We start from the raw sequence: 144,179 nt of genomic DNA on the forward strand, positions 1-144,179 counted from the left end.
ACACTGAAGACTGAGAAAAAACCTGAAGACTCTTTTCGTCCTTTGGAGCGCGGGCTGCCCAAGGCCATCCCGAGCCTTTCCAGGCCATCAGAAACAGCCGAGACGGGACAGAGAGCATTTGAAGTTCTGGACCCTGTGGAGATCACTGATGGATTCAGAGCCAATCATGCCAAGGGCTTGCAGCTTTCTAGGAAAAAGAGAACATATTCTGTATGGTGAGGAAAAGCAAACATGCAAGAGCACTTTCTTGATAGGCCTTTGGTGTCAAATCTACAAGCTGGGTGTAGTAACATGGCAGATGTTGGCAAAGTCTGTCTGATTAAAATTCCTGTAATTTTTTCACCTACCTTAAACTATCTCTGTGTCTGTGAAGAATAAGTAGCAAGAATCCTTTGTGATGTGATAGCATTCTTATTATTTTCCTTTGTTGCAGATCTGCTTTACAGAGGAGCAAATGAATTAGCTTAATCATGAATTAACTACATTTCGAATAGCACCATGTGGCTGTCAGTGCTGCAACTTTCTTCTTCCTGCAGTATGAAAATTGCATGCATCACTGGAGACAAATCCCTCCAAATGCAGTTTCTGTTGCTATTTCTAAAATACCAAAAGGAAATCTGGACATCGTGTGATCCATGAGAGATGACCTGGCCTGACCAGATAGTAATCTCAAATGAGTTCAAGCACTCCTCTAAATCAGTTCTGAATGCAGCCTAAAGTGTACCCAGCACTTTATATTTCCCAGCATACTATAATGGAGATGACGCATGCTTTAAAGTGTTGGATTGATGCAGATTTGCCAAGAGGGCAATGGTGCACAAATAGAGCTGTGTTTAACTGAAGGGACATGTGCTCCCCATACGGATGTGGTCATGGTTGCTTAGGCTCTGAACGAGTTCATATTGCACTTCTCCAGAAGAGAACATGTGCTAACTATTTCTTTGGGCTAATTTTTTCATGCTACAAATAGTAGTTGTCATCATCTCACCCAACACAGAGGTTTCAAGACACAAGCTGTCAGAACATTCTGGAATGGTTTGTGTCTGTGAAAGATGACTGCCAGGAAGTACCTGCCTATCCTACGTTGGGTGAGCAAACCCTTAATATCATCTCTGTGCTCCTCGGTGACTGCCTCAAGTGGTTTGTTCTCAGTACATTGCCTGTTGAACTCCTTTGAAGTTACCTAACTCCCTTAGTGCTGCAGGGGACCCAAAAACTCAGCTCTTACTTTGTGGTAACCAGCTAGGGCTATAATAGCTTCATGAGTATTCTCCATACATGTTAAAGTGTTTTGGGTTTTTTGTTTTTTTTTTGAAAGCAAATAAAGTTACTCAGCTTGGGTCCAAAAATGAATAGTTTGTTTTTTGAAGGGGTCTTTTTAGCTTAACCTAAAAATACTTAATTTATTAAGAACATGCTTGTACAGCCACCCCAGGCACCAAGACAGTAATTTTGCTTTTAATTTTGTCATATAAGTGGCTGAAAAGCGCAGGATAACCCCCAGGCCATGTTCTCTTCGTGAAGGGGTTCCTCTTGCTGTAGCACCTCACGGTGGTATTGCTTCCAGCTCACACATTTCAAGTGGGAGAGTTCTCACTTCCAAACTCTCTTGCTCTGTGAACCGCACAAATGATCACAAACAACCTGAAATCTTTCTGTCTAGAGTTTCAGGCCACTTTTCACTATAGGCCATTGCTCAGACAATTCCAAGTGGAAAGGTGCATAAGAAGAGCTTTGACAAGGGAAGTTACATGATCTCGAACTTGTGATGCTGCTCTTTCTTCTCCTCTCCCCTTGACAGCCATGCATACACACAGTTAAAGAAATACACCCACCTATTTATCTCCCTTTTGTGGTAATTACCTAGGTTGTGGCCAAACTGCAGTGCTTGTGCAGAGACATACAAGCTCCATGGGCTTGTGTGGTTCTGTGCAGGCTCCTCAGCTGAGGCTTGGACCTGGGCCTGCCAGGAACAAGGCTGGAGCTGTGCTGAGGCAGCTTAGGAGATCTTATCCCAGAGCTGACTGTATATTCTGGTAACATGGGCTGCAGAATCAGGCTGTGCCTGGGCTAGGAGGCTTGCCAGACACCATGTGTATTGGAGAACACTGTAGATAAACCCAGGAGGACCTACTGGGAATTTGGGAGCCATGGTAAAAAGTAATCTCACTGTTAGAGTATCATAAAAAACCTATTACAATGAACAGCAGAGAATGGACTTTGCTCCCACTCATCTCTTTGCACTCATCTGCCCAATGAGTATTTTAGCTGCTTGTCATCTTATCCTTCCACTTATCAGTCTTTATAGTGCCAGCTGCAGACATGTCGCAAACAAGTGGCAATCAAAATCTTTCAATCATGTACCAAACCTTCAAGTGTTACCTAAGCTGCAAAATCTGGAGGGAAAGAAACCTCAGATTTACAAATAACTTCACATACTTCATACAGTTTTGTGCTATTTTTTATGCTTAGAACTACTGAGACAGTTTCTGTGGGCAAAAACCCCACACCTGATTGGGCAAGTAAAGTCATTGTAAATAAGGTCACAATACTAATTTTCCCAAAAATCCTCTTATTTGGTGAATGAGGTGGCTGTGTGGGATCTGCTTGAAAGAGTCCAAAAGGATAAGGCTTTGGAGGGATCCAAGAAAGCTGATTGATATTCAAGCTTCACTTCCTCCAAGGTCAACAGGGGTCCATTTAAGGAGCAGAAAGTCAGGCAAAAATGCCAGGAGACCTGCATGGATGAACAAGGAGCTTCTGGCAAGATTAAACCACAAAAATGAAGTATATAGAAGGTGAAAGCAGGGACAGGAGACCTGTGAAGCAGGAACAGGAGACCTTGTCCAAGCAGGCAAGACACAGGAAAGCCAAAGACCAACCAGAATTAAATCTGGTGAGGGGTATTAAAGGCAACAAGAAGGCTTTCTGTAATTAAATCAGTCACAAAAGGAGGACTAGGGAAAATGTGAGCCTGTTGCTGCTGAAGGTGGCATGGGCCTGGTGACACAGGATACAGAAAAGGCTGAGATACTGAATGCCTTCTTCACCTCAGTCTCTACTAGAAAAACCTACCTTCAGCAATCCAAGGACGTGGAGACAGAGGGAGAGTTTGACACAAGGAACACGTAAGTGAGGTGGAAGAGGATCAGGTTACAGAATACTTAAACAAAATGGACACGGACCCCAGTGGGATGCACCCAAAAATGCTGAGAGAGCTGGCTCATGTCATTGCATTTTAATTATCTTTGGATCATCACAATGACTTGGACAGGTGCATAAAAACTGGGGGAAAGCAAGTGTCCCTCCTATCTTCCAAAATGACCGGAAGGAGTTCTCAAGGAACTGTGTGTTTTAAGGACAAGCTACTGATCACTCTCCTCCAGTCTGTGACAGCCTCAGCCCTCTAACCTAGAAACAGCACAGTGGTGCTCTGCTGCTGGGTTGCAAGATTCATTACATTACTTGGAGCAGCAGCTCTTTGCTTCCTTCAGAACCCATCCAGACTTCATTTTGCCCAGACCCTTTTTTATCTTTGTACTTTGCTGCTGAAAATAAGCTGCAGCTGAGTAATTAGGAAGACCTCTGAATGCTAGTTTGAGTGCCAGCCTTCAAGTATCTGCTGGACAAGGCTTGGCTATCTGCTGGTTGACATGGAGCCTTAGTGCAGCCTTAGAAAGTTCAGGTTCGTGTTTATTTGTTTGTTTTTACAGGCTCCCATAATTTTCCAGAAAAATAAAGGAAAGAATAAAACCAGTGACTTTTAGGATAATCTGACTTTTGTAGCTCAGCCAACCCCTTAAGAGAATTTTGTGGCATAAAGGAAAACCAGAATGCTGGCCTTAGAGTTTTGTCCTTGCCAAATTTCAAGGATTAACTACATAAATGTGGAGCATTTTTGTGGTTTTTGAAATAGGTGACACAAATAATTTGCATAATAGAAATACTTCATCAGCCCAAATTAGAGATTGCAACCAGATCTTATTTTTTATTTCATCTTGTGGCAAACTGAAATCCTGAATAATAATGATCCTCGTTATTATTATCTTACATTATCCTAATAATCCTTAATTACATTAACTGATAATGGGATTTACATGCCATTTCGGTCACATCTGTAAATACGCAGATCTTGACTACTTTGGTCAATAAGCTCTTTAGCAGGAGCTGTTTCAGAAGAATCTGTTTTAGCTCTAATTTGCTTTCTAGCACTACGACACACACAGGATCCCTGTTTTCTGCCTGAACTGACAGTTCTCTGTTCTTGCCTATCAGTCCTTCCACAAAGGCTGCACAGAAATTCCAGTCGTGTGAGTTATATGAAAGGTCAATCTCATTTATGTAATAGCCAACTGAGAAGAAGTAGTGCAGAAGTGTCTTGCCAGCTACAGTGCAAGGAAGATCATGCCACTGTAGTTTTGGGCTTTTGAAACACATCTGTCAGACACATTTTCTATGAAGCAATGTCAAGACACTCTTTAGCTCCAATGCTTTGTAGTTAAACATAATGCTGTGCTCCATGAACACAGGATCAACTGGGAGTCTTTCAGTGAATGTGTACCCAATTAAAAGTAAATTGTCATTCCCACTTCACAGGGACTAATTCTACTTTAAACACCAGGTGTCACTGCAGTATACTCTTGACTCCACACCAAGCTCCCATCAGGTTAAAGCTTTACTTTTCAAGTGATGTCAAAGCTTATGGAGAACAAAGATGCTGGTACTTTCTGTTCCCAAGTGTCTCCACACAGCTATACGAGTAGCCAGAATCTGGGAAAATTGTTCAATATTTCAACCAGCCACATTTATAGTTCTATGTGGTTGGCCTGAAACATGAAGCTAACCATAGTAATAGAGCAATTTTATGGCTGATAGCAACTGTTCAGAATGAAGAATAAAAAAAAATATGTGAAACCGTTCTCTTGATAATAATGCTGCATGCACTTTTTTTTTCCCTGAAGAACAGCCCATATTGGATAATATCCAACAGTTACTTAATACAAAATTTGTATCAAATTGCATAATTTGCAGCTTCTTAGCCAATGAACAAATGATCAGGAAAAAACAATTTTCTTTTACGCTTATCAGATCCTGAATGATTTTGCACATGAAATATTCCTTATTTTCACAAATTCTCTATTTGACCTATAACCTTGTATCTTTTGACTGTTAAAATATACTCACCCAGATTAAACATTAAAAAGCCATCACTTTGACAACGAGCAGATACTTGTCTAATTTCTTCAGTCTCCTAGCTTGGTGTAACTAATCCTTGTCTGCACTGTGAATTTTCCAGGAACCTGTTCATCAGTAACTATTTAGTATTAAGTGGGCGAAGCTTTTACTATCTGTAATTAAAGATAATGAGGAGGAAGGTGCAAGTCATGGAGAGTGTAAGCCCCAAAAGTCTAGGTAAAACCTAAAATTAGCCTCATGCTCTAGTGTACAAAGGGATCTTGTTCCAGTGACTTGCTTAAAAATGGCATTTGTGTTAGACTTACAAGCAGAATCTGTGTTACATATTCAGCAGTGGTCCTAAGTCACCTGCCTCTGAAATGCTTCAGGATGCTCTTAAAAGTATTTCTACACAAATGAGTCTTTTTTTCTGACAGAGCAGTGCAGCAAATGGATGGGGAACATTACCTAGAGAGCATCTATTACAAAGGAAAAGGAATCAAATGCCATGGCAATTTCAGAGGATAATCCATGGGGCTGGTAATTGCAGCTTTAAAAATGCTGAAAGCTGTACAACTTCGAAAGGCTCAAACCCAATATTCTCACCTGCATTAGAGAGCATAGTGCAAATATTCATGGCACTGCTTTAGTCAGAGACAACTTCAAGTTGGTACTGTTGTGTGCATGCTTGAATCTTGACAGGACTGTGGCTTTGGGAGGAGTAAGGTGCTATATATCACAAAGAAGTCTTAGTAGTTCTTGTCAGATAATGAAATCGGCACAAAATTCCTAGAACAAACGGAATTCTATAAAATAATGCAGATTTTAAGACCTGCAGAATGAAGTGACTGCAAGGACTGAATAATATATTTGTTAATAAAACAACTAAAAGAAGCACAGCTGAAAACCAACCAACCAACCAACCAACCAACCAACCAACCAACCAACCAACCAACCAACCACTAAAACAAAGGACAAAGCTTATTTATTGTGATTTATTCTGTCTGGCTATTGAATTTATATATAGATTTTAATCCAACGAATTTTGCCAGGATTTTTGAATTAAATTAATTTCATTGCAATGTAACATGTTTCCCACTTGACATAATTTACATGGATTTCCAATAAATTTGAGTTATTTGCAAATATAATAACCAGAGAAAATGGCAGAGCCTCTTTAAAATGCTTTCAGAGAATACAGTACAGAATCATATGATTTTTCTTCTGCATATAAACAAGTAAATATTAGGATGCTACTGTACATAAATAAAACCTGCATTTTTTATTATTGGCCTATGTTCTTGCTTTTAGATAACTGCTTCATATGTTCATGTAGCATTTTCCCCCAGAAATATTTACATAAAACTTTCTACATTTACAGTAAATAACCATAATTGCCTACTGTGCTTTCAGCAGCCAAAAGCTGAATTGGCTATAGAAATATCTGATGAAGATTCTTGGAACAAAGGTATAACTAAGTGACATCAACTTGTGTATGCTATCACAAAATATTGAGAGGAATTTAATGGCATTTGTTAATTTACAAAATGCAATTTAGTGTTGGATCTGAACTGCTCTAGCAGTAGAATAAGCCCTGCAATTACAGTTAAACTACAATTTATGGAACATACATTCTGCAAAACTACAGTATTTCAGTGTTTGCAGTGATGTTGATTAAAAAATTCTGATTTCAAACAGGTAGCAAGCCAAATAACTCTTCATGTAGCAAACAAGCCTTAGCTAATGCCATCTCAGAAGTCTGCATGCACTGACTCCATGCATTGTGTACATGGCACAGTCATTGAATCACTGAGCTGCTCTCTGTGCCCACAGAGCTGAACTTTGCAGGATATTCACCTATATCCACTCTAAGATAGCCAGGACAGTCCTAAGCCTGTCTTTGCACAAGCTCATGGTGTTCTGAGGGTGTTTTGCTGTTCTGTGTCAGTGATCAGAGACTCAAATAGTTGTCCAGAAAACACTTTTTGTTGCTAGAACACCATGTAAAAGAACTTTGCTTGGAGATATTCCAGTAACACGTATTTTTTCCATTATAAAACAATGGATAAAATAAACAAGTGTCTGTATTTACAAATTCTCGTTCACTATGTTCTTAGTATGCAGTGTTCCATATATAAAGCAATTTTATGCTGAAGGTCATATAGCACCCAATTTTAAGTGACTCTTACTGAGGCACAATTTTAATAACTAGCTATTAGACATAATTATCCCTATAACTGACTATTTTTTGTTGTTTTTATGGAAGTCATATCAATTCACTAATATAAAAAAAATACATTTCACTGACAATACAAACAAAAGTACCTATCACTAAACCAAACTTCTAAACTCTTAGGGCCCAATCCTGCAGCCTTGGCTCATGCAAAGAATTCTATTTAAATAAAGTAATCCAGTTAAGAGTTGGGTTTTCTGTTCATTTGGGTTTTGTTTTTTGCTGAAAACCCCATATGATGCAAGTCCAGACCTTACACATGGTGCTTACTTTAGTGCACTTACATTTGTCCATATTGAGTTTCTAACAGAACAAAAACATGTATTTAGAATTTATTAATTTCCATTCTGTTAATATGGAGGCTTGATAAAAGATAATCCAGTTGCATCATGGTTGGGTGGTAATGACTTGATCCTGCCTCTCTCTGTATAGGGAATACTGAGAAGAATAAACATTGTTATCTGTCTCTTGTGAGAATCTCAGCAACTCCTCCCTTCATTGTAACCTTTTCTACCTTAAAAATCTTTCAAATCAGCTTGTCTGTGGGATGGGGGAAGTGCAAATGAAACTTAGCTATTGTTACTTTACCTTTCTTCCTAGCTGCTGCTGTGGGCTGTACCTGTCTTACCCTGACAGTGAATGCTCTTTTGTGGTTCTGAAGGTGGGCTCTTAGCACACTTTCATCTAGAAAGACTGGTCAGACTGAGGAGAAGGAGCTCACATCCCCTTCCCTGAGTTAAAGGGGTTGGGACTGTGAAGCAAAGGGCCATTCCTAAGTAGTCATGCCACAGAGATGAGGTGAGATGAGATGAGATGAGATGAGATGAGATGAGATGAGATGAGATGAGATGAGATGAGATGAGATGAGATGAGATGAGATGAGATGAGATGAACCCTGCTGGAAATCACGAAGTTGGTACATACATGCAGAAACTTAGAAACTCAGGAGCCAGCACAGTGGCTCATTTCAAAGCTCTGTCTGCTGGCAGGATGTTCTGTGGAGACTGGTTATGTGACCTTTCTCAGTCTCAGATACAGAGAGCAAATTCCAGTATCCTCAGACATGTGAGAACGCAGGTTCTTGTGCTCTTAGATGTCTCTTTAATAATGCACTTAAAACATTGTGACAATTCACATCTTATACGTGTCTTTGACTGTCATGTGAGTGCTTGCAAGCTACAGAATTTCTTGCCTGGAAAGAAAGTGAAGACCTCCACAGATGCCTCCAGACAGGATGAGATTACCTCAAAACATCAGACTGAAGTCCAGGTTTCTGAATCTCACAGGCACATTGGAAAGGTCCCATTCAGGAGTGTTAATGTGATGCAGTTTCTGTGCCCTCTGTACAACTGTCATCTTTCACTAAGGACAAAAGAGATACTCAGGTGGTGACAGCTGAACATAGTGGGGAAGAGCACTTCCACAAATGTGAGGGTAGTCCAAATACCACCTATGCTGAAAGTTAAAATGTGAGTTAAAACTGTTCTCTTTTTAGACATTAGGAATTGAAAACACCAGAACTGTCCCCTTTTTTAAATAAAGTAATAAGAGTTGTAATGTTTAAGCCCCCCTCCTCAATATAGCAGGATTAAAAGGACAAGAGTTGGTGATATTGTCTTGTAGCGAACAGGAGGCATTCTGAAATCTCAAATGAAGCATTCTGAAGTCAAATTACTTACATACCTTATAAATAATCTAAGCCAATTGTTGCATTATCATAAACTATAGGAAATAACATACCTGCTTTCTAAGCAAAAGAAAAAAAATTGTATTTTCTGTACAAACACATGCTAGTTTTGCAGAGACAAAACCCTTGTCAGGCTGTGCTATTATTACAATAAATGAACACCACAAATGAAAGCCAATATTTAGGAATGTGTATAGCAAGAGAGCACCACATACAGTAGTCAAGTGCAATAATAGTGAGCATCTTTACCTTTACAGAAACATCCATATTTTTAGGCACTTTGCTATCATATTTGTAGTGACTGCCCTTCTGGCCAGTTTAAAACTGAAGGTCTCCAGAAACAAAATTTCACAGCTTGTGCAAACAGAACTGTAAGATTTGTATTTCCTATAGACTGGGCACAGACCAGTGGGTTCGTAATGTAAAGATAATCTGTGCATTTCTATGGAAATTGGGGTGCCAGAGCTAAAATATATCTACATTGTGTAGACACTCTTGCTGACCTTTGGATTATATGTAAATTAAGTTTTATCAATTAATCAATGGGAACCTTGTATTACAAATAAGTTGTCATTTTTCTGCTGTTCAGGAGAAAAGAACAGTGCCTACTGTATGTGAAATCCTAATGCACTCCTGGAAAATCACCACATAGGCAATTAATTTGTTTAATAAGTTTTGTAAGCCTGGGATATTTTATGCTGACCAGCCAAGGGGGTTGTCTCTCCTTGAAGAAAGGGAACCCTATATTTTTAGTTCTGTGATGTTTGCAGCATTTATCTTTAACATAATCCTGAACACATGTTGCTTGCCAGCAGCAAGGGATATATGTTATATACATATTTTCTTTTCTAAGGCTGGAGGCTGAGATCTGCTCTGGCCGTGACTTCAGCCACCACCCTCCCAGAAGAGATGCTACAAATCAAATTCAGCACCAGGACATGAAATTGTATTAACAGTAATTATGTTCCCTGCTCCCAGGAAGAGACCTGCCCTTGAAAGTCTTCAGCACGCCACCAAAGGAGCATCTGTCAGGCTAAGCATCTTTCTGCATTCATTCTTCTGTTTTGCAGCAGACTACCACACCAAATTACTTGTGAGAGATGTAAAAGCCTTATTCAGGCATACTTCAACCTCAAAAAATAAAACTCATCTGAAATAACTGGTTATTTGCCTAAGAGCAAGAGCCTCTCACTGGAGTGTGGTCCAAATTAAAATGTTTGATACAGAAACAGATTTCTTACAGTCACGTGGCAAACAAATGTATATGCACAAGAGGAGACAGAAATAAAGTCCTTGAGCTGGGGTATGATGTTTCCAGTCCCACAGTGCACAGATGAGAGTCCTGTCTCTGGCTGCTCCAAGCCAAGTCCCCTGGCCTGAATGGCTGCTTTTAGACACCCCTGTCCCAGCCTGGGCAGGGCTGCCACACGGGCTGACTCCACCCCGGCTGCAGTGAGAGGAGCAAGAGACAGGGCAGCACTGCCAGCTTTTGTAGTCAAGAGTAGCACAGTTAACAAGAAGATCTGGAAAGCAGACAATACCAGAGAGAGCACTCTGTGTCACAGCTTTACACATGCAAACCATTTATCCAGCATCTTATAGAAGCACCATTGAGAGGTTGAACTGAGAGCACCGCGTACACAGGATTGTGTTCAAACCAGAGGGCAGGAGCTGTTCAGGGAGCCATGGAGAAGCATGCAGCCCCTCGGGATGGATTCCTTGAAGGCACGATGGATGAGGGCTTGGAGAAAAGGCAGCTGGTCATCAGCCAGCTGAAACTATGGGGATGAGCCAGCTCTGGGTTACTCATGAATATGAATCCCCACACCTACTCATCCCTCACCCCATGGATCCTGCTACATGTAAGCAAGCCTGCAATTTATATGAATAGAAAGACTGAAGCAACAAATTGTTCACAGTTGACATGAACACCACTTCCCTGAATGCTCACTATTGTAAAAGCTAGGTTCTTCAAAAGAAGACTGATAATTCTTATTGCAAAGCTTGGTCATCAGAGCTACATTACTGGGCTTTTTTTTTAGTGGATGTGTGTAAGTGACTATTGCTATTGTAGGGCTAACTGAGGTCTAGTTAACTGAGTTAACATTAACTGTGTCTCTATAAAGATGTTTCCAAGTTGGGACAAGTAAACATTGGGGTTGTCCCTTTATACTTTTGAGTTAAACACATACAGTATGGAAAAGAGTATGGAATTACTAGCTACTTTGTAGAAAAGGCACTATTACTGATCTAACTGTGGTAATTAGGTACATGCCCACGCTACACGTATCTGCAAAGAATTTATCTCTCTCTGTGACTGAGAAAGTTATTCTACACTCATGGTAGAACAGGATGACTGGTTTACATATTGGATTAGCACTGATTAGGTATGTGGTAAGAACAACTTTCATGGAAGACACAGATTTGTGGAAGAGATGTCTGAACTGCATTTCCTGTTTTCTACCAGTTCCCAGAGAGAAATCAAACAGACCTTTTCACTAGTGCAGTTATATACACATTACAGCTTCTGTTGGCCTTACTGTGGCAATTTGCTGTGAGATCTTATTGTACAGTTGTGCCAAAAAAAGGAAGCAAAGAAATAGACTGTGAATCTTCCCAGAAAACATCACCAGGTAACAAACACTTCATTTTGGATGTTGAAATTTTATTTAGGTATATGATGAAAGAATTAAAAAGAGCAGGAAAGAGACAAGTAGAAGAAACTCCCTTTTCTTTACAGTCAGATGAATCTCTTTGGGGATTACTACTGGAAAAATCTTTCTGTCAAATATATTAATGAAAAGGAAGCATTGACAGCAGCCATAAAGGAACAGGTATTACTTCTGGGAAGAGAGAACTAAACCAGAACATTGATTCATTGTCAACAAATGTAAATACTCACTTACCAACCTTCATCTGAATTCTAAAACATTTTCATTTAGCATTAAACTACATAATGGTGATTGCAGGGCAGTTATGGACTCCCCCATACATCCTTGTTCAGGAGGGTAATTATTTTTTGCAGCTTTTAAGTCTAGTGTGTGTGGGTCTCAAGGCTGAGGGCAGGTACACGTGCCAAAAGCAGCAATCCAAAATGTGAATTGCTTCTCCATGAGACTGGGGTCTGATGAACCATTAAAAGGTTGTGACCAGTCTGAAAGTAATTGAAAGAGGAAGGAATGTGCCACTGCCACAGCACTGCAGACATGGTACCAGCTCCCAGTGCAAGGCTGTAGGAGACAGGTTAAAAACAGAAACCAAAGAAAGACGAGAGGGGGAGGAAAATTTTTCTTTCACTGTGTAAAAGGGAAGCCTAGGGGGTCTCAGGAGCAGTTGTCAGAACAGAGGAAAGAAAGGACAGAAGGACTCGTGTCCCTTCCTGCAAAGCAACATATCTGATCTGGCTGTGAAAGACAACAGAATGACTGGACAGTCCTCCACCACCTTTTGACCCGCTGGTCTCAATGGGGGTATTTCTAGAGTGATGTTTGCTTTTCTTCTTTTGCACCTTAAAATTTTACAATCAATAATTCAGCGCTATTCTTTGCTATCAACTGACATTATCTCAAGATATCATTGAATTGGTCTTGAAATTGAATCTAGTGAACCTGGCAAACCTCACGTTCCTACTGTTTCTCCAAAGCACTCATCCATGTAGAAGGATAACTACACCTTGAGATGCATTTGGGAATATCAGGAGTTGAGTTCTAAACTGCAGGAGTCAGACTGAGGACTACATATATAAACTGGTACCCCTGAGCAAGGAACAGACAGCAAACACATAGTTAAAGACTAAAGAAATTCTTCAGACTTAGCATGACAAATATTTTGAAAAATGGTGCATCTTATCTTTGGCCTTAAACAGTGTGAAGTAGAAGGAGAGAACATTCAAAGGTGAACTTCATGAATTCACATTCAAGGAAACAGCAACAAAAACTTTTATAAAGGGAAAACCTCCAGAAAGCAGAACCACAGTCATCCTTAAAAAGCACTGAAGTGGAAGCAAAGGGTTTGCTGCAGCTGTCAAAACATGGCAGCATGGTCAAGAACAGGATGGATGTGGAGTGGTCTGAACTGCTTCTCCTTCAAGGAAGAGTCATAGATCAGAGTGTGCTGCACTGTCACACAAGGTCAGGATCCACAAAGTTTGAACCACCCCGTGGGCAGAGGCTGACTGCACAACTGCACTGCTCCTCAGAGCAAACTTGCAGGCAAAGCCTGTAAATCAGCACACTTCTTTCAGTTATGAAGCTCTTTCTAATAAATGTGTGTAACCAGATCTATGCTTGCTCTTTATAGTACCAAGTCATGTTGAGAACTGACCAAGGATCCGAGAAGGGTTCAACCTTCAAAACCCAGTACCAATTGAGCTGAAAGTAAACCTGTTTTGTTTACTACAGAATAAGCCAACCTCAGTTTATGTACTGTTTATTTTGAATTAAAAATAAACTGCTCTTCAAGCACATGCCAGATATTACGTATGTGAATATTGCCAGCTTGGACTATAACTTATACTTGTGTCCAAATTACAAGTGTATGCTTATATACATGGGAATATGTGCACATGCATGTCACACAAGGCTAGTTCTTTACCCTTGGACTATTCTTGTACCATTGTACTATTTATTGTATTATTCTTGAAGAAAAAAGGTACCAATCCAGTACCTGCTTATTTCATCCAAGCACTGTACTTCATTTTTCACAGCAACAGAATAATTCAGCATTTTTGAAAAGCCAGTGAGTTTCAAACTGTTTTTTAGAGGCCCAAGTAGGTCTTGGTTGCCCTCCTGCTCCTTTTAGCAGAAGAACAAGGAGGACCAGTGGCTATGCCTGACTAAATCCCACTGTCTCTTTTGTCTCTTTTTTGCCCTTTGGCAGTGTTCTTTTACATAGACTCCATAATTTTAGCTTAAAAACAGCAAGGCATGTTCCATTTCCCTGCTCAAGGAGACAGAAAAAGTCAACAAAACAACCCCAAAGCAATTTTCATTTATCTACTTTTGAAATACTAAAAAAAAAAACCAACCAAAAATCAAGCCCAAATAAAGAATGGGATTTCTCCTGTTACAAATCCTAGTAAGTTAATCTATAAAAACTTTGAAGATGAAAAATATGTTGTAAAAAAAATGTGTTACCCACTGAACACAGTACAGAATTTTTCCTATATAAGAAACTAGACAAACATTAAAATAGTTAAGTCTTTAAAAAGGGCAAAATTCTGCAAAAAAATTCCTCAACACTACTAAGGTTAGACACATTATGCCAATGCATTCAATTGCACAATTTTTGCAACATGACAATGGTCTGGGGTGTGTGTGTACATCTTTATGTCCATTTGAGGGAAACAGTGCAAGAATGCTAAGGGTGACCGCTGCCATTTTAAAGGGATATTTCACAAATAATCAATCAAAACCCCTACAAATACCAGTACACATCTCAAATACTGAAAATCACATTCTACAGCCCTTGACATAAAAAAAAAAAAAAAAAAAAAGAAAAAAGAAAAAGCCAGCAGAATTAATTCAAGTACATTTGGAGTCAGTCCTTTGTGAACTACTGTTGTTTGCACTTTAGTTGCAGTGAAGGTGGCCAGAGCTCCCCAAAAGACACAGAAGTGAGTGAATCTTCACAGAAGTGAGTGAATCTTCCCCAGCCCCGCAGAGTAAGTCTGAGTTGAGGTACAATTATCCGTGGTTTGCTCAACATTGCAGATGCCAAAACTTGAATGAAAAATTATGCTTGAAAAACACTTTGAAGAATATTACATAAAATAATCTCTTAAAATGAGAAGCTAGTTTTGTGTAAAGGTAGTCTTTTTGGTATGTAATCCTATCAGGACAACAAGCATGGCACTCCTTCCCAAATTACGTTTGCCTTGGAGCTAATAGCAATAAAGAAACCTTTACATTTTCCTGGTCATCTTTCTGACCTGATGTACCCTTTCCCATGAGCCTTGATCCACCACCCAGAAAAACCAGCAGGTATCACACCCTGGCTGAAACGTACATTGCTTCTTCAGAACTTGTGTTCCACAGGAAAAGCACTTCCCTCTCCATGTTTCATTGTCCTTTGAAAATAACAGCGTGGAAATCTGCTGCAGGAGTGGTTAAAGTCTGGTGAATTCCCTGTGGTGCTGCAAGTCCCCTATGCTCTCGTAATCGCTCTCTCCTGAAAGAGCAGTGTGGTTTGTGTTGGGCACCACCAAGGTCCTGTCCTCCTCCTGGCTCACTGCCTGGATAGCTTCATAGTCCGGCTCCAGCTCCCCGTTTGCTCTGTCCGCTGGCTGAGGCACAGTGGTGGAATTGAGGGCGTTTTCAAAGTCCTTCACACTCGCATAGAGGCCACTGCAAACGGACGGGGACCTCTGAGATGCAATTTCTTGAATGCAGGTGTAAGGAGAATCCAGTGCCTTGATGGCCTGTCCCGGCTTACTCACCGATGAGTACATGGCTGAGATCTAGGAAAAGGAGACACCTGCTGAGTATGGAGCATGGCACAGAGCTTGTGCACCAGTCTGTACCCTTGCACTACAAGGATGTTGGTTTTTAAGAAAAGACAGGATCTTCTGATACAAAGATATCCATTCTAAAAGGATATGACTTTTTCCTTGGGAAAAAAACCCCAACTATTTCTTACAAATCCTTCCTTTTCTGGCATGCATTTACAGATCAGTTTTCTTTAAAAAAAAAGACTGCTTTATAAAATAAGTTCATAAATGCAAAACTTCCTTGAATATAAAACCCTGGTGAGAAAATTAGAACTGGGCAAAAGGGAAAGGCTTTGTAAGAGGAGCTCTTGCAAGTTTTATTATGGTCCTGGAGTCAATTTAGACTCAACAGGGAGAGAGGCATCAAAGGGAGGATCAGATTGAACTGCTGTAATGAAGGATGCTGTCTGATCCTTAGGGCTTTAAAAATTATTACTGTTACTATTTTTAATGGTAGTGGCTACTTTTCTGCTTTTAGAGACACTGCCATAGAAGAAGAGTTAATTAATAATTAATAGTTAATTGTTTTTGTAGGCAGGACTAAATAGGCACCAACACATGTGAAGACAACATTAAAAATCTGGAGATAAATTACTCAGACCAGATAATAGCAAGTAGTGCCAACACTGATATGCAAGGCCTGCTCTGTTGACTACACTTTGCCTACAAAGAAGAGCTGCTTCTCAGGCATTGAGCATGTGAACTTTAGACTGGAGACTGAATCCTCTCAGCTGTAAACAGCAGAAAGGGAGCCAGCATTTCATTCCTAACTAAAAGTTTCCTCTGGTGAGGTGGTACACTTCAACAAGTGCATCAAAGTGGCCCTTCATGAAAAGGTGAGGAGAAGCCCACATCCACACATGTCCCTCTGCTCAGGGATTACCTGGGCTGTTGCCAAGCACAGGAATCAGTCTTAATTCCCTCTCCCAGGATAAATGGATCCTAGCCCATGCACAAAACAGATGGCAGAAATTCCCTGCACAGCTTCTCTGGTACCCAATATCACAATGCAACATAGCTCTTCCATTACATTTGAAGTCTTTCCCAAGCATGCAAAGCCATTCTGCGTTTGCATCAATCCAGTTAAAAGAGTAGATTAGCATAAAAATGTCCATTACCAACAGGCAACACAGACTGAAGCAGACAAACCAGACCACTTCTGATAATTCTGGGATTTTGTGTGTGTGTGTGTGTGTGTGTGTGTTTGTGTGGGGCTGGGTTTGGCTGGTTGATTGGTTGGTTGGGGTTTTTTTGGTTTTGGTTTGCTTTGGGGCTTTTGGGGCTGGTTGGTATTTGTTTGTTTTAGAGGGAATCATCTTGAAGATGGCAATACTTTTTACTGATTTCAGCTAACAAAAAATGGCTTTTCTGCTCATCTGTACTTCAACTCTTCTCAGTATCAGATTACATTAACCCACTTCCAGGTCAGATTATTCATTAATGGCTGGGAATGCTTCTCCCAGCAGAAGGCATTGGCTTACCTAGCTCATTGCCAAGTTTGTGTTTAGTTTTATGCCCAGAAAACATATTTATAAATGGCATGGGTGTACTGGAGATGATCACAAGCAGCCTTATTTATGTTTAACTTTTCTCTTTGTTTAACTCTCCTCCATTTATCTGCCCAACAGACAGTTGGCCATAAAGAACAGTTTATGTTCCAGTGCTTTTATTGTGCTTCAGCTTACTTCTCAGAGCCCCAAACACTTTGCATGGGGAAGCTGGAGCATATGTTTCAAAAGGCTGCTGGCTATTCTTCTTGAGAAGGTTTTGTCATCCAAATCAAGAAATTACCCTAACAATCAACTAACTGTGGCCTCCTATTGTTTTCTGACACCATTTTTAACCTATGGGCCTGATACAGCCATATGTTAGAATACCTCTGATTTTAGGAATGGTTCTCTGTGCAGAGAACCTTGGGCTTTCATTTTCCTTTCACACAAGTTTCACCTTTCTTGGATTCTGCTTAATCAACCAGAGCTTATGCTAATTTGTGCCTAAAAATTGGTCTCTAGTTAGTTACTGAATTTCATGCAAGAAACCTACCTCATCTTCTGTTAGAGATGGATCTTCCTCTCGAGACTTGTAAGACACTGAACTAAGCCTCTGTAAAAAAGGAAGAAAGAAAGAAAATAAAAGGCTCATTACCCATCAGCAGTGTGAAATCTATAATAAAACCCTCCCATTTTAATCAATACATTATATTTTATGGTCATTTGCTCTCAAGTTCCATTATACATAGCTAATACCCCCACTATTCAGAGTACTTCTCTGGAGATTACAGCCCTGAGGTTGGTAAAGCTTTTTTAATGTATCTGCTGTTATCCTGACCTGAAAAGGGTAAAAATAATGCAATGGTTAAAAAGCCACTGCACCACTGTATCCTTGCCTTTACACCTCTTATGAAGTATCTACAGAGGCTTCTGAACAATTAGAAGTCAGCTGTTGTGATACACCAGTTGCCCTTTCACAGGATTTTCAGATACACTTTTAGATGACAGAAGAACAATACTCAGCTGACACCTTCTGGAGGATTGTTACCCTTCATTCTGTACATCCTGGTCGTGCCGCATGGGAGAGCTGTGTCCTTCACCCCTGGAATGCAGTTCCTGTGCAGAGATGCTCAGCAGCCCAGCCTCACAACCACTCAGACCTGCTGCAGCCCACCCTGAGCTGGAGCCAGGTCACACAGCAGAGTCACTGAAGGATGGACGGCTTGGTTTGCTATCAAGTCTAATTTCAAGCATCTAAAGTGTTCTGTGTAGAACAGGTCATGAAACATCAGGGGAAAAGCATTTTGCTCTTATGAAAATCATCTTCAGACTTTTACAGCCCTGCTGCTGTACATGGATGGCTCCTCCCTGGGCCAAGGCGGCTCTGCCAGAGTCCTGCTCCACAGTGATTCAGAGGGAGCCTTCCAGCACTGTAAAAAGCTGTATTCTGGACTTTCACACAACTTCTCCAACTAAAATACTTCATACCACCTTCAGTGCAAGCCAACACGGAGGACTAGAGCTATTTCCAGCACAGTTAATAAAATACTACTTCCAGGCACACAACTTGTTTTCTTTTTTTTTTTTTTTTTTTTTTTTTTTTTTTTTTTTTTTTTTTTTTTTTTTTTTTTTTTTTTTTTTTTCTCAGAGGCTCATTGTGATAGATTCTTTCCTCCTTCCATTTTCTTGTTGTTTTTACTTCTGGTAAATACCAAACTTCAGATTCCTGGGCACTTCTGACAGACCCTGGCCCAAAGCACACTGAAGTTCTGCCTGCTGCACCCGAAGAGCTTCCCTCACACTGACAAGCTTCCCTCACTTCTTTCTCACTGACTGGAGAACAGTGCTCTTAAACCTGTGGTTTGTTTACTCTTAAAAAAACCAACCAACCGAAAAAAAAACAAAAGAACAAAAGAAAAAGGAAAAGTTCAAATATATTTTGGCCTTGTATTAAATCTGCTTCACTACAGCAACTTAGTTTAGTCTTTCCTATCTGCATCTATTTCTGCTGGGGAGTAAGTTGCTAATTTCATCCTCACACATTAGAACAAGTATGTGCTCATAAAATTCTTCAGTGATTTTTCTGTCATCAGTGTGTCTATAAGCACCAGGTGTCAGGACCCCTTCTACACTTTCCCACTCAGGTACTGACAAATACCCCAGGGTGTTTGCCATCCTGTGCTGTTCCCCCGATACAGCATTCTTTCTTCTAAATGTGAAGCTTGTGACACATCTGTTTTGGAGGATATTGTTATCTTGGAAACTTAAATCCCACTTGCCCCTAAACATTTTGTACCTAGCAACATTTTAAACTATGCTGAAACCTCAACAGTAGCAACACGTGTCCTTCTTTGCTTTCCACTTTCCTTTTGTTCCTCGACAGCACTTGATATTTTGCTGTTTGGCTCAGCTGCTGCTCCTGACTTGGGCACAAGAACAAGGACATTCTCCTCTGATGCATTTGTAAGAGATGCTTTGCTCATCCTCAGGCTGTGCAAGGCTGAAATGACATGGCAGCAGCCAGATGGACACACAGATAGCACTTCTACCCAGAGTGCTCACTCTGGAAAGACCTGGGCGAAAAAGGAGATTCATACTTCTTTTTTAAATAAAAGAAAGAACTAAAGAAATCTATTCTGCTTTTTTCAGTTTTATTAGAAGAATGATGTTCAAGGTTTTGCAGGTGACAGAGGCCTGTAAGAGGCCTTGTGCTGTTAAAGGTGCCTTTCTTCCCTAGTCTTTCCAAAGGATTTGGCTGGGTCACAGCCAAAAACCTGTTCAGGTAAATTTTCATCTGTTATTGCACACCTGGCTCTTACAAGGATGCCTGGTAGTTTTCATGCTGTTATATGCAGGAATGGTCTCTGGCTTGGTCTACCTAGTACTCTCCCAGACTGAAGTGCTTCAGGGACTGGCATGGGCTGGGGATCACCCTGGCTGCCCTCTTTTAGACAGTGAGACAGCTTGGACACAGTCTGTCCTCTCAGCTGGCAGGTACAAGCCTTGGTTACACAGGAGCCTCCCTGCCTGTCCCTTCTGTGTGCCCTCATCGTAGTGAGGGAGACTTGCAGGACATACACACAACATCTGTCTTCATCAGGGCCAGGGCAGAAGGCTGAAGAGTTTGGGATACAGATGTCATGCTAAACAAAGCAGCTGAGTAGACTCACAGAAAGGAAGCAAAACCAGAAACACCTATGGGGTCTAGCTAAAAGAGTTATCAGTGTAACATACATTTCCATGAACATCTTGGTTCTGGTCGCCACATCACAAAACCAGGCATTGCTCTGCTTTGCTTGAAGCAGCAAAATACAGGGAGAAGCTATCATCATCACAACAGAAAAACAATCCCCCAGCCCCCTCCCCACACAATGCCAACAATAATGACATTTATATATTCCATCAATTACCATCTCCAGCTCTGCTGCAGCTGTAGCTCTCAAGGACAGGACAGGCACACCCGATGCATAATGCATGTACCCAGCAGCGTGCACAGCCATGATCTGATGCTGCCCAAGATTGAACTCAGGGTGCCTTCAGCTCTGAATAAATTTTAATTAGACAAACACCTTTTTTTCTGGCACTTAGGGGACTGCATGTGTCATCTCTTGATTAATCCTTCAAAACCTGAACCATTTTAATCAATTCCCACTCCTGGCAGTTACTGACACTGCATACACGGTGTGCTGGGGAGCTACAGAGCAGCAAAGGCTTTTCCTTTGTATTGGTGCCTGGGAAGTACAATTGCTTTCTGCTAGTCTTTTCACACCTGGTAGGAAAAATATCACTTTTACATAAGCTGTTTATCTAAAAGTTTAATTAGAAATTACTTATGGCTGGAATGTGAGAGGGGGGAATATTTCTGGATTATTGTTGATAGTCACATCTTAATTTTTTGCTTAATGAGCTCATTATTGTAAAAATGTGCACTGGAGAGTCTAGCTAAACAATTTTTATACTGCAAGTCTTCAGTTTATTCATTTAGACTATATTGTGCTTTACAAGTTACATGGTTAGTTATTTATTTTACAAGATACTCTTCTGCCTTCTTCCTGGATTACTGAAATTCTTCAAAGAAGAGAACAAACAAAACCAAGTAACAATACCTCAGCTCTGCTGTGATTTTTCACTTAAATGTTTACATTAAAAAGTCACATTGCATCTTAAGAATTTTTTGGAAATTTTCATCAATACCTACCTAATATTATTTGATGACTCAGACACCAAAAATCTCCTAAACCTTTCATTCACAATTAATAAGAAGATATTGAAACAAGCTCAAAAATGCAAACTCAACAGTTTATGAAAAGTCTGCTATGATCTGAAAGCATCCTTAAAATAACTTCCTGTAAAAATCTACAAATGGGAAAAGAAACCATTGAAAATGTCATAATTCTATATTTCAAGGAATTCACCACCACTCGTTCCTAGGGAGGAAGCATAAGCTGCTGAGAAAACTTCACTTTTGGCTGTGATTTCAGCACTTAGAAATTCCTTACACTCTGTTTATACATGACATGCAGGATTTGACAAATATAAAAGTGTAGAGCTGCAGTCTCTCTCTCTTTCTATCCCTCTCTCCTACAGCCAAAGACAAAGTCAGTGCCTAACACTTGCACAGCTAAGTCAAGGTGGCCCAAAGAAAGAGGCACATCTAAAGTAAGGACATCCCCCAAGGATGCCCCCCTCTCCTTTTTGTAAGTTGCAGTTTCATGAGAACAAAAAAGAACAATATATAGATGGTGACAGAGATACTGGATGTCCTTTGTAATAGCTTCCACAAGTATAATACCATCAAACAAAGAAGCAGAAGCCTCCTATGCAATTCCTGGATAATATTTGGGAAAAGCCTTTTGTACTGCATAGCTGCAACAATCAAAAATACAGGCAGCAATAGAATGAGCATATACCTCTAAAGCAAGGATTCTACTATGCATTATCATATTTCCATTTACAGTCTTGCTTCATCTTGAGTGGGGTTTCTTTCTTGTTATTTTTTATTACTGAAAAATAAAATCCTCTCCCACCCATATTTCCCAATCATTATTTGGCTGTTTGATGAGGACAAATATTTGCAGCATTTACCTTTTCTGGTTTACTCGCTCCTTCTGTCACTTCTTCTTCCACTTCTTTTTCTTGCACATTTTCATTTTCATCAAGAAGTTTCATGGGTACTGGAGGGGGAAGCTCATCCTCTACATCTGGAATGTTGTCAAGAGGACTTTCTGAATTTGCACTTTGGCGACTCTTCTTATTTCGGTCAACAGATGCATATTCTGCTGACTCAATTCTGCACTCAGGAATCTGATTCTGACCTTCAGAAACTGTCAGTGAAGCCTTTGATTTGCTGCTAGAGTTCCCTTCCATGCTGACTACTGCTCCAACATCTTTAATTTCCTTCACAGTTTCATACAAGCAGTCTTCAACTATGTTCTCCTGAGAGGAGCTGTCCTTCAAGACTTCATAAGGCCCTTCCATTCCAAGACCTTGATCATTTTCTGCATTTCTAGATGAGATTATAGTTTCCATGGGGTTGTTAGGGGGAATACTGGGTAGCTCCCGGCTCTGGTGACATTTTATAGACTTTCCAAGACTATCCTGTTGATCTAGTAGATCAGATGTCTGTACTTCTTCATAAGGCTGGATACAGGCAGCTGTACTGTCCTCAGAAAGAACTAAAGAAAATTACAGAGAAGTATTACAAACAAAGGCATAACTAAAAGGTGTGATTTGGTACTCTCTACATCACTTTGGTTTTGTGACATGCTGGAAAGGATAAATGATGCTAATGCCTGGAAATGCCTAGTGATTAGCATGCTTTTTGCTTATCAAAAGGTTTCAGTTAGAGACATTTCTGCACTCTACTGGTAAAATATCTTTCTCACAACATCTAAAATAGTCTGTACGCCCCCAAGTCACATTATATGGCAACAGCATTCACTGTCAGAACAGGGGGTGGGACATTCGGCTGCCTTGTACTCAGTTTCACTGAATGATTACAGAGTGCTCAGTAGTCTCAGATGGGAAACAGGTGGGAGGCCTCAAACCAAGTGCCTTAAAAAAATCCTCGTCAGATTTTCCTCTTTGCATTTCCCCACTCTTTGGAATCAAAAGGAAAGCGTTCCTTCTTCCTCTCCACCATCCTTCAGCTTGTTTAACAAGCTGGCCCAGTTCTGGTTGGAGCTGCACTTTGCTCAGCCCTCCCTGCAGGCTCCAGCAGGAGCTCCCCACCGAGGGCTGAGCCATCCTTCTTAGTCTCGCAGCACATAATGCTGCTTGACAACCTACTAACGAGCTGGCCATATGCACAAGAGACAAGACTAGACTTCAGGAGGTAGTGTCAGGCAGAACATGTTGTTTCAGGTCCCAGAAGTGGGCCACATGTCATTGTCACTAGAGGAATTAGGGACTGAAATGTATGGGGCTTCTCATCTTACAGCACACATGTGACATCTGTGTGCATTCACGGGCATATACAAGCATGTTTCAAGCACGGCAGGTAACTTTACCTCACACTATTTCTGTAAAAAATCACTTCTGAACAGCTTTACTTTTCCTAGTACAGTTCCTAAGGCACTATCTCTACAAAAACAACCCATTCTTCTGTGTCCTTCAGTGTGTTTGACATGGTGACAGAAGCGTTGCCAAAGCAATCGATGCCCTTGATTTGGTGGTTGCCATGGACATTGCTTCCTCTTGTGTTCAGGGCATGCAGACACAGTCAGCACCTGCAGGGAGCCATACCCTGACTGCAAAACTCAGGACAGAACTGGAGGTGTGAGATGATAATCACTGTCTGAATGGGAGGTAGGAGTTTTGCCTTTCTGCTCCTTGATTCCAGGGATTTCTATGCTGTGCTGAGCACCCTTACAGAACCCAGAAACCACACACTCCATACAGGCTGGAGGGGATAATCAAAAGCAACAAAAGCTTAGGTTTCTGTATTTTTGTGGTTATGGGTGGTAGCACAGAAAGGGTTGGTGTAGCTGAAGGGTTGGCATAGATAAGACAATGCTGGCAGGTTGGGTAAAGGAAAAAAACATAGCATTTGATGGTTCCTCTTCCATAGCCCTGCCTCTGCTCAAAAAGCTAGCAGAAACAATATTAAAAAGAAGTATTAACAAAAAGTGCATAAATTATAAGTAAGAAATTAAAGCTCAGGGGTTCCTGTTATTCAGAAGGGCTGTTATGCAGAGTGTAAGCTGAGTATAGTATCAGACAGTCTGTCTGAAAACTGTCTGCTGGTTGACAGCACACCTTTTAGCAGCAGCTCTGACAGCTGCACACGTGGTGACTCATGGCAGAGAGAAATACTTCCATTCTGCAGGGCTTTGCTCTGCACATCAAGTCCTCAGGGAACCACACACCTACATACACAAGCCAATGGATGGGAACAGCAATTAGCTGCAAAAACAAAGTTTAAAAATTACTTTGGATGCTTGTCTCTAAGGGGTGAAGTCTGGATAGCTTAGCCTCTGGTTGCAGGAGATGAGGAGAGAGCTGTAAGTTGGAGTGCAGCCGCTGGTGTTGGTGTTAGTGTGAAGACAACAGTTGGCTCCCAGTGGCTCTGAGCTGAGAGTGAGTTTATTTTTAGGTGCAGCTGAGTAAAATATTTTTCCAGTGATACTTCAGGGTGAATAATTTTGAGTGTTCAGCAAAGCAAAGACTAAGGAAAAAAAAGGAAGCCTATTTATGTTGCCTGTTTTCTGAAATATAAAAATATAAGTAACAGCACAGCACAGGACTGTGATCCAAAGCTGTAATCCCTGGAGGAGGACTTGAAATATGTCCCTAAGTTCCTGGAGCACTTTTGAACCTCTAAGGTGCAGCTTCATCTTCTGGTTTTATCCCAGTTCCACAGCTTACCAAGGTTAGGGAAGGTCCCATTCTCTGCCTGGTGACCTGGTCAATCTGCAGGTATGGCTTGGTGACACACACCTGGTGGCCCAGGAGAGGACCTCAGCAGCTCCCAGTGCTGGCTGGCGTGGAGGGCTGGGAGCAGCAGCGTGGGGCTGTGCCAGAGCACGCCCAGGAGTGTGCGGATGCCGTGGGACACAGAGAGAGAAACAGCAAGCGTTTCTCACAGCGGCTTGTGAGAATTTTCAGGGAGTTGTAAGAATGTAATAACTTGTTAGTATAAACAATCTGCAGGTGGTGTTTTGCTACTTTGTCTTTCTGTTCTTCTCAAAGATGGTGTATGAGAAAGGTGTTTTTGTTAACTAGCCAATCAAACAGAATGTATAATTTATTACCATTTTATTATAGGTTTTTATCATTTTATTATCGTTTTATTATCACTCTATATTATTATAGTTTATTATCACTCTATATTATTATCGTTTGTTATCACTCTATAAAAACCACGTGGTTCTTTAGAATAAAGCCTTCTTTGCTCTTTCTGCAATACTGCCTCTCACCTGTTCCTGTGTCGTTCTCAACACGAGAGTAACAGGAGTGGAGATGCAGCCTAAACCTCCCAAATCTCCATGAGACGATCACCTCCACTGACCTCCCAGCAAGGCAAACAACTCCATGGCATTTTTTAACTAGGCTGTAAGTTGTGTGTGATCTGGTGTCAGACCTGCAGAGGTGTGCAGAGTACTCTGACAAATGGCTTGCCTGTGTGCTTGGCAAGCTGCTGGCTGGCAAGCTGAAACCCAAGGGATCAGCAGCTGAGGAGGGAGCTGTGAGCAGCGCTGGCTCATCGCACCCGCAGCGGCTGCCCGGACTCACCCTCTCCGTTGCTCAGGGCTCCGTTCTGCTCGCTGTTTGGGGGAGGCTCCGTTACAGAACTGGTGATGGAATGGCTGAACACCTCCTTCTCGGAAGGCTGCAACACAGAGCAGGGACTGCTGGATCACAATCAACGCTCACGTGAACACACACACAACAAATTGCATTCCCATCTCTGGGGCTCTGACCCACAGGTATTACTGGCAGGAGAAGCAAACCATGCCAGCTAGATTCAAAGATTCAAGTGACTGTGTTTGCAGATGTTAAATAGAAATAAATGCCAAGATGTCCAGAGTGATGTCCTTCTGAAGCTTTACGGTACTAGACATTGCTATGGCTTTAACCCTTGAGAAGACAGCAGCTGACAAAGGGTACACTGTACACTGCCTTGGGCTGCAGATGGAGTGAAGGGAAGGCTGGAGTACAGTGGTGGCAGAAAGGGCACTGAGAAAATGCAGATTATCAGGATCTACACAAGTTTTCCTCCGCTTCCCATTCTGCAACTTTTAAAGTTTCCCATGCTGAACCATCTTGAAATTCCTGAGCTATTTTCTAATCTGTTGTATTTTGCAAGGAGTTTGGTACAAACCAACCACAAGACAGACAAAAGCTGCCAGAAATAAATACTTACCACATTCATCAGATTTTCATGATCTCCATTCTGATTTTTGGCCTTCTTTTCCCTTAATGAAAAAGACACATGAATTTTTACTACAAATTATGCTAATATACAAATACCAATCATTCATAGACCTTACTCTCCTGCAGGGAACAGAACTATGATTCACAACAATATTGAACATGGAATAACTGAAAATTATTACAGCAATTGGTATGACCTCTGTGTAAAAACACCACTGAGGCAGAATGGTGACAGACATAACTGAAGAGGTACAACAAACACACAAAACCTTCTTCTCACTCAATGTGAGATCACCGTGAGAAGTGACTGATGGTTATTACAATGCAATAAAATAATTATGCAGAGACAGGACATGGGGGAATGGCTTCAAAGTGAAAGGGAGTAGGTTTAGATTAAATATTAGGAAAACATTCTTTACTGTGAGGGTAGTGAGGCACTGGAACAAATTGCTCCAATAAGTAAGTACTGGTGGATGGCCCATCCCTGCCAGTGCTCAAGGCCAGGCTGGATGGGGCTCTGAGCAATCTGGTCTAATGAAACATGTCCCTGCCTATGACAGGGAACTAGATGATTTCTAAAGTCCCTTCCAACCCAGGCCATTCTATGATTCTATGATAATAAAAATATTATTCTTTAATCATATCTGAAATTCTCAGATATACATTCTGGTTACAGACTACTTAGGAAGTCCCTTAAACTGTGTCAGAAAAAAGTGTGTATCCTATGAGGAATTGGAAAAGGCCAAAAAAATCCAGATAACTAAAAATGCCAGTCAAATTGATAATAAGCATAAGCAGTTCAAAAAGGTGTACAAATTTCACAGCAGCAGGGGCCTACATTTTTAAAGGAATCCTGCTTCCCTGGGTCCTTCAAAGGAGTCTAAGTATGGATCACATTTCCATTTTTACCATTTGGGAAATATAGCTCTTATTCAGAAATACTGCAATAAAGTATGAGCTTAAAATAATGTTAGTGCTTCCCCTAGATGAAAAGTCAAATAAAAATTGAGAAAATATTGACAAGATGAAACTTTTGCTTCTTCTAAAGTCTGCCGTGAACTGTACTTCCACATTAGCAACTTTTAAAATTCTGCCTAATTGGGAAATACCAAAACAGCAAGTGAGCGTGCACCAATTCAGAACAGAGAAAGTTAAAAGCTGAATTTCCTCTCTGGAAAATTTTCTGACTCTGATATTTTAGAAAGAACAAACTTTATTCAGTTTTCTATGTCCTCATCCATTTTTCAAGAGGAAGCCAGGAAGAAATTCTGCACAACTGCATTTATGCATAAACAACCTGCCCTACAGAATGACTTGAAACAACAGATATTATGTCCAAACTAGCAACACAAGAATTTATTAAAAAACACCACCAGAATATTTCAGGCAATGTATCTCTGTAACTGCAAAGATCACTCAGTGGTTTGACCCATCTTTCTAGAAAAGGTTCTAGGATTGGCATGTTACAAAACAAAACACAGAATTATAGAATCATTTGGGTTGGAAAAGGCCTTAAAGATGATACACAGTACCTAAATGCAATGTCTGTGGGCTGAAGAGTATTTAAAATAGGGTTCCTACTTTTAAATAATTAAAAAAAAATTCTACTATTTTTTACACAGATATCACAGGAAACTGTGACAATAAGAAGATACTGAAGTGTCAACTCACAGTTTACAAAAGTGTTTCTCCTGAATCACATGAAATTACATGTTCTAACTTAGGCTTTTTAGGGTTTCAACCAACTCTGGGACCTGGTTTTGCCCACAACTGTTTTTTGCATGGTGGGCATTAGATAAATCCTGCTGAAAAACAAAGCCTTCCACTGTAGACACATCTCGTGCCAATACAGTGCATTTTACGGCTGCACAATTTCCTCAATGTTCTCAAAGCTGAAGGGGTGAAAGCACATGCTCCTTACAAGCACATGCACCCAAACTGCAGATTTTGCTGCTGTGCTGGATTTTTCTCCCATAGACTTGGCTGGTTCAGCTGTGCTTACAAAACAGAGCAGTATGGACCAAGCAGTGCCCCTCCTGACAGTGAGGGGTCAGCCTGCTCGGCCTGTGGAGGGCACCATGGGCAGAGTGCAGGCTGCCCCCTCCCTGTGCGGCCTGCAGGGCTCAGAGCGCGCGTCATGAAGGAGCCTTGAAAGATGCATAAACAAAGCCAGTTACAGTGCCTGTATTGGTGAAACTGAATCCTCTTATGGAGAAGAAAATAAGGATAGGGCATAAGGCATTGATTAGTACCACTGTTTTTGCATGAAAGTCAGGATCAATACTATATTCCCAATACTTCAGGAATGGCCACAGCAAAGCTGAAGTACATAATCACTTCCCTTTCCTTTTTACCTAGACTTTTTTTTGGTCCTGTTTAGCCCACCTAATGTTCTCAGTTTCAGCTTAAGGGTGTGATTTGCTAACACTCAGTGTCTACCTGTGCTTCAGGCTTCTGCTTAGGAGAAACCACCAAATAAACACAATTGTGTACTTCATTCACAGCAAAAAAAAAAATAAAAAAAATTAGATTTTAGAATGAATAGAACTGTTCAAACAGAAGTTTGCTCTGAAAACTGTACCTTTCTTTTTTAATTTCTGTACCTCAGTCCTCAGCGTTTCCTGCTAACTATTTATACGTAAGCCATGTCCAAAGTGAACCATTAAGCCCTGGAGCCTTACCCATTGCAGCTGGAGCAAAGGAAGATGAGGAAGGTGAGGAACAAGAGTGTTGTCATGGCTGCCAAACTTCCCCACAGGATTACGTGGATCTGTCCAGTGCCTAAAAAAACACCCTCCAGCCCCATGGTACTAGCAGGAGCTGGTATCACTTGGGGTTGAAGAAGTTACTCCTTGAAGAAGACTGACATCTGTGCTGCATGCACCTTCTGTTTCTGCAGAAGGAAAGAAAAACACCATCAGAGGTTAAGAGAAGTTTTGAAGATAATGAATCTGACAGCTGCAAGTCTGGCAGGAGAGCTTTTCAAATCCAGATCTTATGAAAAGCAGTTTCAAGTACAAGCCAGCCAGCCAAAGAGATTTTCTGCTACATTTCTGACAGTAACATAGAACAGATCTGTCAAATATTAACACAAGCTGTTACCTATCTACAATCTCAATATGAATAAAGGTAGTACAGCATCTCTGTACTTGTATCTTCAGGAAAAGACATAAATCTGCTTTGAGGGCCAGAGTAATCTATTTTGTGGTTATATTTGCAAATTTTATTGAAAAATGAGCTTTTGAAACCAGCTACAACTTCTGCAAAGATAACAAGCCAAAAGAGCTGCAGCAAACATTCACCTCCTCCTCTCTCAGTCTCTCCTGCCTGCCTGTGATTGGAGGCTTAAAGTGCAGTGACAAATAAACTAGGTAAGCCTTTGAAAGGAATACCACAAACACCACAGCAGGTAAGATCCTGTCTTATTTCTGTGTGACATGCTTATTTTCTTAATAGTGTGTCTGGAGAGTAACAATACTGAGCTTTCTTTTTTAGCTTCCCCATACACGAGTGTGAGAAAACAACAGAGCAAAGTAAACAGGGTCTTTTTTAAGAACTTGAATAAACACAACTTTTGCTACAGCACAGCAGTCCATGGGGAAGACTGCTGGGTAAATCCTATTTGTGACATACAAGTTTTGGTATACAATACATTCTAAAATTCTGTACATACATTTAGTGCAATATACTGTTTACATGGCAAAATTAAAAATAAGTTATTAATTCTTCACTGCTGAAGGTAACAATTCCTCCATAATTTGGGAACAGGTTATGCAAAGCCTATTTACAGGCTTTCAGCATGACTTGATTGATAAAAACTGAAATAGAATACAATGGCTAAAAAATGAGCAGATATATTTTGGGAATGAAAAAGTAGCACAAATATAAGGTTGACAATTTGTAAAGCCACTAATGACTTACTTTAACGCATACATTTTCACAGAATTTCTTTTTTGGTATAGGAAATTTGTATGTAGATATGTTTATTTCTTTGCAGCAGAAGCATCCTTTGTAAAAACAAATTCAACTAGGCGCTAATATCATACTTGTATACAAAAACATATCACCGTTTTGTTATTAAAATCTTACACGAAAAGAAGATTTATCTCCAGAAAAAGCCACTCACATCAAAGTAAATCTGGTGAATCAGAGAAGACAGTAGCTACACATAACAACTAAGTTAGGTGATTGGGTAGCTTGGGTAGCTCTTACAAGTAACATTTCTGTTCCTGCATAAAATGAACTCATTCATTTCAACCATGCAGGATCAGACTTCTGAACACCTTCCAACAAGAACCTTACTAATTTATCCACAGTGGAAAAGGGTTTTTAAAAAAAAAAAAATTCCCTTTAGGTAATAATGGCATTGGATGTTAATTGATATGGGAAGAAATAAACAAAAGATGGGAAAAATTGCTGATCCTGAAAAGACCAATTTCAAGGTGTAGTTAAATATTTTCGGTTTGGGCAAGAAAGAAGAAAGCCAGACATTGTGTAACTTCTCCAAACCCCTAAATGCACAGGAAGAACAGGTGCCACACACCTTGGCAAAGCACAAACATCTCACTGGTAGTCTTGGGCACTGACAGCCAAGAGCCACCGCTCCTCAGCGATGACCACTGCCAAGCAATGTGCCTCTCTGCTTTTCTGGGCAGAGCCTGGAAAATCAAACATTTAAAAGCAGTGGCAGATCACTCTAAAAGTTGTGTATACAGCAGATGACACAGCTCTGCCTCATCCCTATTTTAAAGCCCAGGTTGGGTTATTTCATCTGTGAGTCACAGTCACTGGCTGTGAAATGGAGAGACCTTAAGGGGAACTGAATCAGGTTTAGTCAGGAGAAAACTTGGTGTAATGCCCACAAATACCTCTGTGATGTCATGCAAGGGCACTGTGCATTGGAACGGATTCCTGCAAAGGTGATGGACTGTCCTCATCCAGAAAACATTACCAAGCACACTGTGCTGGCTGCCTTAACTAGCTCCAAACCCTTGTTAAGATGGTTGAATAGAAAGTACTTCCCTTCTAAACTTTTCTTTTTTGTGAATTTTCAAAGACATTTTCTGCCCTGCTAAAACTTAGAAAAAATCCATAAAAAAATCTTTTCGTTTCTTTCGTCCAATCCTTTTGCCTTCAAAACCCCCTAATTTTCTTTTTTCCTTGGAAAAAAAAAAAGATTAAATGAAAATGTAATGTAAAGACAAAGGAAACTGAGCAAAATAAGTTTTCAGCACTTTTGTTATCTTTTTTCCTTAGTTTTCCCAAGAAAATAAAAAGGAAGGAAGGAAGGAAGGAAGGAAGGAAGGAAGGAAGGAAGGAAGGAAGGAAGGAAGGAAGGAAGGAAGGAAGGAAGGAAGGAAGGAAGGAAGGAAGGAAGGAAGGAAGGAAGGAAGGAAGGAAGGAAGGAAGGAAGGAAGGAAGGAAGGAAGGAAGGAAGGAAGGAAGGAAGGAAGGAAGGAAGGAAGGAAGGAAGGAAGGAAGGAAGGAAGGAAGTGTCGGAAGGAAGGAAGTGTCGGAAGGAAGTGTCGGAAGGAAGTGTCGGAAGGAAGTGTCGGAAGGAAGTGTCGGAAGGAAGGAAGGAAGGAAGGAAGGAAGGAAGGAAGGAAGGAAGGAAGGAAGGAAGGAAGGAAGGAAGGAAGGAAGGAAGGAAGGAAGGAAGGAAGGAGGGAAGGAGGGAAGGAGGGAAGGAGGGAAGGAGGGAAGGAGGGAAGGAGGGAAGGAGGGAAGGAAGGAAGGAAGGAAGGAAGGAAGGAAGGAAGGAAGGAAGGAAGGAAGGAAGGAAGGAAGGAAGGAAGGAAGGAAGGAAGGAAGGAAGGAAGGAAGGAAGGAAGGAAGTGTCGGAAGGAAGTGTCGGAAGGAAGGAAGTGTCGGAAGGAAGGAAGTGTCGGAAGGAAGGAAGGAAGGAAGTGTCGGAAGGAAGTGTCGGAAGGAAGGAAGTGTCGGAAGGAAGTGTCGGAAGGAAGTGTCGGAAGGAAGTGTCGGAAGGAAGGAAGGAAGGAAGGAAGGAAGGAAGGAAGGAAGGAAGGAAGGAAGGAGGGAAGGAGGGAAGGAGGGAAGGAGGGAAGGAGGGAAGGAGGGAAGGAGGGAAGGAGGGAAGGAAGGAAGGAAGGAAGGAAGGAAGGAAGGAAGGAAGGAAGGAAGGAAGGAAGGAAGGAAGGAAGGAAGGAAGGAAGGAAGGAAGGAAGGAAGGAAGGAAGGAAGGAAGGAAGGAAGGAAGGAAGGAAGGAAGGAAGGAAGGAAATAGGAATTTAAAGTACTTTTCTTAAAACAGAAGCACATTTTTATTTTCTTTTAGAGCAGACACAGACCTGTCTTGAAAGATACTTAAATTATTTCTACTACTAAGTTCATAATTTTGTATCTACTCTGAAGAAGGATACTATACTCTCAAAAGACTAAGTCATGTAACTTAAACTAATACTGTAAGGAAAGTGGGTTTTTAAAATTCTAAATATATATTCTTAAGTTTCCAGGACTTTAAATAAAGATAACATTTAAGGTAAGGAAAGCTCAGGCTACATGGGGAGCAGCCCCATGGAAAAGCTCTGTCTTTGAAGGCTTCAGTACAGAGTTAGAAGGGCTGGTCTGAGCCAGAGCAGATGGAGCTCAGACTGAACTTCAAAAGGAGTGAGATCAGAAAGAGTCAGTCAAGGAAGACCTCTCTGAGTGATGTCAGGAGTGAAGCACAAGACATGAGGCATCCCACCAGGCAGAAGTCAAAGCAGCAAAGGGAATGACCAAGGCCAGAAGATGTAGTTAATTTACAGGAAAGCAGCATGAAATGCCTTGACTGTATGCTGAGAGAAAGAGGTCAGAACAGGACGGAAAAGCACAGTGGCACTTGAACCAGGGGAGGTGACTGCTGCAGACACCTGTGCAGCAGAACAGAGAAATAACAGGAACAGACTGATGGCAGGTGAAGCCCTGAATGAAGGAAGCTGAGCAGGCAAAATGTGACAAGTGATTCCTCTCAGCTCCTTGAACAGCAGGAGTTTAGCATAAGTTCTAAAGGGCCTAGAATCTGCTCAGCACACATGACAACCAGAAGCAAATACAATTATAACATAAAAACATCTCAGCCTGCCAGTACCTAAAGGGGACTCAGAAGAAAACTACTGAGGGACTTTTTTTAAAGGGTATGTAGTGATGGAACAAGGCGGAGTGAATTTAAACTGAGAGTGGGTTTAGACTAGATCTCAAAGGAAATTTTTTTACAGCAAGGGTGGTGAGGCATTGGAACAGGTTGCCCAGAGAAGCTGAGGATGCCCCATCCCTGGAAGTGTTAAACACCAGCTTGGATGGAGCTCTGAGCAGCTGTGTCTAGTGAAAAGAGTCCCTGCCCTGGCAGGTGAGTTGGAACTGGATGACCTTTAATGTCCCTTCCAACCCAGGCCATTCTATGATTCTGTGGTTCTAGATTCACCCTCTGTGAACCCTTACCATGCAGTGACATCAGAGAGCTTGCTCTTTCTGTTCAATGCCTCCCAAAAAATGAGGCTGAAATAATATTCACCCAGGCTGGGGAATATTCCAGGAGAGCTTCTGGAATGCTTGAAGCTGGACCAGCACCCATCAGCTGCCCCAACCAGCCCTGGACAGAAACCTGGCAAAGACAGACGGAAAACACAACTGCCTGAACTCCCTCTGCTTCCACTATGTGAATGCCTGGACACGAAAACATCAATGCCTTGGATTTAGGAGATGTTCCTGAGGCTAGCTTTAAAGAGAAACTTATTTCAAATCATAATGATGGAACAACAAGCAGCTAATTTTTAAGAGCTTTCTGACAGCTGAAAGGATTAACTCCTGCTCTTACAATGGAAAGTGATATTGTGCTGCCCTCTGGTGAATCTCTCTGTTCGGGGTCTGGGATTTGTGGCTCCTATGAGGTGCTTCAGAGCTCGGTGCAAACTCTTGAGTTCAGTGGGGCCCTTCATCTGTCAGGCTCAAAATAGTCCTGCATCCACCCCTGGAAGTCTGTCAAATAGTTCAACCTTGCAGACAGACACTGCTGAGACAGAACAGTGGTCAATGGAACTGTTTGGGGTTTTTAAAATGATTTTCTGGTGTGACAACCATTTAAAGATAAAGATTTCTTCCACTGTACCCTTTCCACAGAACTCTGCACACAAGTTGTTGGGGATGCTGAACTCTTAAAGAGAATAACAGAGAAAGGCCTGGAACATGAGGGTAAGAAACCTGGTTATTTCATCTATGGCAAAATCTAAACAATAGTCTGCATCCACATGTCAAAGTCACTACCAGTTCAGAAAACTAATCTTTACACTATATAAAATTTAGATAAAATTTCTTCTGCTTGTGGGAACTTCTTGCTTTTTAGACATCAATATTTGCCATTATTGAAATCCCTATGATAGATGATGCCTGTAGCCATTCCTCAAAATTGCACTTAAATGCCCAATTATATTTGCGGTTTCAAAATGACAGATATTTTGTTGCATAACCCACGCTTTTATGGTGAATAATGTGTTATTTTTGCTTGCGGCTGTTGCAGGCATAAAGTAGAGCTGATGCAGTTCAGGATGAAGTGATGATGAGGAGAATGCAATTTTGGTTCCAAAAGACCTGTATCTGGAGTGAAGCAGATAGGCCGCAACTCTGGGAAGCACATGAAGCATAAATTTTAACTGGTGGGGAAGCTGCTGCAAAAGTCTGGGGTGAGACCCAAACACCTTTGAAGATGTTCCTTCAAAGACAGGTGCATCCAAAAGACCCAGTGCACTTCAGGTCCAGGGTCTGGCCAGGATTTTCTGAGCAAAGTCCTGCCTGAGCTGATGGTGGCACATGCAAAGGATGTGCTTGTGACAGGCAGATGCCATGCTTTGGTGTCCCAGCAGGAGATGGCAGCGTGTCCCTCTCCCTTGGCTTCTGGGTTTAGAGCAGCTTCATTCACCGCCTGCTGCAAAGAACACTCAGCCCATGCCTTCCAAAGGGAAAAGAGTGGGAAATGTCAACAGCTTCACCTCTCTGGGTTTCTTAATGAATTATAGATGGAGCACAGGCAAGAGACTGAATTGTTCTGACAAGTGAGTGACTTAGAATGCGAGAAGGCAAACGCGAGAGGACGGGAGGGATTCACGGAGGCTGCGGGACTGGGGCTGCCAGGCTCAGCGAACGGGGGCACTGCCCAGGTGCCTCATGTGCTCATCCCCAAGCTCTTTTAGGGACTCCCTTGGGAACTGCTCAGGCTCCTACTGCTCTCTTTGCCCTGCCACCCCTCTGGCTCCCAGGGCTCTCAGTTATCCACTGCTAAACTGCAAAACAGATCAGGGCGATGAGACGGTTTGGAAGATCCCCTCCACCCCACAGCAGGCCTGGCAAGGAGCAGGGAGAGTGGGAAAGAAGGTTGGAATTTTTATATGAGATTTTTATTACTCTGGTAGCAATCCCCCAGAGAGCTGTATTAAACCAGAAAATGGGGAAGTACAAGATGTGTGGACCCACAAACTGAGACGGGAGTTGGGAAGTATGAAGCAATGTCTTGTCGACATCCAGCTGCAAATGCTGTCATTCAACCACAAAACCAGAAACCTGGGCTGCAACAAACAGGCAACAGCAGAAATTTTCCTGCACATGTGACTAACACCTCTCAGTGTAAGAGCCTTTCATCTTCTGTTCCTCCAAATCCTGAAAATACACTTTCTCTATGAAGATAGCATCCTGCAGGAGACCAGAGGATTTAGCTTACTCCCACTATAGAAAATTCTCTCTGCAACTTCTGACCCAGCTCAGGCACCAGCAGGCAGAGTATGTCTCCAAGGGCCCAAAGACAGAGCACTTCCCTTGTATGTGACACCCTCAAGGCCACCTTAAAGAAAAAACCTGAAGGCAGGCAATCCCCAACTCCTGTACCCAGAGCAGCTCATACCAAACTACACAGCTCATTTGGAGAACGGGGAGGACGTGGAAATGCACTTTGCTCAATCCATAACCATTTCCATGTCAGGACTGTTCTCTGCATGCAAATACGATGGTGCTGGCAGGAAATGCCATTTGTGCTCCTGAAATAGCCCTTAAGTGTAGCACTGTGCTGACCTGTGTTAAAATGAAATCAAAGCACCCTTCCTTCTCCTAAACAACCTTCCTTTAAACCTCCTGATTTTAAGTTGAATGTCTTTTCTGACCTTTTCCTATGTGGCCTAACCAGGCTTTAAGTGCAGAGTAGCTGGAGGCAGCTCCTGAGTGTCTCCTTTCTGTGACTTGCCACAGTTGGTGGATTCCTGACAGCATAACCCAATGAGACATTACACACATGCTTAATGACATCATCAGGGCTGCATTTCTTCTTGTGTGGGCAAAATACCTGGGTCAAACTCTTCATAGGTATCTCCCTACTGCAAGTCCTGCTTTGGAGCCTGTCTGCAGAAGCTGGTGGGAGTTGTGCTTTAATGAACATTAAGGTTGGGTCCATTGCAGTAAATGAAGCATGTTGGAGATAACTGTCTTGTACAGCCCAAGCCCACAATCTCATACTCTCTTATTCTCCACAGAATGGGGATTGTATCATCTTCCAGGAGTGGTCCCTGACCAGAGCTAACTCCTCAGTTATGCATGGGATTGGCTTTGGGAAAGAGCCTTTTTACTGCAGCCAAAATTATGCTTCAGGCTGTTCTAACTTGGTAAACCCACATCTTCTGTGTTTCATGCTGGGCATCTGATAACAGGGGGTCCTTTGGACCTTAATCCCCCTGTACTAGAGATCCTTCTCTTCTCTCAGTACTTCTCCACACAGGACATGCCCAGCTCTCTATCCACTCCAGCTCCTCTGCCTCTCTCAGTTCCCAGTCCTGTTTGCTGCCTCAGGCAACCACCTCTGCTACAGGTGACAAAGACTAATTAAGATATCAAAATAGGAATAAGTGTGCATGACAGCCTAATAAAATAAATACAAAGATATCAAAATTTTATCAAAAAGAGACATTTAGATAATTTTCAGGCATTGCCACATTAAAATAGATGATACTGTGGAACAGCCTAAATACACAAATGTGTTCCTTGCTTTACATTGGTATTAAGTGAATAAGAGCAATTGCAATTAAATGCTTCTGGAGACAGTAGCTGACAGGACTGCTGTTTGGACTGAGGTGCTGCCTGGCAGAATGTCTCCTAGCACCCCAGTGTTACTGGAGTCAAGATAGTGAAGTTTCTTCACAGGCACTTTAAAAACATTGTAAAACATATTTATAATTGGTCAAATTGCTGTTTCTGCATCTGCAATGGCTTCTTTTGGCTTCTAGTGTTCTAAATGTAGATCCAGTACTGAGCTACACAAACCTTAAGACTAAGATCCCCTTCCTCATGCAGTACCTAGTGCATGTTGCTTTTAGGGTTCCTATGCACTAAATCAGGACAAATACTTTCCTACAACAGGTTAAAGCTCTTCTGGTGGTGCAGCTGTGTTTTGAGCTGCTTGGCTTGGCAGCACCCATTTATGAGAACACTTCAAGACAGACACATCTTATTCCAAGCTGTGAAGACCAGATGTGCACATAATTAAGGCCTGGTCCTGAAAGCCTGATGCTGGAAGGAATTACTGACATGGACTGAGCTGCTCTTGCAGGCTGTCAGATGAGCCTTGCAGAGACTGTGCATGCCATAAGCCTTCAAAACAGTTCATGATTCTGCTTTGCAAGGCAGCAGAATAATGAGGTTCTGATGTAATGTACCTGTACCTACCTCTTCAGAAATCATGGCTGGTTTATCAAAGGATGTGTGTGCTCTATAATGCAAAACCAGATCTAAGACAGAACAGAACAGTCCCAAACCACTGGTCGCTTTTAACCCCTTCTAAGCCTTAACATCTTCTAGAGGGAAACCACATCTCCCTGTACCCATCTATCTGTGGCACTGCAGAAAAATTAAAAAGCCTCTTGCAGGAGTAAAGGCTGATCTATGCCACAATCTGCATTCATACTCCAAGCAACTCATTCATGCCTTGTCAGACCACGTCACCTCAAGGTTAACGTATTCAAACTTGACCTGACTTCTCCTGCCACTCTCTCCTTTCTATTCCTACCACAATTCTAGTAAGTGCACACAAGCCTGCAGTGCAGGCAGCCTCTCCTCAGAAAGAAAGAAATTTGGGAAAGTGGAAAGAGTCAGGAAAGTTGTATGAACAATTAAGTGTGTGAATTCAAGGGCTCACTTCAAGACAGTGGAATAGTTTTCCTAAAATGATGGAGGATTTCAGAAAATAAGAGATGTCACTATCAAGGTTTCATAGCAGGCTGTAAAACTAAATTTTCAAAGGAAGGTGAGCATAATTGCACGTGAATGTGATTATGTCCCTGTGAAACACAGTCTGCATCCTGGGGTTAATATACATGCATAATTATGCACCTAACCTGTCACAGAGCTATCACATTTATTTCCCACATTCACAAGGTTTTTCTGTGTATAAGCCATACATAGAAATCTCTGCCAAATGCAGCTTCCATTATAAATCAGGCCCTGAGCAAAGAGGTTTGTAACAAACGTTAAAGCTCACAAATTTATTCCACAGTGGCTAATAAGGCTCCCCCCATTCCACTACCAGCAGTACAAACCTCCCCCAGCACAAACAGGGAGAAGGGGAGTGCTGAGGCCACAGCTCTCAAATGCAGAGCACTGGCTGAGCTTGGCCAGCTGCTGAGGAAGAAACCCATAATGAAGCCTCTGTGAAACAGCTCCTAGGAACAGCAGCACATATTTTCCCCAGGCTTTAGCAGCCAAATAATGACTGTCTCAAATGTGACAGCAGAAAAGCTTTATCTGCTGAGTGACCATGCCAAAGATTACAGCTTAATTGTAGCATTATTGTGCTCTTTCCCACACCCCCACAATATCCCATATTGCTTTCTGGCTGCAGTGAGGCAATTAGACCACGATTACTGCATACTTTAGAGCATATAGAAATGAAAGCTGTCTTTGTGTTTTCCAGCTCTGACACAACTACTCCTGATAGCTTTGCTTTTCCTGGAACTAGATGCTCTTTCATATTAAAAAAGGCCTGTTTATAATTTCGCTTTGTTTGTGTAATTCTACCATGCCAAGTCCCCTTTCAGTTTTTGCAGTGCAACCACATTTCAAGCAACCCTTTTGCCATCTCAGGTAATAATAATGGAAACTGAGAAATTCCCCCTAGCTTGGGAAGTAGGCACACACAGAGTTTGCCTCAGTCATCTGACCTAAAAGACCTCTAAAATCCATGGCAATTGTACTTGTTCTCAAACTGCTGTTTGAATCAGGCCCATGAAACAATACAACAAGTAGATGGTACTTTTCCAGATGCTACTTCCAGTTTCCAAAGGACCCCAACTGTATAAATTGCAAAATATGCAGCAGCAAAACACAATGCTTTGATTGTTCCCAATGAAATATTGCTCTTTTTCTTCCCCCACCATCCCCCCCAAAAAAAAAGAAAAAAAAAAGACTCCTACTTAGAATGAGATTCCACTTATTTACATTTCTAAAACCAGTCTTTGGTTTACTCAGATGCTATCTACAGAGTCCCACCTGTGAGATCTCACCCCTGTTCCCATCACAGGGGAAGACTAAACGACTTCTACTAATACCAAACTTTCAGATTGCTCAAATTGTATATAGTGAGAATAACTCTACCTAAAATGAGAAATTTAAAAAAATGTATCCAACAGTCAGGACGTTACAGCCTTTTAAAGTGCCTTGAGTGAGATGCACCTCCAAAATGAAGCACATGAAGATCATCCCAATTTTTTAAAAATTTAATCCAAATAATTTTAAATGCAAACATCCCAGATTACTAAGTGCCAATGCTATCATAAAATCTGTGGATATAAATGTCTGGAAGACAGGAGTGTTCCAGGGAAGCTAAGTGATGGTCCTTGGAGGTAGAATACAAATTAAATCAGAAGGGCCTGTTGTATTTATGATTAAGTAATCTTGAAACAAAAGGAATTAGTGAGAATTGAGCTTTGTGATATCCCACAACAAGAGAGGCAGCTGTGATTGAACTTGGTGACAAATCTATTTGAAGAAAACAGAGTTCACCTTACAATAACAGGTGTAGGGTTATTTCAAGCCCAAATTTCATTTCACTTTAATTGATTCAATAAAATAATTTTAAACTTTTTAGCATTTGTATCTCATTAGGAATGTCAGCTTTTCTTAAGCATTTGGTGCATACATGCAGAGCCTTCGTCACTGCTGGAGATGGTCCCTGTCTTAAAGAGTTTACTTTTTGTCAAGATAAAACCAAGACAGCACATGAGAGAATCCCTGTCTCAATAACTTCATTTTCATGAAAAAATGTCCAAGACAAAGAAGGATTTGGTGGGTTTTGAAGCGTTCTTGCAACTTATCCAGATACCTGGTGTCCCCACTCAGTGCCGCCTCTCCGTGACCTTTGTTTTCTCTGAGTTGGAAATACAGCTGTGTGTTCCCTGAGGGAAGGTGCCACCTTAATTCAATCTTGTAAAAATCATCTAAGATGGCTGCCTCCATGCTCTGCATGATCAGTAACGACTCACTTCTTCCTGTGGAGAGAGGGGTACCTTCAAAGTGAGCTGTGAAGGTCATTCCTCATCTCTGACAGACCACTGACCTTTCAGAGACCTAGAATTAGGAGAGGAGATATCTATAAATCATGGACAAAACCAGGGGACGTTAATGTGTGCTGACCCACTGGGAAGGGCCTCAGATGCACTCCTCTGAGCTGGCCTCCTTGGCTGACCCATCACACCAGACAATGCGGATAACTAAACCTCTGGGCAGCAGGAGCAGCCCTGACAGACCACACCTTTTCACAGCCCCACTCTGTGGCACAATTTCATTGCAATTTCTCCCTGAGACCAGCATAATGACATTGTTCTGCCCTTTCAATTGGAAGCAGAGCTGGGGTAAATGAAATCATCACTTGCTTTTGACAGTCCAGAATATCCTGTGGATTCAACAGCGTCCTGCTTGGCACCTGCAGCAGCATGGAGCAGGAAGGCAAAATCCTGTCCTGCCCCCCACACCAACGTTGTGACACATAGTGCATTTCATCCACCTTCTCTCCTGCTCTGGAGAGTGAAATATAAAACCTTGGGCTTGACCCCAACACACCTAGGCAGCAGAAACTAATCATGAGTCCTGCAGGAGTGATCTACGAGCTGGGTACCACCCCCCTCAACACAGCCAAACCCCTTACTGCTTCATCCTGACACACAGAGCAAATGCAATTATGAGATCTAATCAACTGCAACTAATGTAATTCTCAAAGTCTTCACAGCTAACGAAAACCAGGTCTTCCCCTTCTTGATTTAATTGAGATGTTTGGTTGTTCACACACCGTGGAAAAGAAACCCTCCATAAAGCTTTGTATGAATACTGTATTTGCATATCCAGCCTGTCACAGTATTGGGCTCTTTTTCCTGGCTGTTGGATATTACATGGTAGGAACCTGTCTGTGAAGGGAAGTGGACTTCAGAAAATAAATACTTTCTCACGTTGTTTCAAGGGAAATCTCCAGTCTGAATGTCATCTACTAACTACCCCTTTGTAGCCTGAATTTGGCTTAAAAAAGCATTTCCTTAACATGAATAAATCATGATCCCTAGTAAAAATACCCTCCTCCTGCATTAAAGCAAGAATCAGAAGACAGAATTTGGCCTGTAGCTTGTAAACTCAAATTTGTTGAATAACAAATGACTAAAGAAAATCCCTTTCCCCCCCTTTCTCCAGCGTGTTCTTCTTGTTGTCTGTTGGCATTGGGTTTTTCTGCAGTTTAAGCATCACTATTGCTTCGAGACTTCCCCTGCCTCTGTGCTTTCTTGTGTCATCATCAGCATTACTGTCACAGGAGGCCCTACAAGATGGGCAGCACTGCAGAGAGAAGGATAAATACATCAAGCCTCCTGCAAAAAGTTTTGCTGCTACCTTGAGTTATGAGCTGCCAAAGCACGATGACAGAGAAGCATGGTAGGTGGCAGGTAGGCAGGATAAGCAGAGTGTTGCATCACTTCACGCAATCAATAACCAGCTGGGCTTTGCTTCTCCCAGGTTTCTCTGCTGTGCTGACCCAAATCATTACTTTTCCCCCACAGAATGTAGTCCTGTTAAGGTTTTGAAAGAGAAGACTGAGATTTGATGAAAGCCTGTCAGGATCCAGGATAACTGCTCTCCAGAGACAGGAGAGACAGTCAAGACAGACCAGGTAAGAACAGTCTTTCCCCAGTGATGTATGTTATCTTTCACCAGATAACAAGCTCAAAACCTTTGTAGGACTGATCACATAAGCAGGTGTCATTCCCCCAGCAGCTGAGGAGTCTCCAGCTGTGTGGGTGTGACCACAGCAGGGACAGCAGGCCTGGGCCCACAAAAGCAGCTCCTGCCTCTGCTCCTGCATGGCCAGGAAGCCTCCACCTCTGTTATCCTGCCTCCTCTTGGCACCTTCACCCACCCTCTGCAGCCCACCAAACCTTGTTCCTCCTTCCACAGCTGCCCCCTCCTCCTTTCCAAAGGCCACACAGTGCTGCCACAGTGCCACAGCTCCATGAGCTCGGTGCTTCTAGCAGAGAGCACGGCCACCCTGACTATTCACTGAGTGTTTCCCACCCTGGGCAGCCTTTTTGGTTTATCACTCCTCCTTTGGATTATTTTTCTGTAATAACGTGCCCATCAAACACCCACACAAACGCTTTTAAAAAGACTTAAAAAAACTACCAACACTCATAACAACATGTATTGATTACTTTGGTTATGGCCTATTGGTATCAGGATGCCCAAGTGGTGAAGAAAGCACATGTCAGAAACACAAAGAGCAGATGCTGAGAAAGCATTCTCTGAGAGAGAGAATGGAATGATAGGAGTTAGGCAGTAGAAGAGCTCACCTAAAATATGCTAAATGGCCTTAAGAACTATACCAGACACAAACATACACAATAATGAGTAGTCAGCTGAAGAACATATACAGCTACAATACACCACATCCCACCCAGGAATTTCAACAACTACTTATTTTTTACAATTTATCATTACACCACTGTTATAACACCCTGTTCAGGTTCCTGAACCAAGGAATCTGGATTTCATCTGCTTTATTCTTTGAGAAATGTGCCATGCTCAGGCCTCTTGTAATACATCCTGAACATGGTTCATTTGAAAGGATAACCTAATGCTATATGGTGAAAAAAGCTTTTTCATCCCTTTTCATCACTTTGGGACATAGTTTTATTGCAAAGCAATCCAATTCTGCAGAAGGAAACAGTTTTCAAAGAAACCACTTGTAAGTCAAGAGAGTGACCATTAGTTATTGAAAGCTGAAACATTTACAGGTTGATTTGATGGCCGTGACAGTAAATGAATTTTTCCTTTTGTTGAAAATTTTTCTTTACTGCAATGAACACCTGGCTAACTGCCTGATGAACAAAGGTCATCTAGCTCTGCATTTACTTTGATTCAATACCAAATTTATGTGCTACTTTCAGAAAAAACAACCATGCCATCCTTTTAGAGAGTCCTTTTTGAATTTTCAACTGACTTGAAATGTATGATTGCAGACATTAGTTTGGGGCAGCTGCTAAACTACATGCTTTGCTATGTATTTCCATGAGTTATTCAACCAACAGAAGAATTGCAAGACTTAGTTCATCTGGAAGAAAGCAAAAACAACAGACTCATCACGCTACCCCAGTTTCACAAGTATAAAAATAGCAGAAGGTGCTAACAGATATTATGTGGGTAAGAATGAGAACTAGATTGGTGTTGGAGAATTTATTCTTAGAAAATCCCTCCTTTTGGAATTGTTACAGGCATGCACTGACCCAAATAGATCATGGCTCCTATCATTCCCTAGTGCATGTGAACAGATAAAATGCTGACATGCACCAAAAAGGTTTGGGGCAAAAAAAAGCAAGCACAATCTGCACGGAAACTGCCAAAAAAAGCAAAAGCACAGCAGCTGGTACACAACTGCTAATAGGCACAGACAGCACTGCTGACAAACGCAGGTGAAGCGAAGGAAAGGAAAAGGCAAAATGATGTTGGGAAATGATGGCAGCCCGAAGAGATGGAGAAAACAAGCCAGTCACCACAGGGTACCCACTGATGTCTCAGAAGGACAGGCATTTCAGCCATTTCAGGATGCACAATTTATTCCACTGGGCTGGGGCTGCCCAGTGATCAAGACTCAGGGCCACTGACATCCCTCTGGTGCAGCTTTCTGACTTGGCTGGGTTGCCCAGTGGCTGTTTTGTGGCTATGCTGATAAGGCAGGACAACTGGGAGACCACAGATCAAACCCACGGTGCTGAGTTACAGAGCACAGCACAGCAATCACACGTGCAGAACTACAGTTTTCTCTCCTTCCTTCCTCAGCCCTTCCATAGTTTTTTTGTTTTGTCCCAGCCAAGTCCCAGGCAGCTCTGCAGGCTCAGGGAGGTGTCACACTTGTGACATGATGTGTGGCAGTCAGCCACCCATCGTGAGGTGTGTGAGGTGCCCAAGTGTGTCTGTGTGTGAGTGACGTGTCTGAGCCTCCCGGGCTTCCAGGGGTACCAGGCAATGGAGCCTCACAAAAGATGCAGGATGCAGCCCAGGGGGTCATTTAGTTGCCTAAACACTGGCAGCTAGAACTGCCTGAGCTGCCTAAAGGCATCCAGGATGTCTGGATGTTCATGCAGATGTGTCCACAGAGATGAACTGATGCCTCAGGTTTTAGCTTTTATATTTTTCAGATTCTGCACTGCTTTAGTGTGTAGTTCTGAGCTTCATATTAGGGATAGTAAGCTCTCTTCACAGAGTAGGTAGACAAAACAATTCTGTCTCTAGCAGGGGACCAAGGACAAATGATCCAAGTTTCAGGCCCAGGAGCATAAACAATTTCTTTTTCTGAAGACAGAAAAACAAGAAGGATGAGACTTCATAAGCTAAAGCTATAACTGGACAATTAACTCCAATATGCAAATGGACAACTTATGAGACCCTGTGACCAGCTGTCCATTTTGTGACCATTTTGGGTTCATCTTGGGTGTAGCCCTGGCTGGGTTCTTGTACTGCCCAAAGCATGTCCATTGAGGTCTTTTAGTAAATACCTACTTTAACTCTGTCTAGTTAAAGTCTCTGTTCTAGGTCAGCCTCCACAAGGCATGAGAACAACTTGATGCATGAGCTGCAGGATATGTGTGTCCTTCTGGAGCGGCAGATGGAGGCCAAAGGGCACAGTTTATGGCACTTCAAACTCCATTCACTGCCCTCTCTTTAGGCAGATGAAATCTGCACCTGGATGAGGTCAGCAGACATGGCACAGGGCCAATTCTCACACTTCTCAAACAGCTATTAAGAAACAATGAAAAATGTACCAGGGCACCTCAAATGGCACCAGCTGCTTCTGCATGAGCAGCTGAAGGGGCCTGAAGGTGCCCTGCAGATACTTGCCTAAATTTAGGAATTTTCAGTTGCACTGAATCTCACACCGGCAATGGTATGCTTTACTACTGCACAGGCACAAACATCTTCCTCTAACGTACTTTCCTATACAAAGCTGAATGCTCTCAGCACTTAAATCCTTCTCCAAAAGCCATAAAGATTTATTCAGGGATGAAACATTTTAGTCTAATATCAGAAAAACACTTTTCTCCAAGTGAAACAATGCCAGAGCATCACACTCCTTCCAGCCAGCAGGACACAAAATTAATGTCCAGACTTTCAGAAATGTTCACTATCACAGACCCTGTAATGTTTAATTATCTGATGGTGCTTAGGACTTTGGGTAGAAAAGAAAAGAAGCAAATAAAGCAACACAAATCCAGTCATCATATGAATATTTAAGACCCCTCTGCTGGAGCATCAATGTGTGGGCTCATATCAACACTGTGTTTAATGTCCCTATGCAGCTACTGAACACATGTATAAGCATAAAATTAGCAAACAACTATCAAAAGACCTCTATTCAGGCAAAAAAAAAAAAGTTCTTTTCCCTTTATGAACACTTTTAAACAAAGTGTTCTTTTTTGTGTAATTTTTCTCCATTAAAATTTTATGTTACTGCAAAGAGATAGAAGGCAAGGAACTTCTGGCCCAATTTTGTTCCCAATTGCTCTTGTATAGTAACTGGAGGCAAAATTTTGTTCTCTCTGTAGAATTAAGTACAACTGTCGATTTCCTTTTATTTAATGCAACATTAACATACAGATATACAGACTCAAATATTAAAACTAAATTACAGGCAACACTTCTCCAATTAGCTCATATAAAAGTAGAATAAATAATTAAGCCTCTTACTATCCAGTTAAAGAGACAAGCAACATTTCTAAAACGACAAGAAAAGGCAGAGATGTTAAGAAAAATAAAAAAATATTTCTGCTGCAAGAGAAAGTTTCCAGGAATCTCAAAAATCTGAAGTCCAGTCACGGACTTCTTTTGTAGGCTGTTCTTGCTTTGTCTTTAATACTGGTGTGCTGTTACTAATAAAATAGCTCAGTGCCCTGCAGTTGGTGCTGAGGACTAGTTACTGTTTTCTGGAATAAGTTCCAACTGGAAATGTCAGCCTTCAAAGCAAACCGGCCCAGATCGAGCTCTTCCCAGAGTAAACCTATTACACGCCAGTAAATAGATGAGATATAAATAAAGTAGGAGCTCTGCAGAGTGTAAATCAGGCATTGCCACCATATTAAGAGGCTTATGGCAATGTTACTTAGCAGTGTTTGTTTTACAGTCTCAGCAGGCTTGTCCTGCTGAACGTTTTGTGTAAAACCATCTGCCCAACACACAGAATCGATCTCCGAGTGTGTCCTGCTTGGTTTGTAAATTTACCTACTGTGACTAAGTACATAACTCATTATTAAAAACAGTCAGACCTGGCCTTTCCTGAGGGTAAACTAATGTTTCTCATCATCCTTAAAAAAACAACACACAACATGAGATAAGGAAGCAGCAAGGCATTTAAATAAGAGCTGTTATTTGAAAGACTGACTCCTGTGGCCTGAATCAACATGCAAATGTGGACTCCCAATCATCTTCAGAAGATAATTATTATTCATAATTGGCACTTTAAAGCATCTTCTCAGAGCTGTGCAAATATTGACTAATTAGCCACACCAGAATCCTGTGGGGTAGGCAAGCAGGTACCCTAATCCTCTTTTTATCTGAGCGAATTGCTGGGGAATAAAACCCCAGCCCTGACCTGCTGCAGGGGAGGAGAAGGTGGAGAGGTTTCCAGCCCCATTCCCTTCACCCAGCCCACCCTGCTCCCACCATGGACCTTTTTCCTCATCTAGAGAGGGGATCAGACGAGCTCTGCACTGGCAGAGCTCTGGAAATAGTGGTCAAACCTCAGTTCATTAGCTAAAGTCCTGTCAAGAAAAAGGTCTGAATATTCAAAGTCAAAATAAAGCCTGAGGATTTGATACAAGTACATGCCGTATTTATATGAGGATGGTAGCCTCTTCTGCTGAGGAACACTTAAACAATGATGTACTGCACAATTATGGCTTTATCCTGGATATAAAATATTACACTGGTATTTGTAACTAAATAGTAGGAAAAGAGCTCTATATGTATGGAATAAGACACTTCACTTAAAATTCAGAAAAATCTTATTATTCACTGTGTGCCCAAGATTAGGCTGAAGAAAGTGTGAAGTCCTGTTAGAGCCTCCAAGAGGCTCTGCCTTCACCATGCAATAAAATGCACCAGGCAAACAATATCTTCAAGATGGGCCTAAAATTGAAGATCCTTGGAGGCCACAGCGGCTAGAAATGAATACTGAATACATCCTCTGTTAAATCCAGTTCTTTAATTAAATTGCCTGTAGGAAAGCAACCATTAGTCATTAGTGTCTCAGGTTTTCTGGTTTAAACCAGCAAACACTAATGATGGTTTTATTCTAGAGCTTTGTTACAAATCACCACATTCAGGGGCACAAACAAGTCTTTTCCAAATAACTGTATTATTACAAGCTTACAATATACACAAGATATGCAACAAGAACCATTTTTATTTGGTGTAATCCTGCTTTGTCTATTGAAATAATTGGTCATATGTTGTGTCTAATTTCAGCTACAATCTCTTTAGGGCAAAGATTGTGTCCCTGTGGTTTTGTAAAGCCTCATTCACAGTTATAATGGTGTATAAATTAAATAAATAATGAGAAATTATGAACTGTGGGAATTTATTCAGCATTTATCAGGAATTCACAAGTGAGGATTTACATTTTTTTAAAATGGATTTTTTAAAAGATCTTCCAGTGATCTGCTTCTGTCCTCTGTTTTGGGAGATGCCTTTCAACTGTAGCAACTACTTAGGTAAGAATAATAACAGAAAAAAAAAACAGGTTAGTGTGGTGACTGGTTGAATAATAAATCCAGGGTTATTCCACTCTGAAGCTAATTCTTCTACATGGTTCATGCATAACAGCTTCTGAGACAAGCAGGTTTTCATCCATGGGAAAGAGCATTAAGATTATGGTATTTTAACTACTGCATTAATTATCTACTCTGAGCAAGGCTAGACAAAACAAATAGTAGGAACAGAACAGAACTGGATGCCTTAGTGAGCAAAATTCATTTAAATGCCCAAACCAGAAGAGTACAGATTAGGTGGCTTGGGCTGCAATATGATAAAAAAAGTTTTCTGTGCTGAGAAGGTTTGGAGAATCCTGGAACAGTTCAACAAAATTAATATTTGGCACTCCTTGCCACTCATCCCACATGAGTCCTCTAAATGCTGGAGCAGAGGCTAGGGGATCATGGCCACAGCAAGAAACAAACTCTTGGTAGTAACAAGCCAGTCTTAAGCCAAAGCAAGTCTATGCTAAAGCTTTGTATGCTACACCACTTTTTTTGTGTGTGTGTGTGTATGTATGCGTGTGTGGGCACTCATTTTTTTCCTTTTCAGGAAGAAGAGAAGGGGGAGAAAAGCAAGAATTTTTATCTCAATAAAGAAGTTTGCTCATGCAAAGAAGCATCCAGCTTGCTCTGAGGATTTAATGAGCAGCTCAAAGGATCTCAGGAGTCTGCTGGGCTCCTGCACCTGGATCTGGCAAGTTAGTGGGAACATAGGGTGACTTGGGTCTGAAAAGATAAACACTAGAGTGAGTGCCTCTTTCCAGGTACCCAGTGTACATCTACATAAGGTAAAACACAGCAATAAAGTAAAATAAGTCAGCTGTGTTATTAAAAATTATAGTTGTTCTGGCTGGCCTTTTGCCCTAAGACATGCAACTTGACAAGCCTGTGAGGTGAGAGGTCTGGTCCCCACAGCCCGAACATGTAATTGCAGATGGACCTGCCCCATCCTTCAAGATGCCAACCCAAACTCATCAAATGCCTAATTTTTCTCATTTTTCTTTTTGGCTAACAGAACTAAAATCTGTAAAAGGAACAGCATGTGAAGTCAGCTCTGTACAGTAAGATGGAAAATGCACTGATTTGCACAGAGTTAATAACATGCCCTAAAATGGCCATTCACCCTCAAAAGACATTAGCATGTAATAGCAGCTGCTTATCCTCTGAGTGCAGATGAATATTGGAAAGAGGTGCTGAGAGGCTTTGTCCTAGAATTACATGTCACTGGTTTAAACATGATGTGTGGAAATTATTTTAATTGCCCATATTAGTCCAGGGCTGAAATGGTCTGGTATTGTTAGGAGTGGTGCAAATGTCTTTCCCTGGTCAGGGTGTTGTTTGAGAAGAACATGTGCATACCTGAATGTCCAGAAAGCCTCACCGCAACATGAAACTAAAAAACCAAAAATCACCCCAATAAAATAGCTTCGAAAAATATTGGCTAGTTAAGTGATATTTTTTGACTGTCTTACATATAAAGATCCAATTTCTTGCAAGTATGAGCACTGAAAGAGCAAGAACTGCTATTTTTGAGATAAATGTTACAGTTCAAATGTCACAGACTATATTACAGACATTCACAACTGGCTCTGAGATTTAGGAAAAAAAAACAACTTACACTGTTGTATGAAGGTTGGCAATGATCACAGTGCTAATGACCATGGGAGAAAGACGAGATTTTTTTTTTAAGCATCATTATCTAGTGGCCTTGAGTGCTAATCAAAACAAGGACTATAATGCCTGCTTTAATGGGGTTTGTCTCAGTAATGCTCCTAAATGGAATAAACTATATTAAATCCAGACAAGCTACAAAGAGAGACAAATGGCAAAACAATACACAGAAAACTTAAAGATTCTTTAATCTATTATTAATTGAGTTACTATCCATGACAGTCACACTTAACTGTGGTTTTGTAATCCGTTTGCTGAATTGTACAACTAGAATAGAAATGTTGTTGTCCTCTGTTTAAAACAACAGACTAAATAAGGCCCAAATCAACCCACAAAATGGCCAAGCAAAGACTGTATGTAGACAGGCTGCACGTCCATTTTCTTCTTTCAAATTCAGGAAAGTAGCTCCTCTGGAGTTTTTTCTCCAAGTAGAGGGAATCTGATCCCACTGAGGTAGTCCTGCACATAAGCTGAGCCCCTGTGCACCACAAGGAGGATGCTCTGGGAAGACAAAGGGCCCCACACTGTCCCTCAGTGACCCAGTGCTGCAGGGACAGACACTGATAGCCACAGGCTTTGGGTCATCCTCCTGATGTTACAGGAAGAGGCACCAAGTGCCAGGACAATGAATTCATCACCATCCTCCTCCTCATCTGCCTTGTATCTTTGGCCCTGCTCATCCCTCCTCTGCATATGCTGACCAAATGCACAGACATGCTGAATTTCTTCAGCTTGATACCTCAGAGGATCAGTCACATTTGACTTCCTCAAAAGCAAGTAAATAGTTTTTCTGATGCATCTATTTTGCTGTATTTCTCACACTGAGATGGGAGGATGTGTAGCAGCTGAGGGGGAAGGCAGACTATGGCATTTTGGGCAGATCCTTCAGGAAGAGGTGACAATTTACTGGTAAAATGACAGCCAAGGTATAGAGGCAGTGACACTTTTATGTTCATTTAGACGCAAGAGTGAAATATTTCCAGGGGTCCAGTTTTAAAAGGATGGATTAGCCCTTTGTTCGTGGTGTACACAAAATGCAGGATCATGCATCTTATCTTGAAGAAATTTTCAATAAAGGTCTTTACAAAGTGGAGCTGTAGCTAGGGGAACATACAATTCATTCTGTAATTAATGAGTTCCCCCCAGTATTACAGAGAAAAAATTCCTATGGTTTTATTGCTTTTGTAAAATGCTTGTTCTCCAGCTCTGAAGGGACTGTGAAAGGTCAGAGGTGTTGAATATACATGATTTATAAAGTCCTCTGGGATGAGATGTGCCATGTAAATATAAAATATTATTAGAGCACACTCTCTTTAATTCACATACACTGAAATGGAATTGGCTGTGCCACAGAAGCAAAACTAAGAACCCAAGTCAGTCTGATGACAGCAGATTGTCCAAGGCTATTGACAGTCCAAACAGCAGAAGGATAAATTCATTTCACAGACATATCTACCTAATGGTGGAAGTTACTGCTATTCATCCGGAGCTGGTTCTATGTAGATATGAATGTGAAGACTGTGTTACATAGAAATGACTGTGCAGGCAAAGATGGTGTACTGCTCAGCACCATGAGGAAAGAGAGGCTGCTGAAAAGGCTGCAGGCACAGGAGCAGCCCAAGTAGCCCATCCACCTTCTGCAGGAACTCTGCCTTGCACAGCTCTGTTCTCAAGTGTGTGCCAGAGATGCCTGGGATGCCGTGGTCCTCACGTGCTTTCTAAAGTCACACTCAGAGGGCACTTCCAGCCTCAAAATATGCATCCTGTTTACCCCTGGCTTTCACAGAGGCTTCCAAGTTTCCCTTGCAAATTTGAACCTTGAGATTTGTTCACCTCCAGCTGTATCTATCCAAAGAGGCTTCCTAAAAAGCAGTCTCTCAGAGAACTAGGTTGGAATGAGCTGAACTGGACAAGCAGTCCCATTCCCTCTCAGGGAAGCATAAATTATACTTTCAACCCACCTTTTGGGATTGATTCCAATTTCTCTTTTTCTTTTGTCCACAATAGTCTATACTTTAACACTGCAATAAATAATCAGTTTGAAGTAGAATTCAAAATATTTTAACAGCTGGAGCAATGACATTCTCACTCAACTTTACTGTAAATGGAAAAATTCCCATTCCCCCCCTCAAAGACAGGGATTGCAGATCATATTCTGAATTCTTTTCAAAACCTTGGCCAAAAGATATCACCAGCACAGTCTGTTCCTCTTCACATTATTATTCCCACTCTCACAGATTCTTTTATCTAACTCCCTTCCGCCCTGAAGTTTACAATCTCCTTCCAAAAATTTTTCAATTGCAGTTCCCATCTCTTAAATTCCCTCTCTCTCATCAGCTTTCAAATAATATAACTTTATTTTAGAAAAATGATGCTGTGAATTTAGCGCTACAGACCAATCTGTTCCTACCTTTTTCCCTGTGCTAAAACACAGCATCTAATTTTAAATCCTTTTTAAAAATTATTTTTTAAAAAGGCATAATACAGCCCTTTAGGAAATGTATATGAACTTCCTGCCCATAAAGGAAAAAAATGAAGTTCTTACTCTTGACTGTATCAATGCTTTCCCATGCAAATTGATACATCTGTATGGGAGAAAAAGGAGATTTGGATCATCTGTATTCAAGAGAATAATTAAAAGAAGTTATTGCACAAAATGATTAGATTTTCTAGCAACACAAGTTTGATTCTGTGATAATGTTGAAGTTACTCTCATCGATGCCGAACACTTTTCATCCACACAAGAGGGGCTTTTAATTTTCTCTGTACTGAAAAAAAAGCCATTGTATTTTCACAGATGATGTTTATTATTTGATTTCTTCTACTTTCTTTAGATAATTAAATAGATAGATTTGCTCATTTGGCTATAGCTAAATTGCTGTAGTAGTGGCAGACAATGACACTTTCAAGGCCACACTCTACATGATTAATCTTTGCTCCAACTGAGAGCCTTTATTGTCTGGGGCTACCCTTCCTGTTTGTCTTTTCCTTGTTTTCAGTTCTCCCTATCAAGGAGAACAACAAAAATCGTTATGGGTTTTTAATCTAGGGAATGACATTTTTTAGCTCTGAGGCCTATGTGTAAATGTAAATTTCCAGCTGTTACAACAAAGGAATAGCAAATGTGAGGCAGACGTTAATATATTATCCATTGTTGGTAATACAAGCAAAAATCAACCTTAAAAAATCCCCCAGCTATTCCAGTAATGAAAGCTCACTCACTTGGGTGTTTACATGAACCTGTGCCTTCAGAAATAAGATCTAACTAGCAATCTATGGAGTCTAGACAAATCCTCTGTGTCGTTTCTTCCTCCTCTGACATTAACAATTCAAGGGCTAGAACATACAGCCAACAAAATCATCTCCAGATGTTTCTTTGGCTTAGCAATCTGATGAATGCCCAGAGACCATTTACTGCACAATGAAGTCAAGTGGGATCTGGGAGGATTCTGGATCCCATGCTGTTTTTCAGGACCAATTTCAGTACCAAAAGTTAAACCACATGTTTGGTTTCCATCAAGCACTACCACTTGAACATAAGTCTTCACACACTTACAAAGCCAGTTGAGGCAGAACTGATGAGCAACCACCCTGAACTCCCTAAGAACTCTGCTTTCCTTTGAATCCACTGGCTGAAAAACCACAGCACAGCTGTGAATGCAATAAGGGGCTTCTTACTGAATCTAGCATATTTGTTGCTTCTACCATCTTCTAACCCTTGAAAACTTCTGAATTTACTGTCCTGGCATGATGAACACAACTCACTCAACAACTCATAGTCAGTGACATAGAGAAGCATGGACATTCAGAGCACACTTAGAAGTTTAGTTTTCCCTCCAGAGAGTCTCCAGCCTTTGTTTAGCCCTCACCATAGCACATCTCTCGTCATCTTATCTCTCTTATCTCCCATCATCCTCCCCATAGACCTTGGATCCCCATGAATCCTGAAAAGTCCTTCATTCTAGCATTAATACAGCAGCAACTTCCTAATGCCTTGTGTCAGGCACATTTGTGTTTGTAATTCCTTTCACACTAGGCAATTCATTAAGGGCTCTGTTTTGATTACCAAAATGTGTGAACACAATTTTGTATCTCATCTATACAGGGTCACTCTTATGTCAGCTCGTTTCTGACTGCGACAGCCTTTTCCCATCCTAAAGGCAAAACAGTGTTTACATTTGCTTAGCTAAAATATTTACATTACACATTCAAATGATGCATTTTCCCAGTGACAGGGCTCTCCCTGGTATTTCCTCCTGTACCTACTATGCAGCGGAAATGATTAAGATGAATATTCTGGGTGTCTCTAAACAAGCAGATGAAGGAAATATGCAGCACAGCTGTACTATACTAACACTGCTAGACTTTGTAATACGCATGCAGGCTTGTCAACTGCCTAGCAGGAAAGCCTGCCTTTTAGGACCCCAGAACAGAAGAGTTCCACATTTCCTCATCAATTTATCTCAAATAGATTCTTCATTTATTGACAAATGATTTGGTGACTCAGTGCATGAGGCCCTGAGAGAGGAGGTGAGAATGGTGCTGTTCACTGATCATCAGTCTGCCTGAGGAAAAAAGCCTGGAGTGCACCATGTCTGCAGGGCAAGAGAGGTGATGGGGACTGCTACCCAGACAGGGACCAGTGTAGAAGGAAAGGTGACACTAACGTCAGCAGGGGAATGCCACAAAGTGACAATATTTCTGGGAATCAGAAAACACACTGCACACTCCTGTTTTAATGCAACATCACCAAGTTGGATATAACACTGCGAGTGATGCTGCACCAGGAGGTCCTCCAGACCTCAGCAGAAGAGCAAGACCCCAGACACACAGCAAGAGCCTCTCCCCACAGGGACAGTTTGAGGCTCGTAGCAGAAAAGCTGAAATTCAACAGCATTTAAGACATATCATCATCTACACCATAAACAGTCTTGCTCATTTATTTGTTACTACCAAACAACAGAGTCTCTCTGAGAAGAAATTAGATAGAGTGCAGCAACTTCTCACACAGACTCTGTAGCAATGCAAAATTAAGAAGTTAAAGAGCGCACCTAAGGTGTATTCCTTACCTTATAACATCATCCACACAGGTTTTCATACAGGCTCTCCCAGTGAGGAAGCAAAAGCTTCTGGGCTGAAAAACCGATGAAACACTGGTTAAGACATTATCTCAAAACCCCTGTCTGTGCTTATGTCCATCCCAAACTCTGCTGCATCTTTTTGTTTACAGAAACATATACAATAGACTGAAGTCAACTTTGTAAGCAAAAGCTATTTATTTTAAATTGACCCTGCCCACTTAGTGTCATATACTCTGAAGGAAATGGGTTATTAAAGTCTCTGTATAAGTGAGGCATGCAACATCTAGCAAACAAATATTATTTGGTGGGATTATTTTGTGTGGGACATGTATTTACTCCACTTTTTTAAACTAACAGCAAATGAAACTTTGTTTGCCCGTTAAAACCAATCAGTAGAAGAAAAGTAAGAGGCTCTACACCAGTATGAGGCAGTGTATTCAAAATAATAAACAACTAATTTTGATTTAACCTAAAAGCCTGCATAGAGGGAGTGAGCAGGCTCATCACCTGCCTGCCTGGTGCCCAACCAGCCCCACCACCAAGCAGCCTGAGGGGTGTGTAGGGATTAGTGGGCAAGACACTGCAGCAGAAAGGGGATGCCAGAAATCCCTGCGCTGAGGGGGCCAGGATAAACACAGATTCTGCATTTTGAGCCAGCAGCTAGCAGCCTCACAGTTTTAATTCAGCTCTTTGAAAGCTGCTTTCCTCTGGCCATCCTCGGGAACACAGAGTTTGCAGCTCCCAGCCTTTGGCAGGCCAGCTCACAGAGCCCCGCCGCTTTTGGCAGAGCAGCGTCGGGATGATGGGCAGCGGCTGCCACTGTCACCAGCAGGATGTTTTCTGGAGTTTCTCCTACAAGGCAATGTGTTTATTCTTTGAAACAGTTGCTCCCTAAAGATTAAAACTGAGCAGAAGCACAAAAGCAGCGTGTGTCCTCTGGGGCTGCTCTGTGCCGTCAGGCAAACAGGAGGTACAAGCTGTGTTCTCCCAAAGTGCACAGAACAAGCGGCGCTGCACTGGCAGGACCCAGTCACGTTCCTCAGTGCACAAACCACACTCGCCTCATTTTAACCCCTTCTTAGGAAAAGACCTTCCAAACACCACTTGTGTTGTTAAGAGTTCCAGATTTAGAGTTGTGTGGGGAGTCTTCAATGCAGCTGAGCCCGTTCACCCCAAAAGCATGTCAGCCTGGACACAAAAGATGAGCAACAGCCACAAGGTTCGTGCTTTTAAGATCATACTTGTTATCATCCCAAATAGCAGTACACACTCTCAAAAACAGACTTGTCAACCACAAAGAACAAACAGCAATATGAACAGCCGACACTTGGACAAAATATATCTTAGAAACTAAAAAAATAGTCATTTAAAACCCACTAAAATAGGATTGATGTACTAAGAGCACATGAGAAATACTGGCACAACAATGAAAAATCTGCTTGGCAGAGTGTGTAATCATAGTTATTGCAAGGTGGCTGGAAAAACAAATGCAACAATGATTTTTCTTTCTGCTGAGGTATGTGCAACAAATGTTAATGTTTTTATGACTGTACAGGATGCATTGTACTCCAGGGATTACCGTGAGAGGTGAGGAACTTTCTCTGGTAATAAGAAGTATTTACCTTGCCTATATATCAATGTATTTCTATTAGCATAATTAATTTAATATTGCATATAAATAGTAACTTTTGGCTTAAAAAGTAAGATGGAGAAGGAAACTAAATAGTCCTTTCTTCCTCTGATGGCAACACATACAGATCTTATTATTACTGGTAACACAAACTAAGCCCACATAAAGGGGAACAGCCAAACTTCAATAACCCTCAGCACAATGAAGCTTTACTCTCCTGCAGAGCACAGGGCACTTCATAACTTTCCTCCCTGTTGTATCACTCTTATTTTATAAACAACCAGACAGCAGCAATGGCCACTAACTTATGCTACTCTACAGACAAAAGTATTACCTTTGGTTAACAAGGACTCCTCATCGTAGACCCTCTTTACATTGTGCAGAAGAAGAGACCAAGAGAAGCTGTTTGAGCTCTGAAACTCCCTCCGGGCATTAACGCAGCTCTCGGAGCTGCTCACCCTGTCCCGGCCGCTCACCGATCCCGAATGCAGGGCTCGGGTCCCACCTTCGGGCACAGCCTCACCCATCCCGAATGCAGGGAGTGGATCCCACCTTCGGGCACAGCCTCACCCATCCCGAATGCAGGGAGTGGATCCCACCTTCGGGCACAGCCTCACCGATCCCGAATGCAGGGCACGGATCCCACCTCTCCTGGCTGCCAGGCGGGCACAGCCTCACCGATCCCGCCTGCAGGCTCAGATCCCACTTTCCCGGCTGCCAGGCGGGCACAGCCCCACCGATCCCGAATGCAGGGAGTGGATCCCACCTTCGGGCACAGCCTCACCCATCCCGAATGCAGGGAGTGGATCCCACCTTCGGGCACAGCCTCACCCATCCCGAATGCAGGGAGTGGATCCCACCTTCGGGCACAGCCTCACCGATCCCGAATGCAGGGCTCGGATCCCACCTTCGGGCACAGCCTCACCCATCCCGTATGCAGGGAGTGGATCCCACCTTCGGGCACAGCTTCACCGATCCCGAATGCAGGGCTCAGATCCCACTTTCCCGGCTGCCAGGCGGGCACAGCCCCACCGATCCCGCCTGCAGGGCTCAGATCCCACTTTCCCGGCTGCCAGGCGGGCACAGCCCGCGAACAATGCCGCCTCTGTCAGCCCGCCACAAAGACACGCTCATCCGCAGCCCCGCACCTCTTTTGCTTCTTATTCTTCCTCTTGGAGCGCAGGGTGATGAGGAGGGATGGGAGAGAAATGCCGATGTGTTTATGGTCAGGCGCAGCTCCGCCGTGCCCAGGAGCGAGGCAGGGGCAGCGCACGGCGGGGCCCAGAGAGGAGCCGGGATCTGCGCTGGCGAGAGCCCTCCCTGCCTCGCTTCACACATTTTTGTTTCGGATCCGTGGGTGGCTGCATGAGCAAGCAGCCGGAATAGGGGAGGAGTTAGACAAAATGCAATTTAGGACTTGGAAGCCTCGTCTGCCTTTTCGAGAGGAGGAAGAAGAGGCGAAATCGCAGTGCCCGACGGGGCAACGTGCCCTTCCCAGCCCGGCTGCTGCCACCTGCTTCTCCAAACCTGCCGGGACATAAAGCGGCTCTGCCCCTCTCCCCGTGCCTGATCCCCGGGACAGCACACGCACAGCAGCTGCTCTCGGCCCCGCTAACCACACTCCGGAGCCCCTGAGCACGCTGCCTGTCCGCTCCTGCCCCACAGCATATCCAGCTCCATTTTCAAGGAGGCACGATGCTTCATGATCCTCATGAGCAACGAGAGGATGAGACAATAAATGACATCCTCAGCAGATGTTTACAGCAGTCACCAGGCAGAGGAAGGAGGAGACAGCAGCAGCTTAAATCCCAGTTTTCTGCAAAGCTTTCCTTGGAAATCAGAGAGGCAAAGCCAAAAGCCCTTTTAAAATCATAGTTTTCCATAGTTTTCTTGTTTTGAAAGGACTATCATGTGCATATAGTTCATGCAACTTCAGCTTTGTTTTCCTTCCTATGAGAAAATGAAAAGCAATGTCTGGCTCAAGATGACAGTGATGATTCCTGCTGAAACCAATTAGAATATTGCACTTTAACTCAAATATTCACAAGCCAAGCTCTGTGATAGATGTGAGATGTTTCACGCTCCTCCACATGAATTGTAGTCCGGATCTAGAAACATTGCAAGTGAATAGAGCAGCAAGCAACACTGTGTTTTCTTCTTGAAGTAAACACCAAGGGACACACAGCCCTTGGGTGCAGCACAGCTATGAACTCATTCCAGTCCCTGATGAACCACCCTCACGGTATTTTCCCATGCAATTAGTATTAATTGGTGACTTGCTGGCAATCTCCCAGGGGCCTGTGTCACCCTTTTAGCCAGTCCTACCAGATCAGCCTTGAGATGATGATCAGGGCTAGGCAGCCACCCTGCTGCCCCACCTCTCAGCGCTCTTTCTTGCTCTTGTATTTCTGGGCTCTCTGGCAAGGGTTGTCTTGAGTAATGAACAATCAAAGACACACCTCTTACAAATTAAAATATTCGAGTTTGTAACATGAGACAGCAAAGTAAGAGGGTGACTTCTAGAGGGAATTTATAAGCACTTAAAAAAAATATGTTCTTTTAAAGCATTTCACTGAAGCTAAACTCCAAAATAATCTTCAGGAGAACTGAGCAGTAGTGCTCAGTTCAGTGCCTGCATAGAAACAGACCTGTAAAACTCTGCATCTTGCACTCAAAATTAAGCTGATACAGGACAGCTGTGAATGAGCAATCATCTCTTCTAATTTTGTTATTTAATAACAATTCTTAAGGATTTCCTTTTATATATTAATAAGATAAAATTTGTCTTATGCATCTTGTCAAATGGACTTAAGCAGGTTCAAGAGTGCTTTATTTCAGCAGAGCCCCACAACTCCATGGCAATAAACAAAATCAGATGTTCTTTGACTGAACACTGTAAACATCTAGAACATATTTCAGAGTAGCTTCCAGGGGCATTTTCACAGTACGAATTGCTTTCTGCAGAATGACATAAGTAATGTCAAAACTTTAAAAACTAGTGCTGAGGTGGTTATTCAGAGTCAAAAGGATGTCTGAAAGGAGAATTGTGCAGGGGTCAGCCTACAAACACCACTCAAGTCCTAGTAAAGGATGCAACATCTAATGGTAAAATACATTAGGAAATTCTTGTGGCCAGAGGCAAGCAGAACTGCTTCAACCAAAACAGGTCAAGTATAATCAAGAGCACCAGGCCAGCTTTATTCCTTCTCCTTTTTCTGCTTCCCCTTTTTCTGCTTCTCCTAAGTGTCCAGTCCACATAAATCAGTGGTCCTCAGTGTTACTCTTCTCATATCACTTTCGTCTTTTACTGCACAACGCTTAGAAACCACAACATAACATAAATAGCTGCCTAAAAATGGTGTATTTTGGCTTGGAGGTAGTGAAGAACACTGAAGATGGTTATTTCTCTTGGAAATCTTGAGTCTGGAGTGGAGGAGCCTGCCTGTGCCATCTCATTTCATCTCAAGTTGTACCTTTAGATTTCAAGTACTTAGTCTACATAAACTCCAATGTGAAAGACAAAACTCAGTCTTTACACTGGTCAACAGATGTAGAGAGATTTATCACTTACATGTATGCTGTTTATATGACATAGTTTATTGAATTTTTATTTGGAGATACTTCTGCTTCTGAATCTTTGTGACCCTACTTGATTTTCATTTTTAAAAGACCTTACTGTCTTTTTTCCCCACATCTATGGCAAGTAAAGATGCAGATATTATTTGTCAGGGCCCCATGAAAAAAATGAATACTTTCAGACTATTCTCACAATTATTGCAGAAGTACAGAAGAAGACCTGAGTTTCACTGGTGTAATTTCCCAGCAATTCCATTAACTTGCAGTATCTTTGGATGTACCCCATCCATCTGAGATAGCCCTCACCTCTATCTCACACCTGTTTAGCTCTCCAAGTGTATAAAAACACAAGGATATTACCCAGGGCAGCCTAGGTGGCAGAAGACTTCTGACATGGATTAAGGAACCACAAAATAGTAGTTTCAGAGAAGAACTTCTCCATAAAATCATGCAAGAGGAAGGAGCACTACACACATTCACTGGCAGGGACAGGAAGGTGCCATCTGTGTCTTTGGAGATGTAGAAAAACTATGAGATTTCTTAGTATGATGCTATTCTAAAAATTCTGGTTTGCTTACAGGATTTTAAAACACACACATGTTCAGACTGCCACTTTCCATCTACAACTAAGTGGAAGAGGGACTCAATATTCAGTTTTCTGAAAACACAAGGCCAAGAGATTCTTTCTCCAAAGACGTACGCCAAGACTTAGTCACTGCCACTCTAATTCCCTGACAGCAAATTCAGTCTTTACAAATACAAAGCAAACATCTTTAAACAAATTATGAACATCTCTGGCCATACAGATAAGACTAACACTTGTAAATTACTTCTCTAAATAGGTGTTATATCAAATCTCCACTGGGTCCGGATAGAAGTGTTCAGCCTGCATTAGGTGATAATGAAGCCTGAACCCGAGAGATCCTAGTTAAATTTGGATTAGCTGTTGATGAAAACCAACTTGATAACACTGCTTATTCTAGACTTGCCTCAATTACAGTTTTTCCAGTCAAACTTGTCACTGCTATTCCTTCTTTCCAAGAGCATTACTTTTGTGGCTGTTTTATTTGTAGTGTTACGTGGCATCGGTACCTGACCCTCATCAGCTCCTTCTACTTGCCTGAGACAAATGCTGGATCATAGCAGGTCCTCTCCATCTATGGGAGACCAAACACAAAATTACACTTACTCAAGCATCACCTCTGCCTCTGGCTGGGAGCTTGGCAGAGCTGGGAAGTGCAAATCTCCTACACAAAGGAAGACAAATATACAGAAGGCTGCCCCTACTGCTGAAAGATCTGTATTTCATTTTGAGCTATTGATCAAACTGAAGTATTTCACTTGGGCACAGATCATTTGGGTCTAGAGTGTTCTCTGTTAAAAGCTCTTTAACTCTTGACTAACTCAGGTCATGTGGATTTTTAGCTTGGCATAACTTGCATGTGGCCACAGCCCCTTCTCAGAGCTGTCACGTCAAAGCCTTACAAAGATCTGACATCTACCAATAGAAGTCTAATCTTCTGTACTAAAAGGATGCAAATAATTTTCTTAAATATTTTTTCTTATGGAAGCTGGTTTGCAACATTACAGTACTTATGAACTACTATACATCCAGTAAAGTACTTAAGAATAATTGATGTAATTTAAAAATTTATTTCTCACCTGTCTAATAAACACTGATAGTGGAAGTGAAACTTTCACCTCATCTGAGGTGAAAGAATTTGAGCATGGCTCTTTGGTTTCCATTTGTAGTAACCAGAATTTCCAATTGTTTTTTCACCCATGTACTTGAGTGATTTGGGCATTTTTCCTTCAGACAAGACCAAATGTATTCAATCCATTACAGTCAAGACTAAATACTCACATATGGCTTCCTAATGTTACTCATTAGGACATAGATGCTACAAATGTGCTTCCTTCAACTTCAGCTGCCTTTTATTCTCCCCTGCAGCTTGCTCATTTTTGTTAAAAATTAAGAAAGGAATCAAACTACTAAATTTCCATTTTCCACTCTTCCTAATTTTCAAATTTATGCCATTTATAAGCCTCAACTATTCTATGAAAAAACTTTTTTACACCATTTAACAGAACCAAAACCTTGAAGGAACAGAGATTTTTTTTTTGTTTGTTTGTTTAATCCTCTCCCGCATCCACTCACTTTTCCTATTTTCCATTCCTTAATTAAATTTCAGGTCAAAGATCTTTCTGACTCAAGATATCCAAATGTTTTCAGATTTGGCTAAAAAATTGTGCAAATCCATTATCCTATATCATTATATCCAACAAGGAGAAAGTCTCATGAATTATTTGAATATATGGACAAGATCTGATTATCTAAATCAAATTGCTAACTCACATGCACAAGGGAATATAATCATTTTTTAAAATGTAAAATATGATTAGAGTATCCTCAAAATAATTGATCAGACTGTAAGATCCTAGTGGGCAGAGGTTCTGGAAATGGAAGTGACACCACTCTAATCAGGAAAACAGCCATGAGAAGATATTTATCTATTTATAAATAAATAAAGGGCTTAACTTTGAGATTACAAGCGCAAGAGAGAAAAAATGTCATCCTCCTGTCATTTGTTGACAGGCTGTGACAGAGAGAAGCTTTGTCAGTACTTCATCACCATCCATGACTGCTCTGCATCTCACCTCCAATGGCTGCCTTGCATTCCTGAGCCCTGATCCCTTCAGACCTGTTTGAATTATCCCTGTTTTTCTGTCATGAACGCTGGCATCTTACTCAGCAAAAGCATATTACATAAAACGGTTTGTGCTCAGGAAATTGCATTATATTAAAAGTAATTATTAAGATGTGATTTTCTCTGTGCAAGCATTTGCACAAATTGTACAAGTCCTCTAACCACAGCCACTGCCACATAGAAACTGTGGAATCACATTTAAGTATTGCATCAGTGACAAAAGCGTCCACAGCAATTATTTATTCATAAAACAAGGAACATAAAAACAACAAAAAAAACCACCCCAAAACCACAAAAACAAACAAACAAACAAAAATCCCCCCCCACTCTTAAAAACCTTTGTTTAGCAACAGTGAATTGAGACAGTGTTAATATTCAAAGTTTAACTTCAGGAAAAGCAGGATGGGATGTAGACTGTCAGCTAACCGTTTTTGTTCTCTTTGATTATCACTATATCTTTCAGAGTGAAAACTGGTTTAAAAATTAGGAAAAACAAGATGTACAACCTTAGACCCAATCCAAACAAAAATCTGGTTAATTACATCAAAAATTTCTTAATGCAGCTAAAGCTCTTTGTGCTGTCCTCCCAAGTACCCACAGGACAGAACAGTGCGCTGGCTGCCCCTGCATCTGCTTCATGTGACACTCGACTGAAATCTGTCAGTGCTGCCCAAAGTCTGACCTATGCTTCTGACATAAAAGAAAAAATAATATCCTAAAGGACCTGCTGAGCCCTCAGGTTCAAACAGCTTTGGAAGCTGAACAACAGATCAGTAAGAGCTGGTGTTTTCACACTCTCTGTGCTATTGTTGTTTTGCCTGCCCTCCACACCACCTGTGAGAGATGAGACCTGGTTTTGTCTCTCATATTGTCCTTCAATACTTTGCTCTCCTTTGGAGATATCTGTCATGGATGCATTGACACATACCTTAAAGCCTCACCCCAGCTTGGTTCACAAGACTGAAGTGAAAGAATTTATAGACTAATTAAAAAGGAATTCAAAAGAGCAAATCTTTCAAGTGTCTGATATAGCGAGTCTTACGCAAGGGCGCTGAGAAACTGGGCCCTGCCCTGACTTTAAAGTTTACTTTAAACAATCACTGCTGGCAGTGGAGTGGCTCAGTAAGTCATAGGTGTCTGTCCACCAGGGGAGCTCCACAAAAGCTCTCAAAGTATCTGCTAATAAAGGCTTTGCCCTGGTCACACAGCAAGGCTGTGACAGAAGCTGATTGGCTTTGTTTTTTTTAAATAACTAATATCAACATAATGAAAGCTATCTTGGGCATGGGGAATACATTCCAGCTGGCAGGCAGAGGCCCAGCCTTTGGCATGTCCCTGCTCCACCAGCCTTTGGCACACAAAAGCCACCTGCAAGGGAGACCTGACCCCGGAACATCCAGGCTCTACAGGAGCATGGCTCAGTAAAGCAGGAGCTGCCACAAGGAGGGAGCAGAGGCAGAGCACCCCTGGGCAGCCTTCCCCTCCATTTCAGCAGGGACTTTTGCAGATAGCTGTCTTTTGGGTGCCACCATCCACCATGCTCCTCCTGGGCACCTCCTGGGAGGTGACAAGTGCACTGGACTGGTGGCTGGAGAGTGCAGAGCATCGCTGCTCTGACCAGTGCCCCAACAAGGAGGACTCCCCAGAACATTTGTATGTCTCTCTCTTTTGAAAATGACCTTTAAAATCACTCTGCCAGCAAGAACTGACTATGATGTTTAAGGGAAACCTGCAGTAACTTGTGGATGATAAGATTTTTTTTTTTTTAATTCTTTGAATGTGACTTTTTCATTTACATGAGTGGCTGAGACAGCCAGCGTGTTAGTGTGCATGTTCACCACCTCCAGACTCCACACTGGACCAAATGCACCAGAGAGGACAGTAAACAGAATTTCCTCTGCCAACTCATTGAACTGGGAGAGATGCTAGCATAAAACTCTAGATCCCAGAAATGGGATTTGCTTAATCAAGTGAGCTTTGCCAGAAGATGTAATCACACACCACAGAAGATTACATTAGCCTTTTAGAAAAAAACCCACACTTAACCAACTCCTGAAATTCTGCTTTGATATTTGCATGAAATCCATGCAAATTGTATGGGCTTCAGCATGTGTTTTCTCCCACACCAAAGCAGCCAGATGGACAGCCAGGGATGTGAGAAAAATATTTTCTGCTAAGCCTGAGGGGAGATGAACAAGAAAAGAAGCGCCCACATGCTTCTCCCCAAGTCCAGTGCATACATCCCACCCCTCCATACTGTGAACCTTCTTTTCACAGAGATCCTTTCCTTTGGCCATGGAGAAAGCAGTGGCCTGGCAGCCAGGGCAGTGCTCCTGCCAGCACCTCAGCCACAGCTGGGAAATGCACCTGGGGTGCAGGAAGGAGTCTGGGGGTCCCCACCTCCACCCTGCTATCCAGCAAGGCCCTGGGAAGAGGGGTCAGCCCATGGCATAGCCATCAGTTATTGCAACACATAAAGTGGCTTTGTATCAATAGCTTTTGTTCCCCTAAAATTCATCTGCACGAGCTTGCTTCCTTCCTAGCAGTTGTTAATGGATTTCATTACAGTTTTCCCCCTTTTTCACATACATTCCTCGCTCCATGAAGAAAGCAGGGGAGCAGCTGCAGCCAGCTGTGAGCTCCCCCGTGGGACCCTGAGTGCTGCCTCTGAGACACCAGGGACAGAGCCATGGGGATGGAGAGACCGTAGCTGCAGACAAGATTGCTGGCTGCTGCCGTGGGAATGCGGGCAGCAAAGCGCTGCTCGTGCTCCAGGCAGGGACAACGCGAGGGTGCCTCACACACTGCAACAAGGAAAAGCGCTCAACTGAATTCTGTGGGGCAGAAGAAACAAATTCACCATGCAGAATGTTTAGGAAAGCCTCACCCCCTCTGAAGTGCTTCAGGAATAATGTTCAGCAAATGGTAATTGTACCCTCTCCACCTTTGCCTTTAATAATTGAGGAAGCGAAAAACAAAACATTCATTTTCTTTCTCTATAATTTTTAAAATCCAATTCTTGGATGGCTGTTAGCATCCTCTGTGCATTACCAGTTACCAGAATTCATCATGAGTCAAAGCCTGAATATCTTTGCTTGGACAAATCTCCTAGGAACATCAGCCTGGAAAGCATGCCCTGGGAAACAAATCAGTTCTTCCTGACATGGGAAGCATCTCAGTCAATAATCCCAACTAATGTGGATGTCTCCACTATTTTACTTTGTACACTCAAATAAGGGTCTTTCACATGTGCATGTCTGCTATTTCAGATGTCCAGCCACTTCAAAACTAAAACTCAGATGTTAAGAATGTGAAATACCAGACATTCAGATATTCTCCAAGTGATCCTATTAGGACAGAGATATAAGTGGGCTGGCAGATACACTTTCAAAAATTACAAGTCTTGTACACACAAAGAAATCTCCTTGCCTCTCTCCATCAAGCAGCTTTTACTGTTTAGTTAGTTATTTTTTTAACTTCAGTCTTCCATTAATTCCAAATCCTGATAAAATAAAACTTTTGTTGCTTGGTCATAAGCTCATAAAACACAAGAAGAGCTTAATGCAAAAATGTGAATAAGTTAAGCAGTTAGCATAAAATTTACATATTTGCTCATTTAAACAAGGGGCACTCTTTGCAGTAATTTAATGCTTTGGCTTTTATGTTGGTCCTTACTGATATAATAATAATTGCCAATAAATCCTTTACAAAAAAAAAAAAAAAAGAAAAACACAACAAAAAAACCACTCACTGTGCTGTTTGGGGGTTTTATAACAATATTTAACAGAGAGGAGAACATAAAAGGATAGGGGCCTGAAGTCACGCCTCCAGACAAAGTTCATATTTACCACCCACTATGAGCTATGTGCAAACCCATTGTTCATGGGTACAAAGACAAGACCAGTCAAGGTCTGCTGCTACCTGTGACCTCTCTGAATTCTGCTCTGTGCTCCTGTTGCTCAGCCACCCCTTCACTGCAGCTGCATCCCTGTCCTTCCCTGCCTCTCCTCTAACAGCATTAGCAGAGCATCTCCCAGCACTGCACATGGCCTACTTGATTCATCACTGAATCAACACAACATAAATCCCCCAGGCACACCAAAGCACTGCTACATTAATACTTCATCTATGCTGCAAGAGCATCTCTTAAAATGCCTACAAAATTGTTTTAGAAGACCATGGTTTTGTTCTTGCAGCACTCCAGCCAGGAGGTGGTTAAAACAAAGGTGAAAAATCACAGCAAATAATCTGAAAGACTGTATTCCCATCATGTTTGCCACTTCCAACCCTATTTTTTCCTATGAAGTCTTTGTGCAGTTGCTCTGTTGAAATCATTAAGCTTTCTCTGGCTTTCTGCAGGTGGAAAAGGCTGGAACCTGATCCTGTGTGCAGGAGCAACACCTCTTCACCCACCATGAGCCTGCAGTGCTCCATCAGACCTTTATTTCTCCAGACACTCCTGCTTAGGAAAAAACTTGACAGGAATTGTTTTAAATACATTCTGTCCCACACAAGCATGCAGCCAAAAAAGTTTAAACCCTGCTCTTGACAGTCTTTTTCAATACAGATGGGAGCTCACAGGAACCATTTGTCTTTCACATTTGTGTTTTCAGCTTTACCATTTCCATTTGCTCAAGACCTCTTGTCCCATCTCATTCTTATTTTAGTGCTAGCCCTACAAGAGTTATAGAGATGATCATTTTGACTCAGCATCATTCTCCTATCCTCAATTTGCCTTAACATAAAAAAGACAAAAGAAACAGCCCTACCCCCCTCCATATAATTTTATTTTCTCACTAATAGTGTCTGAAGGGTGGATAAATGTGTGAAAACAAAACAGAGCTGCACATGTGAGAGGGGAAGGGTTCCTATCACTGCTAAGAGCCCATCTTCTGCACTTTCCTGACTCAGCAGTAAACTAGAGACACTCCCAAATGGTGACAATGGGCAAGGAAATTTGCTTTGCAAACAATTCCCTTTAAACAATTCCCTTTAAAAAAGCCTTGCAATGAACTGCTTAATACTGTTTAAGTTTTTGTCTCTTAAACATGGAATTCTCTATGGAAAGCAGATAATGTTAAGTAAAGTACTGGAAAATGAAGTGGCTTAGGATTATACACAGTCAGTTGGGCTTTTTCTAAAGAAACACTACACAGACCCTTTACAGCCTGTGAAGCTGAACTTCTAGAAGCCAAAAGAAGCAGTGAAGTAGCTGAAGGCTTGTGTCAAAGGACAGCAGCAGGCAGGACCCCACACAATGGGTCTGCATTGCAAACACACTAATACCATTGCTGCATAAAAGAGTAGGAGGAATACATAGGAATTAAAGGAAAGATTAATTCCCAGTGGGTTTTACAGCTAAGAGGCATATATTTAGGGCATCAGCACCAGCCAGAAAGTTTTGTTCCTGATGGCTAGCTTGGCCACCACTCCAAACCAGACCTTGACTCCGTGACATCACAAACAGGACACCCTGTGAGTGCTACAGATGAGGAGGCTTCGGAGAGCTAATGTGAAAAACATACAACACAGCATGCCTCGTTCAAATAACCCAATTCACAGCTTTGGCTTTTGAAACAAACAAAAAATAAATGCAAAGATATGACACTAGCAATGCTTGCCATCACTCTCAAGACATGGAAGCCACTAAATAATCTAAGAAACTATAAATACAAGAGTTTAGGAGTGTAGAAAGTATTACGTGAAATCACCACAAAAACGTGTCTTGCAACGAAGTTATGAAGACAGTAAAAAATAGGACTGGTAAAAATACTGGTACATTCAAAAAAATAAAACTATATAAATCATCAAATTCAAATTAAAACTACTTAGGCTAGCTATAGGTATGAAAAGAAATACACCTACAAGGAAGAAAATAAAGGAAAATGGACTGAACAAGAAATGAGCTAAAATAAAGCCATATTAAATTCTCAGCAAGTTGTGAAAGATTCTTTGCCTTTCTTTTTTTTTTTTTTTTATTAAACAGTAGAGCTCGCCATCTGTTTATGGACAGCACACAAAAAGAGTCCTGAAGTGCTGAAAAAATCTTTACCAGAAGCCTTCATGCTCACTCTGGTATCCCACAGCACAGCCACACCAAGCTCAGCTCTCCGTACACTGAAAGTGTTTCCAGCCAAGCCCAGCGGCTCCGCATGGAGCGCCGTGGGGTCCCTGAAGAGCTCACATGTCTCCACCAGCACTGTGCTCCTCACAAATCCCAGCACTCCAGGAACAAATCCTTTTGGCACTAAGCTCACCTAGGGCCCCAACAAACCCATCCACTCTGTCCTGCAGCAATGGATGTCCCCTTGGTGTGAGCCCACGGCGTGGTGTCTCATGGACAGGCCTGCCTCGTGGGGCTGACTGCCTGGGAGGGCTGGCTGGAGGGGAAATGCCAGAACAGAGAGAGAAACTAAGACAAAAGCCCTTTCCTAATTCTACCCTGTGCAAGGATCTGAATCTTCAGCTTTTAAGGCAAATCATCACCTTTCAATTTCTTATCCTTTCCACACCAAGCACTGCCACCGTGAGCACTTCCAGGCTGAGGAGACTGCCACCACATCAATATTCATCAAGGAGATCCTGAAGAAAATTCATTTATTTTCCAGAATTATTACAGTTAATTGGAAACATCTGCTACAAGTATCTGTATGCCAGAAGCATCCCAATCTACTAGGCAGTCTCTGCAGGAATACCCACTCTGTCCTTTCTGGCTCGGCTTTGCCAACGGCATCTTTATTGTCAAAGAAAAGACGCCATAGGACTAATCGGCCAAACGCAGAGCTTAAATTGTCTCTGCTCATTTTCACACAAAGTACTAACACATGTTGTGCTGTCACAGCTGTGAAAGATATTTTCGTCTCCATGTTGGCTTTTAACTGCTTTCTTACAGTGAACCAGGTCAAAGAGTTTTGGGAGCAGCACTCCCCTCTGATACCCAGTAGCATCCTTAACCTAATAGGGTGCTGCAGTGAGAATGTCCAAGCACAATCAACATTTTACATTTGTAGTGACATTAATATCAACACAGCACATGAATGTAAGTACATTATTTCATGTAATGTGAATGCTGAATATTTGTTGAAGTATTTATGTGAATAAAGGATAACTATCTGAATGTCCCATGGAAAAATGTTCCCATGGGGACAGAATGCAGCCTAACTATGAGGTGTTTGCAAATTCCAATAAATATTCACTGAGACCTAGTGAAAATCTGGGCTGGAACTTACAAACATAGAATTTCTAAACAGGTTGTCAATCATAATGAAAAATGCATGTGCAGACTGGGCTTCCTAAGTATTATTAGCCTTCTGTCTAAATCCATTGTAATTTTGTTTTTAATAGGCTGAAATGTGAGGCATGATCTTTTTTAATAAAAAGATTCTGTCAAAATTGTGAATTATTAATGTAAATCACGATGTCAAATTAATTTTTTTTAAGGAATAAGATGAACAAGACATTCATATTAAGGAGTGGAGTATGATTGTATCTCTGATGAAGTGAGATGAATGTTTATACTATAGACCTTGCCCATAACAGCTGGAGACTTCTTACTGTCTGTATGATGCAGCATGATGGAAATATTTGTTAAAAAGATATGGAGAATCTCCAAAGACATCTTTGAACTCAGAACCTCCAAAGACATCCTTTGAAGCAAATGCTCTTCCCTGAGATGCCAGACTAGGAAACCTTACTCAGGGAGAGAAAAATAAAAGCAAAAAAAGCACTGATTTTTGAGGCAGATTGTTTTTTAAAATGAAATTACTATGGGTAAAATATTCACACAGATGGTCACTATGAATTCCCATCCCAAACCAGATTAGAAATAGATTTTCTTTTTACATGAAGAACAGAAATCAATCTTCTGTAATGTAATCTTCTTAGGTCCTTGCCTACCCCAAGGGTTAAAAAGAACCACAAATTTCTTGTTTGACAGTGTGGGAATACACAATTGTTTGTTGACACCATTAAGAAGTTTCAAATCATGGTGAAAGAACTTGCACACATCAACAGACAGAAAAAATGAACTGTGAAAAGCAAGAAGACCATGTAACGTCTGGATACGTATTTTCACTTGGCAGAATTGTGATGCTGATAGAAATAATGCAAAAATAATAATGCCTCTGACTGAAAGAGCATGTGTTTCCTTATTGCCTAGAACAGAACAGTTACCACACTACATTGGAACTTCAGCAATAATTAGGATGTGAACTTCTGGTCCAATTTTCTTCCTTTTATCCAGTATGATTATAAGGACCTTCATCACTTCATCTCATGAGTTTGAACAAACTGGTTTGTATTTTTTCTGCCTTCCTCAAGAAGAGACAGTGATAAGGCAGAGAGTGATTATCAAGGGATATTAACAGAATAAACCCATGAATCTCAGTGTTCAGGTTAAAGTTCAACACCAGTTAAGAAGTATTCTTGAACTCTCATGATACTGCTATATAAAAATAATACAACTGCTCTTTAATTTAAAAGCATAATCAAGTAGAAAATTATAGAGTGAAATGTGTGGCCCCTGAGCACATTCATAGGTCTTTATGCCATGAAAAATAAAACCCTTTCACTCACTTGGACTGTGAAGCTTTTTCTCAGAGAAGTGGTGGACAGTGGGCAGTGCCACAGCTTCCTCTGACCCCCTGGGGAAAGCCCTGATCAAACTGTTCTGGATTCACTGCAGAAATGCAGAAGATGTACTCACAGGGAAGCGGGAGATGTGCCATTTCTGTTGGTATTAAACAGAACTAGATGGCAGAAAGAGAATCACACATTCTCGTCTGTAGCATCGAGTCACTCTTGGTTCTCGTGTTTGTTGGCTTGCCATGCTGCACGTCTGACACAAAAGACAATCTTACTCTCAAAGCACAGTAAATCAGCAAGTAAAATTCTTGGAATAACAACACTGAAATCTGTCCAATACTTTCCTAAAAATGCATATTAAATCTGCTTCAACCATGAAAACTTGATTAATGTGTTTAATATATTTGGAAGAAATAATCATTCATGTCAAGGGTAAACAACACAAGCATGGAAAATGGGTGAGAATAATATGAAAAGAGAAAAAAAAAAAAAAGAAGCAGATGCTGCAGGATACAATCCCACTATTGATAACCATTGTAATGGCTAAACCAAAAACCAGTATGCCTTAAGTGGAGTAAATTATCTCCACTCTGTGACAGTTAAGGCAAAATGAGCATTAGCATACAAATAGATGAAGCTAATGGCTGGATTTTTTTGGTGAAATCCTAAATTCTGCCTTTTCAAGATTAGTGATAACAGAAGTAGTGACACATGCTTCCTCCTGAAATCCACAGAGCCCAACAAACCTCAAAGGAACTCGTGCAAGGAGGGACGAGGAGCAGCCACAAGAGTGGGGAAGAAGCAGCACTTGCTCCAACCCAAGGCAAGCATCACAAGCTCAGCCACAGGCTGGTCCTGGGGCCCAGCAGACCACCCACCACATCCTCCTCTGACACTCAAGGTCCCCTCCCCATGGCAGTATCCAAGCAGCAGAGAAACCAGGCTTTGGCCAGAGCACAGTGACTGTACCCAAGGGTACCTGTGTATGCCTGCCCTTACTTACCCACAGCGTGCCTGGCACAGAAAGTCAATTTGACCAAACAATCAATTTAACTGTTCCAGCCTGCCTCTGGGAACTGCAAAAATGTGGGACGTGGCACTTACCTCACACCATCAGGACACAGCTCTTTCTTGTCTTCCAAGAGCAAAACTTATGTGCTGTAAAAAGGGATTTTTTTCTATTTCTCTGCAGGCAGGCCAATATTTAGGTTGTGCTTATGAGCAGTGATGGCTGATGATCCAAAGAGGAGCAGAAACTCAGCACATTCCCCCAGCAGCAAAGGGCCTGGGATAGGCAGATGTGGCTGACAAGATCCCTCCAGGAGCTGCAGAGTTTGCCCTCTCTGAAGTCTCCCCCTTTCCAGCTGGGCTGCAGCTGCGTGCACAAGAACACATCATCCTTCCCACTGCTCCAGTGCACAGACACAGACACCACTGGGGAATGCTTCAGACACATGGAAGCAGCTAGCAATTTAATTAAAACATCCACACACAGAGAGGCACATGCGCATCCCATTCCTCAAGAGAAACACCTCAAATAAATACAGGAGCACAGGACTGCAAGGAAACTCTCGAGTCCCTTCTATGAACTCCGTGATGCTCCATCCTAAAGCTGCTCTTTATTTTTACCTCTGCTGCACCTGGAATAGTCTGTTAACAAACCTCAGAGATAATCAGGGACTGGTTTTTATTGCCTGGCCTCACTTTACCCAGAGCAAAAAGCATGGCCTTGCACCATGACATTTTATGCCATATCTATCACACACCTCAGAAGAAAACACAATCCTTGCATGATGCTATGATCCTCTTCTGAAATGCCAGTGACTCTTACCTTTGAGTCATCTATAAATTCGTAAGAATTCTGTCACCTGTCAAATTCATAAGCATACTGCTGCTTATTTATGACAAGGATAGAAAAATACCAAACATGTTTCATCTCCTTTGAGGAATTTAATTAGCAGATTCCCTTTGGCCCAACACTCTCACCATTTTAAGATAATACTGACCTCTCCTCTTTATTCAATTCTCTACATATTTAACATTTCTTCTATGAATCTTCTTTTTCTCGTGCCACATTGATAGATCTCCATGTGGGTACCACATTCAAATTCTTTATCAAGATGGAGATGAATTGCATCTATTGCTTTTATTTAGCAACAGAACTGAAGAAGATGAAACAGCTAACCCTTGCACAAAAATATTTATTAATAATTTTTTATTTTATCCCCTTTTCCATTAGCTTCCCTGACTTTAATTTGTTGATCAACATTTGTTCTAAAATATTATGTATTTTAGAAGTTGGCTTAACAGGCTGTTATTTTGCCAAATCCACTTCCCCTGGAACCATCTCAAAATCTGAAGTTTACATTTTATATTTCTCATTCTCATGCCCCAGTGTTCAATATATTCAATAAAAAAGTCTGCAGTCTCATGTAACAAAAAATGGCTTTCCAGGGAGGACCAAAAATGCTTTTTAGAAGTAAAAATCTGATGATCTCTCAGTGCAAGCCTCTGGAAAAGAAGGGATGGATATTGTTTCTCTGCCTTCTCCCTGAAACTCCACTTCTGTTTTAATGTTGCACAACACTGGTTTTCTTCAATAGCTAATATGGGAAACCTGATTCCTTTTAAAGAGGCCTCCCAAATCAAACCTAAAATCAAATACCTCCCCATAACTTAATTTATTAGGTTAAAAAGGTCAAGAGTCTCTTCACCACCAAGGTACTTGTCCAATTCTCAATAGGAAATTTAATTTCTGTCATCTGGAGCAAATGTGTATAATGCAAATGGCATTCAGAAACTCTACTGCACTTTGAAAACTCTCTGAAAAGTCTACTGAACCCACTTTTTGCAGCTGCTGCTTTAAATATCATCAGAGTCTGGAAACAAAACAAAGCCCTGTCTCACTGACATATTCCTGCATTAACATCAACTCCAACAAGTGAGTTTAAGCGGGTTTGGCCACCAGCTGTGGAACTCTGCTGTACATTCCACTGTACACTAGTCTACAACCTAATTAACAGCCCTGCAAATATTCCATATATCTGCTAATATTATGCACAAAGACGTAATTAGAAGTGTGTGTGAACACAGATAGGTTTGAAAAAAAGAGAGAACAAATGTGCAGCTCCAACTGCTATCATTATTAACTCCTTCTCAGTGGCAGCATCAGGCACCAGGTTAGGGTGAGGTTAATGCACACCCCACACTGTGACCTTTCAGACTGAATTTAATTGCATCCCTACCAACGATATGGCAAAATGATAAGGTGCATCCTGATGATTGATTTTCTTCCTTGCAGACCACAAGAGCTCATTTCAACCAAATCCTGCCATTAAATTTACAGCACAACTGGAAAGGAGTTTTAAATTATATACATCCTAATCTAATATTTGAAACAGTTATATCAAAGACTCTCTCTATTATAAGCTGCAAAATCCCTGTCTGCCTCTTCTGTAAACCCGCTACACTCTGTACAGCATTATCCTTCAATTGTTAGCGTGCTTAAAATGTGTGTCTAACACTGTCAGAGCCATGCTGTCAAGCATTAAAGAGCACTTTTAGGCATTCTGCCCCTGTAATCCTTGGGGACTTCAGTAGCTACAAGTCAGGGGAAAATCAAAGTAAAGAGAAAAGACAGGTCATCATGAACCTAAGTGCAGTGTAGTCTCGTGATAGACATTTCTACTCTACATGCACAACACATTTAGGTTCTACAAGAATTTTACTATCCCTACTTTAGTAAAGCTGGGATGAGTATCTTTGTTAACATACCAGCCCACAGTGAACTGGAAAATTTTGTCAGAATATTTTACACACTGTGATTACTGTATAAAATATTATATGCCTCACTATAGCAGGGTTTATTCAAGCCTTAGTTGTTTGATAACAACTCAGATTTTTTTGGTGAATTTTTCATTATTCTTTCAAATAAATTTTTGGTGTTTTTTTCAGATATTCAGTACTCAATTCTGCATTAAAAATGCCCACGGGAAACTCTGAGATGTGTGTCTGTTTTAAGCAGTTTTCACTTGCAGTGGATGAAAGTAACAGCCAACCACGCTGGGATTTCAGGGTTTTTTTTAAGGACGTGATGGCAGGCATATTCTGTTATTACTGCATAGGAGTTTTAGCTACTGCACTCATCATCATGGTCAGAACAGCTCATCTGCATTGAAGTTCTGAAGAGCACTGTGCACAGCTGAGCCATCACTTAGATCACTTGCATTTAGAGGAACAGAAACTTGGATGAGCCCCAAATTATGGCAGACCTAATGTCTCATTTGCCAGCAAATCATCTGTATCAGAAATTACTTTAAATGACAATGCTAAAATTGAATTTGTCCCATGTTTAACATGCCCATTAAAAGGAAATCCTTCAATGCCATTCACTGAGGCTCAGATGCAGGGAGTCAAATGACCATGTGGTCATGGCCACAGCCCACCCGGAGCAATATCCCTGACTTTGATAATCTGTAAATGCTCCGGAGCCAAGGAAGAACTTCCCACTCAAAACCTCTCACCTTTACAGGTGTTCTAGTTTCATGAGTCTCTGATGCACAGAGCGATACGATAGACTTGCCTACAAGAGAACTTGTGACTTTACCACAACTCAATTTTAATTTCACAGCAAGGCCTTGCCCAAAGCCATGCTGGAGCCTCCTGAAGCCTTCAGCCACCCCCAGCTTCCCTTGGATGGCCTCAGGAAAGAGAACACAGTGGCAGCAGAAGGCTGGCGAGGGACCTGAGTCTGGGTGAGTTTTGCAGAGCTTTGAGCCAAGTCAGTGCTCTAACAAAGCAGCATCCTGAGAGCCCACTGTGAACCTAAACACTGAATTTCTCATTCAATGCATCAGAATGCAAGTGCAGTGTGAACAACTCCACCAAGGCAAAGACAGAATTAGCCTCATCAGACATGCAGCAGCATATGTCTCTTTCAACATGTACTGCAAAATAGATACTGAATGGAAAACAGATGATTTTTAGCCTCCTATTCTGTCTACCGGTAAAAAAACCCTCAAAATCCTGCATATCTTCATGTAAATTACTGTACTGCAAAGATAAATATCAAAGTTATGCAAGATGCTAGATAAGTAGAAAGACTTAAAAGAACAAGGAAGAAATAAAAACACCTACAAAACCTCCAAAGACAAAAATTAAACAACAGTTTATTTGTGTTCCCAGGCAAGTCCAAAGCCAAATATTAGCATTTTCTTCTGGAGGCAACTTTCTGTGTATTGAGAGCCAGCTTAAATAAACAGCTGGCTTTTCTTCTCAGAATATTTGGGGAGCCTGCAAATTTTTTTCTCCTTTGAGAAAATACATGAAAAACAATGCAGGAACAACTTCACACAGGAGTAGTAAAGAAATTCAAATATCTAGTTATAATTATAAATTAAATTTTGGCCATGCAAAATCTATATGAAATGCTGTCAGGTGGAATGTCTGCCAGCCACTCTTCCAAGCAGCAACCACAGAAATCTACCTCTGTTATCTCCTTGTTGATCCTCTTTCCCCACGCTTAATTTATGCATTTTATGTGGCTTTTTAGTTATTCCCACATCTCTCTCTTAGTCTTACCTGAGCTCATTCCCTGCTAGACTCCCAGGTTTTTCTTTGGTATCCCAAAATCTCAGCTGAGAACTTGCTGGTATCTAACATTAGAGATTCAGGGGCTCCAGTCAGCTTTAAGCTGCAGTAATTTTTTCTACTCTGTAAAGCCTGAAGGGATAGTACTTTTCCTTCCTTGCTAAATAGTAAACATTCCCCTTCCAGTGGGCAAACAAATTATCTTCTGTTGTTTGTAAAGACGCTCAAACAATACCCTTGTTTACCTTTATAAATGTCTTTGTGCTACCCCCAGCCCAGCCCAGGGAACTGAGCGAAGGTGGTGCAGCTGACACACAGCAGGCCATGAACAAATGGCCTGTTCAATGTAAATGCCTGAACACCAGAGAAATCTCTGCCCAGCAAAGAACAGAAACAGCCACTCTGATGTCTGAGCTTGGGCTGAGAGAGCAGCAGCAAACTGAATCTCAAGACAGTAAGTATCTTTAGTAAGCAAATTAATTTTCCTCATCAACTCAGCAGAAACATGGTTTTCTGCCTCCAGGGAAGGGTGCAACGTGTACTCATTAACAACTGTTTATTCAGATCAACACTTCTGCTGGATAAATTCCCCACCACCACTACCACCTTACACAAGCTATTTCATGATCAAAGTATTGAAATCAACCCTGCCAAAGCAACATCATTTGAGCAGTTGTGTTAAGCACAGGCACGTTTGAAGGATCAGAACCTAATGAGGTTTTCTGGTTGTTTTTGGCATGAATACAACAAACACCTCAACAAGAACATAACTCTGCCTGTGCAAAGTACAGAGGTCTTCTCATGCAATTATCATCCACAAGCACAAATACTATTTGTAAGAATCAAACAATTCATTCAATATTATTAGTTCATTTCATAAACAGGCTGATTACTTCTGAAATAGCTGCTTTCTTAATCTACATGGCCAATATGCAATCTGATAACCTCACTTATCAGTTTTCATTTAAATACATCTCATGAATCTGACCCTACTTCATTAAAACCGACAAATGTCACACCAATCTTTGCACATGGAACTCAACACATCCAAATGAAAACCAGTCCACTGCTGACAAAAAGGCTGAGAGCAAACTAGTACCTCTATCTTGGTCATCACAACTTCAACTGTGTGATGTGCATCAGCACACACCGAGAAAATGTAAAGCCTGTTAGCTCGTAGGGTCCTTCTGAAAATGTGAACACAACCACTGCTCACACTGCTTCGTTTAAAAGCTGATTCCAAATTTATCAAATACAGCTTGAAACTGAAGGTGACTGGAATGTTTTGCATTAGTATGTCACTTCCTAAGAAAGCTGATGTAGAAATATTTCCCAGATGTGGGTTAAGATTTCCAGATGAATAGAGAGAGCAGGGAGATGCAGGCTCCTGACCAAAAGCCACTGACAGTCTGCATTAAACAGTATTTGCCCAGGATGTGTCAGACAAGAGACCTGAGGCTGGGTTCCTGTTGCTACAGCAAAGTGCCTGGCCAAAATACACTTGGCTGCTCTGGCAAGTGTTTCTCTCCATATTGTTTTGTTAATGTTTCCAAAAGGTCCAGTTTTGCTTTTGTATGAAAAAACCCCAACCCTGCAAATTTCAGCTCTCTCACTTTGCACCAAAATAAACTGTGGGGTTTGACCAGTCACAGACAACCACACTTCCAGTGCATCCCCTGAACTATCAGGGCACAACAGAAACTTAATATGAACTTTTCATAACATTGAATAAAAAAACTTACCTGAATATCTTCTCCAAACTGTGATTAGTATCTGCCATACATTGATTATTTTTGTTTTTTCTGTGCATTTTCCACATTCAGAAACATTTTTATGATTTTAGGGTTTTTTATGGCATCAATAAGCTACATGAGGAATGAGACAGACAAAACCAAAATGTACCACAAAAGGTCTCTAAAATATATTGTAATGTTGTCACCAACAGACAGTAACTACAGAAACATCATGGAAATAATACAGGCAATAAATTGAAGCTATGTGAATATTTACTTTTATATTCAAGACAACTGAAATTATGAGATCAATTTGGCCTTGTTTTCCTCTCATCACTTTTCAGACTTGTCAGAAGGAAGTATAAAAACACTGGAGTCGATATTCTCTCCTGCTAGCCTGGATTAGTAGATTTATGTTAATTGCAGACATCTACATAAAAACACCTCTTAGCATTCCTCTTCCATAGGAAGGATGAAATGCTGACCACACAAATGAAGTAAAAAGAAATTTTTTACTTTATTTTTTTAAGGGAAAACTTATTTTGTAGCACATTTTCAGCAAATGTCACGAAAAGGTCTGCTTGCTTCCAAAGGCTTTGATCTTGCTATCACACAGCAGCTCCTGGCTGAACCAAGTGACCTCGGGGAGGCTCTGAGGGGATGGGCATCACTCATCTTAGAAACAGTCTCCTCATACTCCCTTTACTTCCAGGCTGGACTGCGTGAAGTATCAAATCTCTGCAGCTCCAGCTGATGGGATGGGAGTTACCAGCTCCTCAAAGGTTCACACTTCTCAGCTGGGGACAGGACAGCAGGACAGCTGCTCCCCCTGAGACCTGCAGAGTCTGGTGGGTGCTGCACAACACCCAAGAGTGAAATAACAGAAAGCCAAGTAGCCAGCATGGATCACTCTCAGCTCTCAGTCAGGGACAAAACCAGCAGAAAAAGCCCCGGCCAATGTATGGGGATTTTGACTTTTCTTTCAATAGCATGAACTAAGACCCAGTAAGCATCAAGTGAAGAATGAGTTGCTTGTCCTGGCTAACCACCGAGCTTAGATAGTGGGATAGATGCTAACAAGAAAAATCATTGAAAATGCAGCATCTGTTGACATTTTCCAGCACGCACTGACCTTTCCAGTACCATTACACTCGGCTTTGCAGCACAATTACAGTTTCAGCTCCACTTATCGATAAGATCCTCGTTATCTGAATTCTATCAAAATCTTTACCCTTCTCAAGAGAGCAGAGAAAAATGTCTGTCTGAAACAATATTCAGTTCAGTGACACCAGAAAGACCCCAACTCAGCTGCTGGGGTTGACTGTTGACACCATTGCAGTGTAACCTGGCCAGGTAAGTAGGGGGAAGAGGCTGACAACTAACGTGAGGATGATTCCTCGTGACAGTGACAACAGTAGGTAGCGAAAGAGCAAAAAATGCAATATTCAAAGACAGAGCCCAGGAAATGACCCTTGCAGTTGGAAGCTCACCTGCAAACCAGAAATCATTTCATGGTATGTGAGAAGAGCCCATGTTAATTTGTCACTCTGACCTCAGAAGCCCATACAGTCCCTTGTTGAAGTCAACTTACGAGGTTATAATGGCTAGTTTTGTTTCTAGCAAAGCTTTCCCTCACTTCTCCTCTTCCACTTATTTCATATGCAAAGGAAAGGCATTTTATTACAGAAATAAGGAAGATCTGCATTAAGTCATGTCTGCTTCAGAACTCAGGTGACTCCCCACCAGCTGGAATCTATTATTTGATTTAAAATGTTGTTGTGCCAGCTGCCATGCAGCACGTTTCACTACTCTGATTCCAGGAGGAATTAAATCCATACTGAAAATGAAGTCTAGCATGAATCAGCCTCTTCTCAATACCAACACATACCTGGAAAACAAAAAGCATTAAAAAACACCACAAATGTAGCCTTCCTAGACCTGGCCACCCCAATCTCTAAAGCAGAATTGGGAAGAACTTCAAATTTCACATATTATAAGGTAGTAATTTCATAAAGTAGTGTCCTAATTATACACTCAGGTTTGTTTTTAAAGTGATCTTTCTCACCATAAAAACAAACCTAACTCCTCTTCCAACAGAGCCAATCCTGAAGTTAAATGCAGTTGCTGAATTTAAAAAATTAAAAGCTTTTATATCTCCCTGGTACAGTGAAGTATTTACTAGTGGAGGGTAATTATTAGAGAATTTGCCCAGAGTAAAAAATAATTTATAATTAAGTCTGTTACTGCTAATTCAGTTAGAGAGACTGTATTGGGCAAAAGCCCATTTAATTTGAGGGGGATTTCTGCCTGTTGTGGACTGCAGAAGTATATACTGTGAATAAGCACTGAAAGTGTTGCTTAGCTTCTTGCAGTGCAAGAACATTAAAAGCTTCAAGGCAATTATTTGCAAAGGCATAGTCACAAGGCCTCTTAACAGAAATACAGCAATGGCATATTGATACGTCTGCTTCTTACTGTTCTGCTTCTTACTATTCTCTTTTTCTGTTAGCTCAAAGCAAGTTGCAGACTACAGCTTCAGTAGCTCTGAAAAACGTCCATTGCTAGCTCTGAAGAAAGTTTACATTCAATGGATGCTTGCAACTTTCTCTGTTCAATGGAGGGTCATACAGTTAGAAAGTTAAAAGGTTTTGATGGCTTCAGACAAGATAGTCTCTTAATATGCAGATATAAGAACATGCAGAGGTAAGGCTGAAAGCTAAGCCTACACCCATTCCAGGTGGTACCAAGGCAGAGACAGAGTGCTCAATACTTTATTTAGAAGCACTAGGTAAATATCATGTGGATATTTAACTGATTAAACTGATAAACAACAGTCACTCTAGATTCCCAAGTGGCAATAATGCCATGTATAAAATAGCTCAAAGAGAATACAGTAGGCTTTAGTCACAGCACTGAACAAAACTGAGGGGTCAAATCACTGCTGACCCAAGCTGCTGTGACTTGATGTTTGCTTAAATGGAACAGAGGCTCTGAGCAGGGCAGAGAGTGCCCAGTGTGAGCACTACAGAAAGTGCCATCGTGATGGGCAGCCCTGCTGACAGTGTCTGCAGGGAAGTGAGCCTCTGCAGCTGGAGCCCCACAGGTACTGAACTCCTCTTCAACCCTGAACATGGATGCCCAGTTCCAACTCTCCAGAGAAACAAAAATAAATGAAATTTGTTGCATTTTAGAGATCTTCCTTTCAAATATGTTTTAATTCAGTTTGGCAAAGCTTGACCTCTTCTAATTTTGTGGGTTGAAATTATTTCTATTTCCAGATCAATTTTATTTCTTCCTCAAAAGGAAGAAATGTATTATTTAATCCATTTTTAAAGACTGAGCTTTGTGTACTTTAACTTTTCATTCTACAGCCCCTTTCACACCTGTACAAAGCATCATAGCGTAGCCCATTCCATGCTTGTTCAAGCACCAATTAGAAATGCAGTATGGGTGCACATACTGACAAACACCCCATAAAGACAGAAAAATAATGTTTATGCACTCCTCCCATTCACCAGCTTTCCTGGCAGCATTAGCCAGCAACCTCAATCCACCATCATCAAATGTGACAACTCACTGTCTTAGGTTGAAAGGTGTGGCTGGGGGTGTGCATTCTATTTCCCATCAGTTAGAGGTGGGGCAGTCATCTTCTGTTAATGGCGCAGTTTATTTTATCTCTTCCACAACCAATCCTCCCTCTGGGGAGAACTCTTCTGTGAATGGGCCATTGAGTCACTGCATGACTGATGAAATTACATCATCCCACTGTGAGATGCTCTGCCCAGGGGGAGGAGCCAAGCATTCCTACCTGGATATAATCTGAGAATTGGAACACCATAGCAGCCTTTTCCCACTGGATTCCCAGAGGAGCAGCTGTCTCCTCCACTGGATTCCCAGAGGAAGACCGGACCCATCTACACCACCCCTGGACCTTCAGAGGAGAACTGCCCCCTTCTACAGGATCACTGCTCCGACAGAACCAGCCCTTCCCTCCAGGAGGGCTGCAGCCACCATTTAATGGGATGGCTATCAACACCCTGACCCACAGGGACAGGGTGTCAGGTCATACTCTGACTGTGATTTGTCTTCTTTTTTTGTACTATTGCATTTGTATTTTTAATTTTCTTAATAAAGAACTGTTATTCCTATTCCCATATCTTTGCCTCAGAGCCCCTTAATATAAAAATTATAATAATTTGGAGAGAGGGGGTTTGCATTTTCCATTTCAAGGAAGGCTCCTGCCTTCCTTAGCAGACACTCACCATGGATGCATTCCTCTGGTCTGTCATGAAAAATGGAGATATTCTCCATGCCAAAGACACAAGCTTCCAACAGTACCTGCTTCACTGACAGTGAATAAAACCTCACTCAGAGATATCACAAAGAGGATTTACACCACTGGGAAGGAAATCTAGTTTCTCCTGAGTGTACTTGTATCATGATGCTTGTATATACATTAAAAAAGCCACATATTGAGATTTAAGATGATTTCAGGAAGGGAGCCCTGTATAATAGAAGCACAAGTCCCAGATTTACTAACAGAGGCATTAAAAAATTGATTCAATGGCAATTACAATATTATCCCAAATGGCAGCTAAAACTTTATCCTACCCTACACTGGCTTGTATTGTGTGTAGGCCTTACATTTCAATAAAAGGAAGCAAATGCTTTTAACAGCACACCACAGAGTACACAGGAAGGCTACAGGAAGGCTATTATAACCTCAATAAATACTTGCTGACTAAATATACTATTTCAATTAACATAATCCTTATTGAAATAAAAAAAGATACAAAAATTTAACTAAATGTTTAAGAAAATTACCGAGTAGTAACAGCAGTAAGGTTTTTTATGTAAAAAAAATTAATGTATTTACATATTTCTACTTATATTTCAATATCACTGGTGTAAAATCCTCTGTAAATGCTGCAGGTGAGGAGGAACTTTTTGTGATTCCAGAGCAAAACCACCAAAATCTGTACAGGCTGATGCTCTCCCAAGAGGTGGAATAATACACAGAGCCCATGACTCTACCAAACACGTGCTTGAGTATGGCAAAGCCCACACTGCCCTGAAAACACATCTCCTGATGCCTGCAGTGCTGCCTCAGAGCCAGGCACACACCGTGCCCTCACAGGAAAGCTGCTGGTCTACACAGTGGTGCAGGGGAACGCTCTGTATTACTAATTTTCTGAGTATTGCCAGCCCATAGGATTGTGCTCCCTTTCTTCCATAATCTGTAAGGCAAAAAGTCATCACCACAGGAGACCTGGGAAAGTGTGAGGATTAAACTTGAACATAGGTTCTGGCAAAGAGCTCCTATGGATGCCTGGGAAAACACTAAGTCCCATTCATACTCAAACCTCCATTTCCCAAGCTCCTGATGTGCAGCAGCGCTGAACATACATCTGTACATGGAAGCTCCAAGTGATCTGAAATATCAAGGAATGCCACAAGCCTTTCTGTTGCTAAAAAAAGAGATTTCTATTTCAGCTTAGATATTTCATAATTATTAGAAATCTTTAAGAACATCCCTTATTAAGGACATATGCCTCTTTTTTCACCTTTTATCAACATGTGATATTTGTTTTCCACATATGGTGCTATTAAAAAGTTTGTGACAGTTGTGAAGCACTGAGCCACAGTTACATTCTCTTCACTGTGTTATGGTCACATGGAATCATGGAATGATAGAATGGCTTGGGTTGGAAGGGAAGATTATCATCTAGTTCCAACCCTTTGCAATGGGCCGTGTCAACTTTCACTCCACCAGGCTGCTCAGAGCCCGATCCAAAATGGTTTTGGACACTTCCAGGGATGGGGCATCCTTCTCTGGACAACCTGTTTCAGTGTCTCACCCTCACAGTAAAGAATTTTTTCTTGATATCTAATCTAAAACTACTCTCTTCCAGGTTGCAGCCATTCCCCTTTGTCCTGCCACTACATGCTCTTGTAAAGAAAATCCCTCTGCATCATTTTTGCAGGGTCCCTTAAGGTACTGGAAGGCCACAATGAAGTCACCCTGAAGCCTTCTCTTTTCCAGGCTGAACAATCCCAATTCTCTCAGCTTCTCCTCCCAGGAAAGGTGCTTCATCTCCCTCATCAGCTTGGTGGCCCTTGCGCTGGGGACCTCATCTAGCAGTCCCAGGCAGGGTAGAAGCACACTGAGAGCTGTGCTCAGTGAGAGTAAAAAAAGATAATTCTTGCCTGGAAAGCCACATTTAAACATTAAAACAAAGGTCCAGTAAGAGGATATGGATTGTTGACAAGGAAGTAGGAGAAAACAAAGAGACCACATCAGTCAAAACAAGAGGCAGTGGCTATAACACCTCACTAACCTACTTCTCTCTCTCTCTCTCTCTTTTTTTTTTTTTTTCAGGGATTATGGAAGAAGAGACTCTTAAGAAGGGATTTAAAAAGAGAAAATGAGGTTAAGTGTGTTGATGTCTGTCCACAGCTCATCCTTAACTTCAGTGTAGCAGTGAATAAAGCCTGCAGATGCTGTTTTGAGTACACAGCAGGTCAGTGACAAAGCTGATATTGCAAATAAACTGGGGGATAGTCTGGCCAGAAGAGCTTTGGATATGAAATCAGACTGCTTCTTTCTACCATTACTATGAGAGAAACATATGAACATTACAGAAACATTCACAAGAAAACAAATTTCTTTTAACAGCAGGTTTGAACAAGGTAAAAGTTACATAAGCTATACGTGGACCATGCTGGACTGAAGGATGGCATTGCTCCATGGCCACAGGCATCCCTAGGGCTGGCTCCCAAACATGTTTAACTATGTTGGTTGTTACAAGGAGTTACTATCTTCTAATGACTCCTAAAATATCTGTATGCAATAGCTGGAAACTTCTGCATTCCATAACTAATTTGATCTTTTATAAACTGATTTGCAAATGTACTTGCTATTTAATTCTGTTAGAAAATATTGAAGGTAGTATTTTTTCTGTCACCTCCTTAGCTCAGCCACTTCCCAAGTTGAAAGAGCAGTGGCCAAGGGGTCCATTTGAGCTCAGCAACAAACCTTGGTCTTAAAACACATTTGCCTCTCAGCAGATGGTACTCTCAATAGAAGTGCAGCCTTTTATCCATGAGATGCACTGGTGTTTGCCATCCTCTTAGCAAGCCTCTGAAAACACCTGTTTGTTTGGTAAGGCTAGGTGCTGTACCAGAGATATGTTGACATTTGGTAAATTATTGTCACATTAGGTAAATTACTGAAACATGAAGGTAAAAGATAGAAAATGGCAGCAGACATCATCTTCCCATACAAGGCCTTTTAAACAGTGGTTTACAGCTGAACTACCTTTCATCAAAGGTTCCAGCAAAGCCTCAGAAGAAAGCAATTTTAGGAACACAACAATATCACAAAGTTTAGAAAATCCTTTCTGCTGTGCTGCACTGTATTCATACAAACCTTAACAACAAAAGGCCTGTTAAAAACATGGACTATCATTGATTATTTTGTGTAGTGCTCTTCACCATGTCCTTTAAAAACCAGCAATCAGCACCAGAAAAAAAAGCCAGGAGCATAGCAGCTAACTATGTATCACTGTCACAAATGGATTGGAAAAGCACACCAGTTGGGGTCCCAGCACCCTGCTAACACCAATGCTGGGTCCAGCCCAGTCTTTCACCCTTTGTGAGGGATTCCACCAAGCACAGCCTGGCTCAGGGAGACCAGCAGTGCTTTCCAGGCTCTGCTGGACACAGGGAGGACGTTCCCACTGACTCCAAGGGAGATGCTCTGCTCACACAGACACACAGCTGCTCAGAGAGGAACTCAGTGTGTGTCAGCCTGAAACTGAACTCCACCCCACAACTGGGTCCTTACACTCAGACTACTGCATCCTGTAAGGTTTTTACATGACACAAGTCACCATGCAATAAAATAAGCCTGCAAAGCATCTTAAAGAACCATGTCCTAAGAGCAGCCGCTTCCCTGCTGGATCTTGGACAAACAGCTCTGGTGCACAAATCCTCTGTCTGAGTGTCCTGAAGAGCTCTCCAGGCTGGTGAAGCAGAAAATGTGTGTATTCATTCATTTAGTGCCTTATCTGGGCTGGGTACTCCCCTACTGTCAAAAGCCAGCAGTTATATTCCTGACAACAATAAGGACGGGACAAAATCAAGAAAAGACTTCAGAGAGGCAGAGAAATTCAGATGAGCTTTTGATGAACAAACCTCATTAACTGACTGGCTATCAGCTATCCAAATAGATTAAAAGAATTATTATTACAGCTGTAGTTTACCAGTTTGGAAAAGTGACATTTAAAAGTCACTACACAACGTTGTCACCTGTAATGCTATGCTGTAAATTTGTTATTTAAAACCTACTTGTAAATACACAGCAAGTCTCACAAGTTATTGGCAGCATTCAAAAGTACTGGCAAGAGCAAATAAAAATGCACCCATTTGGGTGAAATTAGGTATTTTATGTCCTCATCAGATAGTAAGCATTAAAAATATGCCCATTGCAATGTGCACAATAGCCCAGAAAAATGCTGGCTTTGCTACACTTTCTTCAGATTGAGTCAACTGAAATGAGGTTTTCAAATCCATGAGAGACAGGCAGAGTCAAACACTGCAATGCTGTCCCAATGCCATCATATGTCAGAACACTACATGTGAAAGTTCATACATTTGATTTCCTAGCAGATACTGCTTTTCCCTTCTTGTCAAAACCATACCATTTCCTGGGGAAAAATACAAAAGTGTGCATGTTTCAGACAGTCTTACTTGTTGTGGATGGACTCAGATTACGCTGTCCCAGTTGAGTGATTTAAAATTGGATTTATTGTGATTCTTCATGATTGAAGAGGTCAAAGCCTTCCTCAGGGAAAACAACTATAAGATGTTCTTGCAGGCCAGTTTAAGGAGCGCATGTGAACTTCTTATCTTCACAAGGTTAATGTGTGTCTTGGTTCCACTGTAACACAACCTTCTTATTAACCACAAGAAAGACAATTTTCATGTCTATAGAGTAGAAATGAATTATTTTCCTACATTTCCCCTCCCTCCTCAAAATATGCAAAGCAAATTTTGAAATTCCCAATTCAATATATATCAAAGAAGAAAAAGGTTCAAAGTCAAATCCTAGAAAGTCAAGAAATGCCAGAACAAATTTAGTTCAGCTCCCTTGTGCTTATACATCAAGATGAAATATTTAATTACATGATGACATGCTATTTTTTGACTGCATTATCTGTGCTTTAAAGAACAAGAAACAAATTCCATAGTGGCCTGATTGGACCAGATGTTTAGATGTTCATTGCATTTCAAATCTAATACTTCAGTAGTTATTTATCTTATTGAAAGAAGCATAAGGTCAGATTAACATTTTCCTAAGATTACCTGATAGTTTGATTTTTTTTCAGTGGAAAAAACATTATTGGAAATATAACTTCCACCAGCAAATAGTGCTTGATAATATGCTGTGATCTAGTTTTGAATGAACAAAACCAGAACAAATCTCATTTGGCCTGATTTTTTTTTTTCAAACAGGTCTATCACAATGACTAACTCATCAAAATATTTCAAATTGCATTCTAAAAATACCAGCTATTTATTATTTTACTCTGCTGTGCAGACACCAGTCTAACGCTCAATCAGAGTAAGTGGTGATGAATCATGTACATTTTAGGAATGTCTTGGCTCTCTGAACAATGTTTGGGTTCTAAATCTTTATTGATAGAAATATCTTCCTTCCAGCAGAAATTTCCATACAAATGTGCAAATCAGGGCCAGAGCAGCAAGCCTGTTTTATGGCTAAGAGGTGGCTGGGCTTGGCTAGCTGCCTTCAGTGCCTGCTTCCACCTTGGCTCAAATAATTGGAATAAAGATGAATGAAAATTTAGGCCTGCAGTTTTAATAGTAACTATTTGTTATTTAAATTTCCTGCTCCACACTAAATGATTGCAAGAATGTGTGCTCAGAATTAAAAGGCTGCTCTTTAGCATCAGCACATTGATTTCTTGGGGTCCTTGCAAAGCTTTTCACATTGTTTCTGGCCTACAGCTCTACACCCCTCTAACTGCCTGTCAGACATCATTTCTGCTTTATGAATAAATAATATGATGCCCAGGGGAAACGTTGGGCTAAGACAAAAAAATCAATATGTGTCTAGCACGTATTAGGCAGTTGTTCAGCTGAAGTCTGTCTCAAATATGTGGAGTAATTTTAATAACAAAACAAATTCCTTCTATATTGAGCTTAAAAGAAAGCTATTAAGAAAGCACTACTACTATATCACTCTGTATGCTATTTGAAGATTAATAATGCTGTTCTCCTGAACTGTGAATAAATGTTCTGATTGCAAAGTATTTGGTGATTATTTGTCTAGAAATTTCAAATATTCACGCTACAGAAAAATGTTAGCAAGTGATTTTTTATTCTCTTCCTCTTGGAGTGGTGCTGGTGCACATCTGTAGTGTAGTAAGGCTGTTGTTACAACTGACTTATTTGTTATTCTAAAAACATCTTCCAAAATCACCTTTTTTTTCTTTCCAGAGGACCCAGGATCAAAAGTGAAACAAAAGCAGGGTAAATTAATCATTCATGCAGCTCTGTAATGGTCTTAGTCATTCCTGCAACACAAGCCTATTTTTGCAGTCAGTGCAGTTCCTGGTTCAGTCCCCCACCATGCCCAGATGCCAACCTGCCACAGGAATATTTGAATCCCCCCACTTTTACAGAACCTGCCTAAATAAACAGGCTTAACTCCTGTGATGGGGCAGTTCTGAAATTCCTTTGCATTATGCCCGAGAAGGGTCGGTTATGTGAACTGCACCATGCAGGAAGCAGCACGGTAGGAACTGCTGCCCACTGCTCTCCCACAGAGACAGAACCCTTAGTGAAGGTGGCCAAGCTTGACTCCTACGCTCCTTCCTTCCTCCCACGTGCCCTTCCTCACCAGGAAACCTTGGGCAGCGCCAGGCAGCAGCAGCACAGCCCCTGCTGAGGGGACAGCACATCTCTCCCCTCCTAGCTCACTGATGGCCTGGGGGCTGAAGTCCCACCCAGCCTCACCTCCTCAAAAATGCTGCCTTCCCACCGTGCTCCTTGAAAACAGATCTCATGCTGGAAAACAAGGAGATGGATAAGTTATTTTGGGACAAGGGGCAAGCTGCCAGTGCTCCTAGGAGCCCTCATGAGAGCCACAGGCGCCCAGGTTCAGCATCATGGCCAGACAAACAGCAAAACCAGAGAGGCAAAGACAAGCTAGCGAGCTGCAGGCAGACCCACGGATGACCTCTGAGATCCCTGACTCCAAGTCACCAACATTCAGCTCATGGACATTGCTCTCCAAGGGGGTTTTTTCACCCCCCTGCTGTTATGCAAACCTTTTAGTGCAGATCCTCCCCATGGGAGCTTGCTGACAAGGCGGCTCCTCCTGCTACGCTCAGTATAATGAAAAGCACAAATTTCATGTATTTATGACCCTTTCAGGCTGAGGAGCTGCAGCTGAGTGCCCTTGCCTGGGGGTGCTCACTCCTGCAGGAGAGCCAGCCATCTGGAAGGGCAGCCTAAAGGAAGCAGAGGGAAAACCTGACATCTCAGGCAAAGAAACCTGCAGACATGCAGAAGCTACCACTGAGAGTGGCAGGGCTATCCTGAGGCTCACACCAGCCAACATGGTGGAGCCCATTAACATCAACACTGATGGAAAATGCTTCTGCCAACTCAAAGAAAGTGAAATGATAAAGACAACAGGGAACTTCTAATAACAAACAAACCAAAAAGGAGCAAACAAAAGCCCCCCAACAAATTCAACCTAAAAAAAGTCCATTAACAAACAAAAAAGCCCCACACCCAATCCTCAAAACCCACACAGGCAAAAAGAAGAAGCCTGAGGCTGATGTTTGTATGGATCCCTGTTGATTCCAAATACCTACAAACCCCAGTCCCTGGGTGCTTGGTGCAAAACAGCCAAAAAGGAAACTGAAAGCAGAACAGTAATTTCCACCACAGGCAAGCTGTCAGCTGTAAGCACCAAACCATGTATCCTGTGCAAAGTCACTCTGATGGAAGCAGCCCTTCATCCCTTCTCACTGCCTTTCTGGTCAGGGCCATTTCCAGGCCCCTGGCAGTGCTCCCATGCCACCAAGCCCTCTCCAGCTGGCACCTGGGTCACACATTGTCCTTCAGCCACTGGCCTTGCACCTCTGCCAGGCCAACACCAGGCCAGACAGCCCAGAGCAGAGACACTGAACATGGGCAGAGCAGTGTGATGCCCAATCACAGCCACCAGTCCTGCACGTTCTCTGCAAGACCTAAGCCACAGGGGATGAGGGGATGACTGCCAACAGCTCTGCTGTCCTGCTGTAGACACCTACCCAAGAGACCCCACCCTGCTCTTCACCCCTCACGCATCCCTCACCCCTCCACCACAATGTATCTGTGTTAGAAGCCACTCCTGTGCTTCTAAAAAATGACTGTACAACACATATTTCTGCCAGCCCCCAGGAGACAGGACCACCTGGCCTTGGACACTTGACTCATGACCACTCAACTCGCACATTCTTATCCTTTTGATGCAATTTAAATGAATAATTAAGCTTCCTAAAACTGACATTGGCTATAACCTCTCAATTCTGCCTTTGAAAGCCACAGGAACCTCAGGGAGGAACCTCTCAGTGAAACACCAGAGCTGTGTGTGCGTGCAGTGCCTGCAGATGTGGTTCCTGCCTGTCTGAACAAGTCCTTGGTTCAGCAATCTCCTTTATCACCTCTCACACCTCCCCTCTCCACCTCCATCTGATGGTGCTCCAAACCACACCCATCAAGTGACCCATGGAGGGTCATTTGGTTTTTCTACACAGCCCCAAATCTGCCAGGCTAAACATTGACACTGTTTCAGCACCACACAGCTGGTTGAGAGAGGATCCTGTCCCACCTTCCAGCCTTGCTCACAGCCAGACAGCTGCTTCTGGGCTGCACTACGCATCAGAGTGGCACACCCTGATTTATGAAAGACCCTAGAACCCAAATAAAACTTTTTTTTTCCTCAGCTCTAAGGTTCCCAGCTTTTAACTGCAATGATAGTGCTCTGGACCTACAGTTGCCCTCAGATGGCACTGTGTTGCTGTCTAATGCTGATGGAGGATTACATGTCCTGATAATATCTGTTCACAAGTTCTGATTTCCTCTGTAAGAGTCCAGATTATGCAGGTCCATCAGACATGCTTCAGTCATAAACACACTTTTATTGCAAACAGAATTTGCAATAACAAACAGAGAAGAGAGAGAAAACCCTCAGCTTTCAGATGTGTTTCATTTCCTGATCTGAGTATCTTTCACAGAAAATTTCTTTCTTCCATCAAAAAATGAGAGTTCCGAAGTAAAATGCTTAATCTTTGACAGATTTAAAGGCAACTGTCATAGACCTCTAGCTTCCACAAGGTAAGACACTAGAAGCATGAGTGGTAATAAATTGATTTTACATTAATTTTATCTCTGAGGTATCTGTACAAGCTCATGGATTTCTATATTCCTTTTAAAGACAACTATTCCCAAGAAGCAATAATTTTATGAACCATATTTATGTTGTATTTATTTATGCCTCTCTCATGAGCTCAAAAGCATCTCTGTCCTACTTAGAGAGAACAAAAGGAGACAAAGAGGGACTCAGAGTATTCACACAAACTCATACAACCAGTCACTGTAGCTTAGGAGGCACGTGGTCAGAGAAGTTGTGGTAGCCAAATATGTTACCAGAGAAGTGCACTCCACTTTGGAAAGGAAAAATTAAACCTGTCTAGGGTTAAAAAAGTTAAGTTTGTCTGAATAATCCACCTTTCCTTCAGGAAAAGCTAGGAACATGCAGCAGGTCAGTTAGCACTGTGGGGTTACCCTGAAAGATTTTGTTTGCAATGCTATCAATATGCAGTAAGTGAAGACCACCTGCTTGGTGCGCAGTAGCAAAGCACTGATTCCTCAGAAAGTTTCAAGGCTCTTACTGCATTAAGAAAGAGACTTGAAATCTTCCCAGTATTTCTCAACTCAGCCACAAATTGCGTGCACTACACACAACCAAGTCCAGTCCAGTCTGGTACCATTTCACTTACTGGTAACAGCCACCCAGCAAAGGCTGGGACACTTGGAATTAAAATTAATTCCAGTCCTTGAAATTTAACTTTTGCCAGGTGCTGGGAGACATTATTTAAGAGGCAACCCAACATAAATGTGGTATTGCTCAAATCTCATCGTTCCTCCAGTAAATGAGGGCAAGCAGCACCGGCTGAAGGCTGGATGTTGTTGGTCTCCATGAGGAGGTTCCAGCTCTGCAGACTGCACCCCAACTCCCTAACCACAATATCCTTTTCTGCACCCAGCACAGGGGAGAGCTTTGTAACTTGACCATGAAATATGAACCTCAGCAGTCTATTTGGTTCAGCTGCTGTCCACACCCATGGAGACCTCATTAGCTGTGCTTCCAAATGGGCTTTGAGATGAGCAGGCTGATGTATAGATCTGCAGCATCTCCCACAACTACAACAGCAGAAACAGCTTTTATCAGCTTGGCAAAGTGAGCCAGGACTGTGATTTCCATGAGATGGTCATGGCTTTGCTTGACCAAGCCATTTGCACTGACCAAAGCCACCTTCCTGGCCAGGAGAGCCTGTGTCAGCACTGCAGGACACGGGATGCCTCACACAGCCCCAGGAAGAAAACCAGCTGAAAGGCTGGGATGCTGAGGGATGAGAAACAACTTTCTGAATGACCACACACAAACCCACACAATATTCAGCAGATTTTACCTTTCAGCTGCGACTGGCACTGCTCCCTCTTAAGACACAAATACAAGAAGTGCATTTTGAAAATGTAGCACATCTTTGTTTTATGCACACACACTGGCAATCTCACGCAGCTCACCATGGATGGCGAAGCTGTAAGCATCAGTTTCTGTAAAAGCTACTTGTAACATTGCTGCTAAACACTTTAATGGCTTAGCACTGGCACCTTCATAAATTACAAGAGTCTTCAGAAAATGAGTTAAAGCCAAGCTGACCACCACAGGAAATAGAAAGCAGTTGTATAAACAATTACCTTGTAGGCTCTGTAGGGCTTGATGTTCAAGCAAGATACAGTATTGACAAATGATTCCTCCTAGCCAAAAAAAAAAAAAAAAATAAAATTCACAAGTCCAAATTCAATTATGACACACTTTAAGAATATGAAAATATACATTACATTCTCTGGTTCATCAAGTTTAAAATCACATCCAGAGAAAAGCACTTTATGAAAAGGTTTTCTTACTATACTAAAAATACCCAAGAGTAACTAATACAATCTTTAAATTCCTTTTTATTATTTTCACCTGTAAACTATCTTTTGGCTTTTAAAGATCTGATAAAATTAGGGTGAGAATTAAGACATTTTTATTCTCTCACCTATGCAATGTTGCCAATAATACAAATTTCATAGAACAAATCAGAATTAAAGGCTCCCCTAGGTAAAGTTAGGGTGGTTTATACTCGTGCAGTGACAATATCTTCAGAGAGATTTCTGTAACTGCTTGGGTTTGATATGTAGAAACTCACTGTTATTTAGTAAATTGTACTGGTTTTGTATTTAAAGAAAAAGCATCCAGGTCAGTGAAGAGATATTTACCAGAAGCAGAAAAAGGTAAAAGGATGCAAATTTTCCCTTTGAACCAGCCTTGGAGCACATACTTTTGTTTATGGGAAAACAGAGGGGCCATAGGGTGGCAATTTGTCCTGCAATGCCTATATAACAAAAATTACTAACTTTGCACTTTGTTTTTTCCCCATTGCTTACATGAAAAATTAACTAACTTGGTTTGTAAATTGACTTAGCTGGAGGAATGTTAAATGTCCTCCCTGGACATTAATTTCAGATTTAAAGGATCTCATACTGTTTACTTTGGAGGGGGCTAGCTCACTAGAGTATTTAAGAATGGTTTAAAGCAAAATTAAAGCAATAAATAAATTAAGCTCTGAAATAGTAATCTGTAAGATTAGAAAATATAATTAACACCAAAGTAAGGGGAAACAGATACAAAATAGACTCTCTCTGCAGGAATATGCCATTTCTTCTACACTGTTAATTTTCAGAAGAGACTCAAGTTACTAAAGCAGTTTAAGAAATCAGAGATACTGTCAGGCTATCTGCTTGTTCAGACCACAGAAGGATATATTGATTCAATTACTTGCTTTTGATGTAAATCCAAATTAAAATCAGTATAAGAAAACATTACAACTCAAATTTTATGCAAAAAGATTTTTTTTTCCTTTTTAGCAATAATTACCCAGTTGTTTTGCTCATTCATACCCATGTGCGTGTGTCCCACATCCCCCCACTGCACTAGTGTACTCAACTAAAAATAAAGCAGTGCATGCTCCTGGAGAACTGTTGCTTAGCTACATTCTCAATTATCACAATGCTGGCCTTACCCATTCAGTGACAAGGTCAAAGCAATTGTTTCTTTACTTTAATGATGAAGTATCCTTCCTGTTTATAAAAAATCTTATCTGTTTCCTACTTAGTAAAATATTGCACATTTCAGTCAATCATTGCTGGCAAGTCCCCCAGAGACACAGTGTGAAAACAAAACTGGTAGTGTTCATTTTTGCCCTTAACAGAGAGGGTTTTTTTTTTTCTCCCCAACCCCACGCTGAACATCAGCTACCTCACACTGACATACAGGCAACCAATTATACCAATATTTGTTTTCCTTCTCTGCTGTGTCCAGGCAAATATGGCAGAAATGCAGTAGATCTATACTGTATATTTATTCTCATCCTTCTCCCCCATCCAATAACAAGCATAAGTAAAGTGGCAATTTTTAATTAGCGCATACCTAGAGTCGGTGCTGTGGGAAAGCTAAAGAAAAGAAGGATTTTCCCCATCACTTGTAAACACAAGAACTTTTTTGATTTTTCTTTGCCTTTGAGGGCAGGTGTTCAGCTGCAGGGACTGCAATTCTCCCATGGCTAGTCCAGGCTGCTGAATATTTCATTGCCCCCGAGAAATGCAGCTGTAATCAACTCGCAAATAATGAAATGGGCAGCAATAATAGAGCAGAGGTAAAGTGCACCATTAGAAAGCATCAGTGCTTTGACTGCTGCTGCTGCAGTTGTGCTGTACCAATTTATCAGGTTATTTGAAAAAATAATAATGCTATCAACTATGAAACAAAAATTAATGTTATGCCAAAAAAAACCACCCAAACCCAACAAGTGTCTCAGGTGGCCAACATGAATAGCAAACAGAAAAAAAGTCAGAAAGCACGTCAAAAGGAGTCACATTCAAGACTGAAACTCTATTAGATGTATTAATCACATGCCAATTACACACAGCCACATTCAGGTACTAATAGAAAAGTTACTTAATTCAGGAAAAGCTTCATAAATATCAAAACAGCAAAAATAATTTGGAAGTAATAAATACGTTAATCTCAATCATATATTGCAGAATAACCCATCTGCTGGCTTAACTTCTTTGTAGCAGTATCTTGGGGTTTGGCATTCAGAATCTCCACCACCTCTCTAGGAAGCCTGTTCCAGCCTTTGACCACCCTCCTGGTAAAGAAATGCTTCCTATTTTCTAGTCTGATCCTCCCCTGACACAGCTTTGAACCATTTCCCATGCCCTCCATAACTGAATACCAGGTAGAAGAAACCACAACTCCTTTTCCACTGCCCCTGCTCAGGAAGCTGTAGGGAGCAGCGAGGTTGTCCCACAGCCTCCTTTTCTCCCAAACTAGACAAACCCCAAGTCCTTAGCTGCTCCTCACTGGACATTGAAAGCTGTATTTCAAGTGACTCTGTGATATGCAACTGTGGGGAAAAGCAGCTGAGAAGCAAGCAGAGGCTGAAGAATAAACACAGTGCTCCAGTCTTGCCCAAGTTGGAGGCAATTCACAGAAGTCTGTCTGTGCCTCTGTTAGTTAACTGCTGATAACCACCAGAATATGCTGAATGCTATTCCTAGAAGTTAAAGGGAGGTCTGGATGCAGGACTGTTGGCACGTTCACATACACCACATTGCAAAGAGAAGTCTTGACAGAAACATGAAGTTGCACAAACACCTGTGCAAGCAGAAATCTAACAGTAGTGGGAAATAGAAATTGCTGCATGCTTTGAGAAATAATCTCTCTGTGCAGAAAGATTTCAATTTGTGTCAGTCTAATCATATTTTACATGTAATTCACAGGAACTCAAGTAATCTAAACAGATTGTGAAAGAAGTCAAAGTGAAAAACACACCCTCTTCCTTCAGTTTCTTTGTACTTGTTATGTTCTCTACAAGGATATGCTGTATTTTTATTTCTTTCCTCACCAGCAATACATACAGGTTTAACACTGCCAGAGAAAATGTGGTGTACACATGTTCAGTGCAGTAGCAGGAAATGAGCTCTCTCTAACATCCCAGAAACACATCACCTGTCACTCTGAAAGAAAATGGTGTCTCAGGGTGATACTGAACTGGAGTAATTCCCATGCTTTGACAATTAAAGTACTCCTCCTAATGTTATCTTGCATTTACTGGAGAAGAGATCACAAAGATAGACCTTCCAGCCACACAGAGCCCCCAAAAATTCTCTTCAATGATCAGAAAGCTCAGACATAACTAACATTCCCTCATTCATATTCTCCTACACTCCCTCCTACAAATACCCAAAGATAAATTACTCAGACAAACTCCAATTTGGACTTTAAATGTCACAGGCAAATTTTATGTAGCTCATTTTTCCTTTCACTTTTTTCCCTGGGATGAAAGAATTATTATTAACTCCCTGGGGATCATGTCTTCACTCTTCTGTGAAAAAGCACATGATAGACAGAGACAGACCTTGAACAATATAAGGCTGGTAGAGCTGCTATACAAGTTTAGATATTTGAATTTTTAATAGATATTTCAACAGCTGTGTATTTTCTGTCATATCACAAATCCTCTTCCAGATATCAGCATCTGAGTCTAGCCCTTCTATAAAACAGTGAGACTATGCTGATACAGGCTGCTGTAATTTGTGAGGTGACTTTTTTTTAATTTATTTTTTATTTACATTTGTAGAACTAGTCTTAGAGGAAGGATGATTAGGAGATACACACAGACATGCAATTCTAGCATCAAGGGACTCACACACCATGCCCAACTCCTAAGAGGGGCACTCACTCACACTTCCAAAGCAGCAAGGCAGGCAGCAGCTACTGCTCATGTGCTGCCTCCTCCTTGGGCAACTCACTCTACTGGGAGCCTTGGAAAATTTGCAGCATCACATGAACTCTTTCCAAGACTCCCTATTTGCCAATATATTGTGAAAAGGACTTTCAAGACACTCAAACTGTGATTTTGTGATGATAACTAGAGGAGGTGAGGCTAGCAGTGGTGCTGCCTGTTACAGCTGTTGGCCACTTTCCCCTTTCTTGATAAATTTCAATTGTTAAAAAATGTGGCTTCATGCTAAATGAAGTTTTGGGTATCCCCACTAAAACAATGCATATGTTTCTGGGAAAAAAGCCAAAGAAAAGCACTTTTCACAAGTTAAAAGGTCTTTTTCTTTGAGAAGCTCAAGTATCTCTACTCTTTGAAGAAAGGACTTGACAAGACCCAGGAAAAAGCTTTATGTTAGAGAGATGCTTTTTACTGCCTTCTGAAATGAGATAGATGTACTCCTGTGAGAACAGGAACAAGAGTAAGGAATTTGGAGAAAAGTAAGGAAAAAGGGGGAAAACTGGGATTTAGAGGTGTTGGCAAGATGATGGATAAGAACAGGCAAGGCAGTTTGGCTGGAGAGTCTGGGAGAAAAGCAGGAAGAAAAGAGGGCATGGGAGCAAGGAGGAAAGATGGTGAGAGCCAGTCAATCTAGGCAAAATCCAAGGAGAAAAAAATGGGTGAAAAAGGAGAGTGAAATCAGGAGTAACTTGGATGAGAACAGGGTGAGCCGAGACCCATCCAACAGGCAGCTGGTACAAGGGGACACTGGCACTGGCTGGGCAGAGACAGGACACAGGGCTAAGGAGGCAGCAGCACAGACCTGGGAGCCTGCATGGGAGACTGGCAGCAATGGGGCATCAAGTGAATGGCAGGAAAGTAACAGAAGTCCTTTGGGACAAGAAGAAAAATGTACAACAGATTGTTAAGATGGGAACAGCAGCTGCAGGGAGAAATACACTTTGGAGAGAGGTAAGTGTGAGGAAAACATTCAAGAATAAGGCTTAGGAAAAGACAAGCAACGCAGAAGTAGAAAGGAAACAGGTATAAGTCAAAAGCAGGTCAGAAGAGACCATCTTTTGGCAGAACTAGACAAGAGCCTGTATCACAGAAGCATATTCCTCCCCAGAGCCAGGCCCATGACTGGGTGCAGCAATCCAGTCACAGTAACACATGCACTTTAGAGACAACCAGGCTAGAACATATTTTTTTTCTTACCTAATTTCTCATCTCTGCTGGCACCAATAGCACAAAGCAGTAGAGCAGTAAAATGAATAGACAATTACAGGCTAGTTCTTTAAAATGAAATGGTGACACTCTGTCCCTGTTGAGGACGTGACACCATTCTACCTGAGTTATGGATTTTGTTCAAACTGACTTATTTAAACATGCCAGTGGCTCAAGGGTCTGCCACAGGGCCATGACTGTCCTTGGAAAACCAGGCTGGCCTGCCCTGTGATCTCTCATACCCAGGGCCAGCAGGAGCTGTGGGGAGCCAGCTACAGCTCAGCCTTGAAGTGCCTCCAGCATAGCTAATGCTTTCCAAGGACTACCACAGGGCTGGGGAAAAAAATGGCCCTTAGCTTCTGCTAGACAAGACAGGGACACAGCTGGCAAACTGCATGAGATGGGTGGCAGGATCTTTTTAGTGCTTGTGATGGAAGGAGAAAAACACCCACCAAAGTAAACAAATGCCCCAAACTTGCCAGAAATACTGAGGTGCTGTTGTCACTACAGATCAGGGGTGTAGGGGGCTCCCTTGGAACCCCTCATCCAGGCACTATTCCTGCAGAAACCATGATGCAATGGATGGGGAGACAAGGAGTGCTGGGACACTTCCTCAGTTTCACTCTGGTGGGTCACACTCACTGTACACCCAGATCTGGTACTGGCCCACGGGTCTAAGTGTGCCCTTAATTATTACAACTGGTAGGCACACAACCACCCCCTTGTGCTGTAGTCTTTGTCCATTTTAATACACAGAACTGATGTGTAGAGCCCTGGAAAAAATGATGGTGACATTTATTTCTTTATTGGAAGAGCCTTGCCCCTTGCTCCTAACACTGACCAGTATAACACACCATTAACAGCAGTATCTAACTGATGGGGTTTTCAGAATAAATCAGGATAAGCTTACAAAAGCTTTCTCCCAGAATTTCCTCCCTTTCCTGCAGAGTACACATCAGCTCCACACACCATCATGTGATCTGGTTCACAGCTCCTGAGCAAACAGGCAAGGTTCCTGTCCTGTATCTCTAGAAACCTTTCTGTAGCAACATCCCAGTAAATTCCCACCACCTGGGGCTGCACAGCTTACTTCTGAAACAAAGACACCAACTTCAAAAAAGCCAGTGATTTTAGACATGCTTAATATTAACTGAGGATTAGATTGTTTCCTGCAGATTTAGAAATGCTGTTGCTGCCTCTTATACTATTTACTGTTATTTTTTCTTTTGCCCAAAGGTTATCTGCTACCACAGACTGCTCCTTTGCTTACACACTCCCAATTCAGTGGTAATAAATATGAAAGACTAAAGGTCTCGATGTTCTTCTGTAATAATCCACCATACTGACTGAAACTTAGAAGAAAATACTGGATAGAATTCTCTTCATCCCAGAGGGATTCACGTGCTGCAAATCATTCCTTTAAAAGTCAGATACAGCAAGAGGCAACTAATAGAGCAGCTGGTGGCAAAACACCCAATGTGCTCCCTTCCCCATCAGTCTAGACCCAGCTGCAAGGCACCAAGGGTATGTGATATATTTAAGAATAGTGGCCACACACAGTTTTCTTTCCTGTGCTCCTGAAGGCCCAGCACAGAGCAATGCTGAGCTGCCTGTGGAACAGCCAGCACAGCAGATCACTGTCACATGCTGGGATCTTAGCAGACTTGCCTTTAATCAGGCAGCACAGGCCAGAGCCAGTGGAAAAAGGCACCAGTAAGAAAACACCCTGCATCTCAGGCCCAGAGATGCAGCAAGCTCTCCCTGGCTTCAGGGAATCCATGGACAAGGCTGCAGAGGTAGCAATTTAAAACAGCAAAATGGGACCGTAAGAGCATTTACCTTTTATCTAAACATGATTCATGAGGCTGCCCCGCAAAGTGACAGACAACAACAAAGCAGTTCATCTACTATTGATAACCCAGCATTCCTAAGCCATCAATAGCCATTTGAGTACTCCCAAAGTAAATTTAGCTTCATCTTCATTACTTTCTGTATTGAAAGACTGAGGACATATTCATGGATGTTTACACAATGGCAGGAGAGCACAGTATGGTATGTTTTATTACACTGCCATAGCAGCATCTCGTTCAGACACTGCTAGCATATAATTTCTGTCTCTCTCAAAGCTGGAAGGCAATCATTAGCATGTTGAATCTGGCAAGTTCCTATTATCTATCTGGTAATTACAGAAAGATGGAGAAGCCTTCAAAAAATACCCTCCAACTTCTGCATTTACCACACACCTGATCAAAATACTATCCCCATTACCTAAATTAACAGACACTTCCCATAAACCATTATTCAGAACACATTAACACTAGCATAAAAATCATGATAAAGCATGAAAAATACAGACTATTAATTTATCCTCCCAACTTCAAAAATATAAAACTATGCAATGACAACTGAATGCAGGAAAACATCTTACTGAAGGTGATGACAAGCTAGGCTACCTGGTCACTTGTCAGGCATTATGAACACTACAGAACAGCTCTAGGTTTCCAAAGCATGTATACCATTACTCAATGCTGTGCACACTGTGGCAGTGAAAATATGCTAAATACACACTCACAGATAATCCCATCCTCAAGAGACTGCTGTAGAAAAGGGCAGAAGGATGAGAGACAAGGCAGTGGGTGAGGCCATACATATGCATACATATACAAAGTAATTGGGAAGTGCTGTGTCTCATTATCTCAGTTATTCATGGCGCAGGCAGAGGGGAAAGAGGGGTGCCAGGAAGAATACAGAAGCTGGGACAAGATTGGTACAGAAGGAGCTGGAAGAACAGAAAGGAATCAAAGCAAGGAAAGTGAGGCAAGGGAAACAAGACCGTGAGGCCATGAATGGAGTCAGCCAAAACCAGTGATTAGGGGTAGAAAACACCAAACAAATGGGGGGACAGTGTGCACGGGTTGCAGAGGACTGCAGGAACAATCTGTGAGATGCTTTGGTAGTTTTATTCTCAGGCAGAGGCTTGACACAGTCTGGCACCTCAGAGGCTGCAGCAGGCCCACGTCACAGCCTGAATGACACCAACTAAAGCAGCAGAGCTCTTTATCTCTGTGGCTTATGCACCATTCCAATCACACTGCTTGTCCCGGCCCTGGGCAGGCTGTCCCCACAGGGCAGGGCAGGGGGGGCAGCTTCCTGGCTCAGGACCAGCACAGATAACCAGGGTGTCCCCAGGGAGCCCCCCAGCTCTTGTCCCAGCCCCTGCCTGAGCTGCAGCATGACCAACCCCCATCCCAAGCCTTGCTTCTTGTTTTTTGCAAAGAAGCCTCATGATCAGGAAAGGCTTCGAAGGCTGCAGCAAAAGTGTGTCAGTACATGCAATTCCCAAAACTACATCAACAAACAAATAGATTCAATTACTAAGATAGACACTGACCCAATTCAAGGGGATTGGTACATCCATTACAAGAAGATGCTGGAGCTGCAGCCTGATCACATTTACATGAAGAAATCACTTTATGCAAATCTCTCATCCACGGGTGAAGGCTGTACAGGAGAGGAGAAACAGCACTCTACAGAGATTCAGGATGCATGGCAGATAGGCAATTTAAGGTAAATCACACAGTTCAGTTATACAAGACATATAACCTGGGAAAAAGTGTGTGGCTTCAAAGTCATAAATTATTTACAAATAATACAGCCTTCTTATGAAATATCCAGAAGGCCAAGCACCTATTTTTCACATTATTTTTCTGCACTTCCACAAATCACAGAGAGACTGAAGATGAATATCTTACCAAGAATGAGCTAGGTTTGGGGGAGGATGGACTTGGAGTGTGGAGTTAGTCAGGGGCTTGCAGGCAGGACAACAAGAACTGAAGGCAGCAGGGCTGTTGTGCTCACCTGCCTGGAAGGGAAGCATCAGAAGTCAAAAGGAGGGAGCATGAGTGGGCTGAGGAAAAGAATTGTCCACCTGGTTACCCACAGCCTCCCAGGACTGCCACTGCCAGCCTGCTCAAAATCACCACCTAATCAAATATTTCAGGGTTTTGAAAATGCAATCAATTCCTCATATTCACAAATCACAGCTGCAGCATCCACATGTGTGCTGTGTTTTCTGCCAGCAGTGATGCCTCTTCAGAGCATTGGCCTTGCTCTGTACAACACATGGCCACACCTCTGTATTCAATTTTCAGTTCTCCAGCTTTCTTCAGCACTTCTGTTGTGAGACCTCAGCAGTTTGACACCTTCTCATCTTTGTTACTCAACACAACACCTGCCCAAATTCTCCTGCAATGACCAATTCAAGTGAGTTATTTTTTCTGATGTCCTGCCTGGTGACCCTGCTTGCCTTCCTTACAGGTATCAGCCTTTTCATAGATATATACACAGTTCATAATTTTCTTTTATGTTGCAAACTCTTTACTCTTCAAAGTCTTTTTCAGATCTTCATGCTCAGCTTGCATCCAATTCAACACAGTCTGGCTGGGGTTTTTTTGTTGGAATCATTAGGGGCAGATACCCATCTGCTCGAGGATATTTCTGTAGTCTGAGTAACTCCTAACATTTGTGCTTTCAGCAGACCACTGCTTCTGCTTGCTTACATACACATGCCTTAAGTGACTTTTACAATGTGTTTAAGCAGCTTCCCATGCTGAGCCTGAGGATACTGATTCTCTCTCTTCTGACTTTCTCCTGTTTACAACTGATCTGCTGTTACTTGTGCCTGGGACAAGTACTTCAGCGTATAAAAAGCCCTTGAGGTTAAAAGATACATTTTTACACACTAATTCAGAAATTTTCTGAAACTCTTCAAAGTCTTGAAGTGCATTTTCTTTGTATTAGAGGTTTGCCTAAATGCAACAGCAGTGTTATTCTTGAGTTCACTGCTTGAGTCACATGTGCAGCCGCATAAAGCAAATAAAACATACAATGAAAAATAAACCAATTTATTTTCTTACTAGCTACAGATATTAGCATGTCTTACTTGTATCAATTGGTTTCAATTAAAAGACACAAATACCAAAATATTTATTCTCAGCTTTAGGACTGCAGCATCTTTACATGACCAAAACTAAAAACAAATGTACCTCTTGTATAATAAAGAGCAAATGTAGCACCAAGTGTCACCTCATCGATGCAGTTATCTCTCTGCACCATGGGTTCATATATATAATCCCCCAAAGCCACCACAGGGCATAAAATGCAAATTAAAAAGTGACATGAAATCCACATTTTCAGTTATCATGGAAATCTACTCAGTAGCTATTGCTCATATACACCTATGCCTGTCAACATTTGCAACCTTGTGGTTAACAAAAAAGTCTGTGTCTGAACATTCCTACGTATTTTTAAATCAACTAAAATACTGTATGAACTCCAATCCTCCCAAGCATTTTTGTTACCATATGACACACTTAGGTACCAAAGCCAAAGAACAAAATTTCCTTTCTGGAGGAAAGGATATTTCTCTTGGCTAAACTTGTTCCTACCTAAGTTTACATCCACTTCCTAGGTTCAGATATAAAAAGAAGTTGTCACCCATTTGCAGCTCACTGAGATCTCAGCCACTCTGTCACTCGTGGAGCTGCTTCTCTTTTGAAGTCTTTGCTATTGCAAGTATATTCAAATCCTAAATAGTACATAAGCTCTTGAGAATGCCTTTAATTGAGGAAGACCTATGTAAAGGCTGGGATTTCATGCTATCCTAAAATAGTAAGACTCCTTCTCCTTTGGGAGAACCACACAACTTATGATAAGACTGCTCCTCTTTTGCCTCAAAAAACTATCCCTGAGCTGGAAAGGCCACCAGTCTCCAAGGATTGCATTAGGGCAATAATATTTGCACTGAGAAGGCAGCACGTGTATGTCTAAGATCAGCCTTTCAGCAAATTTTAAAAACCATGAATACAAAGTAAATTTATATGCAAAATACTTCAGTCCCAGTTTTTCAGAATCAGGAGATAAAGACAATTTGAACATCAACAGTCCAAGGGTAACACCACAGTTGCTATCCTGTTAACAAAGATTAAAGCTATGCCTGTAATTAATATGAAATCAGTTTGCAAGGCCAGGAGAGGAGGCTGAGGTCGCTGATAAGAGCTCCATTCCTCCCCTATGCATCAAAAGCAGCACATTTGGTGGGTTCATTTCCAGGGGTGTCAACTCACCGGGAGGAGGGAACAAGCAGTGGCACACCCAACCACTGTGGTTTACAGAAGGCTTGTGTTGATAAAAGTCTCCTGCCTTGAGTCCTGGGTAGGACACTGCTAAGGGCCTATTAATGACAGCTAACCTCAGCATCTCATCTGCTATGCTGTGGAGGCACACAGGACATGATGCCAGCTACAAATTGCTTGGAAACAGTTAGTAAGCAATAGGCTTTAAAGGAAAGGACATACTTCAAAAAAGCAAGACAAGGGGTTTGCACAATAAGCATTATTTGTCCAACATTTACAGGCTCAAGCGTCTGCAAAGAATGAGATTTCCCTTATTTTTCACCTGCATATTCAAAACAGTGATAAGTAACTGCTCTTTTGCACGCATCCTGCAGGAACAGGAGACAGCAGATACTGCTCCTCTGCTTTACAATCCAGGGAACATGGAAAAGATTTTATATTTTAAAAACGAAAGGCGAAGAAGTGGGAGCAAACTGAGAAGTGTTTCGCTATCCTTTTTTCAGTGAGAGTGGAGAACCTTTTTCAAATTTTTAAAAAACAAACAAGAGAACTGTTATTTTAGAATAGGCTCTCTTAAAAAACCTGTGCCTTCAAAGGAGGTATGGAGGTAGTCCCTACCACCCACCCAGCCCAGCTGCTAAAGAGTGCAGTTGGTGCTGCCACAGAATCACAGTGATACGGGAAGGGACCTTTGGAGGTAACTTGATCCAACATCCCTGCTCAACCAGGGCCTCCCAGAGCTGGTTGCCCAGGACTGTGTCCAGGTGGGTCTTGAATACCTCCAAGGATGCAGACACCACAGCCTCCCAGTAAAACCTGTGCCAGTACTCAGCCACCTGCACAGTCAGAAAAAGCATTTATAGAAGGAGCCTCCTGTGTTTCTGGTTTTACCCATTGCCCCTGTCTTGTCACTGGGCATCACTGAAAACAGCCTGGCTCTGTCCTGTTAGTGTCCACCCTTCAGGTATTTCTACAAATTGACAACATTCTCCCCTGACCCTTCTCCAGGCTGAACAGTCCCAGTTCCCTCAGCCTCTTCTCATATGAGAGATCTCCAGTCACGTAATCATCTTCATGGCCCTTTGTGGGACTCCCACCAATATGTGCATTTCTCTTTGGTACTGGGGATCTCAGAACTGGTGTGGTCTCACAAGTGCCTAGAAGAGGGGAAGGATCACCTCCCTCCACTAGCTGTCAAGATTTTGTCTAATGCAGCCCAGGACACACTTTATCTTTGCCACAAGGGCTCATCTGCTGGCTCACGTTCTACTTGGTATCCACCAGAAGCCTGCAGCTTTTCTGCCTTCTGAACAGTCATCCCCCTGCACATATCGGAGCCTGGGGGTGCTCCTCCCCTGCTCCCAGCACCACCACTCAGGAGCTCAGCTGTGGATGTGGGATAAGTCCAAGCTCCTCTGTGTGCAGCAGAGCAGAAGGCGCCATGCCCTGGAGGCAGCACTGCTCAGCAGGGCCCAGGCACGGCAGGAAGGCCGGCTCTGGTCAGGGCCTGTGATCCTCGGTCCTGGTGCGCCCCAGCAGGGCCCACCCTACAGCCTGCACTGTGTCAGCATCTCCTCATTCACAGCTCCAGGGGCACAGAATTGCCAGGCTGTGCTTCTGGAAGTTAACCCTTTCCTGTACCAAACACCATCACTCCCAGAGCTGAGGGACTGTGGGATCTCAGCACCTCAGGACTGATGTGCAGAGTGACCGAGACCACCCTTGGGGGGCTTGGGAGTCCTGGAATGTTGCCGGAAGTGTCTGGTGGCTGGACTTTGATCCTACATGGGAGACGACACCTGTATGAGGATGGGAGGATTTCACTGGGGTGAATGGTGAAGGGATAGCTTAATTATAGTGTGAAACACAGGGTTTAAGATTTCTGTACAGGGGGGTCTAAAGAAGTAAGATGGAGGAATTGGGGCGTGTCCTGTCCTTCTTCTTCTTGGCCTCCATCTTCTGTGATGATGTTGGCACTTTGGGATTGGTTATTACTAAAAGTGCACTGGTTAATAAGGATAAAAGGTATTGGGGAAAAATGATTAATATTGTATACGCAGTTTTGGGTATAAAGATAAGTGACCGCCCCAGGGGCTCTCAGTGTGCTCATGGCTGGCGTGCTGTGCAGACCTCTGTCGGGCCAAGAGAAAATCTTTTAGATAAACAATTAATAAACACCGAGACCGAGAAAAAACCTGAAGCCTCTTCTCGTCCTTTGAAGTGCGGGCTGTCCAAGGCCACCCCGGGCCTTTCCAGATCACCTAAACAGCCGAGAAACCGACAAGGGACAACAATCCTTTGGAGAAGATCAAGCAGGAGGGTGAGAAAATACAAGTTTAAGTTTCAGCCCCAGCATTTTTCTTGTGCTAAACTGAAACACCAGATACAGGAAAGAAGAGAAAGCAGCATTCCTCTTCTCCCTGACACCAAAACCTCACTCTTTACCATACAACTGACTTTTTTTTTTTTTTTTTTTTTTTTTTTTGCAAGAGCTTGCTCCCCTCTGCATGCAGTCAGGCTGGTGCAGACACACACCACAGTTACTGGAGTGTAAATAGAACCAGGTAGCCAGCTGCTGAAAAGGTATCAATGTCACAGCTCTTGTCCTGAGCATTTACCCACAGCAATCTTCACACTTATTTTTTCTGAATTCAGTCTTTTTAAGTGCCAGCTGCTGATGAACCGCAGGGAGCATAATTTTTATTAAATGATGAACACTAAAACATTAGCATTATACTTCATAAAATCAATTTCCTCTTGCCTATGGACAGATAGCTAAAGCCCAGAAATTCCCAAGGGTTCTCTGTGTGCACTTTTTTGGTTAGTTTTGGGGGTTTGGATTTTGTTTTTTTCATTGGTCGGTTGGTTGGTTGTGGTTTTTCTCTCATTTCTCTAGAATCTAATGAAGGAAAGCCTTTGGTGTTTAAAGTGGTTGACTGTTTTTAAGCACCAGTGTAATTAATTATACAAGCTAATACTTAACATAGGAAATACAATGGCTCTGTGGAGTAAGGCACGTATCATGCTGGCTGGAACATGGAAACTGCCAAGACTTTGAAATTCTGCTTCTCAGGGAATCACACCACTGCAATGTATAATTTCTGCCTAGCTCAGAAAACCAAAGGAAAACAAGTTTTCTTGTTTACTGTGTTTCTTGAATAAAACATTCACTGCTGATTAAAACTAACAACTTGTGCTAATTTCACCACTGTCCAAGAACTAATATTTCAGTAATTCCCACAGCTGGGAGAAGCAAAAAATGACAAAAATCAACCAAGGGTTTCCAGCTTCCCAGACTGCCAACCTGAGGTCCAAACCTCCAGGGCTTTGATGTCCCAGGGTAGCTACGACCAGCTCCTGGGGCCATCCCTACAGGAATTTGGAAGTTCCATCACCCATTTCACAGCCTGGGCTTCTTTCTCCAGACCAGATTTAATGTGCCTGTTGAGAACCAGCAATCATGTTCTTGTACATGCTGTGCCTGAGTGCTGAGTAAACATGAAACACAGAAATGCTGAGTTATTTGCTGCCTGCCTGCTTTGCCAAGTAAATAATATAGCTATGTATGCCTCATATTAATGGCTTCCTGTTTTGGTGGGAAACCAATCCTTTGCTTCTGGTTTACTTTCCCCAGCTCTTCTTCAGGGCTGGTTTTAGCCAAACCTGCTGAGGAGAACGATAACAGGATCACCTGGAAAGCAGCATTCATTAAATCACCATAACCCCACACCAGACCCAGATATCACCACCTCCCCTATCATTCACCTGACTGTTAATGCTAATCAATTCCTAGTGTATTAGATTTCTAGGAATGAAATGGACTTGTCAAGCAACATTAAATATGCAGTCACAAGTGAGTAAGAGCTTCAGGACTCACTCAAACAAATTAAAATATACAATTGATATCAAAATGTAAATCAAAAGTATGAAATATAATTAATTTCTTTTTTTCAATTCTTGATGATTCATTCTTGCACTTCCTTCAATATAATCGATGGGAACAATTTAAAAGACTTGACAAACTGTCCAAGATACCCTGGAAAACCAAACTGTTGTACCTCTACATTAGCATAAAACCATTCCCCAATGAACTGTCAGATTTCATGTACTAAATTGCCAGGAATATTTTCTTCCAAATACAGTCATACTTATAAACACCAAAAGGTGACTAGATATTTGCATCCCTTTTGATTACCAAGGGCATAGTTAAGAAAACAGATAAAACAGAAGGGAAAGAAAATCATATTAGAAAAGTCCAAGTGCATTAGCAGATAATATCTGAATACACATTCAGTACAGGTGGTCCATAGGTAAGTGTTTACCTCAGGTCCCCATGCATGATGCCACATGCTGCTGCTCCCCTGAGTGATTAATTCACCCACAGAGAAATCTCTGTGACAAGTCCCTTCACAAGGCACGAAATGGAGGTCACTGTGCCAGCCAGCAAATGACACATTAAAAAGGGAGGGAAAAAGACAGGAAATGCTCTTTATGCTTTCCACTTCAGTACAAACATGTGGGATTTATTTCACTAATCCATGGCTGGCAGTGTCACGGCTATTTGGAGCTGCAGAGACAGAGAGAAATAACCAATTTTCAAATCCCCTCCAGCTACATGAAGGTAAGAAAGAAGAGCACATCTGCCCCCACAGAGCTGTTATTGCACTGCTGCCAACACCATCTCCTGAAAAGGCTGAGCTGTGGGAAGGGACAGCCCCTCCTGTAACTAGGGGAGTCAATTAAGATGGCCAAGATAGTTTCAAAATACACCTTTTTACAGGGTTCTCATTTGAAATTTATTTTGCTGGCTGATTACAACATTACATTCCTATATGTAAAGTGTGAAGGGAACTGCACAAGCGACTCTGCCTACACAAATATGAGCTTACTCAGACTATTTAAACATGAGGTCAAAATTTACCTTTCTGGTGGCAAAGCAGTATCCTTTCTTACCAAGTGTACTAAAAATCAGGCAATATTTGACAGCACATCAAAGTGTGAGACAGAATACAGACACATCCACTTTGGCCTTTCTGAATTTTCTTCTTCTTTTTCCTTAGGCAAGCAAATCTATAAAGCCTCTCATTTAATGTGTTAGATTAATAAATGATGAAGCTACAAACATGAGAGCCCCAACCTTCCATGGCGTGTGTTCAATTATTTTGCATTTTAAAAGAGTAAAGGAAAACTAATTTAATCTCTGTAATTGCCAAACTAAGTGACACAACCTTGCCCATTATAACAGATCAAAACAATACACGTACATTTACCAAGTTGTTGTGCAAACTAATTTTTTACTCTGTAATTTTTACTCTGAAATTTTTACTCTGAATAGCTTTGGTTTTTTTTGAAGCATTAGCTTCCATTTGTGGAAAAGTAACTACCAAATGTTGCAGTAGAGGCCATGGAGACTGTGCTATTCCACACATCTATGTTCGGGATCAGAGCTATCTTTAGGCTAACCTCTCTGACAGCATTTCAAAAGAAAGCGAAACTATATTTTGGAATGTGCTTGGTGAATTTTCCAAACTAAAGTAAGTCTGCAACCACAGGCATTCTAGTTTGCAGGCTCTGACAGTCTGAATGTTGGTCTATGCACTCTGCTAGAAGGAAAAGTAGCTGTTATTCATTGAAGGAACAAACTTCTGGAGACAGTGCAGTTTGTTGGGAAATCACCCACAACACCATCAGCAGCAAGTTCTTTACAACCTCTTCAGCTATGTCTTCCTGTCTCTCCCTCACACTCCAGTCTCCTAAACCACAGTGCCTGGGTGGCAGCCTGAGCAGTGCAGGTGTCAGAGCGTGGTGTAGGCACCAGTGCTCCTCTGCACCCCTTATGCCCAAAGCTGAACCCCTTTTCCATGCTCTTAACTCCTGCTCTCACTGGCATCCTCATTAACTCTCCCCCAGCCACAGCACAAGCCCTAGGGGCAAGCTTCAGGTTACCCTTCTCTGCCTTTTCCACTGGAAACCACCTTGCTTGGACATGAGGAACAGCCCAATATTGGCACCACCCTAGGTAAGCTCCCTCTGCAGCCCTGTCCCATGGCACCAGCCCCTTCACATCTGGAGAGAGCCCACCTGAGGCAGCTGAACACTTGCTTTGCCATTTTTCGTGGGCACACCCCAGCAGCGGCTCACAGCAGTGTGGCAACAAGCATATCCAGGGCTTTCTCTCCCTCAGTCACTTCTGAACCATGAGCCTCTAATCCCTTTGGCTTCAGCTGCAAAACTCCCATTGATTGATAATGGATTTTCCACTGATGTAGAATCGAGCACTTCGACTACACCACTACGAATTAACAGAAGAGAGCTCTGTTAATCCTTTATAAGCAAGCTTAATCTCGTGGTTTAGAGAAGGAGCAAAGGCTCTGTTCTTTCCAGTACCAGCTAGAATGTGATTACCATTTCAGAAAATCATTTTCATTTTCTTTGATTGATCCAATATTTCTTTGGAAGACATAAATCCAGACACCACCACAGATGCTTCTGCCAAGTAAAAAAGGAAGAGTTGAGCTATGAATCCTGAAGCTGAAAGCTGGGATCAGCACCCTAGGACTCTCAGTTAGTCCACAGAAAGTGCTGTCATCTAGAAACAGCAGTCTGACAAAGCCTTTACAGCATTCACCTTTCAATTAAAAAGAGTAACATCTGAAACCTCACATGAAAATGGCTTTAAGATTTGTCAGGGCTCTCTCTTAATGATGTGATTCGATCAGTTCCTGTACATTAGTAATAGTTAGGGCTATTAAATGCAAGCAAGTATTAGCACTTTTAAGGACCTACAGAATCTGGCTAATAACTCTGAAGCAATCAAGTCATCAAAAAGATGAACTGAACTTACATTAAAGACACTTTTTCCATTAAAACAAGATTTTGTTAGATCAACTCAGGCTTTAGGTCAGTGGACACAGAGTGGTTCTCTTTTTGCAGAAAAGGAAATTCATCACTACACATCAATGTCTGGTAAACAGGAACTCACTCTGGCTCCAATGAGAAAGCCCTGCTCACCAAGCCTTGTCCCATTTGCAGCAAACAGTCTGAGCAAGGATACTTACTTACGCCTTAGCAGTAAAATCATGAAAGATCAAGCCCAAATATTACAGCTATAACTAATGTCCTTACTTTGATGTCCTGTCCTGCAGCACACGAGATGCAAACATTTCATTGAGTCAGTAATTCAACGTACGCGCTGCTACTATGCTAGGATGCAAAGAAGTCTTAAAATACAGCAGCTTACCGGCTCTTCTAAAACACTGGAATGCCACCTATCTCCATAAAATGTTTATCTTTGTCAAGCATTTCACTGCCACTGTTCAGCTGGATGACCTTTGGCAGGAGCAGCAGAGGCTGACGTGCACCTTCATTAAAGCAGCGCCTCCTCCTTCCCCGCCTGCAAGAACAATGAGCGCGGGAGGGAAGAGGTGAGCAGTCCTCAGGGTAATGAAGAGATTTCGTTTCAGAGGGTTACCAATTATTTATGAGCAAATCCCCAGATGAACACATCCAAAGCTGAGCAGTTTTTAATACATTTCACTTCTGTACACACGGCCCAACACAACGAGATGCGAGATAAACTGGACTGGACTGATTATCCGAGGTGTCAAACAGTGAGTTCAGTCCGACATCAGTAAATCACCCTTATGTTTTTCAAAGTACAGTGGTCTTCTAGATTTAAATATCTTTCACAAAAGTCCTCTAAGACTCATAGAAATTATTCTCTATAATATTTCCCATCCATCAAGATCTCAGCAAAGAAAAATCTCATCCTGAAGAATTTCTGTAATTATGCTGATGCAGTTGTCTAAATAGTCTAATACTCAAATTCTAATATTGCCCAGCTGTGAATGGGATTTTACTCAACAATGGGACTAAATGGATCTGAAGTTTTCTTATTAAGAAAAGGTAAGACCTTTTTCTTATTAAGTAAAGGCCTTCTTCTCCAGAGCTGGGTTTAATCTTTTTTAAAACAAAGACTTCCTTCTAAAATAAAACTGTTTTACAACTGTGCTTTTTAAAGAGAAGATCTGAAAACTCGTCCTGTGATATGGGAAAGGCAAACATTACACACTCTTTACAAGCAAGGGCAGTGAAACCGAACAGTTGTATGTGCAGGAAATGCTCTTCACAAAAAGTCAGTAATCTGTTTACAAATGCTATCATTGGAAACAGTCATCCTGCAAGACTTGAAATGAAACCCAATCCACCGGCAGGCAGTGAATGCCCAGATCTGCAGAACCGTGCTTTGAGCTCCAGCTTCCCACAGCTTCCAGCCAACAGGATGCTGCCAAAGTCACCACCACCAGTGGTTCCTCTGTCCCACTTCAATGACTGTCTGTGGCTGTGTCCTGATGGCCCCAAGGCCACCTTTCACTCCCAGCTCAGGTGCTCTGAGCCAGGACCCCACCTGGGCACTCCAGGACGTGTCCTGCAGAGCAGCCCCAGAGCCGGGTTTGTGCCTGGCCAAGCAGTGGCCTGCCATGCCCAGGTGGCCCCAGGGGAAGGCAGCCACTCATCCTGAGCTTGGGGAGCTCTTGGTGCTGCCTGGAATGAGCACAGCCAAGGGGCAGCAGACAGCAGGCCCTGCAGGGTCCCTGCCTCTTGGAGCCATGTCTGAAAGCTGCCCTTCAAAGGGAAATGTCTGGGGAGACCCTCATCATGTAAATACATTTGAAACTCCACATGGAATGAGCGCTTCCTGCCTTTACTGCACAGCACCCCAGGAGAAGAGCTGGGTCTCTCACATTCCCACTGCCCTCTCCCCTTCAGGCCAGCACTCACCTCAATATCTGCACAGCCCCAGGGGCAAGCTCCCCTCCTGGCCTAGCCAGACTAAACTGCTCCGATATTGAGAAAATAAAAAATAAAAAGCCACTTAGAAATCCATTTTAGATTTGTTTGCATTACTTTAAAGGGTTTGCTATATATTTGGATGAAAGAAGCCCATTAAGTACATCTATATTTACTTCATTACAGTGTGGCTCTTGAAGTTAGATGAAAAGATTTACCCTGGCCACGTTTGTTTATTCATCAACATCAGCTAGATATATTTTCAAAGGCTCATCCTCATTGCATTTACATGAAAGCACACAGATTTTTTTTTTTTCCCAACAGTTGTAAGGCATTCTGAGAGGTATGAAAGGGCAAAAGAAACTTTAGTGAGAATTACAAAATCGAGGAACAGTAGATGCACAATTTCTGCTTATAAATGGAGGTGGAAACCCACTCTTTCCCACCTGGATTCATTCTTCCCACCCTGCAGATGTATCAACAGCAACAAGCTGCAGCTGGATGCTCAGTGCCCCTGACTCAAGCCCCCATAAAGGCACCTGGCACAAACACCACGAGGGAAGCATTAACCCCTCCTGAACCTCAAGACCTTAAGCAAACATAGTCCCCCCAAGTTTCTGAAGTTTTTCTCTGTGCTTTGACAAGAAAAATTAGGAGTTTTGTTCCCCCCAGGTGGCATTGAAGATGAGCTCTTCATTACTGCTAGCAAAGTATGAAGCAGAAGCACAGCCTATCAATGACTGAGGCCAACTGTACAAGTCCCATTATCTTGGACAGGAACCCAAACATAACTTTGTACTTGCATGCCTTTATTATCAAAACTTTATCCTTAATTTATTTAAATATTTAAATGACATTTATGGGCACTATCTTTCCTCATGAGTTTACACTTTCCCACGGAAGACTTCCAGAGTGATTAACAATGCTGATCTTTATCCTTCACACTGACTATTCATTCATCCTTTCTAAACGAATACTGCTTACATACGACCCAAGAGGGCTGTAACAAGGCAGTATTTATCTACCCTAATAATCTGCTGTGCCTGCTTTAATTAAAAATGGGTTATATCACATCCATGAAGCACAGGCACACCTCCTGTCACTCGTCATCCACCTCACAGCTGTGCTGGGCGCACCTTCTCAGAGCAAGCTGTGGAGGTCCCACCACCTGCAGCCTGCCCACCCCTGCCCAGGTAACTGAGGGAGCAGTGTTGCCAAAAAAACTGCTTCACCACACAAGAGAAGCAGAATGAAACTGCAGAGGGGTTTGCAGTTTGGGGCCTTGAAGGAGTCACTGAACACCTGCAGGCTGCCATTCACCCCAGTTCACAGGCAGGGCACCACTGCTGGCATGGCACATGGGGATTTTGGGAGGTGAGGGACCAGGGGAAGGAGTGACTGATGGAGAACCTCTGGCACAGCACAGCAATTCAGTGCATGAAGAGTGCCAGGATGGAGATGGGGGAGCAGCAACCAAGGACATCTCAACTACCTGCAGTAAATTGGCAGCCAAATCAGGATTCAGCTTCCTCATCTGTGTTGCAACTTTCACAGGTCCTCCATGGGCCCACATGACTGCATAGTGATTTCAAAATTTGGAGTTTACTTCTTGTAGTATTGCACAAATGAGTGTACACTGCTTGCCTTTCCATGTTTCACTCCATGCAAGCAGTATCTTATCATATGAACATTTACAAATGGACCATTTTCCCCTGGAAGAAACTTGAGCTTCTCCCCTCACCAGAACTTTTTTGGCATTATTATAGACAGTATAAGGCAGTAGCAGTACTGATGGCATCCCTGGGATGCTGGATGGGCAGCAAGCAGCCAGGGCAGCGTGCCTGCAAGCCACAGGCTGTGCAACCTGAGCCTCATCCAGCACCTCTCCCTGCTGGCTGCATGCAGGGCCATACCTTCAGCAAACCCTAAATCATGGGAGGGGCCACTCCCCATCTCAGCTTAGCAACCAGGGGATAAGGGTGAGGGGCAGCCCTCTGCTCCCCTTCACCCTACCTGGGCTCCCTCCCAGCCCCAGCACAACCACCACACTCTGGGACACCTGCCCTCCCCACTGCTGCTCCAGGGCTGAGCTACCCTCGCATCCTCTGCCTGAAACCTGCCCCATTCTCAACACCTGGAAGCAGAGGCATTGCTGTAGGGGTATGGGTAGTGTTATTTGAATGATTTATTGTTTTAATTGTCACATGATTTTGAGTCCTCTTGGTTTATTAATCTTATTCTTGCATTATATTTTACAGTTACAAACTCCATGGGTTTGGAACTACTTTGAAAAAGCTCCTCAGTTCTCTATCCCCATCCTTACTGCAAGTAAAATAACTGTCCTGTTCCAGCCATTGAACTCTGCAGCACTCCACCATGGGCATCAATGAGCTCATAAACTCATTTAACTCCTTTGTGTGTCAATGTCAGTGCCCCAAGAAAGAAAGTTCCTTAAACTAAATGCCACTGCACATCCAACAAGAAAAACTTGATGGCTTTTCTTGTGGACTCCTCAGAGCTCCCTAAAATATAAATTAACTCTCAGATCATCCTTGTTTAGGACTTGGAATCCAGTTGCCACTTTCTGATCAATAGAACTGTAATAGTAGAATAAATTCAGAACTAAAGTTATCTGGTAGTAGTCATTTGTACACAATACATGATCTAAAGCCACGTGCACTTCCAATTGCCTGGCAATGAGGCCTATGAGGAGCACAGTGCCTTAAAACACAATGGATTACCTGTTTCTTTTCCTCATTAAATGACATCTCATAAAAGGAACCAAACAAAAGATGGGTGAGCTTGATGACTGTCATGTCCCACAACTTTTACTCATTTGAGCAATGCGTTGCCTCCAGGTCCGGTTCTCATTTGGAAGTTGCAGATCCTAATTGCTGACCTGAATATTGATTTTATGTTAATAAAAATCTGTGTTGAAATGCTGGTTAAGTATAAAATTGCTCTAGTACTTCAGGCCTGCATGGTGTCACACATGCTGTACTATTTTCTTTTTCAATGAGTGCAAAAGACACTCACCCCTTACAGGAGATGCCCCACAGGCTGCAGAATTTGGCCTTTGTTAAATAAACTAAGACCTGAATAAATCACTTTTCCAATTAGGAGAGGCGCTTTTGCAATAACGAAGTTGTGCACCTGAAAAATTTTTAAGAATGTAAAATAAAACCCCGTGGAATTTGAAATGTCTTGTTCTGTATCACCTAAGAGAAACAAACACAACAACAAAGTACTTCCATTTACCTACTGGGTATCTTTAGCAGTGTTTGCTTCTACAAATTCTCTTAACAGACGCTGCTCCAATCATCATTTATCTGCAACACAGACAGACTTTGAGAGGAGTAAGGAGGATTTGCCTCTGGTTTCACACAGCGCGCTTGTTTTTTTGAAGTTTAATTTCATAAAATAAGAACTCTGGATAAAAGTTAATCAAGCACAGCTGCAAGGCTTCCTAGGCTGCTAGGACGGGGGGAAATATTTTCTGCCAAGATTTTTTCTTTGCTCTTCCTCTGTCTCACTCCTTTTCTGCATTTATTGCTTAATGGCTTAGTATTATTTCAAAGGCCGCTCCTTTCACAAATGTAATCAATTCATGCATTCAGCACCACACACGATACGTTACTCTCCTTATAACCAAATCTCTGAAGGATAGATGAGAATGAAAGGTTAAAGAGCTCTATCTTCAAAGTGCTATAGTTCAGACACCTATAAATCACTACGTTTGTTTATCTAGCTAATTGCCCCATTAGCGTCCGTAGCATCTCAAGCTGCACAACTTTCTGCTGTGCCCGTGGGTCAGTTTCTGTTTTCCCTCTCCGGAGCCCTGCGAGCCGCAAGCCCCGCGCAGCACTCGGCGTTGGGGACAATCTGCGCTCGCAGCTCTGCCGGAGGAGCAGCCCCGCTCGCCCCAGTCCTCCACGAGACTTTCCGAGCCCAGAGCAGATGCCACAGCGACACAAACCAGAGCCTGCCACTGCCTAATAGGATTGCAATGGAAATAGGGTTACGGGGCTGGCTGGCAGGAGCGGGGAGGCGCGGTAACCCCGCGCCGCGGAGATTGGCACAGCTGACCCGGCCGGGGCCGGGGCTGGGGCCGTGCCCCGCACCTGCGTCCGCTCCTGCCGCCCGCAGCTCCGCCCGTGCGCAGCGCCCGCAGCGCGGAGCGCAGGGACAGCCCCGCAGCGGCCCCGCAGCGACTGCATCAGCACCCCAAAACACGGACACGGACACGGCAACTTCGCGCACCGCCCCCAACTCACCGGGAGGCGCGGGCCCCGCGGAGCGGAGCGTCCCTGGATGCCGCCGCCTCCCGCGGAGCGCAGCCCGCAGCGGCGCGGCCACGGAGCCGAGGGAGGAGAGGCAGCAAGTTGCGGCGCGCCTCTCGTCTCTTCTTCTCTCCTCTCCTTTTCTCTCCCTGCCCGCCTCCTCCTCCTCCTCCCCCTCTCTCCCTCCCCCTCCTCCGCCCGGCGGGAGGGTCGGGGGAGGCGGCGGAGGGGCCGGAGCGCGGCCGCGGAGCGCGGCGCGGGCACTGCGCATGTCCCCGCGCCCGGCGGCGGAGCCAGGGAGGCGGCGGCGGCGCCGCGGGCCGGCAGCGAGCGCGGCACGGCTCGGGCACGGCTCGGCTCGGGCACGGCACGGCATGGGCACGGCTCGGCACGGCCCTGCGGAGGCTGCGGGGCACGGCACGGCACGGCACGGCCCTGCGGAGGCTGCGGGGCACGGCTCCCGCCGCACCGCCTCGCTCGCTGCCCACCTTGCGGCAGTGCCGCGGCCCCGGGGGCCTTGGCCGCCCCGAGCAGCGGGGAGCAGCTGCGGCCGGGCCGGCGCTGCGGCGGAGGATGCTGCGGCCGCCGCCCCGATTGCTGCACGGGGGCTGCGCGGCTGGAGGATGCTCCGGTGGCCGGCCTGGAAAGGAGGAAAAAAGGAGGAATTGAAGCATCCTGGGTTTTTTGTTTTTTTTTTTTTTTTTTTTTTTTTTTTGGTTGTTTTTTTGGTTTTTTTTGGTTTTTTTTTTTTTTTTTGTTTTTTTTTTTTTTTTTTCCTGGTTAAGTGAGCATGACTAAAGAAGACAGGTATTTTGGCAAAAGGAACCTCGGCGTAGTTACTGGTGGCTTTTTAGTGTTGTACCAAGGTCTTTAAGCAAAAGAAATAGTCGTATTTTTACATGATGTAGGGAAGCGCAAGGACTGCAAATGAAAAGCGCTGTAACAGCAAAGGCAGGAAAGGCTGCAGAAGCAAAATACTGAACTGAGATCTCTGGGGATTTTTTTTTAGGGAAATTGCACAATTACTACGAGTTTCCACCCATATGTAAGGAGTGACTTAACACCCAGTGAGCTCTTTCTTCCTGAGAATAAGTTTAAACCCCATATGCCATTCTGCAGTAGCAGTGCTGTCAGATGCATTCAAGGTTTGAGTCTAGATCTGCTCTTGGTATTTTCCAAGCAAGGATTTGCCTTTCCAGGAAAGTGCTGGTTTGTTGCTTAGTTGGTTGCTTGGGGGTTTTTTTGAAATCCAAAAACAGCAGTACCACCAGCATTTTCATTTTCACCTAATCTTTGGCAAGATTACAGCTCAATGTATTATCTCCATGTGTATCTATCCAATGAATCCTCAGAGCTGATCCTTTCCTCATCCCACCTTTCATGATTGCCAGCTGTTGGGTTCCTCTGTTGATTTGTTAACTTTTTTTTTTTTTTAATATTTTTAAACGTTCTTTGAGCTCTTTATTCAACAACTTCTGTCTGCACTGGGTGACATAGTCCACGATTAGCAGAGTCCAGTCCATCCCAGTTTGTCCACGTGGCCCCTGCCACAAAATGCGTATTATTCTAGCATGTAACCTGCCAGTTCCTGTAATATCCAGCTGATGGTTGCCATTTTACCAGTCTGGTGTTGCCTTTCTTCTCCGTTCTTGACATGCCACTATACTGGCACTGTAGCTGACCTAATGATGTTTTTCTCAGACTTTGTTTTCTCTGGTTTCTTTTACCTGCAGTTCTTGCCGAAAGTTCCCACCAAATCATTTAGTTAGAATAAAGAAGACTTTGTGAAACCCCTGACATCTGTATCCACATCCCACATGGTGAGTCTGCAATGAACCCAACTACCCCAGAGACTCTTTCACCTCCCACTGGTTTTGTAGTCAGTGAAGATTTGCACATGTGGAGTTTTGAATCAGCACTTTTGTTCCATCTCTGCATTCCTTCATTCTTGACCAGTGATTCTCCTGCTCTACTCAAGCCTTGTTGATGTCCTATAGAGAGTGCTAGGCTGTCATTGCCATTTGGTGCCTCTGTAGTGTTTTCAGTTTAAAGTATGAGTTGTGAAATTGTGATTTGTAGGAAATTTTGGAGGCCAGCAGTAGGCTGTAGGTCCAAAAAGACTGGAAACTAATGTTCTAGCAGCTACTCCCCGTCAGCTGTATCTTTTGGCACAGTTTGATGTCATCAGCAAAATACAGTTTTCATTGAGTCTTGTACAAGGGATGCACAAAGCATGGCAGTACACTGAAACCCAGAGGAGCTCTCCATCTCTTTAACCCTGCTGTAGACGTTCCTGGTTCCTCCAGATAGTAAGTTTATTTGAATTTAATTAGTTGAAAAAAACTTTTCAACAATCATAAGCTTAATCAAGTCCATATACTTGCTTTTGAGCAAGAGTCACTACATGTGGTATGAAAGGGTATTACCAAAGCAATCTGGACTCTCACCTTAACCTGTACTCCTGCTAAAATGGAAACAGAGCCAAAGACAGTTCCAAAGGAGAGGGGTGGCTTTTGCTGGCCTCTTCTCCCACCACTCATCTCCCCTTTGCACTCCAGCTCCAAATACCTTTTGGTTTAATTTATCTGACTCTGCATTTAGAAGAAGACAATATTGGATGTTTCTCTTTTAAATCTGGGGAAGTGGAGTTTGCTCGTTACCTAACCTTTATTTGCAGCCCTAGTCAGCAGGCAGGCTGGTCAGGAAGGTCAGGGAGGTCAGAAAGGAGAGATGCAGAGAATGAGGGACAGGAGCTTGTGATCTCTTGACAAAAGGGAAGGATCAGGCATGGGATCAAAACAGAGGAGTAGGAGGGGGGTCTAAAGGTGATGGGTAGCTGGTGGAGATCGAGGGGTAGGAGCTGCATAGGCAAGAGGCAAAGATGAAATCCTTCAGAAAGGCTGGCAAAAATCAAGCAGTCTCAGACATGACTAATTCTGCGCTCAACAAGAGTGAAACTCTTCCTTCCTGTCATTTCTGTGACAGGCACTCCCCGAGGCCCCCACTGCTGCTAGAGCTCCATTATCTGAGGCATTGTGCCTCACACCAGTGACACCCTCTCTGCCGCAAGGAGCTTACAGTTTAGCATGACCCAAAATGCAGCAAAGTAGTGCAACAAAATGTTGTACCTGACTGGAAGAGAAAGGACAACTGGAACCTTGGAAGCCTACATTGCACTTTACATTTTGTAATGTCACGGTTATAGCAGAAGTAAGTACCATACAAGTAATGTACACACACAGCAGCAACCCACCCTCCATTTCAGGCATTCCCACTGTCTTTTTTCTCCCAGTCAAGAATGAGGAAATCCCAAGCACCCCATTTAACCTCTTGTCCAAGGGCCTGTTGTTGGTGGTAGTTAGGGCAGAAGGCAAACACAGGCACAGCTGAAGCACAGCATGTCCTGCTAGGGGTCACAGCCTTTGACTTGCAGCATTCTGTGAGAGCAGCAGTCAGGAGCAGCTGGACGTGTACAGGCTCTGCTCTGGCTCAGCCTGGAACAGCCCATCCCTGTCCCTTGCTCTGCCCTGCATTGCACTGTCACAGCTCTTTGCAAGTGAGCTGGCCACACAAGTGACTTTTCAGCTGCACCAGTTTCCAGGGAAGGCGCACAAATTTCTGCCAGCCAGCATGGGAAGAGTGTCAGGGGCAGGCAGGGGGGCAGCAGGGCTTGGAGAAGCTGCTGGAGATGTTCCGCTCCAGGGGCACAGGACTGGCCTCAGCTGTGCTTGTGCAAAGCAAAGTAAAACAACTAAACTGCATTTTCAGATGCCTAAAATGGAGTTTGGTACTCAAGCTGGACACTTTAGGTTTCATCTTCCTAGGATGGCAATCCCTAAGCCAGCAGTTCCCCTCCACCAGAGTGAGGAGGCCCTGTTCCAGACATGCAATCCCATCATCTCTCTTTTGTCAGCCCTGCTACCTGTGAATGAATGAAACCCTTCAGTCACCAGAGCTGGTCACTAACCAAACAAAATGTGATCCTGAATGAAACAGCTGCCTGGTCGTCTGCTGTGTCATTGAGTTGTATCAGCTCACAGGCAAGTCAAATAAACTCCAGAGCCACCACAGGTGAGGGGGCAGGCTCTTTGGCTGGGAAGAAGTTTGAGTTAGAGAAGGAAAAGAAGGAACAAGACTTCCCCCTTATGGCAAGACCAAGCCACTGGATATGCTTAGGTGCTCACAGATGCAGTTGAGAGGTCAATTTACACGTGTTAAACCAGAAATACACAAACTCTGCAGGAGCTGGAAGTGCTGCAGTTTGTTGCAATCCCTAAATTCACTCCTATTTTATATAAACATGATCCTAGTTCCACATCTCTTATTCGGGTATAAATACTCATTAAAGAAGTTTTAGTAAATAAAATTGGACAAAAATCAGTTCTCAGCCTGCAGGCTTCTGCACTTTGAGGAAACAAGTACCTTTTGAAGATATATTGAGGTACGTCCCCTAATTATCATTTGTACATAGTATAAGCAAAACTCATTATAAAGAGAATGCAACTTCAAACCACACAAGTGTAAATTTCATATGAATGCCTAATGCAGACCAGTACCTTGGTTTAAATCAGCATTTTCAGTATCCCTCATCTCTGCCAGTTCCTGGGATGAAGCATGCCCTACCTGCCTTAAGACAGGCAAGATGTTCATCCTTGCTGAGCTCCCTCTCACCACACACTGGTAAAAAAGTTCAAATAGACTGATGTGTTTCCTTCCTCATGCCAGGCCTGCATGACTTGTAACTGCTCATCCCTCCAGCTTGGGCTTTGTCCTCACTTAACAGAGTGTATTATGACATGGCCTGGAGCTACCCACAAAGACTGCAATTACTCCTCTCTGTATTGTTGGCCTGGTTTTTAAGAGGCCTGGGCAGTCCTACTTCTTCAGGGAGCAAAAGGGCCTGAGGATAGCATCACCTCTGGAAATCAAGCCATTAGGGACAAGAAGGGGATGTGAAGGAAGGCATGGGGGCTTGTGGGAAGGCATTGCTTCCATTCAAGGGGCACATCAGGGAGAAGCTGCCACAGCCAAGGGGAGAGAGTAAATAATCTAATAGAACTTTCTTACAGGCCAAAAATCCCTGTGAAAGCCTGGATGGCTGCACACCACATCTCTGAAAGCAATGACAAATCACATTATGGTTGAGGTGTGTAAAATAGTTCTGTCAAAGCAGTGGCTCCTGGTGTGGTTGATTTGACTGAGTGATCCAAGCATTGTTAGTGCTGCTGCCTGGTTAGTGCTGAGGCCTTGGGGGCAAGGAAACTTTCTTCTGCCTGAAGTGCTGGGCCAAGGCTTCCTCCAAAGGAGAGAAATGTATCAAATGGATGTGGTATTTTCAGGGAGGAAAGATGAATCTGACTCCATGTTCTTAGAGGGCTAATTTATTATTTTATGTTACTATATTAAATTGAAGAATGCTATAGTAAACTATACTAAAGAATAGAGAAAGGCTACTTACAGAAAGCTACAAGATAACAATGAAAAACTCATGACTCCTTCCAGAGTCCCAACACAGCTGGACTGTGATTGGTCATTAAGTCAAAACAATTCACATGAAACCAATGAAACAATGGCCAGTTGGTAAACAATGTCCAAACCACATTCCAAAGCAGCAAAACACAGGAGAAGCAGATCAGATAATTATTGTTTTCATTTTTCTCTGAGGCTTCTCAACTTCCCAGGAGAAGAAATCCTGGTGAAGGGATTTTTCAGAAAATATGATGGTGACAAATGGACAAAGCCATTCCTGGTGATGCCACTCCTGGGGGTAGCTCACTTCCATGATTTCCAGCAAGGAGGAAGGAGAGAAGTTGCTGAGTCTGCTGAGCAGCACCTGGACCCACGTTCAGCCTCAGCAAATGATGCTCCTCCCAGCCTGGGAGCCAGCTGTGGCTTCCCTCACCTTGCCAGCCTTGGAGTGCCTTGGCTTGGCTGTGGTTACTGCTCAGCAGCACAGCTGCAGGGCAGCAGAGCAAGGGCTGCTGTACGTCTGCCCAGCACTTTTCCACACACGGCTTTCCACCCAGGAATCCTATTGTCATGAGACATTAGATGTTTTAGGCTCATTAATTCTGGTGACACAATCCAGAAATGTATTTTTAGAGGGAGTGAGCAGGTGTCCATGGCAGCATTTTAGCTGACACTGCTGCAGAATTGCTATTCAGGAGTATTTAGTTGTTCTTTGTATCTTGATTTGTTGCTGAAAAATATGGCTGTTCTTAATATTTTACCTCTTCTTAGCTTCAGGAATGGCCTGGATGAGACAAAGGGAAAAATTTGCATCCTTGAATGGGCTTTGATCTATCAGACTTCCACTAGGAAACTGGAGAAGTGGTACTAATGATTCATCTGTAGTACTGATTGTAGATGATGGCTGGGAAAGAGAACGAAAATAAGAAATTAAAACTAATGACTGTACCAGGCTGAGAAAATATTTTGGTTCAGAAAAGTACATCAAAATCATGCTTTTTTTTTTTCTCCACAAGTATTAGAAATATACATAAAAATTATTCAGTCAGAAAATTGGTTGCTAGTGTTAAAAATAATTGCAATCTATATTCACAGTTACAAACTACTTCATTTTTTTCATAACTACCTTAAATAAAATCTTTAAGGCTGCTGTAATACAATCCTCCATCAATATATTTAAACTGCTAGGCAGAAATTTGTAGGCTCATAGAGCTCATTTTCCAAAAGAAACAATACAGTAAAGTGAGTTTGACCCAAAACCCATCTGAATGTAATTACTTGGATGGCAAACTGGTTTCTAATGACAGTCACAAGCATCATGCTTGAATCAAAATATTTCGTTTGTCTGAGTTCCCACTCTTTGTATATGTACCTATAAATTTTAGTTTGCTGCAGCAAAGTTCAGGACATTCTGCTGGCCTTGGGAAATGAAGGACTGATTTCCTATTGCTAAATATGAACAGAGATGCTGCTGTATAGAGGCTGAAGTGATCTTTAAAAACATACAAAAAACCCTCTCAAGAAATTTATTACCACAGAGGAGCCTATTACAAATATGTGGTCTGACCACAGGGCAGGTATTTGGAAGCAAATCAAAACTGAGTAGAAAAAAAGATTTTTCAAATTCACTAATACTCATTTCAATTAATAGCCCACCTGCTAAGTGTAACAAACCTGAACATATTGTTATCATTAATGCTCTAATGTAGCCTTTTGTGAAAAAAAAAACCCCAAAACCAAGCTTGAGGCATTGTTGAAAGACAAATCAATGCCAGTGCTGCTCTCTCACATACTGAGGTAAAAGGTTGATTCTCGCAAAAGCTAGAACACTTTCCTTGTCTTTAGGCTAAGAATGATTAATTATTACTCACAAAGACACCAGAAAAATGTGGAGAGCAGGAAGGAGTGCTGAGGTCTCAGTCCAGAGCAAGAGCTGTGGTGGTGCATGAAGAGATTTACATTTCTCAAGGAGAATCCTGCCCTGCTCTGAGACCAGAAATTAGGAGAAATGCAACCCCTTCCCACCCCAAATAGGAAAGGGCAGGGTCTGTCTATGTGGTTCAAGGTCTGGGCAAGTGAGGGCTCAGGTCCTGGGGGGAAGAGGGGTTAGTGAAAGGAGTCCAGGCAAATGCTCCCTTTGAATGACAAATGCTTCACCACCGTGACTTCTTTCCACAGCTGACTTGAAGGATTGCAGCCCGAAGCAGTTGGCCTCTCCCACCTCTCTTTCCAGGAAGCTGGAGGTCAGATTGGAGGTTCTGAGTTCCAGGCAGCTGAACACCAGGGCTGGGGTTTGTCCCATGGCTTGTGCAGCACCATCCCAAGGGCGGCAGGAGGGGCAGTGGCCACAGGGCCAGCAGCTCATGGAGAGCAGCTGCAGCCCCAGGGAACTGGGCTGAGCCAGGCTTGCTCCACAACTGGGATACCATGGAGTCCAGCTCCATGCTGCCTTTCTACCTTTGAAGTCTGCAATAGTTTGTGGGTTTTTTTGGTTTTTTTTTTTTTTTTTTGAATTGTCAAGCAATCAGAAGTAGAGCCTGGAAGACCTGAAAAATATCAACAAATTTTTTGAACAGCAAGAGTGATTTTTACAGGTATGTATATCTCCTGTTTCTGTTGATGTCCTATAAATAAGAAAAAGAGATTTTAAAAAATAACCTTGAAGTTAATTTTTAATACAGGAACCATAATTAATTAAAACCAGAGAAATTAATTTTGGACTAAATGCATACCTCAGGTGCTCCAAGACAAGGATGTATTTAAAATGACAAGCAAACAAAATCCATTACATAGACAGAATAAAATTGAAACAAGTAATTATTTGAAATACAAAAATGCAATATATATCTTATTTTAAAATAAGTTAGATGATTTCTTTTTCTACTTTTTTTTCCACCTTTCTAAATCTTGTGGAAGGACATATGCCTCAGGCAAACTCTGGAATGATTTCCTTTTTGATAAAAGGGTCTATCCTCTTTTTGGTGTTTTTTTTTTTTTTTTTCTTATTTTAGTAAAATTTTTTTGTGATTTTTTTTTTTTCTTATTTCTGTAATTCTTATTTTTGTAACAAGGTAAATAAAAAACAGTAAGCCAAGTTATTTTCTTGGTTAATATTATCTCACTTCCAAGGGTCCTGTTAGAGGGGGATCAGTTGTCCTGTGTTGGCTGGAACAATCCTGGTGTGCAACCCCTTTTTTGACATCTTCAGACACTGTTTTCTTTCAGGCTGCATAGCCTGCTCCTGCCTTTGCTACCTTACTGCTCCATGGGGTACCCTCTGGGACACTTTCTGTGGGTTGTTGTCTGGGTGTTTCAACTACAGTAAAATCTGGTTTCCCCATTTCTAACTACAAGGTAGAGTAACAAGAAAAACACAGAGAAACTCCTATAACCCTGAAATCCAGTTGCCATATACAGTGGTTGTTCCCTTCTGTCTTTCCTGCTTAACACCTCTCCTACACCAGCAGATGAATTTCCATGCAGCAATAGTGTGGACATGGCCTGGAAACAATGGAAGAGGGGCAGAGGGAGACAAAATTTTCCTTCTTCCACATAGCCAGTGGTCCTATCCACAGCAATGGGGACACAGCAACAGAGGCTTTCCCTCTAGGTGCAGCAAGCCTCAGCAGTGCTGAAACAACTCTGCTCCCTTATTCAGTGCTGTGCTGGTGCCACCACTTTTTGACTTAGCACAGCATTTATATCAATGAGGCAAAATAATAATTTTTAAAAATGGGATTATTTTGTTGTCCTCAATTCCTCAAACTGGTGACCAGATCTTAAGAGATGATGAAGAAACATTTATGAAGAAACAAATTCTTTATGTGTCTGTCAAGCTGCAGTGTAACAGCTGAATTGCTGAGTTGTGCCTTTTCTTCTTCGCTAGATCCTTTTCCTCCCTTCCCCACTGGCTGCCCTGTATAACCAAACCACAGAGATGTTAATGTAATTTCTGGCCAAGACAAATCAATGTGGGCTTTGAGCTGCCTGGGTGTTTTGTTCATGTCCTCTTTTCTGGGGCAGCCCTTGTACAGCCAGTGCAGGGGAGCAGAAACAGCTCTCTAATCACCAAGTCCTCAAAGGACTAAAGCAATGCAGGAGATCATTTTGCCATTACAGCGGTAGTGATAGAGCAGTTACAGTGTCTGCCCAAGATTCTGCTGTAAAATAACATCCTTCAGGACTCCCCAGTGCAGGTACAGAAAATGTTGTTCCACTTTCCTCTTGAGGCTGATTTTATGAAATCAGAAGCAAATCCTTAAAGAGCTTAAGATGATAATCTGGTTGGGTTTAAATTATGAGAAATCTTTATTGTGTTTAAGAGAGTGATTAAGGATTTGCTTTGTATAAATTCACATGTCTGTGTCTACTGGATCAGAGTCAGGTATTGCTTTGTCTTTGTTTCAGAGTGAGCAGCTTGTGTCCCCAGGCCTGGTGCCTTGCACCACCTTGTTTGACAGCATCCATCGACCATGGGCACAGCCTGAGGGGCAAACAGGGCTGGAAGGTGCCAAAAGGGGTCTGTCCTGGGCTTTTACCACCTCCCTCTTGGGCTGGTAAATGTTCCAACACTGCCTTCCTGAGAAGCTGCCTTAGCTGGGAGCAAGGGCTATGGAGAAAGCTGGTGTTATTTCAACCTCAAGAATTCATATATTCAACTGAGATAGACTGTGGTGTCCAACACTCAGCTGGTGTAATATTATATACACATAAGCCTGAGTTTAGTAGAGCTGCTGTTTTGAAGAGAAAGAAAGAAAGAAAGAAAGAAAGAAAGAAAGAAAGAAAGAAAGAAAGAAAGAAAGAAAGAAAGAAAGAAAGAAAGAAAGAAAGAAAGAAAGAAAGAAAGAAAGAGAAAGAAAGAAAGAGAAAGAAAGAAAGAAAGAAAGAAAGAAAGAAAGAAAGAAAGAAAGAAAGAAAGAAAGAAAGAAAGAAAGAAAGAAAGAAAGAAAGAAAGAAAGAAAGAAAGAAAGAAAGAAAGAAAAAGAAAAAATGATCATCCAGTAACTTTGTTGCAAAAAGAGGAAGAGCAGCAGAAGGTCATCAAAGATTATAGCATATCTGGGATTTTAGAGACTGCCCTTTGAGAGAAATTCCTGTAGGGCATTTCCATGTCAGCTCATTCCTTGTGTGTGCTTGTTATGAAAACTATCCTTGTTTTTCCCAGCATTGAGAATTCAATTTCTATTTTGTGACTCGGTTTTTGCCATTTCAGAAGATGCTCTATCCCTGTAAAACATTATAGACTGCTGGTGCTGAAATGCCAGAAGGATTTGTAGTGACTTCCACCAAACCACCTGAAAAGTAGGTCAGTAGCTATACAGTTTCAAGAGAATTGCAATGCCACAGCAGAAACTGAGTTAATCCTGATGTATATGATGAATATACCTCCTAAACTCTCTGCAGGGGACAGTGTGGACATGAATATATCTTGATTAATCTTTACTCAACTGGTTATTTCCAAAGGGGAGGGCCTCATGACATTTTCTTTTTCATTAAATACCACAGGGCCAAATCTCTTGAGCTCGTTTGTTCAAACAGAGGCATCTAAATCCAGATTTAGCCCATTAACTCTCATGAGGGGAAAATAAAATTTCATGGTGAGAAGAATATGTAATAAATAAGAAGAATAAAACATTGTTTAAATTCATTTATATCTGGAATTCCTCTTCCCAAAGTAAACCTGCAATTAGCTTTATTTAGATAAAGGACAAACCTCTCATGGTGATGGTTCAGCTAAATTTGTAGATTTAGGTCTAAGCAGCTACACAAAGTCACCATTAAAACCCTGCAGGAAAGCCCTGGTGTATTCTGACTTAGTGAGTTTCCCTCGAGCAGTTCTTGCCTGCTGTATTTCATTTCAGCCTTGGTTTGTTGCTTTTAAATAGCTATTTTTAAAATTCTGAAATCTCTTTATAGCTGGCAGACAGAAAGCGTAGGCTGCAGGCAGGGAAATGGGAAGGGAAAAGGAGGGAAGGAGGGAGAGCAGATCTGAAGTATGTCAGAATGAATGCAAACATTACATAATGGAACATGTAAACACTTTAAATACAAAGTTAAAGCCTTTTTAGGTTGAACTGACACCAGAGAACAGAGAGGGGTAAGCACACTAAACTCACATATACTCCATGGAGTCCCGTCCAGAACAGTTCCCATTGAACTATAAACCCTTGGACTAACATGATGAAAAAAGGCAAATTATGTGTCAATAACTTACAAACAGAAATATCCAAGTAACTATAGGTTGCCTCAGGTGGGGACTGATGGGGAGATGAGGGATTATACAAAGGATTTGGGTGGCCTCTCAGGTGGTGGGTAAACACAAGCTCCTGGTGGGATGTGTGGCTTCAGAGGACTAACAGCAGGCTGCAAGGAGCAGGGGACGACAGGAGAAACATAGCAGTAACCAACCCACTGCTCAAATAACATCCAAAGGCTGCACCTCAGGAGGGTGGTGGGAAAAGGCGAGAGAGCCCTTCTGGTGCTGCTGGGACGGTCAGCAGAGCAGGCTGTGCTCAGGGCTGTGACGATCTGGTGGCCCTGAAGGTTTTGTCCCCATAAGGAGGGGACTGCACTGGTGAGCAGCAGCTTCTGTGCAGATCAGATGACACTGCTGAGAGGTAGAGGCATGAGTGAGAGCACCACAGCTGTCCTCCAGGGCTTTTCTTTGGGTGAGGGAGCTAGAAATACCTATAAAAAATCTAATTAGCTTGTAAATGAGGAGATAGCTGAAGTGATCTGTCACAGGCTATAAATAACGCTGTTCAGAAAACAAAGTTCTAACAATGGCTTTATGGGTGGAAGATGGAGCTGGGTAAGTTCAAGCTAAAAATAAAATGTAGATCTTGACCAGTGAAACACCTTATGACAGGATGTGGTTAGCTTCTCTCTCACATTAAATCTTTAAATCAGGATTAGATTTCCTTCCTTAAAAAAAATCTCACATTCAGTCAGCAGAGTCAGTTCAGCACTCTGCTCCCATGGCAAAGAGTAAACTACTAGAGAGTTATGCTGAAGACTGCAATGATGCACCCTGGGCTTAATCTGTGACTTTAGAATACCCACCCTTGAGCAATATGTGATTAGAAGGGTTGCAAATGTGTATTAATTAACACTGAAAAGCTAATCAAAGTGGGTTGGTAAATCAGGCAACCATAAAGGACAAACTATAAAAACAAGCTAACTTCCAGCACTAGAAAATATGTGGGACAGAAAAGTGTTTCTAGTGAGGAATATTGCTCCTTCAAACCAGCCCTGTGTAAGATAATTAATTTATTGTGGGCTTTTTGTGGCAGATGCATACTTGTAAGTTCCTCACTTGTGCATAGGCACATCAACTGCAAAAAGCCTGTGTGGGGTTACAGAATTGCCATCAGGCTGTACATTTTCAGCACAGTCACACACTGGAAGCAGAGATGAGACTTGGGTCCTTCTCCTTCCCAGCAGGGTTTTTTCTCTGAGTGGAGACTGTCGGTTTCTGTGAGACACAGCTGAATGGCTCCAGCTCTGCCAACACAGAAAGGCTGCAGATGAATTTGCTATAGGAAAGTAAACCTTAGAGCATGTCGATGCTTGTGAAATCCTCTTGGGATTTCATCCCTAGTGTCTTAATGTGTCTGGTTAATTGTCAAGTGCCAAATTTACATTCATCAATTAAATGAGAATGATTACAAACTGTCTTACCCATTGTCACAGAGGCAAAGGTTCCTTTCAACTCTAATAAATTAAATTAAATTGGCTCAAACCCTGCAACCCTAGACAGATTTGCTTTATGTTGAGAGGCATTAGTTTGATTGACACCTGTCTGGTTGACTGGGAATGGTTACCAGAATGAATAGCATCAGACAATGGGATTTTTTGTGTTTTGGGAAGGATTTGTTTGAATAGGGACAACATCAGCTGGTGGATGCAGCACACAGGAGAAGCATCCAAGCAGTTATGAAGCATCAGTGGCTTTAGGTTATAATACAGGAGTCTTATGAAGCCTGAACATGTGGATAAATGTGTGTAAATATTATCATTGTTGTTTTTTTTATCCATCTAATTCCAGTTATCAAGCAGGAAACCCTGTGTATTAGCAAAGATCAGCAATTCAGTGACAAAACATGTTTCACACATGAGATGTTCTCCACAATTCTTCCCAATTAGCAAACACTGGGGTGACCATCAACGCCTAGAGTTTAACTTTGTTGCCAGGAAGGGGATTGAGGTGATCTTTATCTTGTCTGTGTGTTTTAAAAAGTCTTTTACACCACACCACATATCTTCCTGTTTTTTAAGAGTTTCATCAGATCACTGTCTGCAAATGTAAGGCTCTACACAGCAGCACTGGTAAATCATCTTTGCTAAACCTCATCTACCCTGCATTTCCTCTAAGGGACTGCTGCAACCTTGCATTCAGGACAGGGCAGCTGTACTGCCACACCAAACACCACGATTGTCTTCTGGCAGCAGATAGTAAAATGCATAGCATAGAATAGTAAAATGATTTGGGTTGGAAAGGATTTAAGATCATCAAGTTCCAACCCCCCTGATTTGGACAAGGACACCTTTCACTAGACCAGGTTGCTCAGAGCTTTGTCCAGCCAAGTCTTGAACACTTCCAGGGGTGGGACACCCACAACACCTTTAGGAAACCCGTGCAGTTGTCTGGGAGCAGTTCAGCATCACTGCTGCCAGTTTGGCTACCCAGCTAGTAAAAATCAAGGTGGTTCTACTTAATCCATTAAGCCTTATTTCTCCTGTGGCTCTGGCAGGTTGGACTTTTGAGAGGAATAGGAAAAGCTTGAGGGAAGATGCACACATTTTTAAAATGTACTCAACTATTTTAGAGGTGCCTTTTGCTTACATGTTGTGTAGTTGAATTACACAGCTGTGTAATTCAAAATGCAGTTAAGCTGGCTGCAGTTTTGCAGACTTTAAATTTGAGGGTAGACAGCAAGGGAACTGAATGTCTCTGGTTATAGGCAGATAATATCCTAAACTGTATAAGAAAGGCCTAACATTCTGACTTGCTCTTATAAATTTAGGTGCAAAAGAATTCAAAGTGATAATAATCAAAACACAGGTCAATACACCAATTGGTATATATTGGAGGAGGAATATACCAATAATTTCATTATGTAAGTGTAAATGATTGACAGCTAAATGCATTTAGCATTGTGTTTTCTGGGCTAATCCTTGTAGGTTACCTCATCCTGAGAAGCCTTCAGTGAAATTTAACTGTAGCACTATTTCCTGGCCTCTCTTTCTAGAATCCCTACTCAAGCATTGTCACTTCTGTCTTCCTTCCTTTGATGCTTTTGGTGTGGCTCTCACAGCAGGGCCACAGAGGGGTAAAACCATCAACAAATGCCTCCAGTGAGGGAGCAGAAGCAGCCTGTGCTGGAGGTTTCAGCAGGCTTGGTTACAGATGGGGTGAGGGTGGATCATGGTGCTTGTGGTTTTTCTCACTCTGAAGATAAGGGTTATTTCTTATAAATTTCTGTTTCTCTTCTCAGACATGCAAGCACAGCAGATTTCAGTGTTTTGCTGCTGACTTGTCCATGTGCTACAGGCTATGCTATCAGTCAGTAAGAATGGTTTGTACAGCAAAGCAGCTGGGCTGGAGATCCTGTGTCCATATCAGGTGAAGAAGCTGTATTTTTACATAGTTTATGATATGATTATGTAATGACATCAGAAGTTCATGTCTTGAGTCTAGAGAGATGTTTGGGACACACTACCTTCAAAGCTGATTTGGGAGACACTACCTTCAAAGTATTTCAGCCTTCTTTTCGAGGCTGAAAGATGAAAAAAAGCCAACAAAGAAGTGTCTTGGCTCCAGCCCAACACCAATGAGGAGAAGCTGTGCCCTAGTGTTGGTAAGATGTTATGTCTGTTCTGACAAGGGTGGGGGGTTTTGGCATCTCTGTGCTAGGAATTCTTTTTTGTGGGTGGCATAGTACACAGAGAACTAGTGCCATTTTTACCTTTCCATACTAAGTAATGGATAGAAATTATGAACTGTATGCTTTTCTTATTATATTAGCATAGGCATGGCTCTCCCACAGATGAAATTGTATAACAGGACATTAATTCAGTTTTTGCATATTAAGTGACTGCAAGGATGAAAGAATATCTCCTGACAGAGCCACTACCTAGATGCAAAGAGATGATCAAAATATTTTTCTAATTTTCCGTATCTAGCATGCTCTACACATTTCTATTAAATACTATATTCCAGCTGTCATCAATAAATTACTTCAGCTCTATTCCCTCCTTTAATGATAAAAGCACACTCCTTAACAAAAGCAGTGTATTCCATTTTGAATCAATTAATTTTATATGTATGTCTTGATCCACAGTAAAATCTATGTGGAATAATTGTCTGCTGTAACACCCAAAGTAATTAAAACTACATGGGGACAGTTTTGACAGTGTACTTTATCATCAGGACTTATTTTCCTGTCACACACTCAGAGGGCAATTTGATGACCATGTAAACAATTAATCACCTAGGAATGAATGAGGAAAACTTTCTCAACAGTGCAGAGATTTCATTTCCTTAGCAAGACCATCAGTACAAAAAACAGCAGGTCAGTACCAGTGCCACAGATACCACACGGGAGATGTTGGTGGGGAGCAGAGCAGAATATGGCTCCCCTTTTCCTCAACACAGCTATAGGTTCCTCTGCTCAGCTGTCTGATCAAGGAGCAAAAGTGGTGAGTTACATCATGCAGCACAAGCTGCACAAAGACAAGTTTTCAATCCACCAGGCTGTTGTTATTTGGTGACATGAATGGCTGAAGTAGTGGCTGATGTGCCAAGGTGGATGTACCACTGGGATGCACTTGTATGAAGATGCACGTGCCCTTGACTTGGCCCCACTCACAAGGTGGCATGTCCCCTGCCAGCCCCTGTCTCATGCAATGTAGCAGCAGCCTCCTCCTCTGTGTCCTCACCTGGCCCCGAGTGCTGCATGTGTTCACAAAAAGATGAAGAAAGCAGTGTCATTTTTTGACTGTTATGTGCAGTGCCTGCTCCATAAAAAGACATCTCTCAAGACTATGCAGAGTGAGAAAGGCAGGGTGAAATATTCAAACTGAAATCTGAATGCAGAGCAGGTCTCTACTTCTGGAACCTTGAAGGTTCACGCTTGCAGGATCAACACATTTGTGCCTTGGGCTGATGTCAGGAAGGCAGCAAATGCATTAAAGTTTAATGCCTACAAGGCAGGACATGATGTGCCAGAGATGGAGGTTGTGCTGCCTGTCCTGTGGCACACCTGCAGCACACTGCTGTGCTGTGTTGGGGGAGGAATTTCAGCCTGCAATAAATCTGCCAGAGATGCAAAGCAGTATGTAGGAACCTGATCCTCTGCAGAAATCTGGCAAAGGTGTAGGGGTCCTCCCACTGCAGTAAGGGAGGTCTTCAACATTGCAGCTGGAGTACAGAAACTTTGGTCCTGGATTGTCTAAACTTAATCAAAACTTGCCCTGGATTTGGGGTAGAAAAATCCCAAATCTTTCTCCTGAGTTTCTCTCATTCCTGCCACTGTCAGAGAAGCACTACAGGGAGTAAAATAGGGAACAGGTCCCAGAAGAGCCCGGGATAAATGGAGTTGTAATGACAGAGATAGAGACTTGGAGAGCACTGTGTGCAAATTCACCTTTAGCCTTGAAGATCAAAATTGAAAACTATTGAGTATGAGGTATAAAATAGCTTTGTTTTGTTTAGAAAAAGGCATTTCAGCAGAGATAAGCAGAAAGGCAGTGTGTACCATGGGAATGAAATTACCAAAGATAATTGCTACCTTTTCAAAGACAGAAATTCATGAAATTGTACCGGTGTTGTTTTAGTTTTTGTGTTTGGTTTGGTTGGGTCTTTTAATTCAATGCCCAAATAAAATACCAGCATCTAAGGACTGATCATCTGAATTCCTGGGTTTTCAGCCCAGCTGATGGATTATGGACCTTCACTCTTAAAAGTTTTGACTAATTGCACTGTGGATACTTTAACACACAAAGCCATGCAGAAATCTGCTGAAGCAGGATTTGTAACAGAGGTTTCTGCTGCTGCAGCAGGAGTTAGCAGGAGTTGAGTGAGCTTAACCCAGTCTGGCAGTGTTTCTGTGAACAGTGACTGCAATGCAGACATACTCAGGACAGCAAAAGAGGAGTGGCTGCAAACAGTGAAGGAGTTTGAGTCTCTCCCACATGCCAGGGATTTACTATGATGCTAGGCAATTCATTGCTTAACACCCAGTATTTTCTGAGGTGTTTCCCCAAAAGGTTCCTCATTTTTACACGCTGAAGACAGCTGGCTGTTTTGTCCCTGTCTGAGCCACACAGCAGTGCAGGGTTCTGGCAGGGTGTGTGTCCCTGCTGGGTGCATCTAATCCAGCTTGGAGAGGGGCCAAGCAGAAGTGATAGCTGAGGGCTCAGGGAGCTTGAGTGGAAGGCAGGTTTGGGTCTGGCTGAGTCTCTGCAGGCTCCACTGCTGTTTTATTAATTGGCTGTGTAAAAAGGTGTCCTGTTTGGAAAGGGTTGAGAGTGATCTAAAATAATCTTGGTCTGCCTTGAAGCTCAACTCCTTTAAAGTGCTGGTTATCCTGGTTTAGGCTGGGATAGAGTTAATTTTCTTCTGAGCAGCTGATAGAGTGCTGTGTTTTGGATTTAGGATGAGAGTAATGTTGATAGCGCAGTGATGTTTGGGCTGCTGCTGAGCAGTGCTTACCCTAAGTCAAGGTCTTTACAGCTTCTCGTTCTGCCCTGACAGCAAGGAGACTGGGGGCAATAGGAGCTGGGACACATGACCCCAGCTGGCCAGAAGGACATTCCACACCATATGGCATCTTGCTGAGTGATAAAACTGGAGGGAGCCAGCTGGAGGTGGCCTGCTTGGGGACTCACTGGGCATTGTTTCAGTGGGTGGTGAGCAATTGCATTATGCATAATTTCTTTTCTATATTCGTTTATCATTGTTACTATTTTCCCCTACTTTTCTGTCCTATTAAACTGTTTATCTCAACTCATGACTTTTACCTTTATTTCCTTTTCTCTCCCCCATCTCGCTGGTGGGGAGTGAGGGAGCAGCTGGGAGGGGTCTGGCCGCCTGCCGGGTTAAACCAATAAACCACCATAAATAAGCAAAACAGAATAGGGAAGCAAAGCCCTTCCTCCCCATCCCTGCTGATGAGGCCACTGAAGAGAAATACCAGACAGAGAAGTCTGAGGGGTTTTATATCTATGGAAAAAAAACCAACCCAAACACTGATTTATATTCTTAAAATTCTAACACACACCAATAAGAGATAAAAATGCTCCCTGCTTGTAAAGGCTTTTTTTGTCTTTTAGGGCTGAAACTCTAGACATTTGTTTAGAATTATACAACAAAAAAGCAAATAAGATCCAGAAATTAATTATTTCTTTATGAGGACTTGTTAATTAATTCTTAATTAAGATGCAGTGTAAAAAGAGTTTACTCTGTACCCACATAATTTATTTTCTGGAGGCTGCTTCCCTAGTTGAAGATGGCAGGGCAAAGTCATTTATATAGTCACAGACTTACAACCCCTCATGTGTAACTTGTCTTGACTGACAGGATCACTGCACCTTATCCAAACAATAAGAAATCAGTTGTTCATCATCTCTTGGAAGACAGAGCTTCCTTTTCTTTAAAGACAACCATTCTGAGTAGAAAAAGAAATGTTCATTGCAATTTATAAGTAAAAGCCAGATATTTTCTGCATGGATCATTGTGTTTAGATGCAAATGGAGCCTTAGGATCAAGTTCCATTAGATGTACAGGGTAGTACTTCTGAAAGGATATTGCTGATTTCTGCAATATTTTATTTATATATTATGAATTAAAAGACAGCTCTAGAACACAGCCAATATTTTTGGTGTTATAGGCATTTAAACTTGCTGTATACTCCACTGGGCCCATGGAATGAAGAGATCTGAAGTGTATGTGTACAGTCGAGGCATACTGTTCACTTTGTGTAGATGTCTGATTCAGAGCAAAAATTATTTTCTGACTTACTCGCAATTGTAAAGCTCAGTCTCTTTGCCAGCTAATTGCTGCACTAGCTTATGCTTCACACCATACAGAAACACCCTTTTAAATATGCAAAAAAAGAAGCTAAAAATAAATCACAGCTGCTATTAGATGGGGGTTGAAAGATACAGCCAAGGCAGGAAAAAAAAAGGAACTGTCTCAGTTTAAATACAGCTAAACCATTTTCAATATTGAGAAGTTCTTCTTCTGTTCTCCAAATCAATATTCATTAATAGTATTCAGAACAGAGAACTTTGAATGTAAAGCACTGAGATAACACCAGTAATTACAACATGCAGTTTCATAGCTGTAATATTTTTGTACTCTGTGTTGCTTTAATGATTGCTGTTACAATTTGTATTTGGCTTATGAGGACTGATTTATATTAACACGTTTCTCACTGGTAGTTCAATTTAAGTTCAGATCTTGATCTTAGCTTACAAGAACATACAGCTCTGTAGGTGGAAAAGGGTTCTCCCTTTGCAGCAGTAATTGCTCCTGATCAGCAATGGTAGCTTGACCTCACCCACACAAGATCGAGTGAATATATTGAGCACTGATATGTTATCTCTGATTTCCTAAAATCAGCAAAGTAGAAATCTGAGAAACATTTCACTGGGCTGTGTGTTATCCAGAACTGATCTATGATAGGAAGCTGTAATTTATTGCACAGTCACACATATTCTGCATAATTCCCACCTCCAAACAGCCATTTTCCCCTGTCAGATCTGTGGGTACCACAGCACAGGAGTGGCAGTGAGCAAGGGGAAAATAAAATCTTTTCCCTCCCACCTTTTACCTTAAACTGCCATAAAACTGCAATATTTGGCTCACTTGAGGGGTCTAAACCAAATATCAGCATAACCTTCATGTAACTCCTGGTGTCTTCAGGACTTCCCATCCCTCTTTGTAGGAATGGAGAGTAGGGAAGGACCTTGCCTGCTCCTCTCCATTGGTGGCAGCAGGGCTGGCTCAGCCCAGAGCCCACTGTGGCTCCCCTGCTGCCAGAGAGGGGAGAGAAGGGCTGAGGTGCAGGGCTGGGCCAGAGGAGGGTGGCACAGCTGGGGGGACAGCAGGGCAGGCACCTGTGAAGGTGCACTGATGTAAAGGCAGCCTTGGTCATGCTCTCAGCTAGGACACTCTGAGCTGGCGTGGCAGAAATGGTCTCACTGGGAAAAGGGTACATTTTAATGCTGATCGTTTCCCTGGTCCATCTGTCCATCTGGCCCACTGGCACCTGTGGTGACACTGCTGAGGGGATGGTGGGGATCTCTAAGATTGAGAGGGAGAAGAGGGAACTACTCACCCCAGCCTGACCATGGAGGGATTACTCTGGGAGCCCATACCCTCAGTCATTGTGCTTTTCCCCAGCCTCCTTCTTCAGGCCCAGCTGACACTGCTGGAAAAGAGAAAGCAATCCTGTGGTGGTGTTCACAGGGGAGGGAACAGGACTAGGGAAGAGATGAGAATCTTGACTCCATGTTTCAGAAGGCTGATTTTTTATTTTATTATATATATTGTATTAAAAGAAAATTATATATTAAAACTATACGAAAAGAATAGAAGAAAGGATTTCATGAGAAGGCTTGAAAAGAAAGGAATGGAATGATAATAAAATCTTGTGACTGACCAGAGAGTCCAAGACAGCCAAACTGTAATTGGCCATTAATTCAAAACAACCACATGGACCAATCAAAGATGCACCTGTTGCATTCCACAGCAGCAGATGATTAATGTTTTTCTTTTCCTCTGAGGCTTCTCAGCTTCTCAGGAGAAAAATCCTGGCAAAGGGATTTTTCAGAAAATATCATGGCGACACAATCTCTCACAGGCATTGAGAGCTGTTCTGGAAACTATCTTTGCATTTAAAAAGGGGCAGCAGCATGTTCCAGTTTAATAACAAATGTGTGCAAGTTCATCATGGGGACAACCTGGTGATAACAGATCAGACTCTCATGTGAATACCTGCCTTAATCAGTAACAAAATTTACATTACTATCTGCCTCCATCCAGTGTACCACCAACAGAAATTTTAAAACTTCCAGTTCAACATTTTTTCTGTGTTTGGAGCAGTCTTCAAAGTCAAATTGCCTGCCTTCTGCAGAAAGCAGTGACTGACTAGAGCCACCGCCATCTGAGACAGGCTTCACCTCTCAGAGAAAAGTTAGTGAAGCAGCTGGGTTACAGACCTGAAAGAGTTACCTGCAAAAAATGTCAGGTGTGTTACTGAAATGATAAAAGCTTGCTGGTTAGTAGAGTTCTCCAGGATGCACATCTGATTGTCAGACCTGGAAGCTGAAGCAGGAGCGCATGAAAAAAAATTTGCTGTCCTCAGTTCCAGGCTTCCCTCTCAGAGTGAAGCTCAGGATTAATTAGGTGCTGCAGTAGTACTTTCTCCCTCGTGAAACAGACACCTATGGCTAAGGCTGGCTGCCTGCTCAATTCACAGCTTAAAAACCTTCATGTTTTCATCTGGATTGCAATGAATGATTTTCTGAAGTAGTTTCTGTCTGTCACTTCTTACTTAGCACATAAATGCTACCCTCACTCCTGAGCTGAGGTGAGCCTGTGCTCAGCCCCCTAGCTGGTGTCACTTCTCTCCTTGCCCCAGCCATCGCAGCACAGACATCTCTGGTGGCCCATGGGCAGCACTGAGACTGTCACCATTACTGGCCATGTACCACTGTCCTCGCTGGACACAAGGGAACAGAGCCCCAGCAGTGCAACCCTGCCTGGCCAGCTGGGATCTCTGCTCCAGGCAGAGCCATTCCCTCCCTTTCCTTGCAGGACCACTGTGGGTGCTGTCCTCCAGAAGGGTCTGTGGTGCTGTCAGTGTCAGCAAAGGGGGTTTCACTCAATGCACCCCTGATTCTGCTGTTAGGACTCTGTGCATCCCTCCCTGCCAGAACTGGCATCAGTCACCAGCTGTGGTGCTTACTCACTTCACATCCATTCTGGTACCAGCAAAGCCTTGCTCTGGCAGGCATCAACCAGAGCCAGAAAGCAAATGTGCAGCTTGTTCCAGACACTCCTCCACAGCTATGGCAAATGGTTTCATTCTGTCTTTAAGGAGTTTTTTCTCCAAGGCACTGTGTAAGCCATGACAAATGAGTCACTCCCTAAAAACCAATTTGTATCAATTAATAAATCTTCATACTGACGACCCTCAGGGCTTTGCTGATGGTTTTTCAATTATGCCTTCAGACACACTTGGTCCTTTCTGATGGGGAGAGATGACCACTGGGGCAGGTGTTTTTCCCACTTGCTTTGCTTGTAGTGATTCCACATGATGTTGGCGTGAGCCTCACTGCCAGCAGAGTCTCCTTTCAGCTATCATGTAGGATCTTCCCTCCCACTGAAACCAAATTAGCCAAACTGCCTACTGGAGTCCCTATTCCCAACCATAACCAGCCCTCAGGTCCAAACTGCTGCTGTAATGCAGGTCAGGCATGTCAGATTTTGGGGGTCCTATTCTGGTGTCCCTACTCCCACAGGGCAGTTTCTCTGTTACATCTCAGCCTTCTGACATGGCAAACTAACTCCAGCTGGGAGCTCTCCTCATTTTCCACCAATGAATTTAATCATATGCAGCAGTAAACTGAAAAACTTCTCAATTATGCAAACATGGATGCAAATGAAGGATATGAAACTTGGCAAAGATGCTTGGAGGGCAGCAGAAGGTGGGGCATGCCATGACACAGAGGCCATTCAGGAGGATGCATGGAGACTGCTGACGCCAGCTGCAGCCTCTCTGGTTGCCCTCTGCATTCCCCAGGTCACAGGAACAAGTGAACACTTAAGCACAGACTGCTGCTTCTCTGTTGTAGGACAAAAGGATTGCAGTGGGAATGTGGATTGCCAGCCCTGTTCTCTGCCCTCACAGGTGAGTATGTCGTGCTGTTCTTTTGAACTCAAGGAACACTGCATAAAAACCTCTTCCTTTATGTCATCCTTGCTCTACTTGAATAGCTACTCCACAGCAGACTGGAGCACCTTTTAAATCCCAGCCTACCTATATTTATGTCAAGCCTGTAAACTTTGGCTTGCACTGACTGTCCCTTTTCCAGAGGAAAAGGTTCACCTCCATTGTACAGTTTTGGACAACAACAAGTGTGCTACATCTCCTACTCTCTCCTATCATTAGGATGGCCAAGTTAAGAGTCACCAGCCTTCTCTCACAGGAGAGACAGCCCCTTGCCCTGCCCCTCCTGCCACTACAAACTGCTCTCCCAGCCAGTGACCAGCCCAGCAGACTCTTTGGAACACCCTGTTGCTGCAGGCATGTCCTGCAACCACATGTTTTTCTCATGATTGCCTCTTGTGGTGGTTCATTCTTCAATCTGTAATCACATGCCTTCCTCTCTGGATGGCAACAGTAAGGGCCTTGCTGTCACATGGGTTATGTTATTCTCAAATATATAATCTTTCATTTTATTGACATCCATCCTATCTCTAATACTGTAGTACTGAAGTTATCTCTCCAATACAATATCAAACCTCCTCTCTTTTCATGTCACCACACGTGTTCAGGATTTTGACAATTCTCATCAACACTGCTCATATTTATTGTGCTGAAATCACGAATGGAAATATTAAAGTAGATGGATCTGAAGCCTAAGGAATTTCCCACCTACTAACCTCTCCTTGATTTAATGTTTTGCAGTGCCTCCATTTACTCCACAAGAACTGACAGAAGAGCACTAACTCATAGAACCACACAAAATGCAGCTCCAGGCAGATTGCAATTGGGATCTGCAGGCAATGACTTTATTACAAGCCAGCATCAGGTCCCTCTGATGGCAGCCAGTGAACAGTTGATTAGTAGGAGTAGTGGTGGGAGCTTGTGAGATGATTACTAAAGTGTTGTGGCTGCAGAATGTTTGGTGTTCCTATCAGCCCTGCAGTGAGAGCCAGCCTGAGGAGAGGACAGTCCCTCTGTGCCCCTCACCAGGTGCTGGTGATGGCATTTACAAACATTCCTATATGGACAGCAGCTGTGCTACGTCACTGTCATATTTTCTGAAAAATCCCTTCACCAGGATTTCTTCTTCTGGGAAGAGAGAAGCCTCAGAGAGAAATGAAAATTATAATTATCTGATCCGCTTCTCCTGTGTTTTGCTGCTTTGGAATGTGGTTTGGAGATTATTAATCTAACATCTGAATTGTTTTGCCTTAATTACCCATCACCATCCGGCTGTGTCGGGACTCTGGAAGAGGTTACAGGTTTTTCATTAGTGCCTTGTTAAGCCTTCTGTAAGGATCTTTTCTCTATTCTTTAGTAATATAATATAATCAATACAATACAATATAATATAATAAAATAATAAATTAGCATTCTAAGAACTTGGAGTCAGATTCTCAATTCCTCCATCGTCCTGGGGACCCAGCAAATACCACAGTGCTACATAGACTCTGTGGACAAATCAAATAAGCCACTGAAAATGCTTATTTGGCCAGATGGGCAAAATCAGCTGCTCCTGTGTGAGTGGTTCCAAGCGTGCCCAGCATGCCCACAGCTCCCATTATGTTTTCTGGCAAACCTTAGAGCTGTCCCTGGCCATGGCAGTGACACCTCTGAGCAATGCCTGGGCATGGTCAGAGCAGTGTGGGTGGTTTGCTTGCAGCAGCCCTGCCTGGGAGGATGAGGCAATTTATTAGCATGGATGTAAGCCACTCAGTGCCAGCTGGCCCCTGCACCTGGGAGCATTCCTAGGCACATCTGAGTTATT

At 42.4% G+C, this 144,179-nt stretch overlaps 1 protein-coding gene across 3 annotated transcripts; it reads right to left on the bottom strand.

Moving 5' to 3' along the window:
• Positions 1–11,743: 11,743 nt before the first annotated feature.
• PAG1 (phosphoprotein membrane anchor with glycosphingolipid microdomains 1) lies at positions 11,744–119,172 on the bottom strand. Of its 3 annotated transcripts, none has more exons than XM_058042210.1 (8): positions 118,938–119,172; positions 55,492–55,556; positions 29,129–29,340; positions 26,437–26,488; positions 25,806–25,902; positions 22,158–22,747; positions 17,626–17,685; positions 11,744–15,552 (listed from the first exon to the last, which is right to left on the bottom strand). In XM_058042210.1, the coding sequence occupies exons 3-8, from the start codon at positions 29,251–29,253 to the stop codon at positions 15,202–15,204; spliced, it is 1,275 nt and encodes a 424-aa protein (XP_057898193.1). In that variant the 5' UTR covers positions 29,254–29,340; positions 55,492–55,556; positions 118,938–119,172; the 3' UTR covers positions 11,744–15,201. The 3 variants fall into 3 exon arrangements, with proteins under 3 accessions (XP_057898193.1, XP_057898206.1, XP_057898199.1); XM_058042223.1 differs by lacking the exon at positions 118,938–119,172 and adding an exon at positions 94,383–94,415; XM_058042216.1 differs by lacking the exon at positions 118,938–119,172 and adding an exon at positions 58,282–58,325.
• Positions 119,173–144,179: the final 25,007 nt, after the last annotated feature.

This window comes from Melospiza georgiana, chromosome 1 (genome assembly GCF_028018845.1).
Source record: "Melospiza georgiana isolate bMelGeo1 chromosome 1, bMelGeo1.pri, whole genome shotgun sequence".
Lineage (NCBI taxonomy): Eukaryota > Metazoa > Chordata > Aves > Passeriformes > Passerellidae > Melospiza > Melospiza georgiana.

Excerpts from the sequence above, each read along its gene's own strand:
- PAG1 (XM_058042210.1), bottom strand. The coding sequence starts at position 29,253 with ATGGGGCTGGAGGGTGTTTTTTTAGGCACTGGACAGATCCACGTAATC. Across the intron at positions 22,748-25,805 it reads AGCCCTGAGCAACGGAGAGG|TTCTTTCTGAGGACAGTACA; the intron begins GTGAGTCCGGGC and ends AATTTTCTTTAG. Across the intron at positions 15,553-17,625 it reads CATCTCTAACAGAAGATGAG|ATCTCAGCCATGTACTCATC; the intron begins GTAGGTTTCTTG and ends TCCTTTTCCTAG.